The sequence below is a fragment of the Aquila chrysaetos genome, chromosome 8, assembly GCF_900496995.4.
Source record: "Aquila chrysaetos chrysaetos chromosome 8, bAquChr1.4, whole genome shotgun sequence".
In the NCBI taxonomy this organism is placed as follows: Eukaryota; Metazoa; Chordata; class Aves; order Accipitriformes; family Accipitridae; genus Aquila; species Aquila chrysaetos.
The window spans coordinates 22,196,115-22,327,519 of NC_044011.1; the positions used below are offsets into that span (position 1 = coordinate 22,196,115).

At 37.7% G+C, this 131,405-nt stretch overlaps 1 protein-coding gene and 1 long non-coding RNA gene across 13 annotated transcripts; both read left to right on the forward strand.

Annotated features, from left to right (window-relative positions):
* Nucleotides 1-13,690: 13,690 nt before the first annotated feature.
* Nucleotides 13,691-114,023, forward strand: AHI1 (Abelson helper integration site 1). Of its 11 annotated transcripts, none has more exons than XM_030022649.2 (25): nt 13,691-13,905; nt 18,577-18,648; nt 19,529-19,650; nt 26,037-26,647; nt 27,190-27,329; nt 28,367-28,580; nt 29,291-29,483; nt 31,051-31,146; nt 32,656-32,841; nt 34,945-35,097; nt 37,341-37,473; nt 38,478-38,601; nt 40,965-41,194; nt 42,620-42,723; nt 43,320-43,438; nt 46,499-46,629; nt 47,907-48,047; nt 50,088-50,290; nt 63,323-63,440; nt 86,408-86,466; nt 91,940-92,005; nt 94,325-94,487; nt 95,967-96,067; nt 108,430-108,509; nt 112,579-114,023. In XM_030022649.2, exons 2-25 carry the CDS (start codon nt 18,639-18,641, stop codon nt 112,811-112,813), a joined length of 3,732 nt encoding a protein of 1,243 aa, XP_029878509.1. In that variant the 5' UTR covers nt 13,691-13,905; nt 18,577-18,638; the 3' UTR covers nt 112,814-114,023. The 11 variants fall into 11 exon arrangements, 8 of the variants coding, with proteins under 8 accessions (XP_029878509.1, XP_040981266.1, XP_029878508.1 ...); XR_003924638.2 differs by lacking the exons at nt 13,691-13,905; nt 112,579-114,023 and adding exons at nt 13,925-13,981; nt 97,733-97,896; XR_003924637.2 differs by lacking the exons at nt 13,691-13,905; nt 112,579-114,023 and adding exons at nt 13,925-13,981; nt 102,632-102,811.
* LOC121233476 lies at nt 72,352-75,951 on the forward strand. Of its 2 annotated transcripts, XR_005932996.1 has the most exons (4): nt 72,352-72,734; nt 73,743-73,858; nt 73,982-74,114; nt 75,884-75,951. It is a non-coding gene; the product is annotated as an uncharacterized LOC121233476 (long non-coding RNA). The 2 variants fall into 2 exon arrangements; XR_005932995.1 differs by having other exon boundaries at nt 73,743-74,114.
* Nucleotides 114,024-131,405: the final 17,382 nt, after the last annotated feature.

A 131,405-nucleotide genomic window follows, 5' to 3' on the forward strand; every position in this document is an offset into this window, starting at 1 on the left:
GCCCCATGAGAAAAGACTGAAGGAGTTAGGTCTTTTCTCCCTGGAGAAAAGAAGGCTCGGGGGGACCTCATCAGAGTATTCCAGTACGTAAAGGGTGACTACAAGGAGGATAGAGGCTCTCTTCACAAGAAGCCATGTGGAGAAGATGAGGGCCAGTGGGTACAGGTCACACCAGGAGAGGTTTCATCTTGATATAAGAAAGAAACTGTGAAAACAATCACTGGAACAACCTCCCCAGGGACATCGTAGAGTCCCCATCACTGGAGGTTTTCAAGATGTGACTGCACAGGGTGCTAGATAAGCCCATCTAGGCAGGCTCCCTTCCACATGAGAAGTTGGACCAGATGATCTTTTGAGGTCTTTTCCAACATGGGTTGTTCTACGAACTTTCTAAGAGCAAGGGTAACAACACAGCAGAGCACAGTGGGTGAAGTGGCTGTGGACACTCCAGCTCTGGAAGATTTTTAAGAATAGTCTGTGATGATATATAGTTTATATAGTTTACAAAGGTATAGTTTACCTTGCCTTAAAAAGAGCAAATAGACTGCAGGTCACTTCAGAGTGCTGTGTTCTGATTCTAGGGCAAGTATATCAAATAGACTTTTCTCTCCACAGCTTATTTGATTAGTACCAGTTGCTGTAACTATGAAAAGTGGTAAGTAGAATTAATTCAATGAGCTAGACTGAGATAGGTAGGCTCTATCAAGTCAAAAAAATTGAAGTTTGGGCAGTGCAAACAAAAGGTAAAAGCTATGAAACATCAAAATTACATAGTAATGTGAACTACGCTATGCAAGGTATGCTAAAAAGCATAGTGACAAATGAAAGTAATTTCATATCCATTCACTAGTAACTGGACTTATATATATTATATAGGAGTGAGGATTCAAGTGTTCTCCAGCTTTATCCTGTAATGCAGAGAAGTGGGCTGCAGTGTAGAAATGGAAAACCAAAACCATTTAGACAACAGAAGGTGATTCAATAAGCAGTATAAGAACACTTCAGAGAGCTGGGGTAATACAAAAACAATCTTTTAATCCTGTGAGGATCTGCAGGCCCAAGTCAGAGAAACGATCAAGAGACCAGAGACATGTACAAGTAGAATAATTGAACTAGAAGGTATAATGCTGAAACGAACAATGATGGAAAATTACTGTATCTGATAGGTAAAACCTGACTACCTATTATCTTAGGAAAGGACTGCTAATAATATAATGACCATAGGCAAGAAACAGTTTGCAAAATCATAAAAACACCTGGCAAGAAACCTTGCCGATCAAAATACCAGAGACATGAGAGTAGTAAAAGTATCTAGTAAGTATTTCAGGAGTAAATCAATTAACATTGATACTGTTATTTTCCAATACATTGGTATCATGCAAAGTAGGTTTTCCATTTGACTGGTTTATATACCTGCATCTGATATCTTTGCCTCTGATGTGGTCAGGTTGCTACATCCTTGTTTTACAAGGCTTTTTTGCAGTGACAGGAAACCAGTGGCAGAACACACTGGTATTAAGTTCTACAGCCTGAAGCAAAAGACTTAGCTCTGTTTTCTTGCAGCAACAAGAAAGAGTAGCTGCCTTTAGATTACCTAGCTTAACAGAAGGAGGATACAGAAAGACCATAAGAAGCAGCTGTATCAGGCAAGAAAAAAATGGTACAAACACAGAAAAAGGAGGCAATACCATGTTAAGTACAAATTCTGACTGCATTCCATGAGTAGACAGAGAAAGCCCAAGAGAAAACCAGAGTGTAGAAGGAAAAGAGGGAGGATCAAGGACAATTCCTAGATTTCTGCTTTCAGAAACAAAAGTTAAGAACTGCGTTAATAAATGTATAATGAAATCAGAAACTGGGAAAAGAAAGGCTTTTTGCCAATAATTTCTTTCTAAATGAAGTCATGCCTGTACTCTGGAGGTAACAGAATCAAGACAGGCATGTGAGTATGAGTTAGAAAATGTAGAATTGATAAAATGTACACAGAAACAATGGCTAAAATAGATACTCATTATGCATTATGAGAGGGTAAAGGTATATAAAAACCTGCCAAGAGGGGATTCTTAAAAGATCTCTAGAGTTGGGAAGAGCCAGCCAACACTGAAAATTGAACAGGTAGAAAAGTTATCTTCAGTCAATTCCTGGTTTCTTGCTCAACAGAACAGGCAGAAATGGGAGAACAGAGATGTAGATCTTGTCTATGTTGAGTATCTGAATTGCAGGATTTTTTTTAAACTACAAGCATCTTTACAAGTAATTTGTGTCCTTGCTTTGCACATTAGTTACAGAGGAACATTTTATGAAAAATAATGTTTTCTGTTCATTTTGCTGTCAATCATCAAACCACTTTGATGTTTAATTAGTCATTTTCTTCACTAAGTTTCATTTTGAGTTAATTTTACTCAGAAATGAATCTGAAATGTCAACTTACACTGACTTCTAAAGCATCTTTATAAACCTCATATGTAACTTTGACAGAACAGTGTGTTTAAGAAAGACAAGATGAAGTTCTTATTTTTGCTGGGCAGATACCAAAATCTGACTATACGACAGTACCAGCATATCAGCCTAATAAAGGCAGAATTACCGAGTAACTCAGTGCCCATCACCACAGAAATAAACTGCATGTTAGGTTGAATGCAGAATTGCAGTACAAAACTAAGATGGACTTCTCACGTTATTTCGTCCCAGATTGTTTCACAACAAAATGAAACCCAGTCAAAACTTACCTCATCTTTCTTGGAGTTTGAATAAATTTTTGAAAGTCACTGCAAACTATCTCACTTTTGACTGCTATTTAGACAAACTCAAGCCCAAGCTGCTCTCTACAAACACCAGCTCCTTCCTATGCATTGGTGAAGTGCAACACATTCAACTGGATCACCTAGAATCCACCTAGAAAGGCAGACTCTTGTACTTCAGTACAAGTCTGAAGTTTTGTTATCCTTTTTCTAATCACAAAAGGATGAAAAATTTGAATGGCTTTGATATAAAAATACAAACTGCAGAAAACAGTAATGTTTTTGATAAATATGGCTTGCAAAATTGCCATGAAGGCAAACAAATTCACATTGTTTCATTTACCTCTTGGATACCTTTAGTGAAACTCTAGCAAGTCTCCACAACAGACTGATTAGAAACAAATAACAAGGATGCATGACAGCATATTTACAAAGGAACTATTACAGTATTTCCCAAATTAAAAAATGGCAACTCTTTTGCTGACAAGAATAGTGATTCTTACTCAAGAAACCACTGGAAACATGGAAAGAGATGAACCTTAATAAAACACCCCAATGAGAGAAACAATAACAATTAAAAACATAGGCTTGAAGGCTTTGAAAATAGTTATGAGAACCTACCAAAGGTCTATGAACTAAAATCTCCAAACTGACCTGCTAAAAAAATAAAACCCTTTAAAAGAAAGGATACCAGATGAAACACATCAACAATTACATTTTTAAACAAATTAACAATTACATTTTAAGGAATAAATTACTTTTCTAAAAAAAGATTGTGGCAAGTAGTCTACAAATAAAAGACTATTAATCATAGGACACAATAGGGAAATTCAGGAGATTCATTATTCTTTATTAAAGCTTATTATATAGCTAATAAACAGCACAAAAGAAAAACAATGTAATTAAAATGTAGGCAAAGAGGCACTAACCATACAAGGGGAACAATGGTATTTTGAAAAGTTAAAAAGCAATAATGCTGGACTTAGTTGCAGGCAAATTCTAGCTCTAATAGCCAATGTTTCCAGAACACTTCAGAAAAATTAGGCTTAAATGACATGTGCTGTTACACTGCCATCTTGTGGCAAAGTACCCTCAGCTTTCTGCGATCATAATACAGTTTTCCAGATGATAACCTGCTTTCAAAAAGACAAGACTTAGCATTCTTGTTCTGAAAACATGAAAACATCAGTGGAGATTTAGCTAAACCTCTAGAGATATTGCTCAAGAAACACTAACTCTACTGAAATCGGAATCAAAATTTCAGTTCAGAGGGCTCATGACCTCATTGTCTGCAAAGACAATTTGAACCCATGGCTTCTGAAACCTAGATTTCCGGCAGTTAAACAAAATGAGTTTATCATGCTTTTCCTCACGTTGTAAAAATATAACGCATTATTATAGATAGATAATCTAGGATGTTGAACATATTTGTATACAATCTGAGATACAACGGAGTGTTGATGTGGCCCTCCCATGAACTTCAACCCATTTAAAATGAAAAGTAAAATTACTCATTAAAAATTTAGGAATCTTACATTTCCTATTAATACAATATTCTAGGATTGTGCTACTCGGTAGTTCCAGTCTTGCTCCAAGTCTCTGCATTAATATGACAACTAAGGCTTGAGTTTCTTAAAACATTTCAAGTTCCTAAACTGGAAACATCTTCAAATGGAAAAAAAGTAGGTTTCTTTAGATGTTTTGCTGAATTTTAGTACAATCATTTTTTGCTCTTGGCCTACAAGTAAAAACTGTAGTAAACTGTGAAATAAGTCTTCTGCATTATGGAATTTTAGCTTTGGGAGAACAGTCACCCACAATAAGGTGATAGAAGAAAATAAAATCCATGGCAATAATTGATTGTTGTCCCTACTTACGAAAACACTTTAAGACGGTAACTATGGCTCAACAAAGTCAATGAGGATAAAGGACATTCTTAAACACATGCAAAAGCTCTCTTCTGAGAGAGGACTGAGTACATTACATGCTTACATAGCCCCCTGAACTAAGGGCACTCTAGGAACAGGAGGTGAGTCAGGGACTGAACTAACATGGAAATCTTTTCAGCTCAAAGAATTGAAGCTCTCTGAGAGAAGGCCACAGAAATGTACACTGCCAAATAAGCATGTACAGACATTTATACTGCCAATATCTGCATATTTAGGGAACACCAGCTTTCCAAAACAGTTAGACCTTATGACTTGCTTTCAAAGCACTGGAAATTTGGCATGCAAGACACAATAATTTCAGCATGCAGAGCATCCTGCACAATTGGTCTCTAAGTTTATTAGAGAAGTTGGTGATTGACTTTAAAGTAATTTTTGTGACTTTTTTTCCTTATCAATATCACTAAAATTCTTCTACAAGTTGCCCCATAAATTACTCACGCTTCAACTTACGTCAACCAGATCGTTTGCTCAGAATACCGAATAACAGAAACCGAATTATATTTGACGATCAAGAGAAAATAACCCACTGATCATTTAAACAATTAACTTCTGCCAAAATATCACTACATCTTCAGAGCTGAGTTGCCCAACCCCAAATTCTGTTTCTATTTGTACACTCAAGTGACACCTAGAGGTTGTCCCCTGAATGTGATAGGTTTTACTCTCGTTGGAGGTTAGGCTCTGACAAGAACTTTGACCCATTCTTCATCATTCTGGAATTCCTGTGACATTTTCAGAATATGTCTGGTATCTACAAACTTTCTACCTATACACTAGAATATGTCATCATTATGCATGTCCCTTTCTACTTCCCACACATAGCAAATGTAAGGTAAGTAATGGGAAGCCATCTACATACAAGCCCCTGCAACTGAAAAATCAGGTCAACACAGTGAGCATGTGCTTTTTAATCCACTGAAAAACTGCATGCATCCATAATAACTGTTCTGTCTTTTTCAAAAGTCTTGTTTTTCTCCTTCCAGCAGAACAAGATTTGCACACTTGTCTATGCTTTTGGGCAGGAAGTGTTGTGTTTGGAATATGCTTTCTTTTCTTTCATCTGTTGCACAGGCCACCAAAGTACAGACAAAACTCATCCTATTATTTTGGGGGCTGACAAAGTTCCCAGGCTGGATTTCTTAGATGCTGCTCCTGACTTCCATTGCCTTTGTAATAATGAGCGAAGTCTAAATCTTTAAAAAAATTTCACTGCCAGGAAATGGAACACAGGATATTGGTGACACTGACATTGGAATACATATTGCAACATTTTAGCTGGAGTGAAAGTGTGGTTAGTAACCTTAAGAACTGCTTAATATTAGCAGATCATGTTAGGCACTATGCAAAGTACATAGGAAGAACTGTAAGACATAGGACCTCATAGGAAGAAACATAGGGGAAAAAAAAAAATCTTCTTTAGATCAGCACATCCAATCTTGGATTACAGTAGCTTTGTATCTGGAATATTCTTAACTCCAGAATAGTGATTTTTAACTATCCCAGGCTGAAGGTACCAAATTTAACAGACTTATATTCTTGGTTTTATCACAGAATCTATCCTTTATGACTAAGAGCTGCAGTGTTTCCTTCTGCCTATTCCCCCCAAAATCCAACTAAACAAGTCAGCTGAAGAGGTTAGATGGAATTCTCCTCCAACATGGCAAATTGGCCTGACCACTACTTGCTTATAGAACTCAGACTGCAAAAATACCTTGGATCTTTCACATGTGTAATGGCCACAGAACTCTTTAAGATGTTCTCATGAAACAAGTATTCCTGGAAACTTGACACAAGTTTGTACTAGTAATAGGAAAACTTGTTGATGTCTAGTGCCAGGTTTATTCAGAAGGCCTTGTAGCCCATTACTGTTGCTGACAGGTCAAATCTTAGACTGTATCAAATCTGCTTTCTATGTCAATGATTAAAAATGACTGGGTTTGAATTAATTGTAACTACACCTCCCAGCTGCCATATGCCACTCACTCTGCCAGCCTCAGCTTTCATCCAAGCCCTGGGGGACTTGCATGATCTTACCTTTTAACAGATTTGAAAAGAAGATCTTTCTTCAGTCCTGCTGTCAGAAAAGCTACCTGGCAATAGCCTTAACACTTACCCTTCTAAAAATTAAAACCCTACATACCCTGGGTTTTTATACGGTGGGCACCAACCCACATCTTAGTCCCTTGAGCCACAGAAGATTCTCATTTAACCCTGATCCTAATCCTCACAGGAAGCATAATTTCAAGACTGACAGCACTCTTCAGAATTTACCATATAACATGAATCACTTTGCATTTCAACCTGCCTCGCTTTCCACAAGCCTGCTGGTTTGCCATATCCACCAATATATTCTACAGTTCCTGCTGTCCCAACTAGTAGAATTTTAATAATAAGCTAAAAGCTTCACTACAGTGAAGGGAACTTCATCTCCCATTTAATTAGCTGAGTCTGCCCCAGAAAGCCTTCTTCCTAAATTACTGGCATACAGGCTCCAGCAATACCATTAGCTTTACTGTCCCTTCCATCTCAACTGTATGCTAACCACAACATGAACAAAATCAAGTGACTCAGCTTCCAAAAATCCTGCCTCAAATTCCCCTTGCTTCAGTTGTTATGTTATCTGCACTAGCCTCAGAGGATACAGGACTACATCTTCAGTCCTTACTATCCAAAACCCTACATCTAATTCTAGGCTCTTCCCTCATCTGTAAGCAAGTGAATCTACTGTATGGTAGACAGACTACCATACACTCTCAACCCCTGTCATACAGCCCTCTCCCTAGCAGGGTGGCCATGGGAGGGTCCAGCAGTATAATTCTTATTTTTTCTTCCTTATATGACAATGACTCTCTTAGAAGACTAAACATGCTGAGTCATAAAGCATCCCCTGCAGAGAGACACCTCAAATAATCAAGATGAAGACTTCATTGAGATGGCACTGCAGACTGTGCTAGAGTATCTGTGTACGTGCACAGTAGGTAGGCTTGTGTTTACTGGGGAGGACAGTGCTTATGCAGCATTATACCAGGTAACTGTGAAACTGTGCAATGGAGCTCTCAGGTTACTGGACAAGATCATACCTGAAAAGCTTTCAGGAGTCTGTCTTCACCAGTCACTGTCCTATAATGGATTCTCAAGAAAATGTCTAGTTTTCAGTACAATTTGGCAGATCATGACTGACAAGCTAGGTATGGACCTATTTGTTTCTTGACTGTACTGGAGTTGTTAGGATTGGTATTGACATCTCTAAAGGAAGTATTGAAGAGGCAGCTTTGTGGTGCATCCTAAACAGCTCGTGGAGACAACATAAGGCTAGTCAGAGACAACGTATCACAATAATCATAAACTAGTATTCTCTTGGGGAACCATTTTGTCATTTTCTCTACATTAAAAGTTGGGGCTAGAATTTGTATTAGAGTTACAGTGTACAAAAAAAATCTACAACTTTTTTTTCTGAACCCTGCTAGACTATAGACATAGAGTGTGCCATAATCAGGAATGGTGTCCCTGTTAATGATTAGATCAGAATCCATTCATAGAATCATAGAATGGTTTGGGTTGGAAGGAACCTTAAAGACCATATAGTTCCAAGCCCCCTGCCATGGGCAGGGACACTTTCCACTAGACCAGGTTACTCAAAGCCCCATCCAACCTGGCCTTGAACATTTCCAGGGATGGGGCATCCACAACTTCTCTGGGCAACCTCTTCCAGTGCCTCACCACCCTCACAGTAAAGAATTTCTTCCTTACATCTAATCTAAATCTACCCTCTTTCAGTCTAAAGCCATTACCCCTTGTCCTATCACTACGTGTCCTTGTAAAAAGTCCCTCCCCGGCTTTCTCGTAGGCCCCCTTTAGGTACTGGAAGGCTGCTGTAAGGTCTGACTGGAGCCTTCTCTTCTCCAGGCTGAACAATCCCAACTCTCTCAGCCTGTCTTCATAGGAGAGGTGCTCCAGCCCTCTGATCATCTTCGTGGCCCTCCTCTGGACTCGTTCCAACAGGTCCATGTCCTTCACCTTGGGTGCCCCAGAGGTGGACACAGTACTCCAGGTGGGGTCTCACAAGAGCAGAGTAGAGGGGCAGAATCACCTCCCTTGACCTGCTGCTTTGATGCAGCCCAGGATACATTTGGCTTTCTGGGCTGCAAGAGCACATTGCTGACTCATATTCAGTTTTTCATCCACTAATACCCCCAAGTCCTTCTCCTCAGGGCTGCTCTCAATCCACTCATCACCCAGCCTGGATTTGTGCTTGGGATTGCCCTGACCCATGTGCAGGACCTTGCACTTGGCCTTGTTGAACTTCATGAGGTTTCCATGGGCCCACCTCTCAAGCCTGTCAAGGTCCCTCTGGATGGCATCCCATCCCTCCAGCGTGTCGACCGCACCACACAGCTTGGTGTCGTTGGCAAACTTGCTGAGGGTGCACTCAATCCCACCGTCCATGTCGTGGACAAAGTGACAAACAGCACCAGTCCCGATACTGACCCCTAAGGTACGCCACTCGTCACTGGTCTCCACTCAGACATCGAGCCATTGACCACAACTCTTTGAGTGTGACCATCCAGCCAATTCCTTATCCACCAAGTGGTCCATCTGTCAAATCCATGTCCCTCCAATTTAGAGACAAGGATGTCGTGTGGGACAGTGTCAAATGCTTTGCACAAGTCCAGGTAGATGACATCTGTTGCTCTTCCCTTATCCACCAATGCTGTAACCCTGTCGTAGAAGGCCACCAAATTTGTCAGGCACAACTTGCCCTGTTGAAGCCATGTTGGCTGTCACCAAACACCTCCTTATTTTCCATATGCCTTAGTATCATTTCCAGGACAATCTGCTCCATGGTCTTGCCAGGCACAGAGGTGAGACTGACTGGCCTGTAGTTCCCCAGGTCTTCCTTTTTCCCTTTTTAAAAATGGGGGTTATGTTTCTCCTTTTCCAGTCAGTGGGAACTTCCCTGGACTGCCACAAGTTCTCAGATATGGATAGTGGCTTAGCCACTTAATCTGCCAGTTCCCTCAGGACCCGTAGATGCATCTCATCAGGTGCCATGGCCTTGTGCACCTTCAGGTTCCTTAGATGGTTTTGAACCTGATCTTCTCCTATGGTGGGTGGTTCTTCATTCTCCCAGTTCCTGCCTTTGCCTTCTGTGACTTGGGTGGTGTGGCTGGAACACTTGCAGGTGAAGACTGAAGCAAAACAGTCACTGAGTACCTCAGCCTTCTCCATGTCCTGGGTAACCAGGTCTCCCGTTTCCTTCTGCAGAAGGCCCATATTTTCCCTAGTTTTCCTTTTATCACCAACATATCTGTAGAAGCTTTTCTTGTTGCCCTTCATGTCCCTGGCCAGATTTAATTCTGTCAGGGCTTTGGCTTTCTTAACCTGATCCCTGTCTGCTTGGACAATTTCTCTGTATTCCTCCCAGGCTACCTGTCCTTGCTTCCACCCTCTGTAGGCTTCCTTTCTGAGTTTGTCCAGGAGCTCCTTGTTCATCCACACAGCCTTCTGGTGTTTTTGCCTGACTTCCTCTTTGTTGAGGTGCATTGCTCCTGGGTTTGTAGGAGGTGATCCTTGAATATTAACCAGCTTTCTTGGGCCCCTCTTCCCTTCAGGGCTGTATCCCATGGTACTCTACCAAGCAGATCCCTGAGGAGGCCAAAGTCTGCTCTCCTGAAAGTCCAGGGTAGTGAGCTTGCTGTGTGCCCTCCTCGCTACCCTAAGGATCTTGAACTCCACCATTTCGCGGTCACTGCAGTCAAGGCTGCCCTTGAGCTTCATATTCCACACCAGCCCCTCCTTATTGGTGAGAACAAGGTCCAGTGTAGCACCTCTCCTTGTTGGCTCCTCTATCACTTGGAGAAGGAAGTTGTCATCAGCGTGTTCCAGGGTTTCCTGGACTGCTTATGCCCTGCTGTGTTGTCCCTCCAACAGATCATAGTTGTTCTACCTATACTAAAAATTTGGATAAAGCTCCAATCCCTTGCTGCAACTTGCTGGGACCACAACACTAAAATAAATGTGGCCTTTGACTAGGATGTCTATCTTATGACCAGCCCTGAGACCATTTTAAGTGTCTTGGCTACTGTAGAAGCTAGCACTAAAACTGTCATATAATTATGTTAGTTATAACAAATAATGTCATAATCATGCCACTTAGTTAGGAAAGGACATCTGGATTCCTGATTATCTGGTGCAATCTCCTGTTCAATGCAAGGCCAACTTCAAGGTGAGATGAGGTTGTTCAAGGCCATTATTTAATCGAGTTTTGGGTACTACAAAGGATGGAGATATACTAAGGACAGAAAGCAGCAAAAGAAATGCTGAAGAGCTGTCTTTTTTTTTGTTTAATTGTGTTATGCTAAGGCAATCCAGGACACCTGCCTTATGAAAAAAGAAATACCCCTACCTATCAGTTCAGTGCATGTAAGCATTCGAGAAAGCTTGGGTATTGTATTGGGTTTGTGTGGCAAGGTTTTGGTAGCGGGGTGGGTTACAGGGGTGGCTTCAGTGAGAAGCTGCTGGAAGCTTCCCCCATGTCCAACAGAGCCAATACCAGCTGGCTCTAAGACATACCCACCACTGGCCAAGGCCGAGCCAATCAGCAATAGTGGTAGCACCTCTGGGACAATGTACTTAAGAAGGAAAAAAAGTTGCGGGAGACACAGAAACGGCAGCTGGAGAGAGAACATGTGAGAGAAACAACTCTGCAGACCCCCAGGTCAGTGAAGAAGGAGGGGGAGGAGGTGCTCCAGGCACCAGAGCAGAGATTCCCCTGCAGCCTGTGGGGAAGACCATGGTGAGGCAGGCTGTCCCCCTGCAGCCCACGGAGGTCCATGGTGGAGCAGATATCCACCTGCAGCCCAGGGAGGACCCCATGCCAGAGCAGGTGGATGCCCAAAGGAGGCTGTGACCCTATGGGAAGCCTGCGCTGGAGCAGGGTCCTGGCAGGACCTGTGGACCCGTGAAGAGAGGAGCCCACACTGGAGCAGGTTTCTGGCAGGACTTGTGACCCCGTGGGGGACCCACGCTGGAGCAGTCTGTGCCTGAAGGACTGCAGCCTGTGGAAGGGACCCACGCTGGAGCAATTTGTGAAGAACTGCAGCCTGTGGGAAGGACTCATGTTGGAGAAGTTCGTGGAGGACTGTCTCCCGTGGGAGGGACCCCACACTGGAGCAGGGGAAGAGTGTGATGAGTCGTGCCCCTGAAGAGGATGCAGCTGGAGAGCCAACATGTGATGAACTGACCGTAAACCCCATTCCCCGTCCCCCTGCGCCGCTGGGGGGGGGCATAGGTAGAGAATCCGGGAGTGAAGCTGTGCCCAGGAAGAAGGGAGGGGTGGAGGGAAGGTGTTTTTGAGATTTGGTTTTATTTCTCATTACCCTACTCTGGTTGATTGGTAATAAATTGAGTTAGTTTTCCCCAAGTGGAGTCTGTTTTGCCTGTGATGGTAATTAGTGAGCGATCTCTCCTTGTCCTTATCTCGACCCACGAGCCCTTTGTTATATTTTCTCTCCCCTGTCCTGCTGAGGGGGGCGGGATTTATAGAATGGCTTTGGTGGGCACCTGGCGTCCACCAGGGTCAACCCACCACAAGAGGACACTAAGTACCTGAAAGAGATAATAGCATCTGTCACTAATAACACTTGAGAAACAAGGAAACAGCGTTTCAGAATGTGTATTCTTCCGGCAGCCGGTGTAACTCTTGACAGAATTTGAGGGACACTATGCTTGGGAACCATGAGTGTCATGATCAGAGTATCACAAGCATTAGCTCACCTCTAGGTTGTACAAATAGCACATGGTTAATTGAAGGCTAATTTTACCCAACTTCACTTCAGAAAAGATATGGCCACCTTCATCCAAAACCTTAATTTCTCAAGCCCTCTAATGTTTGAAGGAACTTTGACATCTACAATTTTTATTAATTTTTACACAGAAGAAATGAACAAATGAACTTCTTCCACGACAGTAATGATGAGTTATTATTCCTAGAAAAATAACCCCCACTGTTTAAATTAGCTACTAAATCAGACAGGAAATAGCAGTTTCTGCAGTATCTGCATAGCTTCAGCACATCTATTTGTGATGCTATTTGCAAAAAGCTGATGCCCATTCCAAACACCTGACAGACACCCTCCTGACTCCAACTGTGGCCATTACCCAGAGACTTTTTTCTTCTGCAAGCAACTTTTGTTAGTTTGAACTCAAGAAAGCTATTCTGTACTTTTGACATTTTTTTTAAGTGGATGACACAGTATCCCTGAAGGGCTCCCCTCTTTCTAAAGCTTTTCACAGTCTTTTTTTCTAAATTCCCATTTCACGTTTTCAGTGAGTTTTTAGTGACCAGCTCATCATCCACGGGAGGAAAGCAACACTGCCGGCAGACCTGGAACATGGGAGGAGGTACTGCTAATTACTGAGATTTTTCTGTTTTGTAAAACACGTTGCCCTAGTCTAACGACGACATCTTTCCAACGCACACTGCTTTTAGATCAGCAGGCCTCTGCCGTTTCCCACGTGCAGTCACACAGGGGCAGCGGGAGAAGGCGGGCACAACCTGCCCCTTTCTGCGCCAGCAAACACACACCCCCCCCCCGTGGGGATGGAAGCTCTGAGGTGCTTCTTCTTGCTTCCCGTCCCCTCCAGCTCCGCCAGACACCGCCGGCCCGAACCCTGTGACGGGCCTGGCGGCGGGAAGCGCTGCCGCGACGCCAGGCGCCCCCTCACAGGCCCCCGCGAGGCAGCCCGGGACGCTGGCAGCCGGCTTCCCTCCTTTCACGGCCAGGCCCAGCCCCGCTCCCGCCGCCTCAGGGCGCCAAAGCCGAACCGAGCCGCCGCCCGGCCCCGCTACCACAGAGAAGAGGCGTGCGGCCAGCCAGCGCCGCGCATGCGCACAAGGACGGCCGCCCGCCGCCGCTCCGGCACGCCTTCCTCGTCCCCACGGGACTGCCCCTACTGCGCAGGCACCCTCCCTCAGGCCGCGCGGCCTTATCACGCATGCGCCTCACCGCCGCTGCGACTTTCCGGCGGGAAAATACACGGGGGTGCGCTGCCTAAACCGCCCCGGCGTGCAGCCCGAGCCTTGCGGGTTCTTCGTTCCTGCTCCGCCTCACCCCCGCTCTCCTCCGCGCATGCGCCACCTCCGCTGTTTCCTTGGCAGCTGTGATTGTTTTCGGCAGAACCACCTGCGCGGAGCTGCGGAGGGGGAGCGCGGGGTGAGGGAGAGACCACCGGCCGGGGGGGGGGAGGCAGGGCTGCCGCGGCGGTGCCACGGAAGCGGACGGGGCCGACGTGAGTGATGCCCTCGCTCTGCGGGGGCACGGCGGGCGGGGGGGAGAGCGGGGCCGCGTCAGGCAGGGCCCGCGCCTCGGGCGGGGAGGCCGCGTTCGGCCGCGGTCCCGCCGGGCGCTGCCGCCGCTCGCCCTAGTGCGCGGCTCCAGAGGCGGGTAGGCTGGGGCACGCCTCCCCGCCGCTGTTCCCTCCCCCGGCTCCGGCTCCCCTTGCCGGGTGCCGGCCCTCCCCTCTCCCGCCGCCGGCCCTTTCCCCCTCCCGGAGCGGGGGGCTCGGCAGCCGTTACGGAGAGCGCTGTGGCGCGGCCGCTGGCGCGCGCGGGCGGCGTTAGGCGCCCGGGGACCGGCCGGCGGCGGGGCGGGGGGTGGCGGCCGGTCAGCCCTGCCCAGGGCCCGGGGATGCACGGGCGGCCTCGGCGCCCTCGGGGATATAGCGGGAGTTGGGCCCCGCACCTCGCGGGGTTGCCGAGAGTAAGGCCGGGGGCTGGCAGCGGGGGCGAGCCGAGCAGGCGGCGTGGGGAGGACCCCCGTGTCTGCCGCCTCCTGGTCGCGGTGCAGCGCGGTGGCGCGAAGCAGCGCCGGGTGAAGCCGTAGCCCCTTGATCAGTATTTTTGTTGTTTCTCCGCTGGGTACAAGCTTTGTAGCTCACTCAGGTGAGACTGCGTGCTCAGTTTATACCCCGCGGCACGTGAAGGTACAGTGCTTCTCCATGCCTGACGTGTTAAGCCCCAAAGCGGTGCTGCCTCGCTCGCATGAGGAATGTGCATCTGCACATCGAATGCGATTAATTCCATCGGTTAGTCCAGCTGTGGCGTGTGCTAGGAATGTCCTTTGTATCTTTGTTGTTTACTACGCATTCCTCTACGCAAAGCAGAACGCCGCTTCGGAAATTAAATACTTGGGGTGGTCTATTGATGAGAACCCGTTTTCGTAATTACGATCTAAGATAAGGCAGAGACTTAAAGTGTAGTAAACAATAAAAGTCTGCCGTACTTCCTTATACAGAACTGAAGTCCGTAGTTTTGCCTTCAGGGCAGAGAGAGACTTTTCAACCTTCTGCTGACCAACAAAAGGTGCCAAATGTTCGGGGAAAAAAACCCGGCAGTTACTCTGAAGCTAAAGCTTTCTTATACATTACTATTAGAAAACTCAGATGGGTAGCACCAGCTTTTTTAAACATCTTTTAAAATTAGTGTGAGTACAAGGGTTTTACAGGCACATCTAAACTGGCAGAAAGCTACTGCCTTTTCATGAACAAAACGAGGTTGTTTTTTGGTGTCTCATTTATCATTAGTGAAGAGGAACAGATTCAAATCGGTGTTATTTTGCTGTATAATTCGGAGTTGAAGTTTTTTCAGATCTCAAAGTAGTGATAACCTACAGATAGCTGAATTAGAAACCTAGGAAAACCCAAGATTACCCACTATGATGACTGATCTCATCTAAAAGATGAGAAGTAAACGAGGCCTGATGTTCTCCTTGTTTTCAGCCACTGAAGGTTACATTCACTTTTTGTGATAAAAGAAAAATGAGGGGTTTAGTTCATGAAAACCCTGAAGTGTGCAATTCTATTTTGTCAGCTCAGTTTCCTAAATGGTCCTAATTAGGCAGGAAATTTGTCACTTCCTGCTGTGTAGTGCAGATTCTGTATGCTCTGTTACATTATAGTATAGGTTTGATTTTTTTAATGGTTTTTTGTTTTTTGTTTTTTTTTTTTTAGTGATCAATAAAAGTGTTTTTCATGAATAGTGGGCTTTGTGGCATGTTTTAAATAGAGAGTTCCTATATTATGGATGCAGAATATAGCAATTCAGTGAATATTGTAAAATACTGTGAAAAGAGCAAGAATTTAATGTAGAATCACATTTGTAAATACAGATGGAGAATTAGAGAAGAGCAAATTAGATGATTTTCAGGAAGGTATGTAGTAATTCTTGGAACTTTGGGCTTCATTATTTTAATCGGCTGGAATATGCCACTGTTCCAAGTGTGTACTTTTGTTATTCCTGGATTGCCTTACATTAACTAATATGGAAGAGATCAAATCTGATCAGGCAAAAAAGCATCTTACAAGATTAATCGTAATGATAACTGAGTTTATTCATATTGGGACACTGTGATTGCTGAACTTTGATATACCATTAAACCTCTCCTATTTTAAGGGGAGATTACACTGAGTAAACAGCCTTGTTCTTACCCTTGTTGATTAATGATCTATATTTACACAAGTCTAATGCACCATGCCAAAGGTCATGTAATTCTAAATTGGAAATGTGTATAAAATAATAGCACTATCATTAGAGGACTTTATCTCTTAATTTTTTTGCCACAAGAGGATAGACTTTTATTGAATAAATAAAGGTAAATAGAAAATGATGCACTCACTGGTGAGTTTGGCAAATCTAGGCATTTTACAGAGTGCTGGTAGACATGAGGTAAGCCTAGCCTTTGGAAAGATGTTTGTTCAATTATAAGCAAAAGCATCTGCAAAATTAATTTACTTTTTTTTTTTTTTTTTGGTGGTGTGATTTATTTAACCTTTGACCATAAAATTATTTCCATACTTGGAACAGGTATGCACTTGACTTATTTTGCTGTTGTGTTCTACGTTGTTTCTCATTTTTTGTTTTAAATTTGAGAGCGCTTCAGCATTTCATTTGTTGTTTGTAACTAGTTTTTCTGAGGGGTGGTTGAAATCACTCAACTAATCATAAGAGACTTTTCCATGTTCCTGCAATCCTCAGTGAATGATTAAAGTGATAGAATCTGCTGTATTTTATAACTATATTTAGTTTTCTACTCTTTCAGATTATAAGTATTTTCTAGCCAGTTGTGAATCGACTACTTGAAGAGCAGTGCTTAATAACTGTAGTACTTTTAAAACAGCGTTTTGGTATACTGAAGTATAAATTGCAAAAGCAGATTTATTTTTCAGTAATATTTTCTGTCTTCATTTCTTGTCAGAAGTGTTATATTTAACTTGCTGTTTTAGTTGTGACAGTAAAGCTTTGCTTTATTAATCAAAACATATTTTAGTTAGTGAAAATATTGCTACCTTGTCAGTGACACAATAAAGAAGAAAACAATTTTTTTTTCTTCTTATGAAGTCCCTTCTGGTCATCCTTGCTCATTTCAAACATACCTAGATTGTTGGATACTTAGTATAAATGCTTTGCTTAATACATGAAATACACTAATGGCACGTAGCAACTGACTAATCAGCACTTCTTTAAGCCCAAACCAACCCTAACACTTTGACTTTTTTTTTTTTTTTATTAACTTGGTTTGGTTTGGCTAGCCAGCTGACCAAACTGGTTGCTACTGTAGGTAGCAAACATGAAAGGACCTGAGAGTATGTAGCCTGTGGGGGACAGGGGAGAAGCAAGTAGCATTGTGAAAGAGATGAGGGGGATCTGAGCGTACGGTAGTGCAGATGCTTGAGGACCTAAGTGTAGCCTTGGCTCTTTCCTATACTGGTAAGATGCATGGCCAAGCAGTATGTTTGGCCCACTTTAATGCTATTAAAGTCTCTTAGCCCCAAATCAGAATGGCCGCATGCAAACTGCCTATTAATAATAATCCATACTAACTCCTAAACTGTACACGGGAATTGCTTGGGTGAGTGTTAGGTGGCTTGGACCAAAGTGGTGCCAAGGATAATGCAACCACATAGCCTGGCAGTATTTAATGCTACATCTTAATTTGTTACGATGTATGTAGTCTGGGTGTCCAGTGAATGTGAGTTAGCGGTGTCTAACAGGAGGTGTTACCTGGGGAGAACTTGGAGCTATTGGCTGATGGGTTATCGGAGAGTTAGGTACGATGATAGTTCATTGCTAAGGGGAACATAACACATTCATAGAAATCTAGGTTTCATTAGTTCCACTGTTTACAAAACAGCTTTTTGTATTAAAGATTTTGTAAAGCATTCTGAATTTTCTTGATGAAAAGATAAAGCTGTGTAATATTTTATTTGCTTTTATTTGCCTTCAAGCATTTGTAGGCTTTGCTCCACAACCGGGAGGGCCTAACATTTTTTCTTTTGAGAAATGAGTTTCATGTAATTGCTTGTCTGCTTTATGTAAAATACAAATGCTTTATGTAAACATAAATATTTAGAGATTTGTGATAAAGTTAGATTTGCTGGCAGATATTAATCTTTGCATTGAAAGCTATCGGCTGGCTATGATGTGACTTCCTTGATGATGCTGTCAGGATAGAAGCCTGATTAGAAAAGCTTCAATATAAATGTCTTCATGGGTCATTATTATTTAAATAAACTACAGGGTTTTTTAGAAGGCTGGAGGACTACCATACTGAAGTATTTGGCTATTGCCCAGAAATACATAGCTAATTAAACTGTTGTAGTGTTGGTTTTTATTTACTCTCAAATAACAAGTATCAGATAGACGCTGAGAATCCTGTGCTGAGATTTGATGGCAGAAAACTTCTAATAATTTAGACAAATAGTCTAGAAATAAATATTTCCTTAAAAGACCTGTACTCATCCTTGATATAAATTAGGATGCATTCAATTGTTAGCTTCAAGTCTATGGACCAGTTATTTTAATGAAAGTTGTTAATTACTTTAAATAGCATGGTGAATTCTAAGGAAGAAGCAGCTGCTGTGTTGAGCCACTTTTAACTGAGGACTGAAAATGCCAGCAGGTAAGAATACTTTGTGTTTGATTTCCAATATGTATTTATAGTCAGAACTAGATGCAAATGATAGGAGTTACTTCTGTCTATAAATTTTTAATGCTGCATTGGCTCTGTTTTGAGTCCAGGTTTATAGAGGATTTTCAAAGTGTTGGGTTTTTTTTAATTTATTTTAAATCTGGGGACTTTTGTAAAAATTGTAATGACAATGGTAAATACGCTGTAGCTGAGGATTCAACAGCCTTTTTCAGTGGCATGCCAGATTGCATTTTTAATTCTTTAGCTACAAATCAGACATTACCTCAGGGGGGCTAGAATAGAACACCTACTGCTTCAAGGGTTAAAATGCTGCTGATAGCACTATCACGATTCACGGAAAGGTAGGGACTCTCAGCTCCAGCTGATTTTGGATCAGTGCATGCTCCTGCCTCTTACAGATCTGTCTCAGGGTGGTGCTCCTCTGGGTTCCAGACTCAGTAAGAACCCAGAGTTGCAGCTTCTCCTGGAGACTATGTCACCTCCGTTATCAGTGTGCTACTGTTCATAAAAAGTGAAGGCAATAATTTGTCCTCTGCTTTGGCTAGCCCAAGTTTTGTGCTGATCCTGATGTGTTTGCTCTTCAAAATGCGCTTTCTTCAGGGAACAGAGTAGACAGTGCCGACTTCAGCAACAAGTAGTAGCCTGGTGTGTTTGTACAATGTTGCTGAGTTACCCTTGTGTGGTTTATGTTGTCAGTGGAAATTATTAACTGAATAGTAAGTGAATTTCTTGGTAGACTTTCCCTGATAAAATACTTCTTGTCCTTTGCCATTTTAAAGCATGATTATGTACTTTTTTAGCAATGGTGATTATTGAGCTAGTGAGTCATACTCTAGATTTGTTTTTGCAGTTGAAAGTGAGGCAAAGGCAAAAACCAAAGTCCGCTTTGAGGAAATCTTCAGACGTCATGCTGGCCTAACAGACACAAAGAAATCAAAGAAAAAGAAGTTTCACTCTCAAGAGAATATTATGGTGAGTTTGAACACATGCAAGCTTGCTTTGGTTGCCTTCCTTAACAGAAAAAAGATCAGGAAAATGTATTGTAGAAAGGAGATGTAAGCATTTAAAAAAAATAAAGTATAATGTATATTTCTGCACATATTCTTTGGTTTTGATGTGGCTTTTATTTGTTGCTTGTGTACCAGCAATGTATCTTTGTAATTTGGAAGTATGCCAAAATTATATGGAATAGAATACTGGTAAAAAGAAAGTGGCACATGCAGGCATGCACTCATTTAAAGTCTGCCAGTACTTTTTTTCCATTCACATTTTTCAGAAAAGTTTTAAGATTTTCAAATTCAGTATTGATTTTAGTGGGAGTTTGAGTGATGGGCTAGTAGAATTATGTCTGTAAAAGTATTTAATTTTAAGAGTACTGCATCTGTGTAATACAGGTACATCTATGAATTGAGAACTGGTGTGAATTTATAATAATATTAGAGATAATCATTAACTTTATTCCATTTCCTAAAAATTACTGGTATAAGAATAAGAATTTAAAAACAATACTAAACAACATTTGAAACTTCTTTTTTTTTTTTTTTTTTTTTTTTAATTTGATCTCAGTAATCAGCATATTTCTGCATGTGCTGAACTTTGTGTCTGAGTGGTCCCATGTTTACATGTCTACTTAGGCAGTATGCATGAATAAAGATTTGTTTTAAAGATTTTGGCCATAGCTTGTGACTTGTAGATTAGGAATTAGTCTATCAACCTGACCTTATGGTTAGATGACATTTTTCTTTGTGGCATTATCTCTCATTAAAAGAGCATCAGAGGTTCCTCTGAGTTATGGTTCATATTGTAGCTTTTTACCTGAACAGAGAATAAATGTTTAATGTGAGTCCTATATATACTGATCACTTATGTACAATGTCTGGAATTTCTTCCTGTTAGGTTTTATATTTTCAGTCTTTTTTCTTACAATTGCATCCATACCAGATGCTGGAAGTGAATGTTCATGCTTTAATATTGATTGAAGACAAAGGAGTGGTATTTTATATAATATCAGAATGTTACATGTATTTATTATATAAAAATGTGTTTGGAATAGTTATATTAAACTTAGCGTTGCTATGCTGAAACATAATTTTGTCTTTAGATTGACAATTTGAAGTTGATATTTGTGTGGATTTTTTTATTTTGCATTCCTTGAAGTATATGGTATTTAGTCAATAGCCTATACAAAAAATCAATGTGATGTCTAAAATACAGCATCGAGGAGTTAGAGTGTGGTTTTTTTCCTTTTTTTGCTGGCATATGTATAAACACAAGACTAAATTCTTCCTTGGTTAGGTTTACTTTTTTGACAAAATGTGAGTTTTTAAATCTGTACTTTCTAAGTATGGTATAAGTATTTTTGAGCATATAATTGTATGTTTATATGCAACTACATATTACTCATAAATATTTTAAGCTTACTGTTGTTTTAAAATTGGTTTCTATTCCAGAAGTCTCTGATGTAAAACACTAGTGTCTGCTAGAAGAAAGCAGACTGCTTCTTTCCTTTGTCTTTACTGGACCTGGCTTTTCTTAGATAAATAAAACCTTTTCCATCATAGTCCACTGTTTGCTTGAAACCTGAGTTCTGGAGCTGCAGGAGGTTACTGTGATTTTAAATGACAGAATTGAGGGTAAGGAAATTGCCTGCTTGCCTCTGTGTGCTCATTACCTGAAGAGCCTGCCTGGAGAGAAGGGAAGCAGCGTGACTGGAAGAGGAAAGGCTGTTATCAGTATGGCAGGATGAGTTTGAAGTCACAACTGATAGGAATGAGGGGCTTGTAATGGGGGGTGGAGATAGACATCAGCTGTGGCCAGTGAAAGGTCTGCTTTGTTGTTCAAGAGCCACAGGTGCAGTGGGTATGAGGCCTGAAGGCATGGCTGAAAAAACAAGCAATTGGGACACAGTCAGAAAGTGAATTTGGTAGCCCTGGAAGGATCCAGGGCTAACAGCCACTATAGTTACTTTTTACCAGTTGTGCCTCCTGTTACAAGTTGTTAGAATGAGGCAAGCCTCAGACCAGGCAATGCCCAGATACATGAATCTCTCTAAAGTCAGTGTGAAAATGGGTGAGTTTCTTTGCTTCAATGTAAATTTCATGGTAGAAAAGAGAATATTTAACTTGAAAAATGTCAGTGAAGTTTTCTACCAGGTGAAAAGCAAGATCCCTTTATGGAGGCAAGAATTTCTTCCCTAGACTGTAGTCTGACCAGTTTACAATATTGGGATGGGCAAGCATCGATAGCTAAGGTTCTGTATTCAAGGCAGAACTGCAACAGATTTATCCCTTTGAAGCTTTTTATTTCCTACCTCACTGAGTCCACTCCTTCCCCCTCTTCATAAGGCCCTGGATGACAGGTTGGAGTCTGGAGTTTCATGAGGGTACAGGTAATAGGAGTCTATCTCCAGGCTTGAAAATCCTTGTATTCTTTTGGGTAAGATGGATGTTTTACAGGTTTCTTCTGACTAATTCAGTACTTTAGCTTCTGTCTTAGAAGTAAAACACAACCTGCGGAGCTTTGACGTTATAGGATTTTCCCAGGGTCTGTTTCATAGCCCAATTTCTTCTATAAGCTGACAGGCACTGAATAATTGTTGAGATTTCCACTGGTTTTTAGCACTTTGTTTCTTATATTTAAAATAGGAGAACTGCTAATAGTTGACTATCTACTTGACCTACACATTTTCTCAACGTTTCCTATTAAAATTTGGTGAAATTTCTCCAAGCCCATCCTATCTGTAGTTTAAAGTTCTTCTAGCTTTGAGCATCTTCATTTAGTAGTCTTATATGAGCAATGGCAGTAAAATTGGTTCCCTAGTGCATGAAAATTTTCTTAAACATCCCACCCAACTAGCCAGCACCGTAAGTACATTCATTACCAATTCAGTTGTAAGTAAATGGTCTTGCACAACTGGTACATATCAGCCCTTCAGTGGGCTGGTAATGTCCATTCCTAATTTTTCAAGGTGTGCCTGTATTATGGGAAGAAGTTCAGGTACCTCTGTAAATGTGGTTATCTGAGTTTCTAGATACCCTGGGCAAAAATCACTTGATGTGTTTCCACTCAAGCGTATTTGAGAAGCCTTTTTAAAAGGAGTAAGATTATTAAGTGTTGTCCCTGCTGTTCAGCTCTGGAACACAAATGGCAAGGGACATGACCTGGGGTAGGTTCATTGTGGTACAAGCCTTGTGTGTTAACCCACCTGTGTGCATCTTGGCTGCTGCCCATCTCTTGCTTCAATCAAGCTAGTAGTGCAAGTAGGTCTGTTCTCTCGGAAGGGTGCTTCCTCTGCCCTGTTGTTGTAATGTGGCCATGGAGCTGTTTTGAAGAAAAAAAAAAAAAAAAAAAAAAAAAGCCTTCCAATTTGTTCCATGCTTTAAGCTGTGGAGGTCAGGTTCAGGTCAGCAACACTCTGAGGTTACTCCAGAGACAGGCCTATCCTCTAAGCTGATTTTCCAGCCTAACTGCTTTTTCTGACAGTTCAAGTGTGTTTATATAAGGATGATTGCTCAGTTGATATCTCTGTCCTGCATTTCAGACAGAGAATCTATACTGGTATCCCTGCCTCTGCCTGAGACCTAATCTGATGGTTTTTATGAACCTCTTGGCTTTTACTTTATTGTTTTGTGACTCCCTCCCATCTTTCCTCTCTGTTTAATTACATCATGTAATTACAGCATGTGGAAAAAGTGGCCTGAGTTAAGATTATACAGGCTATGTATCTGAGGAATTTGGGTTTGAGATGCTGAAGCAGCTTTGTGCTGCCTGCAGTATCTATTAATGTTCCTGGAATTTGCTGTAGTTTGAGATTGTGTTTTATTTCATTATGAGGATATTCTGTATTTTTTTTTTCCTATGAGTAAATTTGCTATAATTAAGTGATTGTGTGTTGCTACTATTCATGACACACACTTGTGGACATATGTTTTTGTTTGTAGGTATAATAAATAACAAGTTCTAGTAAATATTTCAAGCAAGTTTTTGCAGCAGCTAGGTTTCTTTGAAGTGATTCTTGAATATCAGAGTTATTTTAGAAACTCTTGAACAGGTCAAAGATGAGGGCTTTTTGTTTAGGATTTCTCAAAGAATTCTACTTTTTGGGCTTAATGGATTAATGGTCTATCAAAGGCAAAAATTAGCATGACCTTAGTTATTGGTCACTGTTGGGTCTTAATTGCCAATGATTTTTAACCTTCATTCCTTGTACTCTGCAGTTCAAGCTGTTCATAGAAATGCAGATAAGGAAGTGGACAATCTATTAGAAAGCATTATTTTGTTTTTTTAGTTTATACAAAGCTGCTTGCTCTAACTTTTTTTTTAATTTCCCTTACTCTGCTCTGTATTTCAAGTTATTTATATGAAATCTTCCACATCCTCTTAAGTCAATGATTTATGAATAAAGAGGAAGTTACTGGTCTATTTAAGCAAGTAAAAGATGAAGGTACAAAGACAGGTTTTTTCATGATTTGATATTGAGATAATTAAACTATTTTTAGACATAGGATGCTAAAAATAAAGATACCTACTGAAAAGATACATGAATGGCTTTAGATTTTTCTGATGTATTAGATAAGCATACTTGGATGAAATTCTAGACGCTTTCTTTTTTTAACTCCTACTTTATTAAGACGGTGTTGTTTAATATGTAGCATTAGTAAGTCTAGTTAGAGCATTTTTAAGCTTTGTCTCTGGTTTCAGACATCAGCTTTTATTTCGGTGTTAAACTTTGTCTTGGTGTATTTTTCTTGTCACGGTGCTTTTATTTGACAAATTTCCTGTACAAATAATAAACTTCCTTGATATTTTTTCTCTTATGTGTTTTTACTCATGTACTTCAAACTTTCATTTCTTTTTTCTCCCTTCTCCTTCTTCATTACTTATAATACTCTCCATGTTCTCTCTTCAAACGTCAGATGTGAATAAAACAAGATAGTGATGGTTTGCAGGCTCACATAATTGAGGGCATACAATATAGAGGCAGACTTGCACATTGAGTGTTCTCTTCTTTCTAGTCATGGAATATTATTCTTGCAGGTGGGCATTTTTAAGTCAGGATGCATCCTCCAAAGCATGATTGCCATTGCAACTTCATTTTCTTCTTATAAGCTTGTACATTTTGGTGATCACTTATTACGTATATTGTTATTTTTTAAAAATGTTTGAGGCAAACATGCTTCTGTAACTGGGAGAAGTATCCCAGCTAGAAGGGGAAGATGTCTGTGTTTGAGGGAGAAAGATGGTCTTGGCAAAGAAAAGATTGTTTGGAGATACTTTTATTTTCACCAACTTTTTTTTTTTTTTTAATTTGCTTTGTGTTTTAAAGTCCTTTCTAATGTTTCGTGTGGAGACTCAAGAGAGTTTTATGTAAGACAGAGTAAATAAGCCTCAGCGACTTTATAGACGTTCCGTCAAGGAACAGAGAGAGATCTGTGTGTTGAGCTCCTGACAGAATTAGGCCTTAGTAATTTGCTGTGTTATTTGGAGTTATCATAGAGTCATAGAATAGTTTGTTCTGGAAGGGACCTTTAGAGGTCATCTAGTCCAAATCCCCTGCAATGAGCAGGGACATCTTCAACTAGATCAGGTTGCTCAGAGCGCTGTCCAGCCTGGCCTTGAATGTCTCCAGGGATGGGGCATTATAACTTTTAGTAACCAGGAATAGAAACCTGAACATGGGAGGAAAGTTTACAATGTGTTTTCTAAAAAACACCAAAAACTGGCAGAAGGAGTGCACAGACAAATGCATTAGCTGAAATTTATCTTAGCTGTTTTTACTAGACTGGTCTTTAGATCAACTATTTGTCATTCTACTAAGAATAATGTGGTGGGTTTTTTTCAACTTTATACTTGAAAAAAAAGTTTTAATGGATATCTGTTTTTCAATTTTAGCATTTTTTAATATAATTTCATTGTCAAACTTTGGCAAGCAACTTTCAGTAAAAGAGACTACAAACAACTGAGTCTGAAGCCTGTCTCTAACTTGTACTTTAAATGGATGAAAATAGTGGATTTCATGCTGTATGTATTCTTGAAGTCTTCCATAGTCTAAAGCATTGGCATCTGTTTATGGAGTAGACTTGTTGATTTATTTTTTTACTGGATATACATAAAAGTAATTTAAAAACATAGTGAAACAAAATTGAGGATGAGGTGCCCAAACACAAGATGTTTTTTTCAGTGTGAATTTTCTGTTGCCTTTCAATCTGTCAATTGTTAATTTTAAACAAGAAAATAACTAGATCTTTGATTTCATTTTACTTCCTGTAATGTTGCTAAAGAAATAACATAAAGTACTATGTTTATCCTTAGGACATGATTTTGAGTACAAGTATGTTTTATGTTCTTTTCATTTATAGCTTGACACCCTTAGAAGTAATATTGATCTAGCTAAGGAAAGTGCGAATGATGAAGCAATTATAAACAACACATATAATCCTGAAGAAGAGAGTCCCCGGTTTACAAAAAATAAACTGAGAGAGAAAGCCTCAATTGCAGAGAAAATAAACAATGATATTGTTAGTGGAGAGGAGAACAAACAACCAAAGTCTAACAAGAAGAAAAAGAAATCACTGTTACAAGAACAACTTAATGAGGAGGAAAATTTATATGAAGCTAAATTGGAGAGTTTTGAGAAAAAGATTAATGATTTTCCGAAGAAGAAAACAAAAAGTAAATCACAAACAGATGTACCTCATCAAGAAGGTGATAGAAAGATTAAAAATTCCTTGACTGAAGCAAGAAATGTAACTGAATTAGAAGAGGAAGAAGAGCTAATTCGAGCCTATCAGCTGCATGTGGCGGAGGATGAGGCAAATGCAATTAAAAAGAAAATAAGAATGAAACTTAAAGAACAGATGTCTGAATTTACCTCCACTGTTCAAAGCCATGAAGTTGTATTGAACAATGAAGTGGGCAAAAAGAAGAAGAAGAAGAAAGAAATAGCAGCTTTAAGTGAAGCTGAAACAAGGTACCATGATAAACGGTGTACCGTGTGTCTGTGAATCTTAAGTGAAATGTTTCATTTTGTTTTAAGATAGGCAGAAGCTTTCTGTTAAACTGTACATATTTTCTAAGTGATGAACTGGATGATTCTGTTATGAAAAAATATTACCAAATACTCTTTAAAAAAGCCATCAAGATTAATGTTTAACTAAAAAAAAAAATATCCTCCATTACTATCTGATGCTTGTTTTCTGTGGAACTCGCTCTTAACTAACCTAAGGTAATTTTGTGCATGTTTTTTTAGTGATGAGTGATGGCCCTGATCCAGCAGAAGAGTATTAGCTTAGCTCCATTCACGTGAATGGTTCTGCAGTTATCTGAAAATTAGGGGGAAATCAGGTGGGGAGAGAAATGAAAAAGGCCAGATACTAATGCATTTTCAAGATATACAGATGATGAGTTGCAGAACTGAAGAGGAAATTTTAAGTGGATTAATAATGGTAATGATCAGTTGTATCCATATATACAGTAGAATGCAATTCCTGACAGGAATCTATTACATTGCAGTGCAATGTCCCTTTCTGAGCTACAGCATCATCCAGTAGAAGATGGCAATGAAAATCAGTCATTGGAAGAACAGAAACTGGAGGAAAGCATGGAAAAACAGAAACCTAAAGCAAAGAAAGTTAAAAAGAAAACCAGAAAAGGTCTGCCAACAGTCTTTTTTCTTTTCCTTTTTTTTTTTTTTTTCACTGCTACAGAAATATTTGTCCGTAGTAGTAACACAGAAGTGATTGAGCTGTTGAAGGTACTTATGTTTCTTTAGTTACTTAATTGTATTTGTGTTCTTCCAATTCTGAGCCTAATTTGTAAGGAACTTTATTTGATGTATCAATCTAAAATCTTGAGAATTCATTTCCTGTAAATAGTTTTGAAATTGATAAATAGTTAAAAAGCATTTTTTTAAGCACAAGATAATAATATGATATATACCACCTTTACAGTGTATTACTCTAGATGCATATTCTAACTGTATTTTTATTATTTTATCATTTTTATTTACATTTTGCTGTAAATTGTGTATCACCACTGTTTTAACCTGATGCTCAATTCAAACATAAGGAATACTTTTTCACGCAACACAGTCAAATTGGAGAATTCATTGCCTCAAATGTTGTTTGAGGCCAAAAGAAGAAATTAGTTTAAAAAATTGAGATTACAGAAATTGATGAGGAATAGGTCTTTTGATATCTATTAAGCATGGTGGTCTCACTTGTAAATGAGAAAGTTCTGAAAACAATGTTTGGTAAATTTGGGAAAAATGCACATGGAAAAAGCATCAGTTTCTGCTTATCTTGTTTTTTACGTTTTCCTTAAAAAAAACCAAACCACCAAACAAAACCTACTATAGGCTGTATTCCAGAGCAGGGTATTGAACTGTATGGATTTCAAGTCATTGTGGCACAGAAGAAACTACGTCAATCAAGAGGAACATCTCGGATTTTAAATAAAAATGTTTCTTAATAGGAATCAATTATGTTAATTAATATATTATTCATGTGTATGTTCATACACTTTTAAAATGCTGCAAATTTGATAATTTTGTTTTAACCTATCACATAAAGAACATGTTAAATATTTTTACTTTACTATCGATTGCTAAGACCATACAGAGCATTTTTACTCCTTTAAACTGTCAGTAGTGGAACATAGTAACCTCTATTTACTTTGTTCCTATTTCTAGAAGAAAATACACAAGTTGCTGTAGAAAATGACGAGGAAATGAAGAATTCGGAAATCTCAGCTCAGTCTAAATTTGGTTTTGATGATGGTCTTGTGTTGGGAGTTTATATCCATCGATCTGATCGACTTAAAACTGATCTCCTGGTATCTCATCCCATGGTTAAAATCCATGTTGTTGATCAGAGAAGTGGCTTATACGTCAAGAAGGATCATAGGTGACTTTTAATAAACTGTTTCTATCGTCAAGGATTACTATAAATAACATAGGTTCTTCCCTAGCAAATTAAAGATGAAAATGAAAATAAAGCTGAATTTTAAGCTTGCGAGGTCATTCATTACATTACTTTCTACATCTATGATAATGCATATATATATACCTACAGTAAATTAGGGTGGTATGTTTCTTTTGACACTATTAAATGCTCTGCACTGCTCTATTGCTCTCGAGGTCCCTGTAGTTACAGCGTAGTTTATTCTGTATTTTTTATAGAGAGAAAATTTCCTAAATCTCAAAAATATCTAGAAGTGTCTGCCTTTTATAAAAAACTTTTAAAATCCTGAAATTAAGTTTAGTTCTTCATAGTTCTAATCAGTTCAGTTACTTGTTTCCACTGTCATTATGCATAATTTTCCTGAAAAGCAGATTTTAACAGTGTTTAAGCAGTGGACTGTACCCTGATCATTATGCATAGATTTGGTAACAGTAACTTGGTGGTTAGTATTTTGAACTTCAGCTTGTAGCATTTCTATATACATTGTAAATGGTCTTAAATTTTGGGTGGGTTCAGAAATTTTTTTTTCTAAAATCAAACAAATGGTATCTTGTATGTTTCTTTGCTTTCAGTAATTGAAAATACTGTTTTGTTTGAGTTGGGTTTTTTTAAGGTGCTATAACATTTGTAACTGTTTGGAAATTTTCAAACAGCAAGAGGAAAGTTTCATCTTATTATGAACAAGAACAAATAGAGCACGTTCTTCCCATTATGACACAGCCATATGACTTCAGACAGTCTAAATCAACGATTCCAGAGTGGGAGGAGCAAGTCATATTTAATGAGTGTTTTACTTATTTTATTCAAAACACTGAAGAAAGCCCTCGGGTAATCCTGTTTTTTGAGGTAAGGTTAAATATTTTACATCCAATTTATGCACAATATGATTATCTGTTTGTTTCTTCAACAGTATATATTTGACTGATTCAGGTGTTTCATTTTGGTTATATTGGGTTAATAGTATAGCCTTAAGATACAGAATTAAGTGGAGATACCAAAAAGTGGTATTGGTGATTGCTAATACTAATAAACATTCTTTTTTTATAGCAAAAACCCCCTGTTTTGATAGTAGTAAGGAGGAGAAAGCTTTCTTATTAAATTGACTGTCATACTTCTGGGAAAGGCTGGTAAGATCGTTCCAGATCTGGATGGATGGCACCGCATATAAAGGATGGAACTTTTCCCTCTCACATTCTTCACATTTCCCTTCACAAAGATGAAGATGTTGCCTGCTTGTAGCAACACCTCTTTTCCCTTGTACCAATAAGCAAGCTATTGCATTGTTTTCCATTAACATTTTAGACATTTACTTCTCTCCCATTCTTCACAAAGTAATTATTAATTCGTCCTCAGATACAATTATGTTTAAAGGAAAAATTGTAAGGTATATATTCAACATGACTTTGAGCTTAAGTATGTCAATATTTGTAAAGAGACAATCTGTAGTATTAACCTGAAAAGGGAACCTAGTACAATAAATATTTTTTCATTGCTTGTTTTTTTGTATATTTCAAATAGATTGTATATACAATATCACCGTATATTTCTTTATGTTCTGTGATACTTGTAAATGAACACATTTATAGGATTAAGAGTCCTTAGTTCCTTAACACAAAAGTAATTACATTTGTATGTAAAGATTCTTCATGGAAATCATGTTAATGTTGGGACCAAAAGTATGACTACACTGAAAGTGTGCCCTTTGACTTCAGCATGGTTTATGAAATACCAGTTTGAAGAAAGCATGATTCCAAGTTTCTTTGTATACCAGATAAACCTCCAGGAGTGGCTAAATATGAGAAGATTCTGGTCACTGACCAGAAAAATTGAGAATCTCATGGATATCATTCAAAGTGTTCAGAGTCAGGTTGGACAGGGCTTTGAGCGGTGTGATCTAGTGAAAGATGTCCATGCCCATGGTGGGGGGATTGGACTAGATGATCTTTGAACGTCCCTTCCAACCCAAACCATTCTATGATTGATTCTCTGACGTAAGTGACAAAGCTAGGAAAGGAAAACTAACTTTTTGATTGCTGTTTTCCAGCTAGATTAACATACAGCTGGTTTTGGCTGTCAGATTTGTGATCTATATGATTTGGGAACTATACAGGATTTATGAAGACTACTCGTTAATATTTTCTTTTTTTATTGAGACAGAAGGGGAGCAAGAATAGCTGTTTAAGACCAGACATGCTTTTTTTAAAGCAGGTCATAAATAGTCATCAAGTAAATGCATAAGGATCTGTTATTTCTAATTGTGTACTTGTGTGGAAGTACTGTTTTTGTAATTGCTTAAAATTGAAATCTGCTTCATTTAGTGAATCACATCTAGCATATTTTCAGCAGTATTTTTTAATAACCATGAAGTATATATTCAATAGAAATATATTTATATTCCTACCAATACTTTCAGATCCTTGATTTTCTAAGTATGGATGAAGTGAGAGCCAACTCTGATGTACAAATTCAGGAACGTGGTTTCCGAAAAATTTGTTGGGCTTTTCTAAAGGTATTGTAAATATTTAAATGAAGAAACAAAATTTATAAATCTTTTTATTCAATTATCTAAAAGACACTAACCATACTAAGTGGGAAAACATTTTTAAATATTTCCAGGCAACAAAGATGGAAAAACAAATTGTTGCTTGCTTGGATGTTCTTTCCTTTTCCTCTTCCTTTGCCCCATAAAACTCAGAGTAACAAGCTTGACAGTAAAGAATATGTACTTCTCAAGAAAGTATAGAATGTATAAGAAATTTTTTTTTTGTTCATAAAGTACAGAAGGATGTTTTCTTTGAGGGTTTTCTGTGTGTTCATGAGATTCTCTGCAAAAAAAAAAAAAAAAAGATAAATCCACTGATTTCTGTACCTCAACTATTCTGTATTCTAGTGGCGTTTTCAGTTGGCCAGTCTTTGAACGGACTCCCTAGCCTAACTATAAAATGCCTATCATTTTTAGTTGCAGAGTTTGAAATGCTGCAGCAATGAGATACAGGTAATTTAGCTAGCACATCATGTACCTTTTTACCCTTTTAGGAGAGACTTGAATGTGCCACTTTGGCCTTTGAGAGTTGACAAGCTTTAATTTACCTGAGGATGGTTCATTTACACTTACCTCTGTGAATGGTAGATTTTGACAGCCATTGAGCAGTCCACAACATGAGAAATACAGGAGAAGATAATGGACTGCAAGTTTAGGGGAAGGGAGAGGGACCTTCATATCATTCCATACAGAGTCTCTTCTCAGCTCTGCCCAAGATGAATCTACTGGAATCAGGGGTCTGGTATCCCCTGTCTAGGTGTATAGCTGGTAGGAACTGTGCATCCAGGCATTCAGTTCAGGAGTAGGCTATACAAAGGGAAGGATGAATTTCCAACTCATAAATACAAATAATACTGTGGCCTGTTCTTCATTCCTACTGCATCTGTCTGCATTATCCTTTCATCTGTATCAGTCAAAATAGAAATATCCTGATGAACAGTGAACAGTGTTAATGGTAGTAGGTACACTTGCTCTTTAGTTCAATAGAGAGAACTCAATTTCCTCTGAAGTTGGAGAGGTTACTGCTTTGCTGTATCTTCTGCTCTGAGTCAAAGCCTTAGCAATGCCCTTTGCTGCAGCGTTCAAAGTGGGCAGATTCGGAAGAGGCTCTTTGTGGATTGACAGTCCTTTGAGATTTGGGTAATTCCAGCAAGTAGTAATTAAACAACAACAACAACAACAAAAAACCCTGGTACTGCAGAGGTCTTCCCACATACAGGATGTTACTGTTGTGCATATGAAGCATGTCTCAAAACTAGGCTGCCATCTAAGCTTTAATCTTAGTGATTTGATCCTGGGGGTGTGTAATACATGCTTACTTCATTACCACTTTTAGGGATAATATATTCCACCAATGGGAAGTGGATTTCAGAGTTTATACTGTAGTTGTTCAAGATATTAGAAATAATCAATGACTTCTATTACTTTTATGTTAACATAACACATGGTTTTTCCTTTTTTTAATCACCCTTCCAGCTTGTAGGTGCAAATGGAGTTCTAAACATTGATGGAAAACTCCGTCTGCAATTATATTACCCACCTCCGAGAACCAAGTCACATTCAAATGTTGTTGAGGTCTATGACTGGTGGGCAAAATGTCCTAGAAATCGTTACCCATCAACATTATATGTAACTGTTAGAGGCATAAAACTGCCAGATCATGTAAGTTAAATACATAATGTATAAATATATTTACAAATACACAGACTTTTCTGTAGGAACTAGTAACTACCTCGAGCATGTGAGTGTGTGTGTTTGTATGCATGTATATAAAACCTGTACTTGTATACTAGCTGTTCTATATGCTGCATATAATAGCTATAACAAGAGCTTCGTATCTTAAGATACATGTCCCAAACTCGGTCCTTCATAGGTGTCTTTAAAAAATAGACATACTTTTCTACCTGCAACTTTGCGTATTTTGCCATTGACAGTCAGGAAACTTTCAGGGTACTTTCCTGAAGATTGATATTCCTTCTTTTTAGAAGAAATGCCATTTTAGGTCACTGGGCTCATGCAGGTGTGTAAATTCTATAAGTGAGAGAAGATGTAAGTCACTTAACTCTGATTCCCTGTGCCCTCAAGCTATAATGAGTCGTATTTTTTTTTTCAAATGAAAACTCCTTTAAAGACAGACTTACATTGGTATGTGCTGAGATGTACATTCAAGGCATTTATTGTTCTACAATGCGAGTACAATATTGTTCTATTACATAACTTTCCTTATATATTTACAGTTGTCATAAGTCTTTCTTTTGCTCACTGTTCATACAATCAAGGGTGATACGTGGAAGCCTGTTGAGATGTGGTCCAAAACCAAGCTAATCTGTGGGATTAGTTCATATGTTTTTGGGACATTTTTCTAATCTGTATACTGGAATGACATCTGCAGATCTCTTGCTCTGTCAGCTGCTGAGGTTGTTAGGAATTCTGTGCGCTTTGCTTGAGCAGCTGTGCTTCATCTTTCTGGAAGTGTTCTGAGGCTGTCTTCTCCATGGTCTGAATGTTTTTCTGGTATATTTAGGTGCTATCACTGGTTTACAGCTGTTCCTACTTCACAGTCCTCTGTGAAATTCAAGTGATGTGATAAATTTATGTAGGCTGCCTGAGCTGTGCTTGACTTGGATCCATTGGCTACTGGTATTATTTTGTTCTTGGTCTGATAAATGCCAGATTTGCCAAGGCTGGGATTGAGCTCCAGATAAGAGCCATGGCATGATACAGTTTTCTATGCATAGATTTCTGCTTCCATTTAAGATCTGTTACAGACCATGCCTAGTCTTCTGCTTCTCCAGAAGGGCCCACATCTCCCATACCTCCTGCATGGGCTGGTAGATATGAAAAAAGATGTCTCTGATAAAACAGGGCATCTTGCATGGAAGTAGACATCTATTTGTGGACAACTGATTTATGCTTCTAAATTGGTTTCTACTTGCATAGTAGGTGTCCAACCTCCCTTTTTAGTCACGGGAACCTAGACAGTTATCCACCCTGAAGTAGATACCTAGCAACTGTCAGCCTGGAAGGAAACAGTAATTTTGCCTGGTATTCAGATGTGTTTAAGAGACCTGTCTTAGTGAAGCCAATCAGAACTGCAGCTGCTGCTTAATGGCCTCTGTGCTCCTCAGCCATGGGGCCGCTAGGCTGCCTCACAGCTTAAGGCCTCCTGCGCGTTCAAGCTTGGTGTAACTTGTAGGTAAGGTTCAGTAGTGTACTTAGAGAAGTTTGGAAAGTATATATGCTTTACCTACAATTATAATCACAAATGTGGTCAGTCTTCCTTTTTCCTTTGCAACACTTGAACATAGTTTGTTCAATACACAACCCTGGTAATATCTTTTGGTCTCATGAATGGATTTTGTTGCCAAAGCAGTATTTTGATTTGAAGGTGGTAGGATAATGTCACTGGAACTATTTACATGCTGAAATGCCTTTTTTATACAGCATCTTCACTAGGTAGTAGAGTATTACTAATTTTTACTGACCTGGATAGCTAATAAAAATAGAAAAGTATAGATTTTTTGAAAAATCTTTGATACCATCTGATTGACATAACTGTGGACGCTCAGATTACTTTCTGACTTGCTGGTTACTTTAAATGAAATTTTTGCTACACAGCTTTCATGTAAGCTTTTTCTAATCTCTATTTTTCAGATGTAAAAATGCAATGCATTTGAAGTCAAAATTAGCTTTTAATCTTTTCAGATATTACCCTGCTTATTTTAAAAATATTTTTTCCTGATACTTAGTTTTGTTTGCCTTAAGGTTGCTCCTTCTTTCCGCTCTATGATAGCTGTTCAGCAGGAACAAAGTAGTGCAACACTATGTGAGCTCCAGAGAGAGGGATCTAAAAAATCATGTGAACCTTTTCCAGAGGAGAAGAAGGAGCCATTTAAATGGACAAGATTGCCTGGACAGGTGAAGTGTTTTTCTTTGCTTTTTAAAGGAAAATAATTTAAAGATCTACTATCTTTTTATAACTTTATTTTTATGATCTAAGTATTGTGAAGCAAGTCATTCATTAAAGCAAATTAAAAAAAATACTAAACAAAATACAAAACATAAGGAACTCTCGGAAATAGTAGAGGATGCTTAGCTTCTTGCCAAATATGGTTGATTTAACCATTTTTTCCCAGAACAGTCAGGTATTTTTATCTCAAGAATTCTCTAGGAATTTGAAAGAGTAGGGCTATTTGGGTAGTAGAAGTAAGACCAGAAACCAGTTCTCAGATTTCAGCTTGATTGGAAATATATTTTCTTGCTTGGGTGGGGTTTTTCTTGTTGTTTTTTTTTTAATTCCCTCAGTTAAAGTTATTTTTACAGTATAACAGAAGGAACTTTCATTGAAGAATCTTAAGAAGGTTCTTGCTGACTTCATCCTAACTCCTAGTTTGCTGTAGCTAATGGAAATTAGCAATCATAAAAAGGGAATATTTTTGCAACTGTATATAGCATGTCCATGCAGTGATTTCATATTTTTCTGTAGAATGGTGTTAGTGTGAGTTCATGGTTCTACAAAAATTCGAGTAATATAACAAAAAGATTTGTTAACAAAGAATGTTGATTTTTATTTTGATTTCATACTGTAGTCCTTGTACAGATCCTTTCAAAAAGAACAGTTAAATATACATGGATTTAATTTTATTTCCCAGTAATGTTTGCTAATTATAATAAAATAGTAAAGAATAGACAAGTCTGTTTTTACAATGGAAATTTTCTTACCAAAAATGGTAGGTTACCTAAAAGTTGTATTTATGTTAATGTTCATTACTTTTCAGAAAGTTGCCATTCTGAAAATAAGTTTGTAATCAAAACCAGGAGAAATACGATCCTAAGAATGTTTGCCTGCCATCATACAAACAAAATTTGGCAGCTCATTTATTCTTAGACTAGTCTGTGTACATATTGAAGAACTTTATTAGCAATGATGATGTATTTTGTGATGTGCTGTCTTGTGAAACAGTTTCAGTAAAGTTATCATGATGTGGCATGTAGGTTTGCCAAAGAATATTAAAGCAGATGTGCTTGTTTAAAAATGAATAATCACTCAGAATTATTATTTCCTTTTTATATGTTTGAATTATTGTTTTACATTTAAAGCTAAGTTATCTTTTTAAAGAACCACAATATATCTGTATCTGTCTCCATAGATACAAATAGATGGATGATGGTATTTTTCAAAAATGTTCTACAGAATTATGAATTATTTGATATGAATCAAATATGAAATAAATTTTATATGTGAATTGTAGCTACATGACTTGTAAATAAAAGAAGCTTGTTCTGAGCTGAATTATTGTTTCAACATTTTAACGTTTTATTTTAGAGAGAGGTTAAAAAGCATAAGAAGTCTTAATTACATATATAGTTTCTAACAAGATGCGTTTGCCGTTATTCTGAAGTGAACAGTGTATATTCAATTATTTCCTAAGTAGACCTATTTGTATATTTTAAATGCATATGAATCTGTTCATACTAATTTTTCATTCATAAAGGTAAATCAGGTTTAGGTTAAATAATCACATAACTACTCAGGATATTTTAATTCCCATTAACCTTTGAATTTAGTTCTGGAAAAAGGCCCTTGGGTGAAAAAGAGGGAATATTTTGGGAGAGAGGAAGGGGGACTATAATACCCGTGCAATTTTGTGAAATGTTTCATCTCCAGATATGTTTAAAAAAATCAGGACTTGAAATACAGATGAGGAACACTAAGGGTGATTTGGTAGACCAAAGGTTTGAGTGCCTGTAGTTACTCTTCTGAGTTCACACTGAAATCATTAAGTTACTAAAAGTTGTGCTTAGACTCCTTAAACAAGTTTGACTTACACTGTAACTCTACAGCTTATATTATTGATGATAGTCATTGTTAAGCACTTCTTAAGATTAAGGAAATTATTTCAATTTTAAATTTTCATAGGTTTTTAAAACTTTCTAGTTGTCTGTAGTAATGGGGCTGAAACGAATATACAAACTAGACGTGGCTTAAGTTATGCAGCAGAACTGTCTCTGTTTATAAGGTTGAGTTTTTTCTTTTAGATTCCCCTAAGATGTTAGTAGCTTTTTAGAACTTACGCATGATAGGAACTAAGAAGGTGTTTTAAGCATTGGCTAGTTAATATTCATAACTGTGTAATCCCAATTTTTACCTGAAAAGCTAGGCTTGCCGCATACCAAACAAGCATCTGTTTTCACTGCGAGGTGGAGATATGGGCTGTTTCTGTATTCGTTTCTCTCATGATGGGAAAACGCTGGCAGCAGCATGTGCAGGAAAGAATGGCTATCCCATTGTTTGTAAGTTTAAAATATGTTTTGGGTTTTTTTCTTATAATTCATGTAGTTTGAAATTAAAGGGCGAAAGATGTATTTTTAAATTGCTTTTTTTAGAGGTTTTGTTTTATAATTGTGTTTTGCAAATTGTTCTATGCATTAAAGAACATTGAGGAAAATGCTCTTCCTTTGTTAATAGGGCTGGAACTGGCTTTTCATACATGGTAATATATATGCAGTTTAATGGTATGAAATCACACTATTTCTACACAGAGGTGTAATGGAAATACTAAAGCAGTTTGCATAAGGAATATATTTTCTGGTAATAAGGTTTTAAGTGAAATAACTTTTCCAGCCCCCACCCCACACACTTTTTGTGTAAGTTTTTCTGCTAATCTGTCCTGAAAAGTCAGACACCTGGAATGCTGTCATCTCCAGACAGACTGATGGAGGCTGCTGTCTTCCATGGTCCAGTTCAGTTGGAACTACAGATATTTCTTACTACTCAAACTTGGGGCTGCTTTTTCATGGTAGCCTCAACTGCATAGTTCTTAAGCCCTGCATAAGAATTTTGAGATTTAGAGGGAACAGTATTTTAAGTGTATACAGAGTAGATGTTTAAATGCAAGGAACAGTAAGTCTAGATTACTTTATTACACAGCCCCAGAAAATGATCTCAATGTTAATCTATTTCAAAGATTAGTCAGGTAGCTGTCAAAATAAAAAAAAAAAAACCAAACAAAAAAATATAATCCTAATCTGGTTCTAATAATTTAAAGCAAGTAAACTGTTTCTTAAGGGTTAAGACATTTGTGACATCCATGAACCACTAGATGGAAGTATATGCTTGGTGTCCATGCATATCTAGCAACTATTTGATCTTGTTCTCTGAGAAGATAAAGAAAATGAGCTGATTTAGGCTAGCAGAAACTCAGCCTAAGATTAAACTAAACTTTGCACTAATAATTGCATAAAATTGATTGTAAATACTTACAGATTTTTTTTTTTTCCTATTTAAACTTCACTAGTGTATGAAATTCCTTCTGGGCAGTTCCTGAGAGAATTTTATGGTCACCTTAACATAGTGTATGATCTTTGTTGGTCAAAAGACAATCAACACCTTCTTACTGCATCCTCTGATGGCACTGTCAGGTCAGTATGATGAAGATGTTCTGGCAGGTAGCATCAGAAGCAGAAAAGAAAGGGGTTCGATTTCATGTCTTCCTACAAACTGTGCTATGACATTTTATTTAAAGATTTGATTACAGTGTGACTTACTCTATAATAATATAAAAATTGTGATGGAGTTAATCGCACTTTATTGACTATATTGGTTTCTAATGTATGTGTATTTGAGACCAAAGCTTCTCCAAAAACTGTAGTGTCTAAATCTACAGTGCAGCAAAAAACCAAAAGGCTTTATATTTCAAAAAGTTGCTGAGACAGTTGGAATATTTCCTTGGAGAAATTGCTGTATTATGAATGCAGTATTAAGTTTGCAAATTTAAACATGAGGCAGGAAATTGAAAATTTAAGATTCAAGTTATGTGTGTAAATTGGCCATACTGCATTTTTGTAGGTATTTTAGTTTTTGGACACTTAGTTAAATAATTCAAATTAAATTGCTAAAAATGAAACTTGATAGTTTTATTTCTGAGACTGAATGTGTACACATTTTCCTCTACAATTAAAAAGTGTACTTCAGTGCAGTGTTAATGTTAAAATACTAATCTGTTCAAGGTTTAAAAGCAAAATGCTCAAAACTGTAGAAATACATGAAAATATGGCTGTGACACTGCACAATTTTATTACGAGCAACTTCATAGGTTTTCATAGGGGTTTTTTTTTTTTTTTTAGCTCTTCAGATCCCTATCTGTTGTTTCTGTTATGCAACTCAGTAATGCTACAGGCAGTTGCATAAATGAAATACCAGAAGAATTGTTAAATGATATATTGTATGTGTGGAACTGTTTTGCCTTTTTTTGCTGCTTGTATGTAGGCATAAAAAAAGTATTTTGAGAGCTTTGCCCATATTTTTATTTTCTATTTGGAAGACGTTAAATAATTTTTTTGTATTGAAGTAAATATCTATTTCAGTCATTTCTGTTACCTGTAAGAAGGCCCAGCTGTTCCTCAATTCTTGAATTTGTGGTAGCAAGTTGAAACTGTAGTGGTCTGCCTCCTTTTCTGTGTACCATGCATAGTCACTGTACAAATGATTAGTTCCTGTATTTATTGTCTGTTGCTTAAGGTCCTTAAAAAGTCTTAGTTTAGGCAAGGAGTTTCTTTTTCTCTTTCATATTGGGAGCACTTTGCCTTTGAAACATGGTAGAATTGAAGGATAAGGACCAAAAGGCACCCCATTGCTTTAAAGTCATGATCAGTTTATTACTTGGATCATCTCTCATGCTGAGTTCTAAGGCAACTTGAGCAGAGATTTGGGAATTTATGTAAATTCTTCTTCATGTAGTGTTTTGTTACCCTTGAGCCTTCCCAAGCTTTAGTCTCAGATTACTTGTGAGCAACAAATTACCTTTTATGTTGATAGAGCAAAACCATTCTAAAAGATAGGTAGACTCCTTGTGTCCTTTGCACATGAAGTTGCAAGTTAATTGCTATAAGGGATTGCAATTTTGTAATGAACTCACCTCAGAGTAAGCTTAAAATTCTTCAGTAGCCACCAGAGGTAGTCACCCCACCTGGAAGGGTGGTATTCAAACAATTAAATTCCATACTGTAACTGAGCACTCTCTGAAATGTGCTGCCCACCTGTGTTTCATGATCCAGGCACCATTCCATTCTTTATGGGCTCATCTTTGGGGAAGGCTCAATCATAAAATGTATCACATCAAACAAAAAACACTTCCTAAGAAAAATCTGATCTTACAGCTATGGGTGGTAAAGGATAGGAAATAGTTGAATAGTAAGAACTGAATTTATGTGAAGAAAACATCCTTGAGATCACAATCACTGTGTGGTAGGTAATTGTTCTTTTAAAACTTTCTGGAGTTTTATTTATATTAGTCCTATTATTAAATATTAGTCCTATATTATTATTAGTCCTATTATATTAGTCCTAAATGTTCCTTTGTGGGATTTTTGTTCTACCTTTTTTGTTGGGGGGTTTTTGTTGGTTTTGTTTGTTTGTTTTTTTCCCCTCCAAAACAAATTATACCCCAGAATGTCTTAATTTGTTTATAACTCCTGAAGAAAACAAACCAATCCATTCCATGGAATTCTTTATGTGTATTTTAAAATGTGCAAAATAAGTAAGTAGTCATGAATTTACTTTGATGACAGAGTACTATGTAAAGTAGTAAATGTATCTTAATCTTGTTAGAAAGTACCATATTAAAGGATTAAATACAGGTGGAACATATTGGTAGGATAAACAGGTGGTGCTAAGTGTTTGCAAGCATTTGCCTCTACAAGTGCTAGCAAGAAATATGGCATCAGTTATACCTACGTATGTGATTGTTTTATACAGTAGATATCCTAACATCCTTTCCTTTTAGAATGTGGAAAATAGAAATGCAGGCAGCATCTGCAGTGAGAGTTTTCCCTCATCCTTCATTTGTTTACACTGCAAAGTACCACCCAATTGCTGACTCCTTGGTCGTGACAGGATGTTACGACTCAGTGATTAGAATCTGGAATGCAAATGTGAAAGAAATCCATGGGCAACTGCTACAGGAGCTTGATGGTCACAAAAGTTTCATCAACACACTTTGTTTTGATGCAGAAGGTGTGTACTTAGTATTACTTTTTCAAATAGTCTTCAGTTGAAGACCAACATAATTGTTACTAGTTTGGTTTATTTCATAGGGGCAATGTGAAATGCTATAATAGAATAGAATAGTTTTAGCTGTGTTTGCAATTAATATGTTAGTATGGTGCCTTATTTGGATGAACACAAAGGGACACATAGTCCTTGATATAAATTGAGAGTAATCAGAGGAGGTAAGTAGAAAGGACAGGCAAACAAATGTGTAGTGATCAGGCAATGATGACTGGGCAAACTTTGGTCATAGTGTAGTTTTCATGGTCCCTATAACTAGCTGTTATTAGTTAGCTAGTGTTTTGTACATATTGAAGCTGAAATTAGCAGAACAAAAAGCACAAATGCTGCTGTTCAGAGGAGACAAATGCATCAGGATGCAGGTGAAAAGCCTAGCAGTTAGTGTAGAGAGGTAAGTTGGAAAAAAGGCAGGTTTGGCTAGGATTCATCTAGGTGGAAGACTTATGTGCCAGCTTAAAAGCAGATGCAGGAAATATGAAACCAGCTTCTGGAAGACTCTTGGAACACAACTTCAGAACACGAGATTGCGTAATCAGAACAGTAGCAAAGATAGCTCCACCATATTGTCATTCAAAGTTATCAACTCAATACAAAGATGAAGAAAATGAGGTAGCAGTAGTTAGATTGTGAGAATTTTAATGGAGACGGAAAAAGTGGGAAGGTGATGAACTTTTCAACATTAACAGAGAATGTGAAAAACTGAGAGATAAGGACAGAAATTTGACCATTGTGAACAACGTTATCTGGTAGATTAACAGCTGAAAGCAAGTGAGAGAAAGGTACTGACGTGTACTAGTGGAGGGTGGGAAGAGTTGAAGATGGGCAAATGAGTAAGATACTTGAAGTGTTTGACTTTCTGGTATTAGTGACGTTATTAGTAATTAGGTGGTTCATTTTGGGAGGTATTCACTGGAGTAGGTGCCACAAAGAGGAAAGAAAGGAAATTTTTATAAAGAATTAGTATTTGTGCTTAATTTAAGAACAACTGTTGGAAAACACTATTTGTTCTTGTTCAAGATGCTCTCAGTGAATGTATAGGTAAGCATTAGGCTATCATGTGAAGCTCATTGAGCTATAAGTGCTTATTTTTTGCTGATTCTAGAATATGAGTAAAAATGAAAAAACTTAAAAGAATATTCAGCATCCCAGTATCTGACTTATGTGCTGAATCCGAATTTATGGTATCAACTTACGTCATACAGTATGAGCAAAATGTAGCTGCAATGAGTGTATCATAGCAAAAGAGAGAAAAGTACTGGTTTTCACCCATTCACAAAAATACTAGAAAAAAAAGTTGTTTCTTGTTCATACATCCTTTTCTGCATTAGTTCTTTTGTATTCTTCTACTTATAAGACATTATTATTTCACAGGGCTCCACATGTTCTCAGGAGATAGTTCAGGACTGATAATAGTTTGGGACACATCTGTCAAAGGAAGTTCTCAACACCTGTTTCAACACTGGAGAATTAATAAGGTATACAGGTTTCTTAAACTAGCATTGTAATCTCTATGTGAACTGTTCCAAGTCATTTGATTTGAATTCAAACTTTTTTATACGTTAACTTTTGTTTAACTGAAAAGATGTATTTTCTTTTAATAACGGTACAGAAGAGCTGATAGAACATGCTGTGATTCACTGACTTAAAATTTCTGAATTGTTTTGTGACTTCAATTTTTTGTATATAAAATATGAAAATCCTTGAGGCTCAATAGCATTGTATTAACAGATAAAAGCTAATGCACTAGGTTGTTCTCTAGAGACAGAAAGAAAATAGACCACAGGCTTTACAAATCACCTTTATTCATAACTTAGAGGCCTAATGTTTAGTCAGCATTTCTGTCATCAACTGTTTCAGAATTTCAGTCACAGCAGAATCTGGCTTGACATTGTGAAAAGTTGATTGCCTAGGATGTAATGCCTTAATATAGGAACAAATTTCTTCCTTAACCAAATAGAATTAAATGGGCAAAAAAAGAGTAACGCAAGAGAAAAATTAATAATAATGTGTAAAAACCTGAGTTTTAAAACACAAAGATAAATTTTTCACTTTATTTTCCTTCCTTGTATAGGAAATAAACGACAATGATATTAAAGGAACACCAATAAATCATTTGGAGGTGCATCCAAATGGAAGGCGTTTATTAATCCATGCCAAAGACAGTACCCTGAGAATCATGGATCTCAGAATGTAAGTAGATTTTTGCTGACAAGTGCGTACTTCCTTTTTGTTTTAAAATTTACCATAAATTGTACCATAAAGTACCATAAAACTATTAAAGTGTAGTTGTGGAGAAGAAAGATGTCCTAATAATCAAGGATAGCAATATTAGGGTTAGGAAATGGTTTCAAAACACTGCTGTATTACAGACCTTTTGCATGATATTGGGTAAGTCTTTTAGAATAGAATATCCAAAAATTACTAGATTACTTGGGAGCTTAAGGTGGCATGAAGGAGAAGACACTAGTCTCCTGAAGTTTGAATTCACTTTTAAAAATGCAATCTGGGCGTGAAAATAACATTGAAATTCTAACACTTATTTGTGCATTAGTTTCTCATTGTTAAGACTCTGGAAATTTGATGATAAAATGGAATGAAGATTGTATTTGTAAATACTGAAAAATGCAGCGATGTACGTATTATGGTATATTAAGCAGGCTGTGAGATATTTTTAACTTAGTTTTTGATGATTTTCTCATTTTTAATAGTTATGAACATAATTCTTTAATAATAAACTACAATAAAAAACAAGGGGGTCACAGAATCACTTAAGTTTGTTGTGGTTGGAGAGTGTCCAGTCTGACCCCAATAATCAGAGTACGAGAACATGTTACTCAGCTTTGTCCAGTTGGGTTTTAAATATCCTGAAGGATGGAGTTTACAACTTCTGTGAGCGACATGTTCTAGTGTTCATTCACCCTCAAAGTAAAATAATTTTTTTCTTAATTTTAAACAGAATGTCCTGTGTTTCAATTTGTGTCCATTCCCCCTTGTCCTTTCACTGGGTGAAACTGAGAAGACTCTCACTCCTATCAGTTACACATTAGTAAGATGCACCTGAACATTCTATTCTGGAAAGTCACATTAAAGATATGAATGCTCTTTCTAAATGATTGATCCTTAATTTCATGGGTTCCTTTCCACCCCTTGCCATGCAGAAAATCAAAGGTCCCTGGTGTTCTGCATGAAATTACCTGGGGGAAATACCTTTATGCTCTCGTATCAGAGGAAACTACATTCTTTTAGAACATACTTTTGTACATATACATACTCTCTCAGAAAATCTTGCTCCTAAGTAATATATTGGGTTGGATGTTTGAACTAGCTGAAGACTTTCCAGTCTTATAGTGCACTCTTCATCTTTTACTGTAAATGATAAATTATAATGACTATGCTAGAAGGCTAAACCATCCACTCAATTGAAGCATGAAATTGTTGGATTAACAGAGGGAACCTATAGTTTTTTGAAGCAGGTAGTGTTCTTCTATCACTACCATTCCTAAAAAGTGCAGAGAGTTTTAGTTTGAGAGGGAAAAATGGACATACATATTAATCTCTAAGAAAGGGTTAATATGGCGTGCAATTTCACAATTATTTTAAGCCAGTTTATCCATAGGACACACCATCTCCTATCTCCCACACCTTTGGCCATGTATTCCTAGCATTTCCTTTTTATCAGCTCTAGAGATCTCTCGATGCAGGGTAAGTCAAATCAGTGAACTGATCCGACTGAAAATCAGCCTACAAATACAAATGATTAATTTTCATTTTAATCAACTATCTGATCTAACTCATCTGATAGCTGCCCAAACACTAGAGAAGAAATGAGGGAGAGCCTGGGAAAATAAGGGTGGAGAGGACAGCAGCAGGACTGCTGCTTTGACTGCAGCCCACAGTTACATTGGCTTAAGTCTATCAATAAACCACAGGGTTAGATACTCAGCAGTGATAATTTTACACGTCAGCATTAACTGTTCATTCCCTGCATGAGAAAAGAGGGGGTGGAGGTCACAGATCAACACAATTCATTTTGATTGACAGCTAGTTGTTCTTAACTTTCCTCTTTCAACTTGCTTTTTTTGATCTTTTTGGATAATGCTGCTGTCCTGTCACTTAAGTATGTGATCGGTGATTTGGTTTTGGTTCAGACCTCTCCTTAGGGTTTCATATGCAGGCTAGTTTTACATCTTGCAGAGCTCTTCTACATGACATCTCAGAGATACTATCTTACACAGCAAAAACTCTTATTTGGGCTAATACGGTCTTGCGCTGCGATCATTAAAGCATCCTTTTCTCTTGCTTGCCAAACAGAATTGTATGCAGAGTGTATTTATTCAGAATATTGTGTAAAATAATTTTCCTGTCATATTAACTGCTCTGCACTTCTGCCAGCATACCTCCATTGTTTCTGCAGTAACACATTTTAAAAATTACTGTCTTCTGTCTTTGAGACAGGCTGTCATGGCCTATTGCCATTTTTCTTGCCTCGAATTCTGCATTGTAGTATTACTGCAGTATTAGTCTCCATTTTGAACTTTCACATCTCTTTCCAAGCTGTACCTCATGTTTGAGATAGCCTCTCAGAAGCTCACTTATGCTTCTTTAAATCCTTTTGTAGGTTCTCTCTCACTTGATGCCTACAGACTGTTTGACAGTTCATTGGTAGGTCATTATTACTATGCTGACCAGTAGTGTTTCACTGACTAAGATTAGGATACTGAAGTTGCAAAATAATACTAAAAATATTGATGTTAATAGTAAATCAATACTGATGTCTGAAATTTGTTGATTCTACTGTTGCTTTTTTTTTTAACCAAGGAGACATTAGTTTAAAGAGAGCTGCTGGATAAATTTAAGCACTACTGGGATGTAAACAAGCTCAGGAAGCATATTGAAAACTTTTTTGGCAGAGCTTGGAGTAACAGTGCCAATTTCCCTATTTTTTTTGCAAAGCCCAGGATCAAGAAAATGCAAATTACTACATGTATATCCATTCTCTAGATCTGAGTATTTCCATTTGCTACTGAAAGACAAGGATGTACACTTTCATCTATCATTTCAGGTGCATTATGAAAGCCAGGGAAAGAAAGGGTAAACACTGCACTCTGCAAAAGGTGGGTGCTTGCATATCTATTTGGGATGCAAGGTGTATTGATTTTTCTGAGCAATAGAGGGGTGGACCGACACATAAAGTTAGATTATCTATTCTGAAAGTATCTGCTACATGTGCAAACTATTCTTTATCTTTAGCTTGGCTACAAAGAAATACATAGGTGCCACAAATTACAGAGAAAAGATTCACAGCACCTTAACACCGTGTGGTACGTTCCTATTTTCTGGAAGTGAAGATGGAAGGGCTTATGTTTGGAATCCAGAAACAGGTAACTAACTATTCTATGGTCTTAAGCCAAGTTGTCAAGGCTGACAGGGAAACGGTTTTGTAAGCTTTATTGAAACACTTTTGATATGGAATAAAACTTCAGTAAGATATTCTTAAATCCCGTAGCCTTAGCTCCACCTTTTAAATAGCTATTATTAATCTCTAAGATTTAATTCTCTAGAGGAAATTAATAGACAGAGGTAGCATTTGTAATATCCAGTAGGAATGGAGCACCTGAAGCTCAACTTTTTGTGTAGTGCAATTCTTTACATGTGGATGAGGGTCTTAAAATGGAATACACAAAAATGTTTTAAATCAAATCAGTCTCTGTTGTGTTTTTTGGGATTTGGGAATTAGGCTTTTGTTGAGAACCACTTCCATCTGTTTCCCAAGGGTGGTCAGAGACTCTGAATATTTCGTTAATTATTCCCCAAACCAACTAGTTTCAAAATAGCTACCAAAATCTTTCTGGTTAAGCAAATGTAAGATAAAGGGTTTGTCATCTTCATTGTACAGTGAGGTAAAAGGGACAAAAGTAACAGGAGAAGGTAGCAGAACACACTTTTTGTTTTGATGACATTATATTCTGTCTCCAATTATGTTCTATATAATTTTTAAAAAGGAATAAGTAAATACTTTAAAACTGACAGCTAACCAACAGTTCTGTTTTGAATTTCTTTCCATGTTTCCAACTCTATTAGCTCACTTCTATGCTACTACATAATTTGTCTGAAAACTTTAAAAATGAATAAAAGTAAAAGGAGGGAGGAACTTTGTTATTAGTATGTTTTCACTGGGCATTGACTCTTGCTTGCACACTCTACTTGCATTCATAATACCATCAGCTGAAGAGCTAATTTTTTAAATTTTTTTAATAGTTTTGTGCTCAACTTTCACTCCTGTTGTCAGTATTATATAATTGAAATCCACAACTAAGATAGCTATCTCTGGCAAAATGCAAGCACAAACAAATACTGTGGAACGCCACCTTTCCAGAACTTGCTTATCAGAACAAGAGACCTCAGCTAACTTGATGCATCCTCTGGGGTTTCCTGCAGCTGTTGTAACAGCACGAACTTTTCTGACTTACTGAATAACTTAAAAGCATGCAATATTTTTTGTCTTATGCCAAATACTACTTTTCAATAAGGAAATTAACTGAAGAATATATATTTACTGTGGTAGTCACTGCGCTGTTATAATACAAGCTTTAATCAACTGTTATTTTGCTGTATCGAATATGTTTCCATGGTATTAATAAACATTTCACTTCTGTAGGCGATCAGGTGGCCATATATTCTGAACTCTCCTTCACATCACCACTTCGTGATGTTGCCTTTCATCCACATGAACACCTGGTGTCATTTTGTGCCTTTGGTCAAAACCAGCCAATACTTGTATACATTTATGATTATAAAGGTACAGTACAACTTTTCTTGAAACACACCTGTAAATATTTTGTTTTTAAAAGTGATTTGCTAGTAGTTGTACTTCTTTTGAAGGAAAATGAAAACAGTCTTTTGATGATAATACATATCTTTCTCCTGGGAGATACCAAAACCGAACTGGATATGACCCTGAGCAACCTGCTGTAGGTGACCCTGCTTTGAGCAGGGGCTTTGGCCTAGCCAATCACCAGAGGTCCTTTGCAGCCTCAACTTTAAATGTGTTATTGTGTGTCATCCTGTGTGATTTTTACCGCACTTTATCATATATAGGTAGCATCATACAAATATTTAAAAGCCCCTTTTCAGTATCAAGGTGGATTATGGAGCCAGAAAATACTATGATTCTGAAAATTAACGAATAGCTTAATAGAAATCTCAGTATTTTGTGCTGGCTATGTTACAAAATATTGTAGAGGAGCTGTATAGAAATGAATGAGAGAGTATAGATTGTTTTAATAAACAGCTGTTACACCTGTGGTGTGATTATGTGACAGAGATGTTTATTCCCCATGTTATGTTAAAGAGAAAATAGTGATAAATGCTGACTTTGAATTTTTTATAAATAAAATAAAATTCAGACTGTCCTTTGCAGACTTTTCTGATAGTGGTGTTTTTGTGGTTAGCTTTAGTAGTGTTGTTGTTTCAATTAAGGACATGCTTTCAGATGTCATATTGCATCTAGACAGTAGATAGTGTTAATAGGAATTATGCAATAAATTTTGCATATCTGTAACAGATTTTTGTTTGAATTATATTTGCAGTGAACATAGATTTATAAAGCTAATCCTGTCTTTATACATTTGGTTTTTAAATAACATGTAGTAATGAGATTACTCATATCAAATCTCACAGTTTAGGTTATTTGTCTGTTGAACTGGTTGACTTTTACAGGAAAATAAAGTCGAATGACTTTACAATGAATATTCAGTTGTAAACTTCAACCCAGTAAGATACCTTCATTCTAGAGAGCAGTGGAAAATTTTTCGGGTGAAGGATTTCTTTAAAATTTTTTTTACTGTTCAGCAGACAGTGAGTCTTTAAAAAGCTAATGGGGTAGTTTAATATATATATATGTGTGTGTATATATTTAGAGATCACACAGATATCACACTGGTAGTTATTTGTATCATCTGACTGCTTAACTAAGTCACTGGTAACAGTAAGATTTTGCATAGGTTGTGGTCTTTTCTACATTGTGTGTTACTAACTTTTTGTTCCTTTTTTGGTTAAAAGCACACACTTTGCTTTCAGAAGGTAGTCTTACTGCCTTAGTGTTGAAAGAGTTAATCATATAGTAATACTTATTTTAGTCACTGACACAGTTTTTAAGACTCAAACAGTATGTGTTTTACATACACCAACAGTTTTATGAATATCCTTGCTGGACAAAACTTTCATGAAGAATTCTTTTAACCTTTGTTGGCTTGAGACCACAGTACAAAAAATTGCAAAAGTCAAACAACTTGTTTAAATGACAGGGAGCATGACTTTCATCAAAAGTATCGTATTCTAGAGCAGGCTACCTCCTAAGAATGCCTCCTGTGCTTGTATATATGCCTAGCAACTTCTGAGATTTTACTCAAATATAATAAGCTCACTTGAACTAGACTGGAAAAAATGTGAAATGTACCTAGTAAAATAGCTGACTTGAACTCATTGCAAGTTCTATAACTTTTTTTGCCTTTGAAAAACTTTCTCTTCCCCCTCGCCCCCTAGTATTTCTGCATGGAGAACACTATAAGCAATACAAAAATACCAGTTCTGTGCGAGAGGTTACTGAACACAGGTAACAGAAGGGAGACATTGTGATCAGGAAGGGTTAGGGGGAAATAGGGTAGTAGGGGGAAAACTTCATGTCATTTTCAGGTTTTCCCTATAGCACTATTAGTACACATTCTGATGGTGTTTGACTGAAGGCATGACTGGCAAAATAACAGCGATCATTCAGTTATTTTTTTGCCATGGCAACGTAAGGCTTCACCTGACATATTAATATTGGGTATTTCTACAGTTGCACAACAGGAAGCTGAACTCGTAAAAGATCTCAGTTCATCACTTACCACAGCTGCACCAAGAGGGCCACAGTTCTTTAGCAGTTTTTCTGAAATTCCTGTACAAAGAAGTTCAGTGATGTGTCCAGCAGATCAGTTTGTCAGTGTTGCAAGAGCATCAATGAGAATGCAGAAGGTGAAACAAAAACTGGATTCTGTTATGGTAAGTCAAATTTCATTAAATTCCAGAAGTATATAGTCTTTTCAGCCAAAGTTCATATTCTGGGACTGGTATATGTAACAAAACATATATATGTAGTCTTGGGATCCGTTCTTCAGAAGTGAATACATCTCCCACAAGTATTAATGCATCTGTAAGTAGCTCTTTAGAAGAGATTAACCGTATGAAACTAAGTTATTCTTGTTTATTAAGTACTGAGGACAAGGGATGTTTTTTGTCAATGCCCATTGCCATTCATATGATTTACTCCATAGATCATTATTGCTGAGCTTTAGAAAATGCTTTCTTTTTTTTTTTTTCCTATTCACCTTTAGAATTGTATGTGGTATAAATGGGAGGGGTTTCATAGCAGGGGGGCTGCGGGGCTGACCTGTGTGGGAGGATACCATGGACTGCCCTGTGTTGGGTACAGCCTTTTCTAGCCAGCTCCACAAAGGACAATATGGACACACTGCACAAGTGAAATTGGAACCAAACAGAAGAGCATACTGGCACCTCTGCAAAAACATATTTAAGAAAGGTCAGTAGCTACTAGGGACAGGAGATACCAGAGCAGAGGAGGAAATGCAAAGGAAAACATGTCAGGAGGCACAAGTGGAGATACAGGAGGAGGCATGTGAGAAGGCACAAAAGAAGACACAGAAGGAGGCACGAAGGTGATGCAGGAGACACAAAACAATGCACAAATGGAGATAGAGGGGGAGATAATGGAGTAGGCATGAAGGGAAAGACAGGAGATGTGTGACGACACACAAAAGAAAACACAGGAGGAGGTACTCCTCTGAAGGGTCTGCAACCCATGGAGAAATCCACGCTGGACAGGTACAATCCCTGAGGGGATCTTGGCTGGTGGAGGACCTACACTAAAGCAGTTGAAAGGAGTAAGAAACAAGGAGAGGCAAAAAGAGCAAGCCACTATGCACTAACCCCACTCTCCCGCACCACCCATCACCTTACCAAAGGAACTGAGTATAACATAATGGCAAAAGCAAGGAGACTGGGAACTAGAGAGGAGAGAAGTGTCTGAAGCGAAGTTGAGACAGACAAGAGGGAGGAAAAGTGTTTTCTTTGGGTGTTTGTTTGACTGTTTGTCTTGTTTCTCAATGCCCAAATCAGTAATTAAAGCTTTTGTAATTGGCAATAAATTTAATTAAGTGAAATTCCTCAACTTGAGACAGTTTTGCATGTGACAAGAATGCAGAATATTCCTGAGTAGAGCTGTGCAGTTATAATTACTGTTCACAATGACACGAACTGCATTTGGGTTTGTGCTTATTATTTTTCATTTTTAAGTACTTTTGAGTGCATATAGGGGTTTTTTTAATGTAGTTTTAGGCTTTGTCTGCATTAATAAGTAGTGAAGCACAAAAGAAGCAGATGAGTAGATGAAAGCAGTTGTTGCTAAGGTTGCTGTAGCTACTCTCATCATGCTTTAGGGGTTTTACTCTGGACTAGATCTAGTCTGGTTCCCTGGCCTGGACATCCCTATTAGGCCTGTGCTTTGAAACTATACAAAAGAAAGCTATCCCAGCGTCCTTTGCTTTCTGGACTGTGAGCTTCCAGTGGACCCCTTTATGAAATACCACACTGTAGCTCGCATGCATAATGGTAGCATGTTGCTGCGGCCTTTACAATTACGTGTGGCCTCACACAAGGAAGCAAGCCTTGTTTCTGTTTTCTGCTTATTTTGTGCCTGCTAATCTACAAGTGAGTCCTGGTGCCTTCAAGTTGTTTATCAGTCAGAGAGGCAAAATATGGAGAGAATGGCGCATGTAACCTTGTGTCTGGGACAAGTACTCCAGGAAGACATTGCAAAAGAATTTTTTTTTTTTACTCTTCTGGATGTCTTGTCATCTGAGGAAGAAGAGAGGGATAATGAATTTCTGGGAGTCTTTATCATTGCAACTGTTTAGTCCCTCGTTAGCCAGGGGTTCTGGGCTGTGGGAGACAAATCTTGTTTAGCAGAACCATGTAGTGGTTCCATGGAACCATGTAGCTAGATGAAATAGATAAGCCTACAACCGCGTTTGAGAGAATAACTTTCAGCCCCTGGAGTTTTATAACCCTAGATTCCCATTGCTCAATGACCAGTTTGGGGTGAGTAAGTCCACAGCGAGCAGAGTCATGATCAAGGTTTTGGACAGCATCCTCTAAAACCTCTACCCATGGACCATATATATGGGAGATGTCAGAAAGGTCATCTGAGTCTTCTCACCATATAGGTTTCCAAACAGGGCAGGATGGCAGTTGAAAGAGCTGTTGTGGTTTAACCCCAGCCAGCAACTAAGCACCACGCAGCCGCTCGATCACTCCCCCCCCCGCCCCAGTGGGATGGAGGAGAAAATAAGGAAAAGAAGTAAAACTCGTGGGTTGAGATAAGAACGGTTTAATAGAACAGAAAAGGAGAAACTAATAATGATAACATTAATAAAATGACAGCAGTAATAATAAAAGGATTGGAATACACAAATGATGCACAGTGCAATTGCTCACCACCTGCCAATTGATGCCCAGTTAGTCCCCGAGCTGTGATCCCCCCCCCCCCCAATCCCCCCATTTTATATACTGGGCATGACATCACATGGTATGGAATACCCCGTTGGCCAGCGTGGGTCAGGTGCCCTGGCTGTGTCCTGTGCCAACTTCTTGTGCCCCTCCAGCTTTCTCGCTGGCTGGGCATGAGAAGCTGAAAAATCCTTGACTTTAGACTAAACATTACTTAGCAACAACTGAAAACTTCAGTGTTGTTAACATTCTTCTCATACTGAACTCAAAACATAGCACTGTACCAGCTACTAGGAAGACAATTAACTCTATCCCAGCTGAAACCAGGACAAGAGCACATCCAGTCTGATGTCTGTCACATAGCAGTGACAATTATAAAACCTGAGACTGCTTTCTTGCAGGGCTTTATGAACCACTGAGATATTGGGAGGAGATTTCTTTTCATTGAAAGGACTCTTGATACTCATCTTTTCAGCGATCCAACATGAGACTCAGGGTACAGCGATACCTCCTTTCCAAGCAGGGATAGGATAATTTCTTGCATGTGGGTGCAGTATTGTCTGCCTGCATTATCAGAGATTCTGGACAGTCCAAGAGTATAATATACCAATAATAAAACTTAAAATTTCTACTGATTTGTAATTGGGAATTAGTTTTGGATGTATATGCATTTACATGTGTGCAACTACCTTTTTCATGTGAAAAATGATGCATGTAGGTGAAGGGATTGCTGGAAAGCTTGTTAGAATGCATACTTGCATAAATGCTTTGCTAAAGTGTTTGTCAAAGTAGGCGTCATAAAAGTTGCCACTCAGCTGCATGTATGAGAATGTGCTAATGTGTCTGGGTACAGCCAAGTGAAAATGAAGAAAGGCGTCTTTATTAAGCTACATTTAGGGTGGCAGGCTGCCCTGTGATAGGGTAGGAATATGAAAATCCAAATGAGAATGCAAGTGTTAAAGTGTTATCTTGTACCTATTTGTCTGACCGGAAAAATAAAAAGGAACTGGAAACTATGTAGGCTTTGTACTGGTCTTTGGGTCATGTTTGTCTGCCAATGCCTTGTCAGAGAGACATAGGGATTAACATGTTGGGACAAGGATGTTGGCAGCATACCTTGTAGACAGTAAACCTGCCCTGAGGTCATGCCTAGGGTCGTGTTTTATGAGACAAAGGTGATGGAGCCTCTGAACAGAAGGTCTGCCAACACAGGGGTCTCTGGGTTCAACGTGTGCGAACTTAACAGCAGCAACTAATGGATATAAAATTAACTTGTAAACGCAAAGTTTGGAGGTCTGCAACTTAGATATATGATTTGAAAATGTAATGTAAATACATTAAAACTTTGTTTAAGCTAGATAGAATAGAGAATATTCTGATCCCGTATGAGCTCGGGTTTTTTGTGTTGTGAACAGTGCCGCCTTTCCAGGTCCCTTTAGAACTAATGTTTTTTTCTTTTTTTATTTTTCTTTGCTACCTAAACAGGAACCTTAATGAATGATAGAGGAAGTTTCTTTTCTTCTCCTCTGCAACATTACCATTCTTGTTAGCCCAGAAAATGTGTAATTAGAACCAAGAGTTGAATATTGGGCTAAAGCTTTAGCAGTTCACAAAAGCTAGGACACTTTATTACAAAAAGTAAATATTAATTTCTCTATGAAACTAGAATGCAGAATCAGCTTCTTTACCACATAGAGAAATTACAGTATAGTGAATCGTGGCAGCAATTATTTATCTCTGCCTCAAGGAACTAATGGTAATGTATGTTTCTACTCACAGAAGTTTTTGATAGGAAAACACTAAACCCGTATCTAGTCATTGAAAGAACTCCTAAGTGCTTTTCCTTCAGTGTTACTATTTATGTATTTAAAATTTCACTTCTATGTAGCAATAAAAATACCTGTTCATAACTTTGCGTAACAAGGGGGTGATATATGTTATGTAGATATGGGGAGAAGGGCTTCCTTTAAAGGTATAACATCGTAGCTCTGAAATTGTGATGCTGGAATGTCTCTGCAGGCTGAAATAGCTTTTTCACTTGATCATGCCTGGAATACAAAATTTTTATCTACAAATGTTCAGAGGAGGTACTGATATTCTGTAATCTTATTTATCATATGTATAAGAAATTTGCAGTATTTTTAAAACCTCTTTTTCACTAAGTTCATAGAATCATCTTAAATTTCCCTTAAGTTTTTCTCAAAGAGACTTGCAAATGAATAGGAAGCCATTTGTTTTACACTGTGCATACACCACCATTAAAAAAGAGGGGGAGGGAAGCACTTAATTTTATTTCTTATTAAAAACAAAACTGTAGTGAATAGTTTTTAGGAAACGATAAGTAAGATCCATTCCAAACTGAATATGAGGAGGATGCTTGTGAGTTTCTACTTAGGAAATCCAGGATGAGCCCATATATTGAACACTGTAATTAGTTCTGGAGACCCCTTCTGAAAAAAAAAAAAAATAAAATGAGACGTTCACACAAGAGTAGTACAAATGCCAAAAGCTATTGAAGAGCTTGCATGTAACAAGATTAAATTGACTAGACCTCCTCAGCTTTGCAGGTTGTGCAGGTGGACAAGAGTGAGAGAAAAGTTGTGACAAATATATGAAATCATGAACAGTATTGGGGGAAAAAAAAAATTGTTACAGCTGAAGTGGGGATATGCACTGAAGTGTACATGGGTTCACAGAGATTTGGGGCAAATTCGTAAAGGAGAGATTAAGCAAAAGCTATTGGCCCAATGAACCGGTGTTACTGCCAGCTGATGCTCAAGAAGTTCCTAAACTGTTGAGTGATGCAACTGGAAGGGCCCATACAAGAAAGACAGCTCTGAACTTGTGCACCTTATCTGCTACAGTTTACTCTTGAAGAAACGTGAGGATGGATCTTTATAGCAATTTCAAGACAGGTCCATATAGCCTACTGCGTGATAGATTTGGATTTTAGTTTATTAATTATTGATGATCCTGTAACGTAGGCAATCATTTTTCTGATGACCTGGGCAATACAGTCTACCGCTTTTAAATCAAACAGGTGCTTTTGAGTAGTGCTGTATACTTTTTCCCGTATGATTTTCTTACTCTAGGAAATTCTGTTGCAATTACTACTTTAAACATAGCTACTCCCAGCTGCAGACTTACAAGGATGTGTTTTATAAGCCATGGTGGAACCACTTTTGGATCTGAAATCCTATAACCCCGTGCATTTCATTTACTGGATAAAAGAATTTCTTAGAAATCTTTTTTCTATTTGCCAAGCAGATACTGTTGAATTGTTGTGATTGCATAAAGTGATTGTTGATATGAAATGGCTGAAGTATTACTAGAAGCTTTATATAGGTAAAATACTTTAATAGCATATGAAAGTTTTGACAGAATTTTACTTTGTATGTCTTTAAGAAATAGTTTCTTATAAAGTAAGGTTTTGGAAATCATAATGAATTTTCCTTGTCAATGCATTAAATTTGCCAGTTTTAATTATGTTGCCTGTGCTAGAAAAAAAAAGCTATTTTTTTCTGTGGTTTGTTGTTTTGTTGTTTGGTTTTTTCCCCTCTGTGAAAGTCTTACAAAGCAGGTCAGATCCTTAAAATCTGTAATATCTTCCTATGTTAGAATATTCTTTGCTTAGCAAGAATTTTTTTCTAGGCATTCCTCATTTTTAGCAAACATCAGATGGATTTTAAAATACAGTCAAAAGAGATGTAAAAGAAAGGAAACTATTGTTTGTATTTTTGTAGATGAAGGAACTTTGGCACAGATGCAACATGAGTAGTTTCACAAATTCTATCCTCATACTGATCTGTATGTATTTACCGCAATTAGTTACTCTGCAGTAATTGCTAGTCTTCCTACACTTAGCCAGTGAATAAAAGAAAATAGGTAAAATATCTTGCTTTTACTATTAAGTAAAGATCATTGTCTAGGTAGTTACCTTAGAAATAGGTAGAGTGCTATAAATATGCCTTCCACCTTGGCAGCAATGCAGCCTGAGACTCTTCCAGAGTAAGATCTGGTACCAGAACTCTGAAATTCTCCACTACAGTGGTAGCTAACATGGAGCATAAAGGGACTGAAATGGCTGTTTATGGTAAGACTGTAGTTTCAAATATCTGTTCATGAGAGTATTTATTGAATTCCCTGAATATTTCATTTAGTTATATTAAGGAATTTTTCCTCTCTCCAAGTTTCTATTGAGCGTTAGCAATAGATGTAAGGAATTTCTGTTTCAAACTATTTCTCTACTCTTTCTTTATACTTTTAATTATAAGAGTTAATGAGTGATTGTGTGCATCTTTGGATACACAGATTCCTATTATCGTAGGGAGTCATTACAAATTTTACAGTGAATATGGAATTTAAATCTGCATGCTCTCAGCCTTTTACTCAAGTTAAGTGACCTGTATGAATCTAGTCAGAGTATCAGGGCAGTAATACTTATACAGCAAAGGTCTTTGTGCTCTAAGCACAGGGTATCTGTCTTCAATTCTTACTTAATATTTGCTGACATTACTACTTGAATAGAGGTCTAAAGTAGCAATAATAAGCTGCAATCAGCTGTGACAGAAGATTTTGTTCCACTACTGACCTTTTTCAGCGTTCTACTTCTCAGTGGCTTATGTTTTATATAAAAGGTTATGTCAGACACAAGAAATTAACTGCATTCATTGTTTAGCATAAAAGTATATCCATCATCATAATTTTATCAGAGGGTAAAATAAGATGGTGTTAAGCATTTTTAATGTGTGTGGATTTTATTGATCAGTCCTTTAATTTTATTTCCAGTTTTACCATCTCAGTTTTCTTGCCATAAACATTTGTACACTGTTAAGGAAAAGTTACTCACTGTTTTCTCCCTGCTGAACAAAGTAAACAGGGACATCTGAGTAATACTGTGTTTATTCAAATCATATTTTAAAGCGGAGAAAGCTAGATTCACTCATGCTGGTAAAACCCAGCAAATTACATCTCCTTCTGCCAGCTGGCTTATTGTCACCAAAGTGTGGAGAAAGCAGCTTTTGTTAACAAATTTTTATGACAGAAAATACCATAAATGTGCACTGAGTCAATTTAATAACATTGTTGACAACTTTTTTTATTGATGGTTATTGGGGCAGTGATAGAGTTTCTTGCAACATCAGGTGCAGAAAGGAACATTGGTCATGGCTCAAATACTGAGATACTGTAAATTGAGAGTTAAAGAAGGATATACAAGATTAAATCTCTAAGAATTTTTTAATAAAGTTTCACAGATTCCTTTTATTTTTTGTTAGCTGACAAAAGCAATTTGTTTTTCATTCAAATAAAAGATACAGAAAATAACTTTATATCTTTGCATCCAAAAGTGCTGCTTATTCTGGGGAAATCTAGTCAGGTTTTTTAAACTTTTTTTCTCGGAATGGTTACATTACAGTTAATCTCTGGAATAAGTAAATGAGAGCTTATCAACATAAGAAATTGGATTACACTTTTTGTTTAAGTGCGTAATTTTAAAAACAATTTAGTGAAGTGCAAGCCTGGTTAAATTTTTTTTTTTTTTTTTAGAATGATAGGAATGATAATGAAATTTTCATAGAAATATATCTTTTTTTTTTAACATCTCTGTGGAAAAGAAAAAATATATATATGATTGGAGAAGCCTAGAATCTAACCAAATACTTGGGGAGAGATGGGGGGAGGGGGTGTTACAAATGTCTGAGTGGTTACGTGATTACCTGAAACTGTATACTGTATTTAGAGTCATGTCCTAATGTCTTTTACCAGCAGGTACAGAGGAATAGATTGCTATATGTATTTGACAAGGTGTGAGTCAGAAGAATTTGTTGTCTATTTTCCTTAGTAGGAAGAGAAATAAAATCATAGGACAAGTATCTTTGGGTATGTTTTGTGTGCGACACAGGCTACATCCATTTTTCATTGCACAAAACCAGACATTTTTAAAATTTTACTACTATAGTCATGGATTTATTTCCCTCCTTGCCTGCACCCCCCCCCCCCCGCCCCGGTCATATGTTCTTTGATAGCAAGAATCATGACCAGCTGCAGAAGAGGTCACAGTTTACATAGTAATCTGCTTGGCTCTTACTAAGCAAGACAAATCTACTTTTTGCTGTTATTGGTGAAGACATTGGCCAATTCTGCTAAAACGTGTATATCCAGGCATGTTCTTAAGGCGAAATGCCAGTTTTATCCAATCCAGGAGAGGTCATACTCTCTGTACTTTATGGCTGAGTGAGTCTACACGGCCTGTGTATAACTGAGCCTGTATTTAACAGTTTTGTGCCTTGTACAAAGAATTTGGTTTTCCTTGTGGCTAAAAGAAAGAAGCTTACTATTCCAAATGTTTATAGTATCTTAATTTCTTCTTACCTTTTTTTTTTTTAAAGGGGGGGGGGGGGGAAGAGGAAGAAAGCTTTTGTGGTAAGCCTGTAATTGAAATGCCGGAAGTCTCTGGCAGAACTAAGGAATTGAATATATATCATTACTGTGTGATAAGACATATCATCTGTAGACAATGGCTATATCTAAACTGTAGGATCAAGCACCTTCTAGCTTCAATTTTCATGTGTGTGCCCTGGTCACTTCTGGGTTTCTTATGGGGAAAACAATGGAGCACCCAAGTTAAGAGGGAACTACATTGCAATGTAGATGAGGTCTTGATCTATATGATCAGAGTAAGAGGACTGTAGGGAGCACCAGGGGAACACACTTGCTTCAGACAAGCCACGTAAATACGTTTTGGTTTTGCCTGTGTGTAATGGGATGATATCTTATTTTAGCTGTCTTTGGTTTTCCCATTTAGTCTAAAAGTTACTTAAGAGCAGAACAGATTAGTCTCTAAGTGATTGCAGGACATCTACCTCAATAGAATCCCAGTCTTCATTGGAGTACTCCTAATGCTACTGTCATAGAAATGATTGCATTTTTACATAGATGTAAACTTGATTCAAACTTACTAGTACTGTACTCCTACTTTAAGCATTATTGCTTATGTATTTTATTCTACCATTGAGTAAAATAGCAGAATTTGTGTTTGGTTTTTATTTCAAATTCAATTGTCAGCTTTTAAATTCTTGCAGAATCATGTTTTAATAATGTTTTTAAACTGTTTTTAAAAACAGTGTCCTAGAAGCCTGAAGTTTCAAGGGGGAAGCCTAAAACTGAAAGACTAAGAGGTAGTATAGAGCTGGCCAACTTGATTTGGCTTGCAAGTATGTATGGAAATGTCAATTATATTGGTTGCAAAGGTCATAAAATTGCATTCTCATGAAAAAAAGAGGAATTGTTAACTTGTCAAGTCTTCAGTATTCTGGTTTTTGTCTCATGCAATTCACTTCTAATGTGAAAACTAGTTCCACTGAAAGTGTATATTTGCATAATTTGCATAGAGCTGCCCTAACACAAAAAATGCAGATCAACTTTGTTTAAACTTGGCAAAAATTATGTAGGTATCCTTTTTCACTACAAAAACTACATGAGTGTTATAACTCTTAGTTTTACTTAATTCAGGATAGTAGTAAACTGTGTCTTTGATAAAGCTGTGGTTTGTGCATGAAGCAAGCAGAGACTGTTGTGAAAAATAAGTAGATTGATGGTTGGCTGTCTTAGCCAACTTTACTCGTTGTTGTAAAGGTATTTAGCAATGCCTTCCCACAGCATGCATTTCAAAAAAAAAAAAAAAGATTGCTTCACTGCTCTGTATGTAGTCTTATGTCTGTCTGTTGTCGGAGAATTAATTATTCTTCATAGGACAGTGCACTTCATCTGGAAACAGTTCTGCTGAATCATTAGTCCTCACTTATTAGCTAGCTGAGTGGTTCCTTCTTCTGTTATTATGTTGTGGGTTTTTCCTTCTTTGGGCCTTTTAGAGATTTAAATAATATTTAAGAGCTAGTGGCAGAAAGGTCATTAAAACTCTGATTTTGTGTTTACTTTGGACGGACAGTCTTTTATAGCTCACCTGCGCTGAGCATCACTGCCATTAGGGGGTGGAATGAATCATTCCTGTAAGACTGCTTAAATTTAAAACTTTCTTTTTAATATCTCTTTTATAAAAATGGTTTTTACCTTGTTTTTAAGGACTTGGAGTGGAAGGAAATGTTGCAAGATAGAACTTGCTTTGCATTTTAAAAAGGCTGATTTTCTCAAATCTTCAGGAGTGTACATTCAGTTTTCTAATGTACGTGTCTATTGCATTTGATTTCAAAGTATGCTATTTGGCATGTATAATGAGAGTATTTGGGTAATACAACAGGAAAATAAGAGAAGTGAATTAAATGCTGTATAGGAATAATTTACATACAGAGTTCCATATCTCTTATATAATTCATTCAAGCGCCACAATCAAGACCAGTTTCTCCTGATACTTTTTTCCCTCCAGGATGAACCAGCGAAGTGTCTGTTAAGTGCTAGTTTTGAATAGTTTGCTCTGTTGTGATAATTTGATTTCCAAAGGCTGATGTATTCAACTTGTCTTCATTCCCTGGTAGTGTCTGAAATCAACTTTTTGATAGCAAATTTGAAAGAGAATTCCATGAGAATACTTGACTGGAAAACATAAGTTTGTATCACTGATGGTTTAGTATGCACTCAGCAAGCAAGTTATGTAGGGGCGAGATCTTCTCCTTTGTCTTACTGCAGAAAGGGTCTCCCTAGATCTAAGAGTGGATAAAAGAAGATGAAACACTGGGAAGCTGAGCTGGACACATTTGCAGAACAGATTATTCTTCTGTGTTTGAGTAAACACATAAGCCATTGGCTTTCCACCTTATTTGTGTGTATCAGAGAAAACTTTATATTAATGAAACTTAGTCACATGCATATGTAAATATAAGAAAAGCAGATTGATTTTGTTGTTGTTCAGAAAAACAAGCCTCTTCATTTTGCTTACATTTCGCAACTACTGTTTACTAACATTCTGTTAAATTTGTACACTGCAGTAAAATCTGGCTGGTTTAATGCGTTTTTCATCATGTTCAATGGTTGATCTGATTTTCTGTCTTGCTTTTCTTTCTGGTCAGTTTTGGAGCATAGTCATTACAACTGCGTGCAGTTGCTGAGAGAGTACTTGATTAGTAAAAGACAGTTTTTATTATCAACTTCTTTTAGTAGAATTAAATCCATATTGCTACACAAAAACCAGATACATTAAGATGAATGTCTAGTGTAGTAATACAGAGGAGATGATAGCAGATATCCTCTATGGCCCAGTGAAGTTATGCAACACACTTTCTGGTGCTATATTACCTGTATCCCAGTACCTCTGCCAATGCTCACGTATTCTGCATTATTGAAACCTGTTGAACTGCTTGATATTTAATAAATGGCAGAAATAGTAGTTATATAAATTATAGCCTTTCTGGAAGTAAGCCACTGATTCACTTTGTTTTAGCTGTCTCCTTTCTTTAAACAGAATTGACAAGTCAGTAGATTGAAAATTTGCAAAATGTCATTGTTCTGTTGTGGCCCACAACTAAAGTTTAAGGGTCTGATTTAGATTTTACTGAGGCCAAAGGTAGTGATCCACTGAGTGTGGGCTTTTAGTTGGATTAAGTGACCATGTGCATTTATTCTAGATTGTGAAATAGGCTTGACTTTTGAAAGGGTCAAGAATTATGTTGGTTTATGTATATAACTCAAAAATTTTAGCATATGAATATTTTGTTTGAAGAAAGTTACAAATATTTTATTTAAGGGCTATTTTCCCTCCCCTTTGGCTGTGTTATCAAGGCAGCCAGTGAAAATATGTTTAACAAACAGTAAAATTCTCAGTTGGATCATGTAAAAAACCTAAGATTGTCATAATGTATTTTTTCATAGGCTGTGACATAATATGTCAAGAGTAAAGTTTGGAAAGATTTTTGCTTTGTGATAGCTGCTTGTATATCAAGAAACTCCATAGCAAACCAAATTTTAACATGATCTTTGTTGCTATGGAAATTAGGACTGCAGATATTTTTTTGTGTAGCTTACATAAAGGAAGCGTCTGGTGTGTTGGTCTAAGTATGCTTTATTGATTTGCAGAAGTCAGTTTTATGTTAGGACTGGTTTAAGATTTTTTTTTTCCCTCATTCTAATATTGAGTAATCTCTCTGTAGATGTAGTGTAGTTTGAGTACTCAAAAATGAGAAGTTATTTTACATTTATAAGTTTATAACCATATATAAATGTCACTTTTTTTTTATACACAAAGATGCAACGAGATGCCAGTTCAAACAGTTCTATTCCATTGTTTGCAGTGCTTGAGAGTTTGTGTCCATATGTAAACATGCAATTCAATTTACAGCTGTGTCAATAATTTTTCAAAGTTTTTGTTTCCAAATAGTCTAAAAAAACCCAAAACCCAACCCATCATTGAAATTGTTATTTATAATCGACTTGAGTCTTAATTTTTTTTCCTGGAATTTAATAGTTATTCACAGTAAGCAAATATTTCTCTTCTAGCTGTTGCATCAGTAAGTCACCCAGGAAATTACACTTCTTTCTGATTTGTCTTTCCTATTACAGGCGAGCTCAAATCTCTTGCTTCCTGCGCCATCATCACTGTCACCACACTCCAAGCTAAGACTGCAAGGCACTCTGAGCACTCCCCTGAATCCTCCGTATTTGTTCACTACTAAAAGTGGTAAGTTTCTTTCTTTATTTCTGCACTCTCTGTAGGGAACGGGTGATAACTTCTACATGGAAGTAACAACATGAGGATTTTTTTCTGCCTTTATAAATTTTGCTGCGCAGCTCTTTCAGGGAGTGTCCTGCTTGTTATATGTGATATTGTTTATAAAGTGCAGTGTGATACAGTCCAGTAATGATATATGTTCCCTTGTAATACTTTTTCTTTAAGCTGTACACTTATTTATTAGTGCTTTAAGTTCCTAGAACAGTACGAGATTGCAACCTTTTCTTAATTTACTATTTTGATAATATTTTAATACTTACTAAAGTATCTTAAATACAGACACTGAAAAACAATAAAATCATATTTTTAAAACCAGATGTACTGATATAAGAAAACAGTAGTAAGAAAAGCACTTTACTTAAGAACCATAGTGCTTGGTAGTTTATTTGCAGTTGTGTTTATTTTTAGGGGTTTGTTTCTAAGGATGTTTTGTATTCAAAGATTTTGACAAAAAGGTGAGCAATGAAGTTGTGCATTTTTCTGATACTTACTTTGCTAATAATATCTGTTGCATCGGTAATCACAATATTTAATAATAAAATTGGTAATTTCATGCCTTTTTCTCTTTTTTTTTTTGGGCACCTGTAAAATAAGACAAAAATTGGAGCCTTAGTTTTGAAGTGTTTTTGTTTTGTATACTTGAGAAGAGTACAAAGAAGTCCAGGGGGAGGGTGGAATATATAATGAACTAAAAACAGGTAACAGAGATTTAAAATGTAGATAGTAAAGATAGGAATAGTCTCTATAATTATATAGAATTATCTCCCAAAGGCAGACAATTTTCTTCGCAAATCAAGTTATGATTAGTTTTTCTGAGCAGCAGGGGAAAAGGGTCCTTAGCATGGACTAAAAGATTGACCACTAGTCTCAGAATCGCACTTAGTCAGTAATTCACAGTGTAAATGGCCATGCTCCAAGTAACTTCTGTATTTCCATTTTCTACCTTAACAAAAGGGCTTAGAGCCAAAATAATACTCAGCTATTACACAACAGATGCTTATTGTTTCCAGAGTGTGTAAACCTTACAGAAACAGTAGAATACATATGCTGTCTTACATATTGTGAGTATTCAAAATAAGTGGACTAACCCTTTAAAGAACATTAATAAATACTTTAAATTGTTTTAAATGCCTGTACCTAATATTGCTCAAACCAGTGCATTTTATTGTCTTGAATTTTACTTTATGCAGAAGCACAGATAAATGTGTTGATGGAGACTTCTTAAATAGCATGAACAAACATAGATATGTGTTATAGCTGTTCATGTGTGTTCCCAATGTAGTTTCCAAAACTGACTAATAGTTCAAGATGATCCACAGGTACAGGATATTATTTATGCAAGGGAAGTATAGTAAAAAAGACATACATTTTAATGGTCTTGTAACAGTTAATGAAAGCAATGAGAAAATGAAGATTTTTAGGGGAAACAACCATAAAAATGCTAGTGGACCACAACTGAAATAGAATTTCCTGTAAGGAAATATTTTAAAATCCTAAACAACTTCCTTGTCATTTGGGAGGTCTCCAAGTTGTTCTACTGTGACAGCTGTTTTCAGTGAAACATATGAGAAAGATGTAGTCATCTATTTCACGTTTCCCCGTTGGTTATAAAGTGTGAACATAGGTGCTCATGTTCATCGCTCCTAACTGCCAGTTTAGTTTTACTTTCGAATAATGGAAAAATCTGTACTTAAACAGATCTATTCATTTATGAATTGTGCTGGAAGCACAAAACCTTTTTTTTTTCCTGTGTTGGGTTCATATACGCAATATGTATGCTTTTCTGTACATACATTATTGGGATGTTGCATTGTTAACAACTGCCTGTAATACAGAGATCCTTCATTTTTGTCCAGCAGATGGTTACATATTCCTGAGGGTTATGTTAGCAGTTATTCAGTCTTCTCATTCTCACACTTTCCTGTCATCTTTTGCTGTGTATTTAGTGCTTCTTAAAGCAAAATGCAGAATTCCCATTACAGTGAAGTCCCTACAGGCAGCATGCGTTAAACTCTGTTAGCAATCTTTTTAACCGTGTAACTGGTGTATATGCATGCTTTATTAACTTGATAAGGTTGTAGCTGATGTCTTGTGATATGGACAGTGTAGTAGCCTGGATACATGCAGCACTTTCTTCTTTTAACAAGACAATTATCTAGGTCTTGCTTTAGGTAGGAAACAGTGGAAAAATGGGGTATCCACCTTTGTGATTTATGGGCAGTAGCAGTAAAACTGCAGATCTTTCCTGACTTTTAAATCTTTCTGTATCCAGATATATTTGCAGAAATAGCTGTAAGTGATTTTGTACTATTTCAAATAAAATGAAGAGGCACGTGTAAAAGGCATAGTAGTGAACATTACTTTAACAGATGGATTCTGCGTACTCTCAAACATATAGTACGTTTTGGCTTTTCAAGGGCATACTTTCACATGTATATAGGCTTTCATGAAGCCCCAGTCCTTGTTCTGCTATTTACCTTCCTCACTTCACTCAAGATCAGTTATCTCATGGTCACTGAGGCAGGACTGCCTTTGTCTTCAACCAGTTCTGCCTTATTCATTATTAGCATGCTCAGGGGTGCAGCCCCCTTAGTCAGTCTGTTCAGCATCTGCATCAAAAAATTGTCCCCAGCGCATTCCAGAAGTCTGAATTGCTTGTAGCCCGTGGATTTTGTCTCTCGAGCAGATACTGAGGTGCTTCAAAACCTCCATGAGAGTCAGGGCCTGTGATTTCGAGACTTCTTGCTCTGTTTAAAGGTGTTTTTATCCACTTCCTCTTCTTGATCAGGCAGTCTGTAGCAGGTGCCCCCCACAATGTCCATATTTTTGACCTCTGTTCCAATTCTGACCCATACGCGCTTGACAAACCTGTCACCTGCTCTGTAGCTCTACGCATTTGAGCCTCTCCTCCCTTCCCTGCAGCACTCCCCATTCTTGTCTTCCCTATCAGTCCTTCCTAAAGAGCCTGTGTCCACAGGCTCTCACAACATTGCAGTCAAACAAGAAACATAAATATAAATATATTTTATGTGAAGGAAAAATTCATGAAACACTGAAAATATGGCTCAATGCCATTTATCATTCTAATATAGCCCCTTCCCTCAGCAACACTATTTCGTGAAAGCAGACTTGAGTTACTTGGAAACCACTTGGGTTCGTATGTCCTTGAATATTTCATAGTGTGATAGCAAAGATGCCTCTTCTTATTTCAGTCTTTCCTGTGTTCTGTAATGAGCACCCCTTTCTGATTATTTAATTAATTTTACAAAAAGGTGAACTGTTACCTGCATGAGGTGACTCCATATAGAGTGAAGCAGTCTGCTAGTGTTTGGGTTTCTGCATGCCAGCTGCTGTAACTTCCAGTTGTAAACTAATGTCAGATCCTTCCTTGTCTCCTTAAAGAGTTTGTTCAGTTATGTTTTTTTTAATCCCTGATCTTGAGTTTTACATGCAATACTTAAATATCCTAACTTTGTTCTAAATTAAATAATTTGTTCTTTAGTCATCAGAGAGCTTCATAACCTTTCTCAAGCATAGAACGTTTTTTATGTGAGATGAGTAAAGACAAGATCACAGTATCATCAAGGTGGGAATGCGCCTTTGGAGACCATGTAGCCTCAACCCTCCTGCTCAAAGCAGGTTCACCTAGAGCAGGGTGCTCAGGACCCTGTCTAAAGGGGTTTTTCTATGTTTAAATGGTATTTTCTGTATTTCAGTCTGCATTGGTGCATGGGATTATTCCTCCCCAAATGCAGGACTTTGCATTTCCCTTTGTTGAACTTTGTGAGGTTCTTGTTGGACCATTTATGCAGCCTGTCAAGGTCCCTCTGAATGGCAGCATGTCCCTCTGGTGTATCAGCCACTCCTCCCAGTTTTTTTATCACCTGCAAACTTTCTGAGGGTGCACTCAGTCCCATCATCCAGGTCATTAATGGAGATGTTAAATAGTGTGGGCCCCAGTATCAGACCCTGGAGTGTACCACTAGTGACTGGTCTCCAGTTAGATTTCATGTAAGTGGTTACAAAACTCTGATCCCTGCAGCTCAGCCAATTTTCAGTCCACTGCAGTGTCTGTTTGCACAGTCCATACTTCATCAGTTTGTCTATAAGAATGTTATGGGAGACAGTGTTGAAAGTCTTACTAAATTCAAGGTTAACATCTACTGCTTTCCCATCAATGCTATAGAGTGCTGTGCAAGAGATATATTTAAAGTTTTGTCAAGAGTGTGGTTAGAATTACTAGAAAAAAGTAATGAATTTTGACAAACAGTAATTAAGGAAGTAGGTACCACAAAGCAGATAGAAGACCTGGATGAACTTGTTTCTTATGCATTATGTATAAAGCACTTCATTAGAGAGATTTCTTAAAATTTAACAAAATTAATTTAAATTTAAGGAAATGTGTGTTGTGTGCCTTCCTCTCACAAAGGTATTGTTAAATTTGAGAGGAAGGCACGGAACTTCAGTTTTCTTACTGTCCATCCTGATAGTCTGTCAGTTGGAATTTTTCATTGAGAATGTAACTCATTTTACCATGTCAGGGTTTTTTTGTCTGCCTCAGTGAAGCTGCAGCTGTGCTGATAGCTACTTCATTTTTTTGAAAAGTTTGCTAGATGTGTGTCTTCGGAGAAAGTCATCTCCTTTAAGTTTTACCTTTGTAATTTGGATTCATAAAGTCCTATGGCTGGTCCTATTTTTCGCTTTAGTCAGATTTCTCCATGTTGCACATGTAGCAGATTACTCCATTCTTACTTGATTATTGCTTAGGGAATCTGTCCCTAAAAGTATGTAATATGTAAGCTGAACTGATTTTCTTCTTTCTTTTCTTTGGTGGGGTTTTTTTTTTTTGGTAATAAGAAAATTTGTCTAAGACCTGTATTTGATAGTCAGAATTGAGGTTTTACCTTCCTTGTGCTGCATAGCTCTACTTATGCTCATGCTTCAGTGCTAATTTTATCATACCTGTGCTGCAGTACTACTCTGCAGCACTGCACTGTAGCATTATCCAGGACTTTGTCTTAGACATTGCTGTCTTTTCCTTGTCATGTTCTCATCTTTGTACCTTCTTCCAGGATAGCACATATCTAGTTCTTATTTTTTAAACAAAAAAGGAAATAGCAAAAGCTCCAGCTTTCAATTACCTGTTCTTTGAGAGACATTAAAATCTCCTCTGGTTTTGTTTGCCTTCCCTCCTTAAGATTGTGAGCATCTTTGGACAGTGAAATCACATTCCTATACTCTCAGACACTGTTTTGCAGATCCATGGCATGCCATGAAAGAAACGGCCTGCATTTTTAGGCTTTATTCAACAGCAACTCTTCAGTAACTCCCACTGTGTTCAGGGCATGTTTTCTAAAATAAGTTTTAGGTTTCAAGTAATTGTAATTAGCAGGGACCCTAATTGTTAACTATGTGGGAGATTGAAGCTTGACTATAAATACCGCACAGATCTTTTCACTAAAATTTTGACTTCAATAAAACCAGTTAATTAAACCTGCTCTTAAAAATTAATTACGTATGTGCTAGAAACGTGATGGTTCTTGTATCTTTAAAAAATCTCAAAAACAAAAAAACACTTTGGCAGGGTTGAGAACAATTAGAAATTCTCTTTCCATTAACACAACTGACAGTCAAAGGTGTTTTCCACCTATATAAAGTGAAAGCTTCAAAGCACCCTCTGAAGATAATAACAAAACTGGCTTTTCATTTAAGTCCTCCGTTATATTTGATAGACTATTTAAAACTTCTTTTTTCAGTCTCAAGCAAACAGTGAAATAGGTTTCTACACCAAAGATATCAAAAATATTTGTGTATCAACTAAATGTTCTTAGAAGACTATCTTGATTCTTGGTTTTTTTAGAAGCAGAAGGAGGTACATCAAGTAGCAAAATTCACGTTTTTGCAGAGATACTGCAGAAACACTGACAAAAGTTACATCCACATATCTGTGTTTGTATCATTGATTACCTTTTTTTCAATATTTCATACTTTCTTCCCAACTCTATAACATCTCTCTTCAGTACCACCACAGTCCTGGAGGACTTTAACGTTTTTATTTGTTTGTTTGGGGGGTATTAATCTTGCTTCTCACATAATTTTGTGCCACTTAAGGAAGAATGTGTGTAGAAAGCTAGTTCAGTTTGGCTTTATTCTTTTCATCGCTTAATAAGAAATTGTTAGGGAAGAAAAGACTCATGCAAACTATCATTGAAAATGTATCAAATGAACAATTGAATTCAGTTTTACTATGAGGATAGCTTAGTTTTCTAATTTGAGAATAAACAGTAATAAAATGTCCTGAAGAGATATTAAAAAAGATGACAGTATATATTAATTGAAGGTTGCATGTGTGTGTAATAATATATAGTCCAAGTATAACATGAAATACAATATTTGTAGATATCTCTGGCTATGTTTGGATACAGGTTGATGGCATTTTCAAAGAGGACTGAAAGAACTGATTGGCAGACGGAGGATGACTCAGAGAAAGCATGCGGTACAGCCAGCAGCATTGCCGGCTTTCCCACACTACTGTGCTGAAGTTAGATAATGCTGACCTTGGGGGACCATTCTTGTTTAGTGGGAGTGCCAGTAGGAGCGCCAGTTGGAGAAATCTGTTTACTGGGATCCAATCCATGCAGGCGAATTGAATGACACACAGATCACTGAATAAGTACTTTTTATTTTTTTTTGATCCTAACATATTATTGTAAATACTCTATTTTATCAAATTTTAAAGTAGGAGTGAGATCTCATTCATTTTTTAAGAGAAATAGCTTGAGTTTGTGTAAAAGATCTCTTGTGGAGAATATAATCATAAGAAAAGAACTCTCGATTTTGTCTTGAAAGAATCTGGGTATATCCGTTCACTGTTAAACTGTAATGTGTGTTCCCTCATTAGCTCACCCAACAGCTTAATTTAGATTTGCTGTGATTGGGAAAGCAATTAAGCCTGCAGGGCTGCACAGATCAGAGCTATGGAAATGGTGTAGCAATTTGCCATAATGTCTAAGTCACTTTGAGGAATTTTTTTTAGCCCCACATCTTCTTAAAATTGGGGCAGGAGGATATTGTGGTGAAGAGTACCAAATACATACCTAAAAGTGGTTCAGAACCCACACTATTAGTTGAAAGTGGTTTGAGTGTAATACAAGCTGCTAGGAGGAATAGGTGATGATGGAAACTAATTTTCTTTACTTTTATATAAGAGAATGTGAGATTATTAAACGTTACCTACTTCCTTTTTGTAAGTAAAGACAGTCTCTCAATTTCATTAGTATCAGTGAGTCTGCTGGGTGGGGTTTTTTTGTGATACTGATTAAGAAAATAATGAAGTTATGATGAGGCCTGTGCAAAAGGGCTTTAGTAGTGTTTTTCCCTGGTGGCCTGATATATGTTTATCTTTTCTTATTTATCCTTACTACTACAGAGGGAGAAATGCAAGTTTCCTGTTCACTATGGGGTAGTCGTAATGGCCTCAATGTGATCAGGCAGTCCAGTGGGGGAAATATCTTTGATTAGTAGTCTACTACCAGTTGTCTATAAGTCTTAAACTTTATAGAAATACAGAACACCTATTAGTATGTCCTGTAGAGGTGCTGCCAAAATAGAAAGTGGTCTAAGAATACATAAGAAGAAATGCTTGCAGAATGGTTAGCTTCCTGCAAGCTACAATCTGCTTATAGAAGAATGTCATGTGTTTGAAAAGGGTAATGTGCATTAAGATGGAAGAAATATGTGCCCAGTACTTGTCTCTCACTTCTCAGTTATCTTTCTATGTTTTTATGCAATTTGCTGTTTTCCTGCTCTGTCATATATTTGTAGAACTGATCCTGCCTGACACATTTTTCAGAAATTTAACCATTTAAAAATTTTTAAGAGAATTCTTCTAACATTTTTATGGGGATGGAATTTTTTTGAAATGTGGCCTTTTCATTTAATTATTCTAATGGGACAGTGGTTCTAAAAAATGGAAAATATTGCCTATAATTTTCTTTTGCATTCCTAAATGTAGAAATATGAATTGTTTTTTGTTATTATAACAAATATCTAATTGCAACTTTGCAGAATTCTCATGTTTTGCTGTAATTTGTAGAACTCAGTTGCTTCTAACTCTTTGACTGGATCAAGTATATATGTTTTCCATCTTTTGGAAACTGAATTACTTAAACACCCCCACCACCCCCCAGTTTGGATAACAATAACTTATGAAAACTGTTGCAAGAGAATGCATAAAACTAGCACTTTGTAAGTGAATAAACTTGGTTTATTTTAGTCCCCAGTTTTTCAGCATATTATTCTGTTTTTTTTATTTTCTATTAACCAAAGATAATACCTTTACATTCATTACAAGGCTTTATTTTAACTATAAAGCACTGCATAGTCACAGAGAAATTATGGTAATGGATTAAGTTTTAGATTCAAGTACCAGATTTTTTCTTCACTTTTCAAAAGAGGGTAGGAGAACTGAGCAGAGACAAAGTACCAGCTAAACACCACAGATCAGCTCTTCAGCGAGTGTGAACTGATTTAACTACACTGAAGTTAGGTAAAAATATTTTTACCAAAAGCAGAAGAACGTTAGGTCTAAAATATTTTTTATGTATGTCTGTGTGCTAATTTGAATGGGAACTCCCCTGGGGAAAATGATAATTCATTTTAAGGTAGTCGTGTATCTCACTTTTGCTTAGGGGAAAAGTATAAGAGAGAAGGGAGAAAGAAAATAAAACTTTTCTATTATTATTATTTGCTCATAGCAGAATGGAAGAACTGAAAAATTCAACTAAAGAATATTTTTCTCAAAGTTAATTTTCTTTTAAAACAATAGAAGCATCCATCACAAGATTTATTTTTTTTTTATGCCTTTCTGGTTCTTTTATAAGCTGTTTTGCCATACCATTTACATTTTGAAGAAACAGTGTCTCAGTTTCTTCAGTGCAAATAGATTACGAAGGCTCAGTTGTCACCTGCAGCCAACCTTTGCATGTACTTGCCTGATCTTACTCCTTCTGCTCAGTCACTAGAGCCATCTCTGGGATGTTCCACCTTGCAGCCAACTTTGGCAGAAAATAAAAATTAAGAGTACCAGGACACAGCTGTGCCCTCACCATGGCTTACAGGCAGTTCAGGTGACCTGCAAGGGAAAGAACTTCCTGAGAGCTCTGTGGCCCTGCTGTGCTGCCAACATCAGTTGCCACTGTCAGAGTTCTGGCTCAAGGCTCAAATACAGGACTTTGTTTTAAGGTAGGAGAGCTGAGTGTTTACATTTATAAAATGAATAGTAAAAAGTGTTTTTTTAATTTGAAAACAAAAGGTGTATAAATAGATTCATCTAACCACAAAAATGTTCCAACAGAATAGTAAAGAGACAGAGACAAAACCATTATCATTAATGACAATATAGTTCTTCTATTTTAAAAGGTTGGTTATCCAGTTTCCTCTATCTGATTGATAAGAGGTTATAAATGTCAGAAGAGTTTGTATTTTCTAGTTAAACTTGCTAGAATTGTTTATACTGAGATCAAAGATACACATGTTCCTTTATTATATGTTCTTTTTCATATTTCTTCTAGGCAAGTTAATTAAAATATTTCACTAAAAATTACACTAAATACAGAGCACAATAACAGCAATCTTTGAAGATTCCAAAAACTTTATCAAAAGCACACCATTTATATTTACTTGAAATTGGTGTATGTTAGGGTAATTATTGCTGTGCCTTCAGGCTAAAGGAAGTACTCTCAGCCAAATTATACAAGGGTGTGGATTAAATGAAGCATTACTCTCTGTTTGGCGGCAGTGGATATAGATTGCAAAATCAGGGTGTGACGTAGTACTGTGGGAAGACTCTGCCAAAAGTGATTTGGCCTGAGTGTGCCCTTACTTTCTCAATTATGTGGATCCTAAAACAACCAAATCTAATTAATTCCTGAGTAGAGAGGTCCTGTTAACTGTTTTCAGTCTGAGCTTGTCTGTACTTTCAAATAGAGCTTGTCTGTAATTTGGGGGCTATTGAGCTACAAGACAGCAAGTGTTTAAAAAGTGCATATTTAAATGCAATTCTAGCTGGTTTCAGAGGTGGAAACAGTTCTTCTGCCTGAGGGTTGTGCAGCAAAGTATCAATTCCCTGTCCAGCAGAAAGTTCAGGTCAGCAAGGATGCTGTCTGTAGAGCAGTAAGCATGAGTGAATAAAAAGGAGGACGTTGATCCCTCCTTGTATTGCTCTAATCCTTCTGTTCCTATCATTTCCAGAGGAGCTGGGAAGACTGTGCGAAATACCCAGTAGCAGCCATAGTGCACAGGAGGGAGGCATCTCCCTCTCCCAAGAGGAGACCTAGGTCCTTTGACTTCATTCCTGGTTTTGACAAGTGAGCAAATCCCAAGTACACTTAAAAAAAAAATTCCTTAGTTTTAGGATATATTATCCATGCTTTTTTGGTATACATACATACTTTTTCAACTATTTTAAAAACCCTCTGCTAATTTTGTAGATAGATTTTTATCTGTGTGAAACAACTAGACTTTCATGGATTCATATGCAACTGTTGCTACCCTTGTTGCTGGTGCCTCGAAGCACCAAGTTCAGTGAGAGCAAGCTTCCCTCACATGATTCATTCTACTAATGTAAAACCTTTTAAATTGACTTTGGGTATCTGTGGTCCATATCATGCCATGCAATAGGCTGTGGTACCAGTGTAGCTTGATACTGACCATGTCAGTCCTATAGAAAGTAATGATAAGAGGATGGTGGCTTGGGAAAGCATTAAGAAAGCCGAAGGCACATACAGAGAAGTGAGGCCTCTATGGGTGCATAACTTAGATGTTGCTATTGTCGCACAACCTAGTGACTTGGTATTATTTACAGAGCTGGCCTCAACGTGCTGCTTTGATGCAGATGAAATTAGAGCTTCACTGGAGCTTGCCTCCTCACTGTTAGCTTGCTTTCTTGCTCACTGGAGGTTGTAAGGAACAGTGACTCATTGCTTGTTGGCTTCAAATGAGGTGGTAGAATTGCTTTAAAACTCTACTCTTGAAAACTTGTATTTGAGTGTTTTCTGCAATATTATGGCATGCTCCAGTGAAGGAGGAGATTGCACAGGTTCCTTCTTCATCTTTTGCCCTCACAATTAGGGCTCAGTTTCTTCAGCTTTTACTTCCTCGGTCAGAGAAAAAAGTTCTGAATGACACATAGGCAAATTCAAAAAAATTCCTTGGAGTCTTTCTTGCTCACTTGACCCCAGGCTTTGCTCTGGCATGCCAGGCAGTCTTTCTGCAGAAGACTCTTACTGAGACTGCATAACAGATAGTATTTGAAGCTGTATTTCTCATCTGAAGATTGATTCTACCATATCATATCCCCATATGCCTCTGGATATCACATCCCCTTTTCCTATTCCTGTCAATATCTTCTGTTTTGAATAGAGGGCCACTGCATCTACTTCAGCTGCCTATGCTAGCTTCTGGTGCATCATTGATTGTTTGGGGTTTTTTTTTCCAGATTAGCTGAAGGGTGTTGCAGTGACATATGTTGATACAGGTCTTTCTGGAATCCATTCAGAGCCTGACTGGTCAAAGCAAGCAGACTGCTGCAGCTAATACACCAAAGAATAAAATATAGAAAATTGGAGCTTATTTAATAATATATGTTGAGCATCTTTTGGTGTGATAAATTGCCTAGTAGCAGAAAATGTTCTGAGAATTCTGTCACCAAACTTCTGATTGTCACTATTCGCCAGTAGAGCGTAAGAACTAATTCCCCTAGCTTTTTTTTTTTTCCTAGCAAGGACTGTAAGTGCTAAGATTCACTTTGTAAGATGTCATTTTCAGGTGAAGATCATAAATGGGCTCTATTTTCCTAATCCTTGCATCTTTGAATTTTCATTTATGGATAACCACATGTAAGCAGAGTTCACCTCTCTAATAATGATTTATGTATGGTGCACGTTGCTGGTTGAAGAACTTCTCTTGTAAGCCAGGTACAAGCTAAAACTGAGTTTGGTGTTTATCTCCTTTAAGGACTCCAATTCACACTCTTGGCGTTTTTCATTTTAGAAATGTATTCAGAACTTGTGTTTTGAACTACATATTGATTAACTAGTGGTAACTTTTTACCTTTTGTGTCCGGCAGTGCAATCTAACAGTATGTTCAGCCCAATTATATTTGCTTCAGATTCAGCTGCTTCTGTATAAAAAAGCAGAACCAACAGGAGAAGAAAAGTAATTGTGCTACTGTTATTTGGAAAATCTGGAGTGCAGTGCCCACTTAATACACATGTATAATGTACCACATCATGTGTACCTTGATAACAGTACTTTATTGGAAAGTTGGTTTCCTTGTGCTAAAGAGCATAAAGGACACTTCCATCTTTTTTTGTCTACTTGTATGGGTAAAGGATCTTCAGCAATTGAAATTGTGGTTTGAATTAAGAATCTTCCTGCAAATCAGCTTTTCTTACCAAAAACAAATAATTTTGGGGGTAAGTTCCAGGAATCACGCAAAGAGAACAAGGTGTGTCCAGCGTTGTCTGTATCGCCAGTTCTTGAGTTAATAATTTGGCACATGTGACTGTGCAGAAACCATCTAGGAAGATATAACAACTGTGTACTTTTATGTGAACAAGGCTATTAAGGCATATGCTTTGAGAGTTCCAAACTTAGTGTTACTAGACAGTTTTCTGTGTTTTGTACAGTTGTTTAGTCCTTCTGAAGAAACAAATGTTTGTGTAGCAGTTAGCAATTAAGTCAGTTTTAAAGAAACCTAGATATCTTTCATAATGCATAATGTATAGAAATGGGTTACTTTCATAATAAGCTTTGGAGAAGAATTTCCTGCCCTTGAATATTCAGACCTCTCTCTTACTGATGATTATGAGAACTTAGCAGCTGCTGCTTTCATGTGGATTTTTGATTATTGGCGATGCAGTATGAGCATAGTCAGTAGCAACTTTAGCTGCTGCTGTTAGTCAAACCAGAGAGGATGGGTGATGTAATTAAGCTTACATGTTAAAATACTGCAGTTTTTATCAGTTAGGCACTACCTGTGTGATGATGTGAAAAAAGCTGTCATGTTATTATATTAAGTACTTAATCAAATTGTATGTCATGATACTATAGAAAATACTTAGTCAAATAGTACTTCTGTATTCATTCTGAATTTAATTTACATTAATATTTTTGTTTACATCTTTAGACTTGCTGTGCAAATATTCTTGTTTGTAAAATTCCTGTAGAAATAAGATACAAATTCACTGGATAGGACTGTAACTTCTACTTGCTGGCTTGACGCTGAGATAGTGTAAAGTCTTACTTTCTTCTAATATGAGTTGCAGTTATTTGGGTTGCTGATTGAACCTTGGAGAGAAATCTGTTTTCTCCAGAATATCCAGAGTTCTGGAAATGTGGTCTTGGCCCAACGCTGGGCACAGTCCCTCTTTATGAACCTGCCTGTCTTGGTTTTCCGTCTTTTACCTCTCCTCAGATGGGGTACCGCTTTGGAAATGAAAGGGAGTATTGCCTCCTAACAATGTTCTTTGCAAACGGTTTCCTTTCCATGCTTACTTTTTTGCGTATCCTCCATCTAAGACCCAAGGAAAAATCTCTCTAGAACAGATTGCTTTTCAGCTCTTTGTCAAGTGATAATTCAAGCTTTCTACCAGGGTCTCCTGTACCAGAAGGTGGCCCTTAGTGGCTAAGTCATCTTTTTTACTTTCTCCAAAGTAGCATAACATTCGGTATCCACATATTTGTATAACCTGTGTAACTTCTGCTAGAGTATCTGTATGGTGGCTGAAGGCTGAGAGTATAGCAATAGTGATACTTTCTAAAAAGCATTCTAAAAATCCACTGCTGTAAAAGCAGGCAGCTATTGCATTCTAGAAAACTTTGCAGAACTTGTAGGTGAAGGACACTGAAAAATCAACATCATTGAAATCTGTGCCCAACTGGATCTGCAATGTGTTTCTTTAATGTTGAACTTAACTTTTCAGTATGTTTTCCTCTGTAACGGATGACACCAGTATTAGTCTCAAGCATTTTGTCGTATATTATTTACAAGGAAGTGTATTCAGATTTTGTTACCAAAGTTGCTACAGGCCATTATTTTATTTCTGTATGCAGTTGGAAATAAATTAAAGGACTTACTTATTCATACATATTCTAATCACTGATATGTAGAAAAACTCTTCTTAGTTTGTTCATAAATTGTCTGAAAATTCGAAAGTGTGCATGCAAAAACTCATATGTGGTAGGTCAGTTTCACCGCACACACATTCTCCTCAAATACCTGACCAATCTAGTTTCTAAACTACAAAATGGAAAGTAAATTTAAAGACATAGCCTTCTCTTTCTGAAAATACAGTAAGTATATCTGCTATGAACTTTTTTTTTCTTACTCTTTTGATTTTAGACCATATTAAAATTCTTATGTAATGGTTTCCTGATTTAGTGTCTTGCCAATGATCCTGCATTTTTCAGGTTTAATAATGTATTAATTGTTTGGCAATGTCATGGAACTTTCTGCTAATATTTTCTCAAAATTAATATTCAGTACTGGCTGATAGTGCTAATTTAATGGAGAAAGTAGGCTAGGTACAAACTAGTGGATATTCCGGTCATGATAAAGACCTGAAATGCCAAGCTGACTCATTTTTTCCAGCATATTGCATATGATGTTGCATTTTTCCTTGAATGCAAATGTTAGAAAAATGCTGCATATGTTCTTCAGGCAGTTACAAGATTTTTTTTTTTTTTTATTTTTTTTTTTTTTCCCCCAAGATTTGATTTGACGTAGTTCATGCAGTAACTGGCTATTTTTTCTCAGCTGAGAAGACTTTGCATTGCAAAAATGTTAATGGCTGATTTTGAAAAGTATCTGTGATATTCTAAGCTTATTTTCTTACTTACAGCTTTCCATTTGTAGAGCAACAGGCTAATTTGGTTTAAGTAACTATGGGTAACTAGCCATTGCTGAATTTCAGCTGTGAGAGGAACCATGCAAAGTAAATTACTTTGTTTTCCTTCCTTGCATAACTTTCATTCTTTGTCCTTTATCCCTAGTCAAGTATGTTTTCTAAAAACATGAGTAGACCTCCTGAGGTCAGTAGATACTTGACTTCAAGAGTTACAGATGGAGTTAAATTCTATTTAACTGTATTACATAGAAATTAACTATATTAATAAGTCAAATTTAACTGTACTACATATTTTTAGGAAACAAATAAGCATAAATCCTGCTTAAGAGCTCCAGTTCCTCTGATTCAGGGAGAGTAAATTAATGCAGAAGCAAAAATATTACCAAACCCAAAAGTGAAGGTTGCTTCTTCGGTGTTGGGCATCCACAACTCTTAAAGGACTGCAGTTTCTGTATTTCATGAAGTATTTTTTCTATAGGGTAACACTACAAGCTTTATTTAATATAATACAAAATAAGTTTCTTTTCAAATTTAATTTAATTTGTTTGCATTTAAATAGTCCTGGTAAGCTTCGCAAAACTAATAATGACTTTTCTCAGGATATCTGCAGCACTGGAAGAAAAATAACTCTTATTAATACAAAGTATGCGTCATAGTCTGCATTTTCCTTACATCTTTTTTATCTGCTATCTAGAACTTGTAAATAATATTGCCAATCTGATTTCAGAATGCTGATTATATCTGTGCAGGCATATTGATGTTTGCTGTAGAGTCACTTTCTGTTCTCTACATTGTAGAAACAACTGGATACGATAACCCCTGCTCATTTTCAGTTGTATCTACTGCCATTATGATGTAATGTTAGAGATTGTCATAAATTAGCACATTCCTGATTAGCATGAATTCAATAAATGTTCTTTACTTCAAAAGAATGCTTGGGACACGTGCTACTACTTGCATTGTTTATATATGGTACTGTAGAAACTTAACATTTGCAAGAAAAATGTAAGATGATGATTTGATAAGATTACTCAGAAATAATTAGGTGGGTGTGTAGGCTGCTAAATGTATTTGATTTTAATCTCTAATTAAAAAGTTGGATTTTTTAATTGTTTTTGTGATGCAATAGTTTTTACTTCATTATACCTTTTGTAAATAGGGGCCAAATTCTACCTGTTGATTGTGCCTAAGTACAGGATAAATATATTCATATGAAACGGTATTCTCCTCAAAGCCAGTGACAGACTATCTCCATAGTTCCTTCTGGAGGATTATTCTAAGATACCAAGCAAATACACGTTTGTGCCCTTGTACACCTTGAACCAGGAATGAAAATGATGGCTAACCTTGAATGAATATCTCTATGCATTCTTTTGGCTGATGGTAGATAAAATTATGTTGTGGGATATGGTACTGCCAGAAGCATAATTTTTTTGTGTGTTAGTGCTGTCTGATTCTGAGGTCTCTTATATGAGGATTGGAATTAGTTGATGTTACAGTGAAGGTATCTCTCTGTGGATCTACAGGTGTGAATTCGAGCCTTGCTCCATTCCACTGCTCCAGTGTTCACTTAGCTCTGCTGCAAGGGCGTACTTGGTCATTTGGGCTGGGGAATCAGAGACAACCAGACGCAGTAGCTAGAGAGAACTGTACCAGTCCTTGGATAAGAAAGTTACTGTGTTTAAGCACACTAGACCAGTTGTCTTTTTCAGTTGAGGAAGACTGTGACTGACTCATGGTTTGGGAGGTCAGAGTTCTCCTAATACCTGGAGTTGGGGCATCTACTGGAAAATCACATGCTGGTGTGAAAGAAGCTGCAGCAATATGCGTGGAACTGCATGGTACTGAATTGCGTAACTCCCTAGAGTTACTTTTCTAGATAACTGTTTTTAATATCAGCATTTAGTAAACAATTGGTTAAAAAGCTAAATATTGCATACTTTTTTTATTGAAAGCTTATCCTTCTGTGCAGACTTTTCTGTATAGTATAGTATTTTGAATGGCAACCAGAGCCTGATCTATTGACATAAGTTCCCAAGTTTCTTTTATTTTGTAAGTTTACAAGTTTTCATTGTATTAATGGGGATAAGGAAGGGAAACAAAAAGAAGTGCTTTTCCACCTATCAGCACAGCTCTCTTTTGGCTTAATTGTGGAGGGGAGTTGGGCTTGTTTTTTTGTTTTGTTTTGCGTTTTATGTCATTGCCATCTAGATCAACCTCTGCACTAACTGGAGGAGTGACATGTGGCAGCAGTAGAGCTAAGGCTTCTCTCTCATTTTTTTTAAGTGCATACAGCATGAAAACAGCTCTCATATCCGAATGTTAAAATAAATTAACAGAAGTTTCTCTATATAACTTAGAGAAAGTAAGAGTAAACAGAGAGGGATTTCATTTGTCCTATAGATTTTGTGGTTTGGTTTTCGATGGATAGATTTAGGTTAACAAATTGGAAGCCCACTTGGAAAAAAAGAACGACATTGAGGAGATAGTTCAGTCTTTTCCACATGCTCTGATAGAAGAAAAAAGTGGGGAAAAGACAAGGAGAGGGCTATTACAGCATGGGCTCACCTGATGTTGAGCAGACTTCTGTCAGTGCAGAATACATTGCAAGAATCTTACAGGCATTTGTTTAAGTCCTTTGCATTCAGTAGTGATACCATCACAGCACTTTGTATATACACACTTAAACATAGCATGTGAGAACTGTTTTGAGAATATACATTTTAAATGGTTTGCAAGATGCGGGCTCTCAAGAGAATTAACCATTTCCTTTGGCGTCATATTAGTTACAAAGAGAACGCTGTTTTAGAAAGAATGCTAAAAATACTCTGTTCCTTGTCTCACTTAGAACTGCTTTTGAATATAGTTTTCTTAGTCTACGTTCAGCCAAAGTAGTTTTAAAAGCTATAATAGAGATTAAACTTCATTGAAACAATTTTCAATACACTTTGGTCCTATACATTCTCCTGTTCAATTTGGAATATGTTCAAAATCATAGGTGCTAGACTAAGTTATGTAGACCAGAATTTCAAGTGGGTTTTTACATACAGCATTGGATATTAGTAAAACATCTGTTTTGCTGCTGAAACAAAAAGGTAAGCTTGTGTTAAGTGGATGGATCCATTCCTTTAATTTTATGTGAACTGCATCTGAAAATGTTTGTGGTGGGTTTTGAAAGTATTTGTGATCCTGTGTTTAAGTAAAGGAAAACAGGTTCTTATCCAATAGATAAACAATCTTTTTATTTAATGAATTCTGTTTGATCTATTAAAGCATAATTGTTGTGAGGATAAAGCCTTTGAGGGAAGATTAATATATATTATAGATCATTACAAAATGACCTTCTTTCTCTTATATTGAGAGATATATATAGCTTGAAAAATAAAATTACAGAAAAAAACTGAGTAATGCTGCTCTGAAAGCTTTTACTTTTAAAAAAACTCAAAACTTTCCTTTGAAGCCTAAGTAGAGATTATACTGCATACTAAAAATATGTTTTGGTCACAGAGGTCATACTTTTGAACAGGTGACTGTGCTGAAAACATAGTTCTGTTTACTGGGAACAGTTTAAAGCCACAGAAGATGAGTAGGAGAAGGACTGAGCTGATATACACGTATTCATCTCATATCTGAGCTGACTTTGTTTTCCCAGTGTTTGTTGTTTATTTGGGTGTATTTTAACTATGCCATGTTGCAAGAGCCACAATATAAATTATAAGAAGAATATCTGCAATAACAAAATACCATTTCCTAGAGGCATAGTTTATTTTCATGTCTTTCAGGATTTGTTTGTGGGTTTTTTAGACATTAATAATTAGTGTAAACTTTAAGTAAAACTCAATTTAAAATAGAATAATGTGGAACTGGAATAGGTAGGATTTTTTTTTTTCACTCTGCATGCTTTAGAGGGGTTCATCGCAGAAATGTCTGAATATTAACTTTTTTCAATTTTCTTAGTTATGTATTTGTTCATTGGTGTTCTGTGATTTTTCTGAGGATTTTCCAGGATGAACTTTTAGATGATTTCATTAACTGTAGATTCCATGAGACGGGAATCCTTGGAGAATTATGATGCACAGATACCTTTATTAAAGACTTAATTTATCAAGAGCATTTCACAAAGGGAGAAAAAGCCTTCTTTTGAAAAGTTAATTAAAACATAAATTCTGTAATGAATGTTCTCTCAGCCTCTATTAAAAGAGGAATTTTTCACATAAATGTTAAATACTAGGTCATTGTAGACAATCCAATAGGATAATAGTGGAATTACATGACTCCCTAGAAGGACTTTTTCCCCTGTGCTGGCTCTTTTGCTATTAATTTAAAACAAATATAATAGCTAAAGATGCTGTTACTTAAAAGGAAGTGTTCTTAATTATTTCAAGTGCTATTTTGGGGCATTGTTGCTGTTATAAATTTCTGTGCAAGTCTAATCTGTTTGGAAGTGAACTCATCTACTTCCTGTGTATTTCAGCCCAACTATTTAGAATTTGATCACTTCACACTAATGCACTTATCTAGAGGAGAGGGTAGTTTTTCAGTGAAAGCATGCAATAAAAACTGGGAACTTGGTAGTACAGACATGTGCTTTGGACAGGAGGACAACTGTTTGGTTTCTGTCTTCTTTTCTCTTTAGTTGCAGTTATACTGGCAGAGAATATATCACCAGAAGTGTCCTGACTAAGGATAGACTATCAGTTTACTGTTCAAATTATACAGGAAATTAATACAGTTTCAGACTCCCTCTCAAGGCAGACAGCTACATGGTTTTTCAAAAAATACCAATTCTCTGGTAGGCATTTACCTAAAGTCAGCACATGCTTGGACTCAGAAGATAATTGTAGCGAGAGGATTATGCGGCCCATAAAGAAGAGCTGTCCTGCTGTTAAATTGTGTCAATGTGAAAATTCTGATCATTTGAGAAAAAGCAACAGCATATATCATTTTGAGACATCTGACATCACATTTAGACATTAGCAGTAGGTTCTTCTAGAAATAATTTATTCTTCTCATGTACAATTCCATATAAAGGAGGCCACTGAAGAATCAATGCAGAGTAACAGGAAATACAGTAATTCAAATGTTAATAATTTCATAGGGAAGATTAGCTTCTCAAGACGTACAAGTTTTGAAGGTGAAGACAGCAAATGCTGTTAAGAAAGAAGATTGTTGGAGAGTTCAAGTAAACCCTCTGAATCAACAAAAATGCTTCTCCATTAGTAATTCTGAAGCATCCTTAAGATATGACAGTCTAGATTAACCTGGGTGTTGGGTTTTTTTCAGGTTTGACCTTACGAGGGATTTAATGACCTTTGTATAAGCTCAGGCTGAGAGTCCCAACAGATCACAGTGTCCTGTAAACCTCATTTTTGGGTGAAGTGGAAATGTCCTTCTGCAATCCTGACCTCAATTTCAATACCTCACTATAGCAGTTGAAAAGTTTGCACAGCCTGGATTAGAGATAACCAAAGCAAGCAGTGCTGAGGCTGTTAGTCACACCTGCTCAGTGTCATTTACATGCTTCATCAAGCATGGAACCACGTCAAGCCAATAGCTGTGTAAAATTGCTTTAAAAATCTACTGCATCATTTGAGAAAGAAGGGATGGATATTCCCTTGCTTGCTGAATGGACCTTGTTTTGTGAATGAGGAAGATTTGAACAGGGTTTTGGGTCGTTTGGGTTTTTTTTAATGACTGTTCTGAACGTAGGAGCTACTAAAGGAATGCTTGATAACTGAAAACAATTAACAGATAACACTAAAGACTAGTTTGGGGTAACTAATAGGTATGATCAATATGAAGAAACAGCATTGGCTCTGTGGAGCGTAGAATATTTGGACCCAAGTGTGCTGTGGTCTATTTAATGTTTACACCTCAAGCGAAGTAATAAGAATTTCCTGCTTGTTTTGCAAAAAGGCTCTAGTCATGGAAAACACTAAGTCAAAACCAGTGTCAGCAGCTAGAATTCAGTACAGCACTCCTTATATCTTTGAGTTACATTTCTGTCTCTTCCCTACGCTTGCAGCAGAACAGGTCTGCACTGCCCTTTATTGAGGCTTAATTGGGGATATCAGTCTAACCATAAATTTTCACCTGACAAGCAGCTAAATATAGAGACTGCACAGGAGTACTCACATACATAAACATACAGTCCAGAAGTACTTGGAGGTAATACACCTTTTCCTTAGGTGAACAAGAAAGTCAGTGAGATTACTAGTAAAAATACAGATTGCTTTATTTTTAATTAAAGTTTGAAGATTTTTCCAAACAAGCAATTGTTTTCATCATATATTTTATATGGCTTTTATCTTAGAATGGGTTTGTGTGAACTGGCACAACAATGCAATGCTCAAATTGAAAATCCTATGGTAGAATACTTAGCTGTCTAAAGAAAAATATTTTTTTTTAATCATGCAGACATTTTATTGGTCTTGAATTTGTTGGGTTTTTTTTATTCAAAGAATTGATATGACACTTGCATGCAATAGTATATCCATATGTAGTACCATCTGTATATCCATATGTAGTACCATCTTTGTAGCAACTTGTTTTGTACTGTATGAGTATGTAGATAACAGCATTAATAGGAGTAATATCCCCACTGACTTTTGGTGTTAGTGCTGAACAAATGTTTTAGCATAGTTTATTTGAAAAAATGTAAGCTTCAGGTCTACTGTCTTTGAGTATGGGTTGAAGTCAGAAAACAGTTTCTATTCTCATCTCTTTCCTTTTCTGAAAAGAGATGGGAAAAAGTAATAAAAATCAAAGTAAGCCTTTCAAAATGAAGTATTTCAGGATTTATACAAGCTTTTTTTAAATTATTAAGATCACAAAATTTTTTATTCATATGCAAAATTGAAAAATCAATTATTGCACTGATTTAGCATTTCTCACAAGTACAAAATTATTCACATGCAGAATATCTGCAGGAGCATGGTTTAACTGTGATTGAGCTTACAGCTTTTCTTATATTTAGAAATATCTAAATATCTTAGTGAGTAAACATTTATGAGTAAATCTCCTGTGAAAGTCTAAACCACTAGGCTTTAGAAAGTATACTGTAGGTGGAGTTGTGCAAGCTTCCTTGTGGAGCTGTGCCAATACATGGGAATCTGAATCTGAAAAGTCCTCTTTATTCAAATACTGGACTCCTCAAGAGTAGGCTTTTGGAGTGGCAAATGAAAAAGAGTTTTTAGAACTTACTCCTCTCTGGAAACAAAACTTGTTTCAAATCTAGTGTCTCACAGAGAAAATCCAGTGAGCTTAACTCTGTGTTCTCTGGCATCTCTATACTTGAGAAACCGTTCTCCAATGAAGCGGTAGCATTTTTCACTGTCATATTTTCTGATTTTTGTATCTTTTTTCTTTTTAAGATGTTTTTCTTAAGTATACAGCTGAGGAGACCAATAACAAAAAGATAAATCCATAGATGATGAAAGGATTTTCCTGAGCTTAGTAGTTAACATAATAGTTTGAAAAGAAAAGAATTTACAAGTACTTGTTCAAATGCACTGTGTAGAGAGTGAATAAAATAAACAGCAAGATGTGTTGTGATAGGAACTCAGATGATCAAAGGGAACTACTGAATAGGCATAGTTATTCTTTCAGATAAAATAAGGAAGTAATTCCTTTGAGAGTTTTTGTGATCATTTCTGTTGGAAAACTTTGTATGCATTACTCAGAAATTCAATGAAGAGAAAAGCAATACAGCCTAGATAATAGTGTCAGCTTTGAGCACGAGGTGGCATGTGGACATAGCTTGAGCTATTTCTCCAAATCATTTGAATGGAAATATTGGATTAGTTAACCTTGTGTCAGGTCTGTTAGTTAAATAAACCCTCCAACTGTTCCTGGCTGAAGGATGCATAGTTGTGACTGAAAGATGCTGCTGCTTTTCATTAGAATTTTGTCAAACATATCCTGCTAACATAATGATTTTAAAATAAAATGGTTTATTCGATGGAAAAGGATAACAAGCAGAAAATTCACAGCCTTTTCTTTTCACAGGGTGTTTCAGCCCAGTAGGAAATCCTCTTAGCCGAACACTATTGGGTAGACTACAGACGGTAAGGAATTCTATCTTTGCATTTTTTTTAAATTGATGTTTAACTATAAAACGTCATTATTCACAAGTTCTCATTGTAGAGAGGGGTTTTTTTTTATCCTGTCTTTATTCACAAAAGAGGTATCTTCAAGCAAATTGTCTACATGGGCAAATAAGCTTTTGCTGCTGCCAGCTGGTAGCAAGATCAGATATCTGCAAATGAAAAGCTTTATATTTTTTCATGGTTTACTTTTTGTTGTTTAGAAATAAATAAGCTAAAATCATAGTCCTATGTTTTGATTTTTACTAAGAATACAGGCATTGGTAAGTAGGGAGAGAAAGCCGGGACAATAACTTGAAATTGAATCCTATTTACAGCACCATGTTTGCATTGTTTACTCATACTTCACCTTTTTGTAACAAGTGAAATCACAGCTATCCTCTGTTTGTTTAATTGCTTATCTGCTAAATATTGATTGGAAACTTCTAGTAATTATATTTGTTCCTTTATTTATTTCTGGTTTCCTGATCACCATAATAAAAATCCAACAGAATCTATAAATGCCATTAATTCTAACTATACACTTGATAAACCTGAATTAAACACAAAATGGAGAGACTACTGATGGAAGAACGAGTGGTGCTTCTGAATACTGAACATATGTGTGGCTCTAGAAAGCCAGGCCTGTTGTACTGGAGATGTTAATTCTCCTGCACACATGGACAGAATGCCATGATTTAATGTTCTGTCTTAATTGCATGCTAATTGTAATTTTTCAGAGAAATATTACAAGTGGACATAAATTAACTTGGATCATTTATAGCTGTTCTACAGTTTGGATTTAGGGTTTTGGTTTGAGTTGGTTTAGGGGTTTTTTTGGACCTACCTTATTTAACAGAATCTGTTAAGAGAGTTGTGGAAGGCTGGTAAATAACATAGGATTCAACAAGAAATTTTGAAAGTACAGCTTGACATTGCTGTTTTGTTAGTGGCTAAATGGTTCTTGTTTTCACATTTTCAATTTTTTAGCCATCAATTTGTAATTTTTAGGAAAAAATATAAATCGTTCAATCAGTATTTTAGTGTTCTCCGTTACAGCAAGCTCTTTAAACGTTTACAGGATCAAGTGTTCTGGAAAATACTAAATAGCAATTAATTTAAAATATTTTTTTTATGAGAGGGCTTAATTAAGGTTTTGAATATTTTTGTTACTTTTTCTGTTATAAATGCAGTAATATGTAAGTGCAGGTAAACTGAATAATTTATATCAAGAAAGTAGCATATTTACAAATGACAATATAGTTGAAGAGGTTTTGAATAATTTCAGGAGCTGGAGTATTTCACATGCTTCTGAATTGATCTTTTTTCCCTTTTTTGTTTTTGGTTTTTTTTTTTTTTGTTTTTGTTTTTTGTTTTGTTTTTTTTTATCCTTGTAGGCTTTACTGCAGCAGCTGTGTTTGCATTTCTGTTTTCTGTTTGTACATTGCAGGTTTCAATAAAGTACAGCCTGGCACAGTTTCGTTTTTTTTTCCTCTAGGCAGATTATAGATTCCCATGCTCATTAAATATTGAAGGGCTGTAATCAAATAAGAATTGTAGTCATCTGGAGCCTAAGGAAGTAACTTTACAGTGTCTACAGACAGATTAATTAAGACCAAAGAGGAGTACATTATTCTTAGCAATTAATACTTTTAGAATCATTTTAATTTAACTGTTAATACTGTCCTTGTACTTCTATTTCCCATAGACTAAATTTGTACAGTTAAGTGTCCCGAGCTAGGGGTGTATTGACAATTGGACCAGAGAACAAGAACAGTAATACGACAGTGCTAACAATATTCAATTATTTTATGCTAAGTGTCAATTTATTTAGGTTTCATTTAAGGCTTCAGTTACTGGGGTAAAGAGATTGTGTGACATTCTTAGGGAAGGAGAGGATTAAGTAAATTTCTAACCACTGGGTTCATAAGGAAATATGAAAACAATGGAGCAACTGTAAAAGCTTGAATTGATTCTGTAAAATGTTTAAAAATTTTAAATATTGTCTCACTTTTAAGCCAGTCATGGGTTTTTTGAGCACTAAAAGTTCATTTCTTATTTTATCTCCTTTAAAAAAAAAAAACAAAACCATAAACCGAAACAACAACAAAAAAAACCCCAGAAAGTAACAGTCTCAGAACCTAGGCTATTACACACTGAGGCACAGATTTACTGAACAGACAAGGGAAGCTTTAACACTCATTCCCTGTGTCTTCAATGGAGTGTTTGCAATGTAACACTCCTAATTTCTCTTCCATTCTGGCAGATAGCCGGTGTAGGGAGGTGGAGTGGAGAGAAACAGGGGCACTGTGCAGCGTCCAAGAAATAGATGTTTGTCCTTCTTCATGTCACTGAGTCTGTCACTCTTGACGGGAAAAGCAGGGAGGGTGGCTTTGGCCCTGTATGCACACACATTGGGCTTCACCCCAGTATGTGTAGTGTCCGGCTAAGATTAATCTTAGAAAAGCTTATTTTCCAAGTGTAGTTATTAAGAGTTAATGACTAATTAGAAAGTGGGACTTAATCTGTATGTTTATCCTGTTACAAAGAAGGTATTTACATATAAGGAAGAAGCATATGAAATCACTGGTAGACTTTACATTTTTCGTTTTTTTTTTTTCTTTAAACTTTGGTATTGTGGTATTTGAAATATATTTGTTCAGTAATAGAAATGAAATGCTGAATTTTTTACAGAAAAGACAGTAATAACATATCGCTTGTTCTTCCTCAGTGCTGCTTCTCCTAAGGGAAAGAATGCTATCTAATGCCCAAATCCTGTTGGCCACTATACATCTGCATGAATAAAAGCAAAACCTGTATTATCACAATCACTGAAACTGCCCAATTAAAAAGAAGCCATAAACATTTTAATTCGTGCTATTATCAGGATTCAGTGACACTTGATACAGCAACTTATTTATCAGTTTACTCTTACCTGCAATGCTCTCTTTTGTATTAGTGTCTTAAAACAGTTTTTGTTTGTTTTTATATTAGAAATGTCAAGGCTACTAAGTGGGTTAGTTGTGGATAACAGCATGGTACTCCGTGGTCTAGAACTCTGCATCAACTGCTGGATCTATTTATCTTCTTCTGAGGATGTTCCTTACACTGAAAGTTCCTAATAGCTTTGTTCAACCAAAATCAGTGTAACACAGCAGGCTTTTTCAGCAAGCATTTTGTTCCTGTTTCTCACACATGGGCTGCCTCCCAAAAAGACCAACTCCTCAGAACATAACTATAGCCCCACGTCTGTTCCAATGCAAGAAAAGGATTAACTAGTTTCCATCTTGCATTAAGAAAAGGAGACGTTAATATTGTAATAAGAACTATGTATTCATACACTTCAGTACGTCTGTTGCTTTTTGGAATCCTGAAAATGTGGCTTAGTCTTGTGACTCAACATAAAAAAAAATGATGTTTCTAAACGGAAAAGCCAGTAGGTTTTGCTGGGTGTTACTTGCAGTATAACTGGTAGTTGGCACTATTTGAGAAATGGCATGGCGCGGCAGAGGCAGCTCTGCTGCCTTGGAGTAGCTATGTCTGTGGCAGGCAGCCGCGTCAATTCCCCTGTCCCGGTGGAGGTAGGGTGTGTGTGCAGCCCCTGACATGCTCGGAGTATCTCTTTAAGAGGAAACTCTTTGGATTGTTTGTTGCCTCAGAAGTTTAACACAGTGTCTGAGAACATTCAACATAGTCTTAGGATGACTCATGGATTTTAGCTTATTTCCAAACAGCTCGCTCTCTTCAAGCTCTTCTTATGTTGAGCGTTTGAGAGCGCATAAATACTTTATTAAAAAGAGAGAGAGACAGATTGAGACACAATAATGGGGCAATATGAGTACCTGAACTAGATACCTAAATAATACTGCTAATAACTCTGATGAATCATTTTTGAGCAACAGGAGGCACTCCCACCCCACAGGCTAAGCACATTGCTTGCACAGTTCTCTTAACCTTGAGAATGGAAAATGAGAATTAGCTGAAACCTGTAAGGCAGTGCTAACTACCAGTAGACCACTGAACAAGCCGCGTACTCTGAACTGCAGCTCCACCAGTCTTTGTTCAAAATTTGTTTATCAAATCAGGCAGTTGCACCTTCCCACCCCCCCCCCCCCCCCCCCCGTGTGTGTGTGTACATAATTATTCAGAACTCTTTAGGTGGTAGGCTTAGATGTTCTTCTGGTAGATGATAAGAACTGAGTGGAACTGTTTGCTTTTGTACTGTGTCCATCTGTATGTACTGCGTGTGTAACTACTGTAGCAATACTGAAACAATCTGGAGACTGGATGGAACCTCTGTGTTCAGGATAGTTAGTGATTTCTTTCCATATGTGATAAGACTATCTAAGTTAGGAAAACAACATTGAGGGCAAGAATCTCTGTTCCAGAGAATGCCATTTACTCTGCTGAGGATTGCAGTAATGAAGTTCCTTGGATCACCCTAATTAAAAACAAACAAACAAACAAAAAAACAGCAGAAAATAAAAGGAGCAATACATTTTAGATATGTTTTAAAAAAGAAGAGAAGAGAAAGAAGTTCATGCAAAAGACATTTGAAGGAGGGGCTGTAAAGTTTGAAAAAGGTGAAGTATGTTGGATAGAAGTTCTCAAATATAAATGTTGTTTATAATGTGGTACAATCTGTTATGGGTGGAAATGTTTACTGTACAAAGCTTACATTTGATTCTTCTCTTCTAAAATATTTTAATTGCTGTGTAGTATTTCTATTCTGTATTGTAGTTTGTATCCTTTGACACACACAAAATTTAGGGGAAACTGGTTTCCCCTTTGTGAAAATAGGCTATTGAAAAAAATTAACACCAGAAAGGACTTCCATCTGTTCCTTTGTTCTAATTTGTTGTTCCTCTGATAATTTTCAAAATTTTCCCATTTTTAAATCTTCTTTCAACTGAAGAATTCTATTGCTAGACAGAAATCAAATTTTATAGGTACAGGCACATCATAATTATTGCATTATATACCTGCTATTCCTTTGACTTCATTGGAAATCTGAAGAGTAAGTGGTAAAGATAGAACAATTAGAATTAAGTGGAAAGTATTGGTTATTAAGACCAACTTGAAATTCTCCATTATATGAAAATGACATCTTTTGAATACTGGTTCAGAGGTGAAGTTCACTGCAATAACTTTTTAAACACCTACCATAGTATTTGCAATGCAAACAAGCTTAGACTGTATAGTCATCAACCCTCTGTCTTCCCTCATGTTGACTTTAGTGTAGTGTACATACTTGAAAAACTTAGTATCTTCTTCTAAATATCTACATAGCCAATATTACTCAGTGTTGCTTAACATCACTTCTGCTTTTTCTTTTTTAAAAAACACATTTTATTACAGATAATTCTTACTGTTTTACAGTAGACATGAAAATACTCAAAATTATAGTTTATCAAAATACTTCCTATTAAAGTTTTAAAATGATTTCTTCTTCTAGAACGATGACTGCCTGACTGCACTGGGGGTGAGAGGAGGAAGCAGTTGTCCACTCCGGCAAGAGACAGTAAGTATTATGTAATTTTTTGCAGTGTCTTCTATACCTGTTACACTGTATCTGTGCTTTTGAAAGCACTTTTTTTTTTTTTTTAGCATGATCCCAAGGCTTTTTTTGCTATCCTAGATTTTGTAGTTCTTACAAACATGTTTATAACCGGCATAACCACGTTACTGCTTTTTTTATATCGCTCTTGAAAAATAATTTTGTAAAATTCTGATTAATATAGATTTCTTTTGCTTGAACTTGGACCCAGACAGAACTTAACAAATGTCTGAATGTCACACCAGAAGAATTTCCATTGCTTTGGGCGTAATTGTGAGTGTTTTACATTCTTCTTGGGTCCTGAGGTGCACCTCCTGTATCCCCTTATGGTCATTTTCTGATCATATGTTTCCAGAGAATATAATGGCAGTTTCCACATTTCGTTTAAATTGCCAGGCTTGCTAAACCAGTTGTATTACAGGACACATTGGTATTTTATTTTTTTATTTCTGGGACACAAGACAGTGTGACTTGCTTGATTGGTTTGAACTGTTTGTTGGCAGTGTTTCCATGTTCCTGAATTTTTGTAATTTTTTCCAAAAAACAAAACATTTACACCAGAACTATCTTACAAAAGACACTGCAAAAAGAAGTATTTGTTGCTCTGCCTTTCATTGTTTTTCATACTGCCAAGTAATTAGTGTTACATTCCTTTTTTTTTAACCTTAAGTGACCTCATGATTTTCATAGTACTATTGCTAAGGAAACCATTGTCACTTAACTGCAGTGGGCACTGTTAGAGCACCCCTTACTGGACATGATCATGCAAGCTTCCAGTCCTGTACTGTTTGTCTGTGGTGCTCATTAGTGTGTTTTAGTTTGGTTCTGTTCTATAGTTCATATTTCTGTATTGTCAACATCACCTGTAATTATTGTATTAGCTTTCCTAGTGGAGGGAGGAGAGTTAGGATAAAGGATATTTTATTGTTTAGCTTCTTTATGTAAGTTCAGGTTTACTGAATGCATATTTAGATAAATTTCCTGTCTACTGAGAACTATGCTGATACTAATTCTTTGATGCTGACCACCTCACAAATTACCACATAGAATTTACAATAGTAGAATCATTTCCATCTTTTCCCATTCATAACTGCTTTAATCTGTTTAATTGGTGACATGACATTATGAAAATACAACTGACATTGGCTATATTTTTACACATATAACTCACAGGTGATCTTACTCAAAATAGAAATACAAATATCAAAAGTGCTGTGCAGTTCAGCAGTCTTAGGATTTAAATGCATGCATTAGTAATAAAAAAAGGAAGTTTTTTTCTCCAAATCCCTATCTTCATAACTTTGCTGTCTCCTTCAATCCCCTATAACCTCCCATTGCTCCTAACAATCCCTGTTTCTGACCTCTTTACTTACAATTTTATAGAGGAATCTGAGGTGAAGATTGTATGTAGGGAAGCAGTGTTCTTTGTGTAAAATAGGTCATAATTTTGCTCTTCACTTATGATGAGGGAAGTGAGCAATTCCCTTATTCTTTCAGTTCACTTTGTTTTCTTTTCGGTCTTTTCTGCTCTGAATTCATCGGGACAGATTTTTGTTCATAGGGCATAGGAAATAAATAAGAAATTATACTTGATATTTTCATATTCAAGGTAGAAAGTAGGCTTCTGGTAATGTATTCTATGTAGTATGCGTGGTGCTGACCACACTTAGAACTTTTTTCCAGAAAAGTATAGATGCACTGTATTTCACTGGCAAATGGATTTATTATGTGAAATGCAATATAAATGTATTTTTGGCAGATATTTATAAAATAGTATATGCAAATCCTTATTTCTAAACAACAACAACAAAAATGGAGTGATCAAAGCAAAACTTCGCAATGATATTTTTGTACTAAATTTTTCCTTCGGTAAAACTGTCATACTGTTGAAGTATTTATTCGAACACATATGCTTCATGAGCACACACAGAATGGGATCTGAAGGTAGTGTAACAATTCTGAGAAAGTGAATGTATGAAGTTTTTTTTTTTTCCTTTTGCTTCACAAGTAAATTGCTTATAAAACTAACAGCTGCTGTTTTGAAGCTAATCTTAGTGAATTGAATGTTCTTAACCATTTCTACAATCCCACAGTCCTTTATCTTGCCTCTCCTGCTGCTTTCCCACCACCCCTGATCCCATTAGCAAAACTTGAGACAGCCTCAGCTTTTACCAAAGTGCAGCTTTGGTTTCAGCTGCTTTTCTGCAAGAGGAAGTGAATGTTGCGCTTTTTTCTCTGTGGCATGGTTGTGATAAAGCTGTGGTGCTCTTATCTCTCTTTTAGGTAGTGGCTCTTTATGACTACACAGCGCATCGATCAGATGAGCTAACCATCCATCGCAGTGACATTATCCAAGTGTTATACAAAGATAATGATAACTGGTGGTTTGGCAGCCTAGCAAATGGACAGCAAGGCTATTTTCCAGCTAATTATGTGGCTGGTGAAAGTAAGTTTACTGCTGTCTTCCTGGTATACCGGTGTGGGTTTAACTGATGGTCCAAGATTTTACCATGCAGTACTGCTTGTTGTTCTGAAGATACGAATTTATGTAGCACACAGATGGCATAATGATGACTTATTGCAATGCAGAAATTGTATTAAGTTAGCTAACCACTTAGCAAGTTGACATACCTGACTTAGGAAGGTATTGGCATGTAGATAAACATTCCAGCTTATATAGTACTGGCTTAATTATCATTCATCTGGATTGATTCCTTGTCTCTTCTTACATATAGCCACCTGGTTCATGCCTTACCTTGGCAATGTTTTAGGACACCTCAAAGCATTTCACAGACTTCTTAGGTTTTTCTTAGGCAACCTCTGTTAGATGTAATTAGCTACTTCTGTAAAAACTCTTGAATTTCCCCCTACTCTAATAGAGAACGCTCAGTTCCCAACTAAGTAGATTTCAGTATGAAGTTTTAAAAGAACAGTAATGGTTAAATGTCATATCTGAGCATTGAATTTGCTACCAGGTCCTTGTCATTAGTTTTGATTAAACTAATACAAACCCAAATGAATCTGAACAAATAATACAGTAAGCATCCTACTGAGTCAGCTGATGTAAAGATGCTCAGTGTCCTGACAGTTGTTAGTATTCAGCTTATGGATGTAGTGTGTGGTTGCATGCCACAAGAAATTCATTTGCCTTCCTAAACTATCAAACTATCAGTTATACTGGTGTTTAGAAATCTTTTAACCCAACATTTCTCAAGATGTTTTCCCCCACTTTCTAGTTCCTCCCTCTGTCTTTCAAGTGAGGTCTAGTATTTATGCCTCTTTCCTAAAAAAACATGGACATAACACTGTGCTAACTTGATGATGGTAATTAAAGTTAGCTTAACTACTGCCCTTCCCCTTTGTCCTCCCCTTGCACATCCTGCGCATTTTCTCCTTCCTTTCTTCCTTGCAAAATAAGCCAGAGAACAGTCTGTAGGAAGTCTTCAGTGATGGCCAGTTGTTCCTAAAAAAACAAAACAAAATTTTTGAGGCGATTTTCCAAGTTGTGCAAACTGTGCAAAAAAAACCCCTGGTATATAATTTGTTATTTCAGTTGGTGACCATCTTATTATTGAATCAAAAGAAATGCATATGATACTTAACAAATGTATCAGCTGCATTGCTATCAGTATAGACTTTGTTCTTAGTCATGTAAATGTTTGATTGTTTTTTATTTTACATAATTACCTATATAAATTACCTATATATAAATCAAACTTAAATCTAAGCTTACTGATATAAATAAAAGTTAATGGGCAAATTTTTATAAATTCTCATACAAAGTTTGGCTTCAAACATTTTTCACCTCTTCAGTCCACATCCTGGTTTTGGCTATATTGTAATGTCATGTTTGTTCACATAAAATACATACTTCCATAATTCTTTCATGGCTCTCATAATGGTGAATTATGGATCCTGTTTTCAGAAGAATATGAAGAACAACCTTCAGGGTTAGTGCCAGATTCTACTCTCCTACCTGAAGGACCAACAGAAGCAGAGGAAGGTTCTCCAACACTAAGACATAAGGTAATAATTTGAGAAGGAAGGATTCTGTAAGTATTGGTGGAATATGTCTTTTGTGTGCCAGGTGGACTGTATTAATTTTCGATCCTTTTTGGAAAAATTTCTTATGTGTAGACCTCATTCCAGGCAAGCAGCTAGATTTTCAGCAGATGTGTAACGTTTGTCTTGTGTGGAACCAGCTGTTCCATCAAGTGGCAATTAAATATTCTGCCTTACATCATTGTAATGAGTGGTGAATCTCCCACTGACTCCAAGATTTACAGAAGTGTCTCTCACAGCTACCTGATGTAAATGACAGTTGAAGAAACAACATGGATTTGTCAAACCTGATATACTTTAGGGCAATTTACTGTCATTCTTGGAATATGCACTGCCCACAGATTCTTCACATTTTCTGCCATGAAATTTCCTTATCTATCGGGTTGCTTAGGAAAAAGCTGTACTGTTTTTCTCTCTAGAGGTTTTCAGTCCATGTAATAATATCCTAATTAAAGATATATATTGTGATCATATAAAGCCTTATTACCAGACCACGAGATATGCTGCATCTAAACGTGCTTACTTGTCAATGGATGTTTCTGTTTAAAAAAGCTGCTGATGGTTCTCTGATGTGAATGAGTGCACCTATCCTGTAGGTTGCTCAGGAGAGTGGACTGTAGAGACTTCATAGTTTGAAGGAACAAAGGAAAGAAAGGCTTTTGTCTTGACTATACCTAATATCTCTCCACTCCACCGTATACTTATTGAGTTGCAATTGCATATGGCATTATGTTGTTGTCTACGTATCACGTACTATATTATACGCAGAGGCTGCATTTCTGTTTCTGTGATTTCAGTTAGCAGTCAGAATACAGTATATACAGAGGACAAAGAAACAGCAGCTAGTTTTTAGTCAAGGAAAAAAATAGGGGCTTGATTTTTACTTCATTTTTTTCAGCTCTGTAGAGATACTGATGTGCAAAGCAGGCCAAATGACTCTCACTTCTCTAGACAAAGAGATTAGAAACTTTGCATAACTTATGTTCCCCTTCTGTGAAGTAAGGCTGATGATTGTCTTAAAACATGGGAAACTTCGTAAGCAAAAAAAAAGAGATAGAAGTTAGTTCAATAACTGTTCGGATTTAAGAATTTTTTTATTCCAAAAGGTTTGTATCCTTCTTAAGTGTGCTTTCCATAGCTATTCATTTAGTAAAATGGTACTAACATAACTACTTTAAAAGTTACTTTTGTTCAGATTTCTTTCAATTTACTTGACTTTTCCATTTACTTTTCTAAAATTGAATCTAATAATTTACATCTGATTTGCAAGACTCAAAACTTACGCTGTGTTGCTTAGTTACAATTTTTTCTTTTTTCAGATGATTTATCTAATCTTTGCTGCATAATATATATTGCAATGTTCAAGGTTAAAACACTCAAAGCTACTTCTATTAATCTTTTTTGTGTAGCTTTTGTTTTTAATAGGTGAATAGAGAGAGGTAACATTTAGTAAATTATTGAGTACACATTACTCACTTGGCAGTCTTGTTGAAGCCAGCTGTCTTGTTGAAGCCAACTGCTATAAATCGAATTACTAAGTGTTTTGTTTCTAACTATACTTGAAAAATTGAATTAATTACTACAGCGGGTACTAATAATTAATCTGAAGTATCTTTTACCTCTTTGTAGCTGAGAAACTCATACCCAAACCATTGTCCATGAAAGACAAGGGTGCATTACTTCCAGATACTCCTGTAAAGGCAGACTGGAACAAATATAAGAAAAATTACAACATTACTGGAAAGCATGAATATTTCTTTCATCTGTTGTCTATGTTGCTGGAGGCAACAAAGGTATCCCACAGGGAATATGTTGCTACACTCACCCAGTTTCAGTCATACCCAGAGCAGAGAAGGGAAAAGTGCTGAGGTACTTACTGTCATTGAAGACTTCATCATTTTTATCCACATCTTTTTTTCTGTTATAATCTCATAGGAATCTAGTTGATTTACTGGATCAAAATACTTTTATGTGCACTAACTAATGTTTTGGACATTTACAACCAGAATTCATTATTCAACTTTGTGAGAAGTAACATTTGATTAGTTTTGATTGCTTATGTTTTCTCGTGTCTAGAGCTGATATTTTTCTGATAATAGTTTTTGTATTACTAGTAGCACTTGTTTAGTAACAGTAATATTTCATCAAAATATTCTTTACTTGATTCTACTGGCACTTTGAATTAAAATGACTGCATATTAAATGATTAGTTGAAATTTTGTAGTAGTCTATGTAGTACATCTAGATACTCAAAAGACATAATGAATGAAGCGTATGGTAACAGTCCAAAACCAAGCAACTATGTTGCTTTTTGCCTTGCATGGCATCCAAGGGCACTACAAAATCATAAAGGGTCCAGGGAAAAGTAATGAATCGTTTACAAGTCCTGGAAAAAATGGTATAAGAGGATATACTTACAAGACTAAATTAGCAAAGAATGAGCAATGAAAGACAGTGTGTAAAATAGTACCTGATGTAGAGAGGTGAATTTGATGTACTCTTTTTTTTTTTTTTTCCCCCCCTTCTGCTGTTAAACAAGATCAGGGAACATTAAGCTGGAATGGAACACATCTAATATTGGTAGAAGAAAATTTTTGTTTATGCCATGCTTAGTTAACCTGGTGAACCTAGCTACTACAAGACACTATTAAACTTACGGGCTCAGGGTTTAATTTTTTTTAGCAACACATTTTAGGCTGAGGTGATGACTGAGATTCCAAAAACATCTGAATGGCTGGGAAACACAAATCTGACTGATTTTTTTTTTTTTTTTTTTTTTAATTTCAAGTTACATTAGCATGTATAAATCACCAAGAATATACTGAGTTGAATCAAATGATGAATCAAATCTCTGTGTAAGACTTGCAGTGCCTCGAAGTGTAATGGTTTTACAAAAGCTGCAGAGTGCTGCATAGAAGAAACAAATTGTCATTCAGCTGTCTGTCATAATGAAGGAAAGTTCTATAGTGCTTTGGCCTTAGGCAATACCAGATACTTCTGAGACAAAACTGCGAAGACGACCGCTGAGGGGGCTGATCGGTTATGGCAGTTCCTGTGTTGCAGCAGTGACACAGCAACTTTTCTTCCTATTCCTTTCACTTTTTTTTCAGTATAAGAGCTGATGAAAGGAAATACCAATTTCTTTTACATGGGAAATAAGAAAAATCATTATTTTGTAATACCCTATTTTCTTTTTCTTTGGCAGAAAATGAAGCTTTTTTTTTTTTAATCCAAAAACATTTATTGAATTATTAAGTTGTTCCTTAAGTTGTTCCCACAAGCAGGAAAATATAACTGATTTCTTTGATTGTGTTTGTTCTCTGGCCACAAGCATGTTTTCCCAAATACTTAGTTATATCCAGGTCTGCTATATCTATTGTTCTTTCTGGGTTTTTTGAGGAATACTTAAATATTTAGCTCTGTTAAGACTGCAAAACACAGTTACTGTGAATATCATCATAGCAGTTACTCATGAGATTTTGCTACCATACGAGAGTATATAGGACACTTAAAATATAGAATACTACTATGGTTTTAATTACTGAGAATACCAGATAGTCTAATTAAAAATAGTTTTCCAACTGCAGAAATTATAAATGCATATCTAGCTAATTGTCAGAATTTTATGATGAGTGAATAAAATGGAATCATTAACATTAGAACAGGGTGTAATACTCAAGATCCAATATTAATCTTTGCAAATAAAAAAAGTTGTAGTTCAAAGAACCTGCTTTCAAAACGCTTTCTACCATCAGCTTTGCATTCATAACATAATAATTTTATGCAAACCTTGTTTTCCTGCCTTATGAGTTACTTAACTCCCGAGCCACAAAATTAGGTCATAATCATCTTTAATTACAACATACATGTAAACTGCCAATAGAAATTTCACGGAGTGAGGTTCTCGCTGCAGTGGATGAAGAATCCCAGGAAATAGAGACAGACCTGTCATCTGGTTGCTCCAGTAAATGTGCTGTTTTCAGGTTCCTTAAGATGAAGGCAGAAAAGATAGGAATTCAGATAGGGTTCTGTTAGAAACCAGAATTTGGGTTTTGCAAAATTTTGGCAAATCAGAGACATTTCATAGTCAATAAAGTGTCTTCCCCCCCGCCCCGAAATGTTCTGCTGTCTATAAAATCTCATGAATATGTTTTATAATTTAAGATGGCCTACCACTCACTACATAAAATGCATCTAATTGGATTCTGAATCTTAAGTGCTCAATTCTACATTATGTGAGAATAGTGGAAAGTAGTAATAGAAAAAAAACAAAACAGTAATTTAAAATTTCCATTAAAGGTGTAAGAAAATACTCTTTCTAGTATATTTATCTTTGAAAAATGATGTTAAGGTATAAAGCAATGGTCATAAGCATGAAAAGAAAAGGGTTACCTTCAAGAACTACATTATTATTGCACAATTTGGATAATCTACCCAGAGATCGTCAAAACTTGATTCCATGTATATTTAAACAAAGTTTGGGTTTATCACTGTTCACATAAATAATTCATGTTCTCACTCTTCTTCCCCTAGAGTAGGTTGTTGTCAGACTTTCTGAATACTTAGCCTAGTGTGTCTGAAACCAACCTGCCAAGCAATTGATGTTTTTCCCCTGGGCTTGAGCTCTTTCAATGTGGGTGTTTTTGTGGGCTCAACGCTTATTTATTGGATCTAAAAATTTAAAAAATGTAGAGAACTTGCTCAAAAATATTTCCAAAAATACTAGCTAGACATTTTTCTATTAGTTTCATAAAAAACTTTTATAGTTTGTGCTGTTTCTATTTTCTCCTTTAATGGTGCCTTTCTTCAGGTTACTAGGGGACACATCAGTGACTGATAATCTTTTAGGAAGAGGAGAGACTAGGAAGATGTGATAATGTTAGTTAAAGAATTAATATGATGGAACTCTTGCAGTGCATAGAGCTGAAAACTTTCAACACTTCATCAAATGTGTTCATTTTCAAGGTTCAGAGAGATTGCAGACCCACAAAAATGTGGTATTCAATTGAATTAGAATGTATTATAGTAAAGTTTATAATTCTGGGCTTCATTCATGCCTAATATGATTACAGACCTCTCTTTCTAAAGGCATTGACATCTGGGCTGATGCCTTTCTAGAATCGGTCAGCAAAGCTCCTGTGTGGTCTTCCACATAAACTGTTGAATAGGCATTATAAAATAGAGATGTCTTTGCAAATCCCACTTTTGAAATAGTAATTACTTTGATTATTCTTGAAGAAATCCTTCTTCTGAAGGAAATGTTAGTATGGTACTATCTACAGGGAATAGACCATTTTCCTTAAATGTTACCCGACATTAACATATTTCACCTTTTTAGTTCTGTAGTTTCCTATTTTTAGATATTCTGTTTTCCCTTTAAAAGGCAGTTTGTACTGTTCAAGTTGAATTACTCTCTCTTAAGCATGTGTGGTGCTACTTTATTTGTAAGCTGGTAGCTTTCTTTTTCAACTCCAAAACCACCTCTGTGGTTCCTAATGTGTTCTGTCTGAAAAAATGTTTGTGCCTGTGTCTATAGTATTATTTGAGTCATTGAAAGAAAAGGTATCTGGTTTTCCTATTGAGCTAAAAAAGAAAAGATGAAGTGACATCCATAGTCATTTGCTGTAGGTGACTGGTCTGTTTAAAGATAGGAGGAATCAGGCTGATCCCCTGAACTGGTCAAGCAGAACCAAATATACTATTGAAGGACATTTATATTATTAAGATAGTTCTCAGGAGCAAGCTAACTTCTCTGTCCCCATTGTTTTCTCCTTGGGTCCTTATAGCTTCTTTCTGAACAGGACTGACCTATTTTTATGCAAAGTTTAATGCAAAGTTGTAACCACAGATAAATTCCCAGGTGCCAAGACTTCAAGACTGAAAACAGCTTTTCTAAACGGTAGTGCTTCAGTCTGAAGTATCTTGTCTCCACTCTTTCTCCTCTTTCTTTTAGTGTCCCTCAAATAGTCATCTAGTTAATTTGATTTCTGAGGTGTGGTATTTGTCAGTGTTGAGCCGTGACTCCTGAACAGGCCTAGGATTTTGCAGTTTCAAAGACTAGACAAGGCAAAGTCCTCTCTGCCTGTGGCTCTGACATTCATGGATGGAGAAGCTAGTGAGTGTTGGCTTAGTCCTAAACACTACAGTGGTTTAGTTGTTCTTTATGGGAAAGATAGAAATTCATGCCAATGTCTCTGTTGTATACAGAGCCACGGTTCTGCTAGATACTCACAGTTAAGTTAATACTGTTAGACATAAGGGTTACAATATGGTGAATCTGATTTAGATAGACTTGTTCTTTAAAAACAGTAGAGAGGGGAGAAAAAGCAATTATAAGTTAATTTAAATAGGAAGGTCATGGCAAAAGAAATATATGTAATTCCACTAGCAAAGCTCCCTGCCAGTTGTTAATTTAACGGGGAAATATGTTGTATTGGGTTTGCGTGGCAAGGTTTTGGTAGCAGGGTGGGGGGCTACAGAGGTGGCTTCTGTGAGAAGCTGCTAGAAGCTTTCCCCCATGCCCGACAGAGCCAATGCCAGCCAGCTCCAAGACAGACCTGCCTCTGGCCAAGGCCGAGCCCATCAGCAACGGTGGTAGCACCTCTGGGATAACGTATTTAAGTAGGGGGAAAAAGAACCTGTGCAACATCACTGCAGCCAAAGAGAGGAGTGAGAACATGTGAGAGATACAGCCCTGCAGACCCCCAGGTCAGTGAAGAAGGAGAGGGAGGAGGTGCTCCAGGCACCAGAGCAGAGATTTCCCTCACAGCCTGTGGTGAAGACCATGATGAGGCAGGCTGTCCCCCTGCAGCCCAGGGAAGTCAACAGTGGAGCAGATATCCACCTGCAGCCCGGGGAGGACCCCACGCCGGAGCAGGGGGATGCCCAAAGGAGGCTGTGACCCTGTGGGAAGCCTGCGCTGGAGCAGGCTCCTGGCAGGACCTGCAGATCTGTGGAGAGAGGAGCCCACACTGGAGCAGGTTTTCTGGCAGGACTTGTGACCCCGCGGGGGACCTACACTGGAGCAGTCTGTGCCTGAAGGACTGCAGCCCCTGGAAGGGACCCGTGCTGGAGCAGTTTGTGAAGAACTGCAGCCCATGGGAAGGTCTCACGTTGGAGAAGTTCGTGGAGAACCGTCTCCCATGGGAGGTACCCCATGCTGGAGCAGGGGAAGAGTGTGAGGAGTCCTCCCCCTGAGGAGGAAGGAGTGGCAGAGCCAACATGTGATGAACTGACTGCAACCTCCATTCCCTGTTCCCCTGCACCACTGGCGGGGGAAGGAGGGAGAGAATCCAGGAGTAAAGTTAAGCCCAGGAAGGAGGGAGGGGTGGGGGGAAGGTGTTTTAAGATTTTATTTTATTTCTCATTACCCTGGTTTGATTGGTAATAAATTAATTTTCCCCAAGTCGAGTCTGTTTTGCCCGTGACAGTAATTGGTGAGTGATCTCTCCTTGTCCTTATCTTGACCCATGAGCCTTTCATTATATTTTCTCTCCCCTGTCCAGTTGAGGAGGGGAGTGATAGAGCGGCTTTGGTGGGCACCTGGCACCCAGCCAGGGTCAACCCACCACATGTGTGGAGGGGTACAGAATAGCAGGAAAGAAAATGATGAGTGTGGTGTAGTATCACAGCATTTCTCCCAAACTTGACTCATTAGAACAGTTTTGACAGGAGGCATCAACATGTTTCTGGGGAGTTAAGTACATTGCTATAAATCCTTTAACCATGGACTGTGTAATAGAAAACAAAATACAAACTTAATACTGAGTTTAATGTCCACAAGACTTGTCTGAAAAACCATAGAGACATGTTCGTTCTTGCCGTCTGTGATCCCAACAAATCTTTAATTAGATCAAGTTCTGTAGAAAGAGCTTCTGTGGGAGAGGGAGAGTTCCCCTGTGCAGAGTAGGCTATAGAGCAAACACACTTACTTTCATGGCTTGAATCACCTAAATAGATTGCCTGCACCACTCCATTCTCTCCATCTACTTAGTCTGCAGAGAACGTCTGCAGACCATCAGTCTTACAGACAATTCTGCACAGCCTAGAGGAAAGCACTACCAAAGATGTAGACTTGGGATGAAACTTTGTCCCTTATATTTCCTTTAGATGACCTCTGCTTTGGGGTTTGCTATGAAGCGTGTTCTGATACATATGATTGTTTCTACAAGTTGCACAGGGATGGTTTAGTGCTTGGCTTACTGCTGTGAATTCTACAGCAGGGGTCAGGAACTGAAATGCTTTTGTGTATTTCGCCTTTGTTTTGCCTTGGTTGCTTCTTCTGTGGCAACACTGAGACAATATTAAGTATCAAAAAATAGAGGCCAAATGAGCTGTAAAGCAAGCAAGTCTTCTAGCAAAGGAAAGTACATATTTTATTACAATTTTTATTTTCACGATAGTAAACAAAGCAAAAGAAACTCCAGAAAATCTAAGCTTCTACAGTTGGTATGAACTGATGTTCTTTCCTTCTGATGGGCTATATCTTTCAAAGAATAGAGGATTAGAATATGGCAACAAAATTTAATGCCATTAGTGGCACTATACAAAGGAGCTCATATTTTGTACTCTGTTCAGTATTCTTGTGAACAGAAAAGTTCGAGATACTCGTCATAATTATCTGACACAGTTTTTTTTCTTTAAAGCAGACAGAGCCCTAATAATTCTGTAATAATATTTAAGCTCTGCAATCTAGATCAATTTAATAGCTAATGCTGTATCCCTTACAATGCTAGGTTTGCTGAATCTTGGTACAGAAACAGTGACAATAGTGCAAAGCTGTTTGGAGCTTCCTGTGAGAACTGCCCATGCATAACAAGAGGTCGAGAGGTTTAGAAATGGGGAAAGAAGAGATCAACAGACTCTTCAGCCCCTCCATACTCCAGAATTCTGTAGCTTGCTCCTTACATTAGCATGTCCTTGATGTATTCTCAGTGTCGAAGTGTTACCACTACCTCCTTAGCCACATACCCCCTGCCTGTTTTCCCAGCCTCTGCTCACTCATTCACTGTGCTCCTACTGCTGCGTCATCCGCTTGTTGCACCAGCTCCTGCACTGCCTTCTTGCATCTGCTGCTGACCCCACTTGTTCCTTCAGTACTGCAACTGCTTACTCACGTCACTGGGATGGGAAAAGTAGTTGAACGAGTGAGCTGAGGGACACAAAGGTATATGGGATAGGGAAAAGAAGGTAGTGGCAGTGAGATCTGCTTCAAAAAGATCTAGTATCTAGTTCCTGCCTCATTACATACTTGAAAGTTTGTAGGTAAGAAAGGTATCATACTTGAACTGTACTCTGGAGAATTGGGAGTCTGCCTACAGCCCCTGGGAATTCTCATTAGTTGCCATGTCAGGTGAACACAGCTATTCCAAGATAGTCTCTAATTGTGTGCTTTTCTTTCCTTGGTACCTATACTGAAATGCTGTGGTGGAATAAGTGAAAGCCTATGTGTGATGAGTAGTTTTTTAGAACAGATCATAAGAACCTTTGGTTAGGCAGCTTAATTTAGTGGATACTTTAATCTTCTGGCTGTAAAACAAGGATAATTTTCTGGGTTTTGGTGTCTGTAAGTATTAAAAAACTTAGTCTATTTTTTATAAGAGACATCAGTTCTGTAGTGGTACTTAAAGGAATTCTACCAAACTGTGCTTTGGAAAGGTCCGTATTCGATTATAGTATTAGTACAATGTTGAGATTCTGTTGTATTTACTCAAAAAGGAGGGTAAAAAAACCTAGTTCAACATCATTCGCATAGGATTTTCAGAAAAAGATTTTGTTTTGATTGCAAGTCAAGTGAAGTCATGATTGTGTATGGCAAGGAACTGTGAGGTTATGAATGCTGAAGGAAGTATTAATTACTTAGAGTCATTCCCTCTACAGCACTCCCTTGTATTTTCATATCAGTGCCATTGTATTTCCTTCTTTTGTATTTACTTTTACCATTGACTTAAGTCTCAAGTTTATTACTGTATTAACAAGGATTTTTGCGTGTGAAGTAGAAGATTTGTCTTCCTTGCCCTGCCAATGCTACATTATTATATTCTAATAGGCTGATTTTTGTCTAAACTAATCTAACAATCTGTGTTATTTCAGCAGACTAATTCTAATGACTAATGTTTGAACATGGTTGTTGTGGGTAGTATGCTTATATGAATTCAGTAAGTCAATGGGAGCTTGATCCTGTTTCTTCTAAGTCAGCAGAAAAATAATATTAAACTAATAAAATAAAACTAGGGAGCAGGACCAAGGTAAAAAAGTTCAAATTTCATTCAACTACTAACATTGACTAGATGGTTTTTTAATTAATTCTTTTAGAGTTTAAGAAAGTAATTAAACTGTTCAAGGCCTGAAACTGAGGTTTGGGAGATACGGGTTCTGGTTCCAATATGGTCTTCATTTCTGTGTGCCAAGACAATTTTCATCTGTGCCTCACTTCACCCCAAATTAAAATTGGACAATAGTACTTTACAGGGGAATGTTAAGTTTTATTCATTAGGGCTTTGAAATCTGTGATGGATAAGTTTAGTGCCTGAAAAGAAAGTATTTTTGTTCCATTTTAAAATACCAAAACTAATGCTTAAGTGATAAAAAGAACTGCCATGAAGCAACCCTCTATTTTCTCTTTGTTTAAGTTAAATACAGAGGAACCATGGTACACCTTGCCTGTGAGGTCACTCGAAATGAAATGAACAATTGGCAGACTAGAGGCTCAAGAACTGTAACTTTTTTTCTTCTCTGTTGCTTCCAGAAAGCTCTTGTTGACTTTGTGGTTACTTTTTTAGATGCTGTATTGTTGTTAGGCACTCCAGAGCTGCTGAATGATACTCCCTTCCTAATACTGCTCATTTTTAACTGGGGTTTTAAGTGACAGCAATGTCAGTAACTGGCTGTTTCCTGGAGCAATTCAGGCTGATAGCAGAACATTAAACATCTTATTTACAAGCAGATGAGTACCTCTGTTCTTGGCAGAACTGCATGGGCTGATCTTTTTAACATCAGGGATATATGAGAAATTCAGAAACAATGCAGTAGGTTTTGCTTTAGGCTGGCTATGAATCTGAAATTCAGCAGTCTTAAAAAATCAGAAATGTGGGCCAAGTTTTGAGGCTTGAGTTAGTTTCAAGCCCAGTCTTCTTCTTTACTTCCTGAAAAAATCTTATTTTTGCGGAAGTACCAGATGTAATCTCTCCCTCCCTTCTCTGGCCTAGGGCTCCAGTATCCTGAAAGAGACTTTTCCTCCAGCTTTCCAAGATCTGCATAGGAACCGGTCCCCATTCTTACAATGCCTGCCCGGATATAACTTCTGGGTTATTTTCCATGCATGCAGTACCAAACGGACACTTACAGAACATAGCTGTCCTGTCAACCTGAAGTAGAGGTCCACAACAGTTTTTCACTGACAGGATTGTGATACTAGGTCTGAACCTACAGTGTGCTGCGCTGCTTTCCACAGCTTTTCTCCTTGGTTGTGGTGCTCTGGAGGCCTGAAGTTCCTGGCTGGATGTGTAGTCTATGCCTGGTTCCAGAAGAGCAAATTTTGAGAGAGACGTAAGGCCTATCAGTTGTGTTGGCATCTGCCCTCCTTGAAAATGAAACTACATGGGTAGTTACCAAGTATTTGTGAACAGCCTGGAAGAAGGTAGGGAAAATAATCTGTCCCTGAAGACAGTAAACTCAGGAAGTGCACTCACATTTCCTTACAGGAATTCTTGCAGTAACTATGAGACTTGTTAGAATTAGAAGAGGTTTGTTTATACAGGGAGTGAGTTGCATAGAGATGCACTAATTAGATTGGAAAATAGAGAATTTACTTAAACTCTTCCAGGTTTGGTTGGTTGGTATGTTTTAGCCCTGAAATATAAATGAACCTGGAGTGATTTGAGCTGCTTTTGACTGAAACTTGCAGGGTTGAAACAGAGACAGGATTCTCATGGTAAAACTATGCAATAAGATGACTTTTTAGCATTCTCTCTTCACTCATGCAGTAGCAGAAATAACTTAATTCTTTACAGACCATGTGTATTTTAAGCTTACTTCAAGCAGATTCATAACCTCTTGTTTCTACACATACCCGAAAACTTTCTTTTATTTGCAAGTAGTTTGATGTTGTGTTTTTTTTTTTTAAAGCAGGGTGCTGTTTCCTTGTTTGTAACCACATAGGAGTTAACATTTTATGGCTGATAGACATTCTTTTTCAAACGAGGTATATTCTCTCCTTATTCAGGAAGCTGGTGGGTTTTCTATGTATGTGTGTTGGCCCCATTGTCTGTCTTCTTTTTACCTTCCTGCTTTTTTTTTTTTTTTTTTTTTTTTTTTTTCTTTTACAGATGTCACCAGTCACGAGTAAGTCAGGGGACCTAAAATTTAGCTCGGAGCATGACACAGATAGAGAGTCACCTGCAACACAGTAAGCAAGAAATACTTAAAACAATTTGCAGTGTTATTTCTACAACTGCTGTTAGAAAACTGTGAGAAATGTTGGAAGGGCTATTTTGTTCTAGCAAGCGAAACAAGTTAGCTTTAGGATAATCATTCAGAAAGTGCTTCCCACCTGAAATGTGAAGGAAATAACAGTTTGTATATATGTGTACACACACATATGCATACACACACCCTCTCCCCCCAAAAGAGCAAGGACTGTAATGTACATGAGAGTCAAAGCTCAGGAGTATGGGATTGCCCTGTGGCATCCCTTAGCTATGTATTAGGCTTTGTTGCTACAAACTGCAAACTATTTTTGCACCTTCTAAAAATTAATTAATATAAATTGCAGAAGGTTGTCACATACCAAGAAGGTGCAAGCTGGCATCTTTGATTGTGACACTTGCATTTTTTAAAAATTGTGTGTATTCGTTGCATGAAAGCTGTAAGCAGATACGATCTCAACATTTTGAACAAGAGCTTCCACAATATCTTTAGCTATTGCAACCATTAATACTTAAAAAAATACATCTGAAAATACTTCCTGTGTTTGCCATTACAGGTATCTGTCATCTAAGCAGTTATTTCACTGATCATTTTCCAGACTGGTCCCCTCCCCATATAAATAATCTGTGCACATACAGTGTAGATGCAGATACATATCTAAATTTAACTTATCTTTAAATCTTAATTTTCTATCTCCAGCTGTATCTCGATTTGAAAATAAATTGTGAGTGGAAAATTTAACCCTTATGTATGATGAGGAATGGTCTGTATAACTACACATTGACAGAATTGAGTGTTGAATTTTGGGCATAACTATTCTGATAGGACGTACATTAAGGAAGGAAATACTTTTAAAGCACAGTTACTTGTGACGGTTGATACAGTCTGTTAGAAGCCAGTATCAAAAATTTTGTATGACTCAACTCCATTCGTAGAACTTCAGGAAACAATTATTTTGAGTGACCTTTCTAGGGCATCCACTGAAGAATGTGGGACCACAGGTTTAAAATGTGGAATCACAAATCATTAAATCAAATTCAAGAATTTTGAGTCATGTCAAATGTGAAATACTCATTTTAATGGAAACTAAAGCTGTCCTGAGAAGAGGTCACACTGAAGCGTCATGCTGAAGAAACAGTGCCCCAAACCCGCTTCAGCTACATTTCAGAAAGGTGAGAGAAGACACCTATGTGCCCGGGTCCCTGGAATGTACTCCCTCCTCTGGAACTATAGGGAGCTGGAGCATCAAGTAGATGCCAGTCTGAAGTCATGCTTCATGTCATTGCTGTCCCATCTGGGCAAAGAGCAGCGTTGCAGAGCATCATTCACAAGCTTTCAGAGTACTGAGCCATTTATACCTGATCATTAGTGAAAGATGTCATAAGGTAGCGTTTGACGCTATACCTTGTCAGGGGAGAGCTGATTTGAAAGGAAGATAGACATGTCAGTACTACACAGCACTGCATTTTCCTTCTATGTACAGGACGTTCTAGGCTTTATCACGTTTTTGCTGCATTTGTCCCCAGTGCTTGTGTTTTGTCTGACATGGAGAGGGCAGTTGTCACTGCATGTTTTAAGATCAGAATGCAAATCTGAGTAATGTCAGATATGTACTGCAAGTATGTACTTTGCAAGCTCTTCCATGAATTAGAACATAATGAAATGTGATTCACTGGTCTTTGTAATCATAGCAGTGACAGCACATACCAAGTTTTTTTCAGAAGAGGTTACAAGTTTTTGCCTATTTTGAGAGCTGGAAGAGAGAAGGATCTGGTATTTCTGATGCCAGTAGTTTGAAAGACTGTTCCATATTTCTGTTCATAGGCTATCTATATAGTACAGATTAGATAATAAAGCATTTCAGAAACATGGCTGCATATTTTTCATGAAAACTCTCACTTCTTTGTACCTGAAACCATGCTCTGGAGGGCCCGTGACAGAACTGTAGTTTTCTTGTTCACTGCAGTTGATGTGTCTTGAAATAACCTTTAAAAATGACGTGCATGCAAGTGTTGTGATCTTAACTGGAAAAGTTTTCTATTTTAGCATCTAAAAGCAATATCAACATGACTTGAGGTCCAGTTCAATCTGTACTTAAATAGTTGCTCCCCCTAAAACATTGTTATCTTCCTTTTTCTGTGAAAATACACTTAATATCCATGACACATTCTAGTATATAGTAGGAATTATGCAGTAAATAAACTTAATAAGAATTAAGTGACATGTGATTGCCAAGTACACACTTTCACTATGGAGAAGTGAAACTGTTAGCACCTGCACAACTTAATATACCTTTCTTTGAGCCTCCAAATGAATGTTTGCTGTTTTGCCTGCTAGAACAGTATTCATTATGGCCACAATACCTGCTGTAAAGGAAAGTGAATGGCAAGCCCTTATGACATGTCTGTCTGGATGGAAATTATGGTTTTGCAATAGGAAAACAAATTTTACCAAGGTGGTAGTAGATTTTTATCTTAGCAAAGCAGTTAACCTATCTTCTGCAGACTCTAGAAGAAATAGAGAAATGTCCACATAATAGATGCTAAGCATACTAATGTTTTTATCAAAGTATCTCAAGGTTTTGATACGTCATCACATCTGATGTTCAAATAATAAAAAGATGAAAACTACGTCTCAAAATTTGAGTAGCTTTACACTGAAATTCTGCATAGTAGCCTCACCCTTCAAATATTAATGATTAGCTACTATTTGTCAGTACAGACATTATCTCCTAAGATATATTCCCATTGTACAGTTTTGTTGAGCTACACTAGGTAGTGCTCTCTGCATAAATTTACAAGTGATTACACATCAGACCCAGCTGAACACTCAGTTTGGTAGATTGGTACTTATTACTGATTAATTATGATTTTGTACCCTGGTTTTTCCTCATGCAGCAGTACTTCTTAAATTATTCCAGGAATCCTAACACAGGGGCTCTTGAATTCCAGAATGTTTTCCTTCAGGATGTTCCAGTATTGGAGCTGCAGCAATTCATGTAGTCATGAATACACAATTTAGCTTAAAAAAAAATTCAAATTTTAGGCAGTCATCAGTCCATTATCAAGGCTGATGTGTAAACATTTTCATCTATAAAATACGATAACATTAGGACAATATCACCAACAGTAATGCTTTTGCAGCACCCTTTTTGGGGAAACTGCACACATCTCATTACATTCTTTAGTCTTCATTCATCCACTCACTTATGTGTTTCAGCAGCATTCAACATAACAGTTCTCTTCACAAACAAAGACCTCGTGCTAGGCACAATACAAATTTTGAACAAAGACAGTACTTGCTCTTGAAAGGTTACAGTCAAAGTGTTATTATGTATTTATAGTTAAATAAAGTTACAACTTCTGCCAAGAGTGGGAATTCAGTGTAGAAGTGGTGTAACATCTGCATAACCCCTGGCATCATCTGCAAGACCAGTCTAATTCCCTTGTTAAAGGCACTGACTGGAAAAGATACAGGAGCTTGACTGATACTTTTAGCATTGTATGAAGTCTGATAAGCATAAATAGACATTAAAGTGATTTCTGATTCTGTAAATCTGTCATAGTTCAGGTAAATTAAAATGGAAAAACTAATCTATGCACTTTGCCTGCCTGTCTTATTCTTGTTGAATAAATAAACCAGGAATCTTTCTTTAATTGCAAGTATTTTAGTGTTTGAGCTTAGGAAAGAAAAAAAAAAAAGGTGCAGTGGCACTTTTATGAGAGGAGGAGACTGGTAATTTGTACTTTTAATTATATCTGTTGACTACTGATCAAGACTAGCTGATTTTTACGATCATGAGAAGTTCTTTTCAAAGCAATGCTATGATACGTTAAAAAGTAGACTAGTGGAGTGGTCTCATATTTTGTCTTCCTGGTTTTTCAGTCTTTGTTCTGCTGCAGAACGGTAGTTTTTGTAGTTGTTTCAGCATTGTACTCAAGGGGGAGAGGCAGACAATTCCTCTAACACATCAGCTGTGAGTGGAAAAAGCTCTAAATTTGGACTAACTTTGTGTTTCTTTTACTCTTTTTATATCTACCTTCCTCTAGAGGTGCAAAGAAAAAGAAGAAAAGGATACAGAGGAACGAGAGGGAAAATCAGCACAACTTAATGAGTCTCGATACTCCCGTATCATCAGTTACAGCTAATGGTGTTGAAAATGAACCTACAGCCCATGGGGTGAAACTGAAGAAGAAGAAAAAGGCAGCGAGAGGCTCAAATTTAAGCACAAATGGAAAGACAAATACTGCCTTTGAGCCTGAACACTATGACATACAGTCATAACTTAATTCCAAATACTGGCATAATACTCAGTACACGCATTGAAGGCTGCAACTATGATCTCACTTCAAGGATTAACAATAAACAAAAAAATATTAAAATATTAAAATATGCAAAATGGCACCAGTTGTGACTTAACCAATGGTGTAAATCTAGTTTGGAAGACTTTTGCCTTGGGTTCCTTGAAATCACCAGAAGTTGCATGTTCAGCTCCTCACTGGACTGGTAAAATCTGAAACTGTCAAATTCAATGTTAACCAATTTAATATCTGATTACACCTTAGCTTAGGCATTTCTGTAGATCAATCCATTGGGAGCAGGGAATCAAGTGAAAAAGTGTGATCTAGAGCAAAACAAGCCCAACTACTACATAAGTTATTAAATTAGCATTTTAAAATGTGTTGTAAGTAAAACAGAGGAGTGTTCAGAATGGTAAAATTACAAAGGAACGCTGGCGTTGCAGTGTACCTGAAAACATAAGCTTTTTAAAAATATTTTCCTGACATCAGATATTCACTTGGACTGCATTTTGCAGCTCTGAAGCGAATTGTTGAGTAACTACCTATGCAACTACACTGTGGGACTACTCATGCTTACCAATGTAAATAAGTGTTGCAAATTCCAGGTGGTTATATTTTTCAAATGAGGTTTTCTGCACATAATAAAGATGCATTGCAGTTTTGTCAGAGCTCCTGGCTGCTTTGGCAGCAGTCTTGCCAAATATACTTTCTTTCATCTGAATGAAATATTTCATATCCAACTGTGCTGTTTGTTTTACTTGTAGTCCTTATTCACTTGTGTCATTAATCTATTTTTTTACTTGAGTATTATGTTGTGAACTTTTACTAATTACTTCACTAATTATCTACAGTGCTAAATAATTTATGTTTTATATTAAACAAAACACTTTCTATCAGTTAGTGTTTTTTCTGGCTGATGATGTCCAGTTTATTTTTACTCTGCTAGGAAATTCTTCCTCCTCCCCCTCTGAAGCAATAAATAACATAAAATTAGAAAGCCCTTATTTAGTAGACAGGGCACTTGATTCCATTAAAAAAAGAAGTGAGAATAACAATGTTGGGCACTGATGTGTGAAATGCACCCAGATGCAGAGGACTAGTTGCTATATATTGTAATATCTTCCCTGCCCATGTTTTAAAGCCAGAAAAATCTGTAAATTTGTTTCTTTTGAGTAAAGCATGGCAGCAAATACTCTCTTTTGCCCCACTGGTAATTGTTCTTTGCTAACAGTCCTAGCTTTTTTTTGCCTAGAGCGTGTGTGTGGAGTCCTGCCCTAAATGGGGCTTGCATATGTGTATGGGAAGCTTATGTCTCTTTCCCCAGTCGGAGGTGGTGTAAAATTACCTTAATCTGAGGACTGCCCGATTCTAGGAAGGTTCCTAGCCTCTTATCTGTCTGCTTTTGTGATATATTCCAACTCATTGTTCTGCGTGACATGTGGGATTTAAAGATTTTATAAAAGAGAAAAATGTCAACATCTTATGTTTCTTAAACTGTCCTGGATCACATTTAAAGTAAGGGCAGAGCATGGCATGAGGCTCCACGTCAGGGAGAGCTGAGCAGTAGCCAAGATCTGGGAGCTCATTGGAAAGCATTGTAAAATGTTAATTTGGCATTGTGGACACTGAAGGCAGAAATAACACTTCAGATAAACACCAGAGAGAGATGGTAGTTCTAATCAAAGGCACAGCACCTCCTTTCATGCTTGCGAACTAGGGCTCCAATTATGTTCACTGCTCTGAAGCTGAATAGAGCTGCTTTGCCACACTTTCCAAATTGAGAGGAGAGACAGCAGTAGTGTCTTCCAAGGCACAGTTCCAAATAACAATTAAACAGAAGGAATCAGATAAGAGCCAAACATGAAAATGCAGGGAGTTGAAAATAAACTTTTCATAATGTTTTCTTGTAATTGCAATAGCTTTTGTTTTGTTTTTATAATTTTTTTCCTCCCTACCACATGGTTGGTTAGCGACTTCTATTCCTTTTTACCATGTCACTGTGGTACTAGAGTTTTCCACATTCATGTAACACAAAATGAACAAAAAGATCTGAAATTTAAAAAAAAAAAAAGGATAACATCCTTCAGTGTTAAAATTAGAACCTTCAGTCTAAAATCTCTTAACAAATTATTAACGTGGCATAATGACAAAGACAGTTTTTACCTTTTGTTCAGAAATACGGCTGATATGTTCATTTTAAGAAAAACTGCTTTTCAGTGTTAGTAGATTCCTTATTGTTCAGACATTGCTGTTGGGATTTTAAACTTAGAAGAAAGGATACAATTTTTAAACAGTTTGGTTTAGGGTAATGGTTTAAAAAAATAAGTTTTTAAATTAAAATTTATGTAATGCTTCTTGTTTCTGTGTTAATGCAACCTACATATTTCTTAAAATTACTTTAAAATGAGCATTGTGTATGTCTGCTGAAAATTGTCCAAGTATTTAAAGGACTTAAATTTCAGTGGAAGAAAAGAATTCTGGAAGGATTCAGATTACCTACTGAAAATTTTCCTTCTTTTTTTTTAGTTGAAGAGCTACATTAAGTATCCGAAAACATGAGTGCCCTGCAAAGTTGCTCCCTGAGCCATGAATTAAAATACAAGAGTTATAAAAGTCAGTTTGAGGAGTCTTTAGAGGGTGATACAAGTTCATTGCTGGAACAAAGCAGATAAAACCTTGTTTAAAAAAGAGTAAATATTAGATATTTATAACTGCCTGGTGATAACAGCATAGTAGGTCTTTCATTGTTCTGGTGTTTTTAGAATTTTTGTGTCTGTGGTTACAACATACAGTTCCTATTACATTTTTATGATATGGCTGAGACATCAAGAACAATGCATAAATCAACAAAACAGAAAAGAATGGGTGGCATATTTTTCCTGTGTTTCCCAATAGCCATCAGATTGCATTTAGTTTTTTCCTTAAAATAATTTGAGGAACAGACATCATAAAACACAGTAAGTGTATTTGTAGCATCACTTAATTCAGAAGGCAGTAGGGGATGGATCACAGTCAAACAAGGGCTAATGAGAACACAGAGGAACATGACAACTGAAAGTCTCTGTTGACTAGTGAACTAAATCTGCCGGCTGGACCTGATTGTCTGATGGAGAATTGAATGTCAGGATCATTTAGGGTTAACAATGGCCCATTACAAGCAAAAGCAGACAGCTATGAAAAATAGCCGGCATGGTAGCCATTCTGCAGAGACCGTGGATGCAAACTTGATAATGAGGCACTTCATTCACTATATCCTTCTGCTCTAATTACTAAGGTGAATAGGAAATACTTCATTTAAGGCGGGAACAGACTAAAGCAAAAACACTTGTTTGGTAAACACAAAGAGTGGTGGTGCTTTTTAATGATCCTTTTCTAGCACGTATGAAATTAGTATGTATGCAGTGCAACCTATTTTATGGATGTGGAAATTGGGAGGGGATAGAAGTATCTTCTGAATAGCAGAGGGAGGCTGGAAAGATTCATGTACAGGTTTGTACTCTGAGGTTTTTCCCTTAGCATTCTGTCCAATGACTATTCAGAATGTTTTGGACAAATTAATTTATGGATGTACACCTGCACTTGTAAAAAAATATTGTGTTAGTTCAAGGAGTTTTATTGCTTGGAGTATAAAATATGTGCGTTAGGAACAAAACTGCTCTGTGTAAGGAATAGAAACGAGAGGAGGTCTGAGAGAGGGAAATAAGCAACTTGAGAAGAAAACTGCTGTCTGGGGGAGACTTGCAAGAACGTGGCAATTAGAAATTGGAACTTAAGAAGAAGGAACAGAAGGTAGTGAGAAGGCGTGTTATAGCAGAGCTCTGGTGGCTTCAGTCATGTTTCTTAGACTTTAGAAATTAAGATATTTAACCACTTTTTAATACATTTAAGTTTTTGTGCCATTTACAGGAGCTTTTTGGATGAACTTTTTGAACACGAGGAATATTCTCCTGTGTCTCTCCAGTAACTTGTAACTCGGTACTGTCCTAACTCTGAGCTACAGCCTGGAAAGGTCCACTGGCTTGCAGTGCTGTTGGGATAGATGAAGCTTTGGTTCCCTAATTTATGGTACAGGTCTTCAGAGGGCACCTTTGTAGTTGCTGTCTGTTGCAATATGCACCTCTGCCTTGATTCAGTCCTCTCCAGCCTCGTCATCTGGCGCAAAACAGCTAGAGCAGAGATGAGAATTTCACACCAAGCATCGAGCTGCTGTTTTGAACATTAAATATCATATGATCCTTTTCTTATGCGTAGATGTGTTCTACTCACAGTGGTTTTGGCAAGAGTTTTGTCCTTTGTTCAGTCTGTTGTATGCCGGTTGCTTGCTGCCTTCCCCTTCTGAAGGGTCTGTTTTCTAGCAGTGACGCGTATACATAGACTCCCATTCCTGCAAGCTGCTTGGAGTAGATGGACCCCTATACTCAAAGCTCCAGCAAAGTCAGCAAGGATTAGGCTTTCAGCAGCAACTTCATGGCTGTAGTTTGTACGTTAGTGTACACTAACTTTAAAGACTGGAAAAATATTTTCTAGCTTGCATTCAAAAATGATAGCTCTGCGTTTCATCTAAAACTCCTGCCACCTGATTTTTTGCGAGGACTTTGTCAGGCCAAATGAATTTGTGCTATGTTTGGCTGTGGCAAGCAAGTTTACAAGTCCTGTCTAATGCTCAAATGCAAATACTCAGCAGAAACTGCAGATGCCACTTTTAGCGGAAAAATGTTTCCACACCGGTAAAGCAATATCAGTAAAATCTATGCTCTGAGCAGACATCAAATTTTTGTTGCACTTATATCGCCTGCACAGGCAGGGAGTATAATAAACTAGTGTGTAGCAGCTGTAAATTTTCTGAGGATTTATCTAACCACAAATACATCGAAATGGGGAAATAGGGCTATATTAAACTGTGCAAGATGCTGCTGGAACTCAGCCATTTCTGCAACATCCTGTAATTAATTTATTATGACAGGTCTGGCAAACTGAAACACCCAATACACTTGCGACAGACTGTTATGATATAGCTGTTTGAAAACTCTGTAGTCACATAAAATGCAGGTATAGCTGGAAAGGGAAAAAAATTTAAAAAAAAAAGACGACAGCGCAATATTAGCATTATTTCTCTGAATCTAGAAATCGTTCCCAGACTCACATTCACCAACATCATGGAGTGTCCATGGCAAAGTCAGTGCAGGCAGAGGTACTAGCTGGAAAGGAAATTGTTGCAGAATATATTGGCTTAGGTCCTACTCTTCTGCGAGTCAGAAGGAGAATTAATGATGTTCTGTGGACATGTTCAACTGAGGAACCTCTTCTCACACATTTTGTGAGTCAGTGCAGGCCCTAGCCATGTGTTTTGGTGATGAAATTAAGAAGTGGATCTGAGACACCCAGTGCCGGTTTAACTTTCTTCTTGGTCAGTCCATGTTTTTGTATCTCTGCCCATGTTAAAAACACTCAGTTTTGTTTAATAATAGTGAGAGAGTTCCAATGAAATTGTCTGTGAGTTGAAAAGAGAATTAGTACAAATTTCTCAGAAATGAATTTTTTAACGTCTCTTACTGCTTGGTTCTTACAAAGGTGGCTAGAGTAGGTCCTCCATGCATTCAACTGCTTATCCTGAATTTGTTGCCTCGGCTCTCAGTTAAAATGAAGAAATAGCGAATTTTATCTTTTTCTGGGGGTACCTTCAGTCTTGAATAACCTGCTATTAATCCACAGCTAAATATAGCCTGTTCAGCACTGCAAAAGTGCATAATTTGAAGAAAAATCCTCTTTCTCCCCTCCCAAATTTTGGTAAGTAGAATAGGTTGGTTTGCTTCCTTGCTTGCGCTGCATGTTTTAATGTGCACAAGTTAAGCCTTTGTGTATCCATTGCCGCAGGTGAGCGGTGCAGAGTAAATGCGAGTAGTTATCATCACCAAGTGTTACTCACTTGGCAGTGTTTTTTTATTATGGAGTATAATTGTTCCCTTAGTTCCACTTCGACGTTTTTATCTTGCCATTGCATCATCAGCCATTTTTTTTCAGTGTATGTCATCAGGATTTTGACACCTTTGTATAGACACTGTATAAAGCAACTTAATTTTATGTTACGCATTAATTTTAGCACTTAATGGGGATATACAGTCATGGGTGTAGTGGTGATATCAGCCCGAGGCTCATTAAAATAAATGCCACCTAAAGCCAAGCTCCAGCAGCCTGCATAAGCCTATAATAAGCTTATACAGGGGCAGTTAATCCCCATTGTGATTTGGTATAATGTTATAATGAGAAAGTGACATCAGGGAAAGGGCAGAAGGGGCAGTAAATGCGCTCTGCCGCGTGGCCGAGGGCTCCTGCCATCCCTCCTGCTTAACCAACAGCGTGACCGGAGCTGATCAGGCCCGGGTTACAACGGAGGGCGCGTAAAAACGGCTTTTCTGCTAACCGAGGCACAATGCTACAGCGCAATAAACATCTCGGGGCGGCTCTGCTCGGTGACGCAGCGTGGTCGCGCGCAGGCAGACAGAAGGTGCGGAGCAACTCGCGGCCTTCCGCCGGCTTGCTGCCCAGCGAAGGCTATGGCCTTGCAGGTCCCATTCACCGAAGGAAACCTCGCGGAATCAGGACTCCCGATTTAGACCCCAAAGCTCCTCATTTGTTGCCTGCATCCAAAAGGTTTGGATGAGACCCAGGTGGGCTGCCGCGGGGGCAGGTCAGTGGGCGGCAGGGCACGCTCGCCCCTCAGAGCGAGGCGGGGGGGCACCCAGGGCACGCTCCTCGGAGAGGGGGCTGCGGGTTGGCGCTGAGCAGGGCCCGGGATCAGCCTTCCCGCTCCCCAGGGACGCGCTCCCGTCACCCAGCCGGCACGGGGAAGGAGGGTGGAAGCTCAGGGCGACGCTTTTTGCCACCCGCTTGGTTGAAGTGGTAGCTACAGCCGCTTTTTTCTTGCCATTCTGTCAGTCAGGGTTAGATTTTTCCCTCTGGAAGCGGAAAAAGGCCTCGATGGCAGCTCTTTGAGTTCAGCGTCTCTGGCATTTTGCCCTTTATACTCTTCGGCCACAAAATAGCATAGGTTTTCGGGTCACGTTTGGAAACCTGGGCACCTGGCTCTTGCCAAGGCGCACTTGAGGCAGTGCTTTTGACATCAGGTGCGTAGGCCAAGGGGCGCGGACTTGGCTCCCTCCAGTTAGGTCCCTGAGGGGCCTGAATTCATAGGGATAAAAGATGTCTGATTATTCCATGGTTCTGGGTGTTGGTCAGGTTCTGTGTTGAAGGACAGAGACCCGTGTAGACAGGGTCTAAGGGACAATCTCCTGACTGCTTTGTGCGATCATCTAGCAGCAGCTTCATTCAGTTTGCTTCATCAGGAGAGGTAATGTTTTTGACGGTGCTTAGCATTCACTGGCATTTTTTCGTGCCAGTGAAACAGGAGGCAATACAGGACTAGTAATGCTGACAGTCAGGTCATACCACTACCAACAAAGATTCCTCCTGAGCCATGAAAAACTCAGAGGAGAAAGCTGTAAGACTCAAATCCCTTTCAGCCTAAATGTACTTACTGGGCTTGCCACCAAAGACGATAAACCAAATGTTTAGCTCAGGTTGCTTGTTCTAAGAATGAGTTTTGTATGGAGAGGAAAGAGTGACTGGTGGAGCACACTGGGGTTGACACACTGGTCAAACACTGTCAAGGTTTGGTCTTTTTGTAGGCTGAGGTTGCTTCACTGAGTCACTTGAACTTCACCAGTTTCCCACGCTAAGAGCAGCACTGTAACATCTGTGAATGTTTTGGGGGTATCTTTTTTTTTCTGGTTTTGTTCCTTTTTTGAATGTGTGGTAATACATATTGGAAACTTATCTCTGTATCGTTGAAGAAACCTGTTCCTGATTTGTTTGAACTGTTGGTATCTTTTTCTGGAACACTGCTGTCTTTTCCTAGAGCTAGACTCAGCTAAGTTTAGATATCTGCTTTCTTAGGACCTGACAATGGACCGGCACAGCTTCCAAATTTGAAGATGCACATATTTGTGCCTGAAACTGTAGCTGACCGGTAGTTAACGTCAGTTGCAGAGTTCCTTTGTAACTTGGAGTTTCTTGGCCTGAGTATATCTTGCAGGGTCAGGCTGAATCCTGCGCATTAAGTAAGAGTTTAGTAAGAAAGAAAAAGCAAAAAAGAGAATTTGCTTGTCATTTGAACCTGTGCAAAACCAGTGGAGAAGTGCTTGAGTGGCGCACTGGTAGTCTGTTCGCTGCACAGTGCAGCAGTGTGGAAAACAGGCCCTGCTACACGCGGATTTGTAAGCAGTGGCAAATGTCACACGGGATTAAAGGCTCCTGGAAGGACACACAATTTGTGGTGCTGCTCCCATTCTCCCTCCCACCCGCCCTCAGTTCCCTGCTGGCTTCCTGCCTCCTCCGTAAAACTCCAGCTGAAATGGAGAAATGGGATGTGTGGCAGCGTGCCAGATGCCCGGGCACCAAACGCCGCTTGTCTCTCTGATGGACACCCTGCCGTCATCCATCCCTGGGGTGACTCACTTCTTCATGCACTCATGCCTCATGTAACTCAAAGAACTTATTCACTCCTGGACATATTTGTGCAAATATTGATATAGCTGCTTTGTTTTGTACCGGCCCTTTTGAAGGTTGGCTTTTTTGTTTAGGTTGGTTGGCTGGTTATTCGCCACTATCGTTATAGCTTTCTTTGACTAGAGAGGTGTGAGTAGAACTGGTTTTTGCTGCTTCTGTCCTAAGGTGCTGAAGTATCTGCTCTAGGATAAAAAACATTTGAAAATGCTTTGGAAAGTTGTAAAAGTAAATTTAAAGTTGTGATCTGGAATCTTAGTGCTGTCTGAAAACCAAGAAAACTATTTGTCAACAGATATTGAAATGATTGTTTCCATTTTGTTGGGTTTAATTTACAACTGGTTTTTTGACTTTTAACTGAAATCAGATTCATTAACTTTAATCTGAAACTGTTTTCTAAATACTCAATGACCTAATTCATTAGCCTAAATTATGTTCTATCAGTATTTACTAAAAAATAGCAGCAGTGGTTTTACAATAATTTTCAAAAAAATAGTAATTACATTGTCACAGGAAATGTTGACAATGTTGACAGTTTTTTACAGAGAACTTCTGTGCTTATTTAAAGACCATTTTTTAGGAAAAATATTTGTATGAAAAACACTGATGTTGAATACTCAAATGATTTTGCTTCTTTGGCAGTGTAACTGGTCTAAGTGAATAAGACTGCATAATAAGTGTGACAAATTCTGATTTCAGTAAGATTTTTGATACTGTCTCATATGATACTTTTTATAAGCGAAGGGGGGAAATATGGTCTAGATGAAACTATCACAAGGAGTTGATGCATAACTAATGAAAAAAGAAAAGCTGCATTCAAAAAAGAGTTACCCAAGTTTAGTTATCATACCAGGGAGATATTGCAAGTGAGGTCCCTGAGGTCAGTTCTCTGTCACTTCTATTCACTATTTCCATTAATGAGCTGGACGATGTAGGAGTATTTATAAAACTTGTGCGTGACACCAGGAGTTTGCAGGCTTTTTGCAGGACGTGATCAGAATTAAAAATGATTTTGGAAAATAGAAGTAATGGTGCAAATCAGTAAAATAGCAGCCAGTCAGATTTGTGCTAAGTAGAGGAAGAAGGAACCAAAGGCAAAAATATAAAATGCCTTTTCAGTTTTATTGCCGAAAAATGTTAAAGGTGATAGGTTCAAACACAAACTAAGTGAATCAACAACACACTATATCTGTTTGAAAAAAAGGTCATCTGAGTGTTGATACTAGCACAGATGAAATGTGTAATATCAGAAGATGATTATTTCTTTCCACGTTATGCTGGTGAAGCTTCAGCAGGAATACTTTCCTTTAGTTTTGGGCACCACATACTGAAACCTGTAGACACACTGAAGATGGTCCAGGGATCAGCAGTGGGGGTAACAAGAGATTTAGAAACCTATGAGGAATGAGCAAGGAATTGGATTTGTTAGTGTAGAAACGAGATAAGGAATGGGAGACATGATAGGAGTGCTTAACCGTGCATAGGTTTTTACAGAAAGCAAGAGGTTAGCCAGCCCTGTTTGATATGGTCTATGTCCATGTGATTTCATTACAAAGCACATCTATATTTTTTTCTCTCTCTCTTGTGGACAAGCTTAGTTTTATCTGACAGCAGTGTGACAGAGCAAAAAGAAGTATTTCTGGGGCCATTTAAATTAGATGGTCATATATTTCCTTTATTTCTCTGTGTTACGCGTACTATTATTAGTTGCCTTTTTCTTCCTCTAAAATAGCATCTGTAAGACCCACTAGATCAGTGATGGTGCTTAACAACTGTTCTTTGAGAAAAAATGTCAGTGAAAATGTTTTATTCCTTATCTCCTCTGTCATAAATCTCTAACTGGAGCAAAAATCCTGACCCTGAATCTTTCTCCAGAACTCATGAGCCCATGGCTGTTCAGTTTTAATCGTGCTGTTCTGATGATTTCTGGCATGGCCTTGGGTAAATTGAACCTCCACCTCAATTTCCTTGTCTTTAGCTGGAGATACTAATATTTCTCCTGCGGGGAGCCTGAGAGCTAATCTGTGTAAGACTGCCTTGACAATGTACAGTCCTCAAGCCCTTGCGTAGCAGAATCTTAAAAGTTTAGCTGTCACGTAACTATATGACTCAGTAAGTAGTGGGAAAATAGTCCATATTTATGGTGGGACTAAGTTTTGAGGATGTTTTTTTTAAGTACTTTTGTAAACTCATGTTTTTCAGTCTTATGGATTGGATAGGCAATTTTGATTATCTTATTTTTGGGGCTGGCAATATCAGACACGAGATGAAAAAGCTCTGAAAAAGGCCTTTGTTTGTAAGCGTGGATTATTCAGCTGTAGTTGGAGACTACAACTTATTACAATACACCCTCCCCTGGCAGCTAGAATAGACTGTGGAGCAAGCCCCACTGGAGCTCCAAAAATCTGGGATGGGAGTCTGGCCAGAAAAACTCAAAGCCTTGAAGTATGTTCCATGGCAAGGAAAGAGAGGTTACTTTTCCCCTCAGGTTTCTTGCATTCATAAGTGATAATTACCATCAAAACAGAGAGAGAAGATAAATGCTGGATAAGCTGGCAAGGCAAGGACCCAAGTTGCTGTCCCCCACAAACAGGAATGCCTGCCTAGCATATAGGATGGTGTGCCGATTTGATAACAAAACAGAAATGCGTTAAGAAGTAGTTGAGGAGACCATGCTTATTTTACAGTACTTGAAATAATAATGCCATATCAAAAGATCAGGGGGTCATGCTGCAATTGCAGTGTTTATCTCAATTGTAAGCACACCCTCATTAAGGAGTGGAAGTATCTTTAGATTGAAACAGGACTAATAAAGGCTGTAACCACTTACGCTTTTGAAAAATATGCAGATTGATACTATGATAGGAGAGGAGGGTATTCCTGGTGGGTCCTGACCTATGCACCTTCAGTTCCTTAATTCACTGAGCAATATGTTTAAACTAAAATAAATACTGCAGCCCAATTGGAAATGTCTCATTTTTGAAGAACTTGGCCTTTTTTCATGTCCATTTTTCTTCTTTTGTGATCTCAGTCAGTGAATGGTTCGTAATGATCTCACATTTTTTCTCAACGGGGGAATCTTTCTCTGCAACTCAGAATTAACACTATTTCTGTTCAGGAAATAATGTAGTCAGTGAATGCAACTGTTTGGCAGAAAGGAGGTAAATAATAGTCAGGAAATTAACTACTCCATGTTTTGGTTGGGTTATTTTCCCCACCCTTTCCCATTTCCACAAACTCTCTGAAAGCACCAAGTCTACTCCAAGTATTAGTCTGAGAAATCACTTTTTGCTTACAAGTAAAATGTATTTGCTCTGGCTGTATTTTGGTTTTATGCGGGACAGAGTACATACGGATTTTATGGCATATACATTGAATAATCCCACCAGCCATTGAAATAATTTGGGTTTTGGTGGAAAACAACAGAAGCTGGACATTTCTTCTAAGGGGTCTGCTCTTGTACAGCTGAATGCACTCAATCAATAGATTTTATTGTCCGTGGTGCACTGCACACTTGGCCCTGAGAAGGCTCCTCTACTGTCTGCTCCAAAGTGCTGGAGCAGCTCTAGGGATAACTTCCATCCCACACTCGTTACCCAGGCCGAGCCCCTGTTAACTTTAAAAAGTGGAAGTTCTGCAAGTATAAATATTTACATGCTTCATTGCTGGGCAAGTCTTGCTGAAGTCAGTGGGACCTGCTGGGCTTAACTGCCCTGGAATATCCTAACAAGGGCTCTGATTCACCTCTGCCTGAGTTTTAGCTGTGGCTTCAATGGCAGCTGGATTTTAGAGGGTCTAAATAAGAAAGAGGAGCCCAAATAGGCTGGACCTGAGTGGCACCGGCCCTTGCCCAACTTTCTGCATGCACAGCACTTCCTGGGTGCCCCTGAGGCGCTGCCCTTACGTGCTGCCCACGGTGGCAGAGGGAAAGGGTAACTTCAGACTTTGGCTTCTGAGTTGCTGGTACCTCATGTAGGTCGTGTTGACAGCACCTATTGTTCTGAAGCATTTGAAGGGCATCCAAGTTTTGGCATCATTAGATTATTGCCATGGTGCTCGGACTGCAGATCCTGTACACTAAAGGAGTTTTACTTTATGTTCAATCACTATCAGCTGTTATCTGCAGCTTTCATCTAGTCTCCATTAATGAAAGAACAAATCATTCCAGGGACTAAATAGATGTTTGACCATTCAAATATATGCTAAGTGATATGATTTATGAATGGGAGGAAGTCGTTTTGCAAGCCTAGAATTCCATTTGCTGTGCAATTTCAATTTAATAGTGTGAATCCAGTTAAATCCTGAAATATTAGACTTAAGAGCCCTTTACAGCCAGAGAGCAGGTTTTGTCATACTACATTACCAAGCTGTACTGTCTTTCAGCTGAAGGCTCCTAATGACTGATATTTGTAAATCTCATTCCATTTCATTAGAGGATGATTATTTATTAACACTAACTGTTAACATTGCTGCAAAGAGGAAAATAACAAACTGTTCTCCATGATTTTCCTGATCAAAAAAGAAGGAATGAGCTTGAACTGCAGCAAGGAAGATTCAGGTAAGACTTTGAGAAAGCATCACGTTGAGAACAGATGCCTGAAGAAACTGGGCGTCTCCACCACTGTAGACATTCAAGAAGAGGTTAAACAAATCTATTGCATGAATGCTTCTTGGGCTTGATGCTGCCTAAAAGCATGAGGATGAACACAATGACCTCTTGAGATGCCTTCCAACTGTATTTTCTATTTTCATAGCCAACAAAATGTCAAAGACTTGCTGTTGAAGTCTCTTGGCAAGGGAAATGTTTTCCCTTTCACTGAGTCTGCACATGGCATCCTTCAAAGCGAGGGATATGGAAGGCACAACTGGCACAGCCAGGCAAGCTTAACTGCAGCACAGCTGACAATTGCCAAAGCATTGCATCATGGCCCGGCTTTCCAGCAGTTCCAGCCCTGTGGCAGGCTTCCACCTCTCGGGTCTGGAGGCATCGCTTTCCTTGACACTGCTCCCGAGAAGCAGAGTGGGCGGTTTCGCTGAGGGCCAGGAATGTGACTGCGGCTCAAGAATCCCCAACTCCGGGCTGGTGAGGTGTTTTGAACTGGTTTGTTTGAAGTGAATCAGGCAGGGCTTAGCAGCTCTGACACCAGTGCTGAACTCCTGCCGTACCAGCACCACTGAGCATTTCCCCCTCTTGCAGCCTGCCTTGTCCTTTTTGTCCCAGGCCTATGCATTACTCTCTGTTTACCAAAACTGCCTTCTTTACAGCTACAGAGGCTTTGGTGGATCTGAGTTTGGGTTTTGTCACAGCTGGAGAGCAGCCGCAGAGCGTCCTTCCAAACTCTCCACCCTGGAAGCTGAGGCCCAGGAATCATGAATGCAGAAAGCTTAGCAGAAAAGCAGAGCAAGGCAGCAAGCATCGACCTTATTTCTAATTCATACTCCTGTCTCTCCTCCTAACGTGGTCACACCAAAGAATGAGGGTAAAAGTAAGCCCAGATGTTGCCTGCCTGTTTGACCTTTCTGTCCTGCCATCACTTGGCTTTTGGTGGTGGATAGGAAGCTGTCAGTGTTTGTGACAAATCAGAGACATGGTTAGGTTTAATTCGGGTTGCTGTGGAAAAACTGATGCTGGGGGAAAAAGTAACCTGAACCAAATATACTTTCTGCAAGGGAAGAAACTTCTCTGCTAGTGAAGTTAGACATGTGCTCATCATGTGATTGGAGCAGGAAAAAAAGGCCGGTGCATTTTGAGAGGGCCATGTTGAGGTATCAGGTGACTGCAGCAAGAGGCAAGGACCTTTCCCCTTCTGCGGCCGCGGTGAGCCTGGCCCTGGAGGGCTGGAGGGATTCAGAACAGCTCTGCTGTCACCGACCGGTGGCTGCCACAGAAGCTGTCAGGGAACTAAGTATACCTTGGTTAATGTCAGCCATTTTGCTAGAGAGGATGTGAAAATGAGGTAAATATTTGGAACATACAAATAATAACGATGGACATTTTAATGGAGGAGGTATAAATAGCAGGAATGAGATGAAAATGAGAAGCAAAACTTAGGCTACATGTAAATGGAAAAATCCTAACATTGGGATTGTGGAATCGTCTCCTCAGGCTAGTAGTGGAAGCCCGTAATTTAGGACTTGAACAACCAGACAGAGAAGGAGCAGGAGGCACCCCATTGCAGGGAACAGTCCTGCCTTTTGCACCAATCATTTGAATTTCCTCTGGCTTCTTTGAGGAAGAAAGTTAAGTCATAAGGCTCCTTGGCCACCACTTCTCCTTGAGGATCCAAAGGAATGTTTAATGTTGACAGCTTAGCTGAACTACAGCTTTGGGAATTCTTATCTATCCTCAAATTCTTATCTTTAGTTTCAGTTGTTTATATTTCCTGACTTCCTGTCTACAGTGCTTATCCAAGTTTATTGTTCATTTTTAGTATTCCTTGTTTAACAACTGCTCCTTTACGCTCAGGAGTTGGCGGTGCTTCAGCAGTGGGTGATTTTTCTGTTTATCTTTACCACTTCATTCAGGTGTTAGAAGTAACATGCTAACCTTGGAACTGTCTCAACAATCCCAAGATGCAAAGTTTCCTGATACTTTTGCTGTTTCTTTTTTACTTTTATAGCAGCCTCTTTATTCGTGGCGCAGTTTTGGACTAGGCATAATTATTGCATTTCTCTACTCATGTAATTTTAAGCTTCGGTGGCAGGTTGGTGGGGTTTTTGATGTTTTTTTCTCTGATCCATCCTGGGCAGAAAAGGGTTAATTAGTCTCAGTGAAACATTGACAGTCACTGGGGACTACTGCGACTGAGATGAAAAACAAGACTGCACCTGTATGCTGGCAATTTCAGACAGATTCTGGTCAACTATTTTTCTCTAGTGCTTTGTTCTGCCAGCTGCCTCAGTGCTTTGGATGCAGGTGGAAGGATGGACTTTGCTATCTATAAAAAAATTTAATGGTGAAGACCAACTTCCGCCTCACCTCCCCAGGGATCAAAGTTATTGCATTGCCACAAAACATGGCACAGCACAAAACAGGCAACAGGCTGTGCGTGCCTAGCCACCGCATGGAGGTCTCCACTCGAAAGAAATAGCTTGAGGTTTTTTTCCCTCCCTTCTTTCTTTCCTTTTTTTTTTTTTTCTTTTGGAAGAGACAATGAATGCATGGAAGGAATCCCAAACCGAGTGACTGTACACAGAAGTGACAAGCTGCCACCGTATAACACATACCATGCAATATCATTAGTGTAGTTCCTCGACAGAGGAGCTGTTGTAGCTCTTCCAATAATCCAATGCAAGGCAAAGGACCGCTCGGGAGCTCTAAGTGTACAGCTTGAAGTATGCTCACAAAAGAAGTTCTCACGAGACCCTACAGATTTATGTCATAATATGCTAGTCTATGATGAAAATAAATAGTCCCACCTGCCCATGAAGTTACTTTTATTGCCTGTTGCAGAGCAGCAGATAATGCATGGACTCTTTGAAGGGGCAAGATCTATCTCCTCTCATGACAATACAATATTATTAAATAAATCTCGTAACAGCAAATTCTGCTTGTCACAGTGGGAACTTTCTGGGGTTGTGTTACACTGTGTCATACAATAAGGCTCTCCTTGATATTTTTGACTGCTGTTGTGATAGAAATAAACAATAGTTTAATAGCAGTATTTAGAGCTGAGATATTGAAATGTAAGTGGAATATAAGACTTGTAGGATAACAGTCTCCATGAAAGGACTTCTAGCAGGGGAAAACCCCATAATATCCAATGGAAAAGTTAAAGAACTATGCAGTGTTTGTGTGCGCTTTGAAAATACTATCAGAAGCAAAAGACATCAGATTTTTTCCTTCTTTTTTCAAGGATATGAACAGATGCTTAATTTAGGTTGTTTTCTAAGGTTGTTATTTTACATCACTGCTCTACAAACCCACACCTTCAAAGTGCCATAAAAAGAGGAAAAAATACAGAAGTTGCTAAATGTAGATCAGCGAGTTACAGCAGCTGAAAATAACCCGCATGCATATTGCAATGACCTATGTGGGGGCTTTGGAGGAGGTAGCTGGGTTTTTTTTTATAATTTTATTTTGAGCTGCCTATGACCTTCTAATGCTAATCTGTCTTTAAGCAGTGTATATTTATGTGCATAACATGGGTAGCTGGCTATGAAATAACATTTGGTATTAAGAAAGATTAACAAAATCTCACATGTCAAGGCATGCAGTACCCCAAAAAGAATGTCTTTCCCTCTTCTCCACCACTGCAGAAAATACTTCGCTGGTTTGCAGATAGATCTCACCTGTCTCTACCTCACAGCAACAGGTACCACCATCTGCTGTGTAAGGCAAAATAGGGTAATAGTTGGACCAAAGATCTTACCTGGTTTAGTATATATACACTGTGCTCCTACGCATCTGTGCTATTTAGACCTTCTAACATGTGGTGTTAATGCCACATTTAACTTTGTGTAGGAGGGTCTTGCCAATACTCATTTTGCACCACTAGTTTCATATGCAGCCATATGTAGTCACGTCACTTTGTCCCGTGTGTGTCATATAATTAATGAATGCTCTTGCAGCTGTGGTTGCCTAAGGGTGCAAGTGAGATTCTGTTTTCTGCTATGGAGAAAATCAAAGTCTGTAATATCTTTGCATTAGTTCAACCATTGGTCTAAGAAGCTGCATCAGGTAGTCTAATAAAAATACTGCTCTCCCTATAAACTTTGACTTACTCTGCTGTAAATGAATCACTTTTTGTGATAGCTGATGAGAACTTGCATGTTGCATGGTGCTTGAATGGGTTTCTGAACTTTCTATCCACACTCCGCAGTTTTATCTTATGTTTGGCAGAACATTGACGTCACTAAGATAAATGACTCACTAGTTCTCTTTGGTTTGGAGAGTTACATGAAGCACTTACAATGCTATTCGTATGCCTCATTTTACATCCAGATATATTAGTAATAGCTAATTATCCTCTTACAGACAGGTTGAATTTAATGTAACGTTCACAGTATGTACTTTTTACCATAGGTGCTATTTGTAAATAGGTAATTTTATGTTATTGTGAGTTCATATTTGACATAATTTCAAATTGTTCTCCAGTGCAGACATGCATTTAGTGTAAGTGGTATAGTCTGTGTAAAACAGTGGAGCTGAAACCTGAAATACTCTAATCTGTCAGCAAATAGTGGTAACTGAGGAAAGTGAATGCTGATCGTTTATACAGATGAGCAAGTTTTTACCTCATATGGACTGAGCCTGAAAGGCAAGTGTGATTTTCTGAAGAGAACTTCCATTTTAGATGTACAAACTTTGGATGGGCCAAGCTAGCGGAGAAGGCCTGAGTTAAATGCTATGCTGTTTTGCTGTTAGCCTTTCACCTGGCAAAGCTTTGTCTTTAGCCCCTATTGAATGGGCTTGTATGTGAGGGTGCACTGGGAATGCCATCTAATGGCATGTGTTCTGTAGTGTTAATGCAGAAATACTCTTGATAGACAGGTGGTACTGGACATGTCCGATGATGAGGAGGGGTTTGGTACTCCGCTTCCTGAGCACGTTAATGGATTCCCTAGTGTGCTTTTTTTCCTAGTGGATCCCTTTGTGCTTTACGCATTTTGGTCTCTCCTATGAAATATTAAGATGTTTTCTAGACAGAAATCCCAGGGCTAATAAAGTCATCCCTGCCATATTGAAAAATGTCCATTCAATCCTAGATCCCCACACAAACCTATGCAAGACTTTTTGTGTAATGAAGTACCCAGTTAACTCATTGCAATAGAACTGCATTCAGTAGTAACCAAATCAATGGGAATGTACGAGTAGCACAATGCTGATTTCCAAACGTAAAAATTACATAATGAATCCTGACGTTGACTTAAGATAAAGGGACTGCCATAGTTCTTGGAATACCTAAAGTAAGGTCAAATGAAGGTGTTAGATCATTTTCCTGGCCAAAGGTTGATTTTGACTGTCAGAAGACAGTACTGTACAACCATTGCATTTTTCTCTTTCAACGGTA

Excerpts from the sequence above, each read along its gene's own strand:
- AHI1 (XM_030022649.2), top strand. Across the intron at positions 27,330-28,366 it reads TAAAAAGAAAACCAGAAAAG|AAGAAAATACACAAGTTGCT; the intron begins GTCTGCCAACAG and ends TCCTATTTCTAG. Across the intron at positions 96,068-108,429 it reads CTCCAACACTAAGACATAAG|ATGTCACCAGTCACGAGTAA; the intron begins GTAATAATTTGA and ends TTTCTTTTACAG.